A 109,809-nucleotide genomic window follows, 5' to 3' on the forward strand; every position below is an offset into this window, starting at 1 on the left:
GATGAGTTTGTCACATGCAATAAAAGCTGCTGATTTGACACAATTGTGTTACATGTGTTTTCCATAGAACTTCAGGTAAATCTGCTACATTTGTTGCAACTAATGACCCTGTGATAAGTGATAAATACCTTGGAGAGGACATTACAGTATGTTCCCTGCATATAAAAAGTCTAGAAACCTCTTAAAATGCCAGGTTTTTGTTATGTTAAAAAAGTTCCAGAAAGATGAATCATTTCAGATTAATTTCCACTTTCATTGTGACTCGTTTATCTGTACAATTCCATAGCAGAACAAACTAAAATCTTTTAGGCTGGGTTCACACGGGGCGGAATTGCCGCGGATTTGCTGCATTTTGCCGTTGCAGATCTGCAGGACGGAAAAAAACGCTGCATTTGCAGTGCGAGTCAAAGTCAATGTGTTTTGGCAAAAAGTTGTTCTCGCAGAACGGAATTGTTCCGCACTGCCGCAGTGCAGAATTGTTGTTGCGTCGCAGTTTTGAAGGCAGAGCATGTCAATTCTTTGGACGTTTCAAGTGCGTTTTTTTCTCCATAGGCCTCCATGTAAGCAGACAAATCCGCAATACAAAGCGCTGGAAATAGTTTTTTAAAAAGGCTGCAGATTTAAACGCACGTCTTTTCCGTGCAGAAAAACCACACATAATACACGACAATAAACGCAGGATCAAATTAAGCTTGTCAGCAGTTTTGCCGCATATGCAGAATTTATGCGGGATTTCCACACAGAATTTCCGCAGCAAATCCACAATCAATCCGCCCCGTGTGAACCCAGCCTTAGGGTGGAAAAATAAAAAAACTAAAATTAAGTTCTTGCATAAATATGCACACCCTTAGGCCTCCTTCCCACGAACGGATTTACGCCGCGTAAATTCGCGGCAAAAATCCGCTGCGTTGCCCGCTGCTATTAGGTTCTATTGAACCTAATAGCACAATGCTCACGGTGCGGAATTTCGCACCGTGAAATCTCCCGTCCTCACCCGCGGCATGCTCTATTTGCCGCGGGTGTACGCGCTGACGGCTTCCATTGCAGTCAATGGAAGCCGTCCGTTCACGCTATCTCCCGCTGTAACACAGCGGAAGATAGCATGAAAACGCTTTCCCGCCTACCGCCGCCGCGTCATATGACACGGCCGGCCGCGTCACGTGACGCGGTGGGCATGTCACATGACGCGACGGCGGTGGGCGGGGAAGCGTCTTCACGCTATCTTCCGCTGGTAAGTATGGGGTCTCTGGGGGGCGCCGTGACGGGCTTCACTGCGGAATATTCCACGCGGAGCCCGTCACGCTCGTGTGAAGCCGGCCTTAAGCTGATACTTTGTTGATGTGCCCTTTGACTTTATGACAGCATTTAGTCTTTTTGAGTAGGTGTCTATCAGCATGGCACATCCTGACTTGGCAATGTTTGCCCACTCTTGCTTACAAAAGTGCTTCAAACCTGTCAGATTGTGAGGGCATCTCGTGTGTAGCGCCCTCTTCAGTTCACCCACAGATCTTCAATGGGATTCATGCCAGGGCTCTGGCTGGGCCATTCCAAAACTTTGATCTTCATCTGGTGAAGCCATTCTTATGTTGATTTGGAGGTCTGCTTTGGGTCGTTGTCGAGCTGAAAGGTTACATTCCTCTTCATTTTCATCTTTAGCAGAGGCTTAAAGATTTTGTGCCAAAATGGACTGATATTTGGAACTGTTCATAATTCCCTCCACCTTGACTAAAGCCCCAATTTCAGCAGCAGAAAAACACCCCTGAAGCATAATACTGCCTCCACCATCTTCACTGCGGGTATGGTGATCTTTTGATGATGAGCAGTGTTGGCTTTGCATCAAACATACCTTTTGGAATTCTGGCCAAAAAGTTTCCCCTTGGTCTCATCAGACCATAACACATTCTTCCACATACTTTTGGGAGACTTGATGGAGGTTTTGGAAAAACATAGACGGGCTTGGATGTTTTTCTTTGTTAGAAAAGGCCTCTGTCTTGTCACCCTCCCCCCCAGCCCAGACATATGAAGAATATGGGAGATGGTTGTCACATGACTACACAACCAGTACTTGTCAGAAATTCCTGCAGCTCCTTTAATGTTGCTGTAGACCTCTTGTTCATTTCCACTTCTATCTTGCAAAGTGTGGAGTATATGTTCATTCCACTGTAAACCTTGTATATATTTCCTATTCATTCCATGTCTATTAGGCACAGGAAAATTATATAAACTACATACCTATCCTGTTCATTCCAATGCCATCTAGCGCAGGAACATTTTTATACCCTTCCGTAGATTTTCCCTAATTGGTAATTTTCTTCATTCTTTCCCTTCATTCTTTTTAGTGTGTCCCCATTATGGCAGCAAGAAAACGGAACCCACTGGACGAATGAATCCAGCATATGATGAACCGAACAGCGCCCAACAGACCCCATTGACCTTAACGGAGTCTATTCGGTTTCTGTCTATCTCTCCAGTATTTCACAGCACATAATAGCAATAGCATTGCACGCTGCGCTGTTACAGCTTATATTTTAATGGAAATAAGCGACGGAGGCTCCAAACAGAACCTTGCGACGCTGATGTGAACAGGCCATAAGTCTAATAACTCACAATATCTTCTCTGACTGTGGTTGCTCACATTCCCCCAGCGCCTGAACGGTGCTGAAGCCTTTTTCCAGTTCAGAAACATCTTTCCAGGGGGTTCCAACAGTAAAAAAAAATGTGCGGGCAGGTAATGGGTTAAAAAAAAATTGTCATACTTACTGGTCAGATGTCTCCCCAGTCCAAAGCTGCTGCTTGGTCCTAGAGGATGCTGCACGAAGTTCATTGTACGTGTAACCGCTCAGCCAGACAGCAAGGGTGTGACTTTTTGGTCCCTCATCAATTCAGAGGTCCCCTTGGCTTTTTTCATGGACATTGGGACTGGGAGGGTAGGGAGCGCTACTGTGCAAGGGTAAACTTTATTCTGAGGATTAGTCGGGTCCTGGCAGTCAGACTCCGACTGATCAAAAAATTATAGCCCATCCCAGTAATATCCAATTAAATCACTTTAAAGACTAGAACCTATTAGCAATTTTGTCCTCATGCTGATTTGGCAATGACTTTTTTTACTTGTTGGACATTTTTTTTTGACACATAGGGAGTTCTCACACCCTTTTTACAGTAAAAGTTTTTTATTGGGTATACATTGTTCAAGAAGTACAAAATAAACTTGTTCTGCCACACAGGTGGCGCTAGTGAGCATGTGATCTAGAACATGATGGCACGATTCACTACTATACACACAGCGCTCATTCATCGCTGTGCAAACTGGAGAAGAGAAGGTGAGAGCGGCAACATAGCATCGCTTTGGAAATTGTAGAGTCTGGTGCTCACCAAATCTGATCTCACAACTCCAAACCATTATTAAACCCGCCAAACATAGCTTTGCCCTGTCCCTGCATGAATGGCTTTTACCTGTGCCTTCATAATGCTATAAAACCTTACCTACCATCTCAGTGCCAGCCCTGCAAACCCGTCAGGTGGGTCTTCCCCTATGAGTTTACGTCTGGGCTATGGCCTTCCTGTTCTGTCATTGGCCATCACTCTTTACCTACATCTTACCTGTAGCAGGTGCAGAAGCTTTACACTGATGCCATACATTTACACTGTAGATGCTGATGAGCATCCAAAAAGTTAGAAATGTGGTTGGATCAGCAGCAAATCTTCCCTTATACATATCTGTAGGAAAAATCTTGCAATTTAAAGCAGTTATTCCATCAATAGAAGTCATGCGCTATCTACTGGATAGAGGACAACCTGCGGATCGGTAGGATTCTGATCACTGGAGCTCCCACCGATCCCAAGAACCCAGGGATGAAGGAAGCAGCAATCTCCCATGCGTGTTGACGCCGCAATGGAGCAGCATGTGCAACCGCCACTATCATCTTTACTGGATACATACCCCCCACCCCCCCTTGTTCTCTGGATTGTGGGGTCCTAGTAACGTTCTATACCCCACGATCTGCAGGTTATAACTAACTCCTTTCTACTAGATAGGGAATAATGTCTGTTAGTTTGGCAACCCCTTTAACCGCTTAACATCCACCTGCTTGGAAGCCAGTGTTACACAATCTGACTATAGGCCTGATGCATTGTATTTGTGCGTCTAAGCTTTCAACTACACAAGAGAAAGGTAAATGGATGACTCAGCTTAGCTACAGCTGGAGAGTTGAGGATGATCTGAATAAGCTGGTTGGACTGCTTTTATGTGTCCTGGTAACAAAAGCCTTGGACAGAAATGCTACATCAAAGTGTGTAGACATAATACATGTAAAGGCCCATTTAGACACGATTATCGCTCATAAGATGTTTTTGAGGGACTTTTGAGCGATCATCATTGTGTCATTTACAGCGCAAGATGATCGCTCAAGATGAGCGATCACCTTGCGCTGCAAGCGGAGGATGCAGAAAACAACCGGGGTGTCGCCACTTGTCTTCTGCATCCAGCTGTTCTCCGCTCCGAGCGCCAGGCTGTAATACAGCCGAGCGCTCCGAGCGAAGGATGCCGAAGACAAGCGGGGTGTCCCTGCTGGCCTTCTGCATCCAGCTGTTTTCTGCATGGAGCGCCCGGCTGTTATACAGCCTAGCGCTCCACACGGGGTATGGAGAACAGAGCTGAACCGCTCTGTTCTTCATACCCAGCCTGTTTTCAGGGAGCGGGATACAGCTGAAACAATAGTATCAGCTGTATCCCGCTGTGAATCTCTGATAAGGCTCATCGTCGTCTTTCAGGACGCTGAAAGACAACGATGAGCGATGGCATAACGAAAACTGCAGGATGTCAGTGCAGTTACACAACGACTATCGCTCAAAAGACGGCTTTTGAGTGAATTTTGAGCAATAATTAATGTGTCTCAATGGGCGTTTAGGCCTTTGTGCATGGAACTTGTGCATCCGCATATGGGATATGGTACCACTACCTCCATCAGGTGCCGTATTACCTTTCAAAACTATATTCCTAGGACAGGGATGCCAAACTCATTTTCACCAAGGGCCAGTGGGATGGGGGGAGAACAGATAAACCAGAACAAGGCTCTAGTAGAGAAAATTGGGACACAAGTCCCCCAACACAGATGCTTGACTCTAAACTACCAGGTAGTCGGAGAAAAGGAAAAAAATGATAGGAGTTAGAAAAACCTGGCATAATGCTTCACTGGGTTGAGCAGCAATATAACACAACGTCCTCTCTGGTCCGGTCACAGGATATGGACAGGAGGCTGGAACAGATTGTCCTCTGCAGGATGGTAGCGTGGAGCAGTTGGGATGTACAAGCCCGGCACCCCCAGCAAGCACCGCTGTACTGCAGGATAGGCTCAGCAGGAAAAGCAGATGGGATCACACAAAAAAGACTCCAGGGGCTGCAGTAACAGCCACAGTGCTGAGTCTGCATGCACCCAACGTCATAGTATAAGACCAAGATGGTGGCTGTGATGCTAGTACTAAAATAAGTCCACAGTCCACCAGAGGGTCTTCCTGGCACAACTTAGGAAATTCTGATCTAGAAGAGGCTCTTCTGCGTCCAGACCTTGTAGGACACATAAAATGACGGGGTGGGCCGCAATTGGTTCATGGGCCTTCAGTTTGACAAGTGTCCTAGGAGACAATACCTATGGCCTGATTACCCCTAATTACATAAACCTACTCAGAACTGCCACGCATTGCCTTTGTAATGTCTGAGAAAAAATCTCTGTGTACCTCTGTATAAAATCGGAGAAACAGCATATACCGCATGAGCACATAGGGTTAATCCCTATCCATCCTTACATGTAAATATAGCCCTTAAGGCATCCCAAGATATAAACTTATCCTCTATCCACAGGATAGAAGATACGTTTCTGATTAGTGAGTGCCTGACTGCTGGGACCCCCACCAATCATGAGAATGAGGGTCAGTGTCCCCCAGTATGAATGGAGCACACTGCTGCTCCATTCATCTCTATGGGATAGCCAAAGGGAATTTCAGAAAGTACAATGCTCAGAAATCTCTGGAAGTCCCATAGAGATGAATGAAGTGGCAACATGCACGCTCAGCTGCCTCTCCATTTATAAGAAGGAATGCCCAGTCTAGTGAATGGTGGCTCAAGTTGTTGGCCCTCACTGATCAGATACCTATCCCCAAGTTTTCAGATAGGGAATAGAGTCATCCAGCTCTGCTGTTATCGGCAGGCTTGGACCAGTGTGGTCTGGCCATATGTGGACGATATGGTCCTGTTTCTTCGAGACCCTGGTAATTCCCTTAACCAATACAACCAGAGGCATAACTACAAGCCCTTGGGCCCCAATGCAAAATCTGTAACAAGGCCCCTTACCTACCATGTGTTATTTATAATAATGGAGTCTTTTTATGTGATGGAGGGACCTTTGGGCCCCCTAAGGCTCCAGGGCAACTGGACCCCTGCACTCCATATAGCTACGCCCCTGACAACTAATAAATACTTTTTTTTAGATATTCTGGATTATACATTAACTGGCAAATGTCCACTATTATGTATACAACTAATAACCTGATCCCTGACCCTTTATTATCCAATATCAGTTGTAAAACAGAATTTACAGTAAGTACCTTGGCATTAACCTGGTTCAGGATCATGCTGACACCATGGGTGTAACTATAACACCACTCCTTGAATTGATTAAGACTAAGCTCAGGCTTTGGTCCAAAGTAACCCCTATCAGTGGCAGGACTCATTAATCATTCATCTTATTACAATGGTGGTGGAATCTAAATGTCTGTATATTCTAGGTTGGCAATGAAGGTTCCTCTAAGCTATTTTTGATGTTTGAACTCTCATTTACTTGGGCTCAAAACTTTAACTGTCCACACTACAGAGACCCAAAACCCGGGCAGGTATGGCACTATTACTAAATCTCCATGCCTGATTTCTGGACACTCCCATGCTTGTTGTGGATTATTATTTAGCTACAACGCCTGCTGGTAATAGTTTTGATTAACTTTTTGGAACATCCAGCATATACTAAACCATCAGCCCTATTACCGTTACATGGGTTAGCTCTCTCTATATGGCAAAAGGCCAAAACTACCCAGCGATATCCTGATGTTATGCCAAACTTGTCGTTGTGGTAGAATCCAACCTTGCCTTCATTGTGGTTGATACCGAATCCTTAATTTTGGTCTACCGTAAATGTAGATAGGGTGGGAGATGTATACCAGGATGGAGTCCTTCTTTTATTAACCCAACTCTGCGATACATTTCAGGTACCTTGCGTCCAATTGTATGGAAATTTTCGACTTCAACATGCCCTTACTGAACAATTCCCTCCTCATAGTACTATTATATCTATATTCCTACCAAAAGTATTCTCAAGTCAAGGACCTTAACGGTGTCATCTTGACATTGTATACTCACCTTCTATCGGCAAAAATTGCCTAGTTGCTTCCCTTCCGATCCAAGAAAAATGTCTGTCTTCTATCCCTAGACTTTCCCCTGATGTGCTGGACTTCCACTTGACAGCTTTCCCTGCTATTAATAATACGTTAATACAATTATATATGATACATCAGTCCTATTTAACTCCAGTCCGATTATTTAGAGTGGGCAAAATTCTCACGTTGGCTTATCATTGTTGCCATAGCCTGGAAACTGCTTTCTGGCACCTGATGTGAGAATGTCCATATGAGACATGTTTCTGGATTGATGTTTTTAGAGTTTTCTATCCTCCATGCTATCAACCCCCTGACTCAAGACCTTAAAATTGCATTGTTTGGTATTTTCGATGAATTACAATGGATGCATCATACATGTATATTTTTGAAAGAAGTTTTATTTTTAGCTTGTCCACCGAACCACCGACTATGCCTCTTTGAATACAGTTGATTAACGCTTTCCAATCCACTGTCTGACGTCTGAAGACATTCTGATTGAAGGCTGTACAGCTCCGATGTCAAAAGACGTCCAGCAGGGTATTCTTACTGTATATTACTGGCCGCTCTGTTGTCGGGGGCCTTTCAAGCATGTCCCATACTGCAGTGCTGGCTCTAGCCAGCAGATGGCGCCATTGTATAATGGCAGAAAGAGAAAGCCCCCTAGGAAACCCTGAATCCAAAATTGAATTGCAAAGGGTTAATACTATAATACCCTATGACAAAATCACAGGGGATGCCCTGAAAAACGTAACGAAGTTTGGGGCCTATGGCATGCTTAGTATTCGACCCTTCCATTAACGGTTGGTTGATGTTTAATCGGATTGCTTTGTTCTTTTAGCAGAGAACATTCCCACCACATATGTCAGATAGGCATTCCTTATTTCTTATACTCTTTCCTTGTTCTGAGAACTATGGATAATGTCCCCTTGCGTTTTATCTATGTGATAAAAATCTTGTTTGTAACAAATTTAACTACCGTATATACTCGATTATTAGCCAAGCCGAGTCAATACGTTTTACCACAAAAAACTGGAAAAATTTATTGACTCGAGTATAAGCTGAGCTATACTCTAGTATATGCTGGGTAAAAAGAAAAACCTCCATACTCACCTACCAGCTGGCGTCTGTGTGGCAAGCTGCTTGAATTTTCCCGCTGTCATCCCCCATCGTCCTCTCTGCTCAACTCTGTCATCTCTGTCAGCGCTGTGTAAGTAAGCACTGTGATTGGATCAAGCGCTAGCCAAATCACAGCCGGCGCTCGATCCAATCACAGTGCTTACTTACACACCGCCGACGGCGGGGGATTTGAAAGCCGAGCTGGGAGATGACAGCGGGGTAAATTCAAGCAGCTTGCTGCACCGCTGCCAGGAACACAGGAATTCAAGCAGCTTGCCGCACCACCACAGGGGGACACAGACGCCGTCTGGGAGGTGAGTATGGAGGTTTTTGTTTTTAACCCTTCCCTAACTCTCGTATAAGCCCTGGTGTCATCTGATCCACTACAGCATAAATATGCATGCTCAGCAAAGTGTGCGTGTTTTCCAATGACAATAGAAAAATATACTGCTACCAAACCCCTGTGGCAGTGGCTTATCTCCCGCAGGAATAATGGATCAGGCATGTTGAAATCCAGTATGTCCAATCCTTCTTCACCCCAACATCAGGAAGAGTCTGAAAATTCATTAGATAGTCCGTCGATGCCACCAAAGTTCGAGACATTCAGTTGACTTTGCATGAAAAAAAGGGATATCTAGAAAAATCTCTTTCGCTTTGAACCAAAATACTTCAATAAATGTGACCACCTAAATAGTGTTCGAAGAATGGCTGAAGACCAAATCTGCTTCAATACTTAAAGAATTATGGGGAGAAACCTTTCCTCAAAGTTTCCATTTTTCATCTAGTGTTGCAGGAAAGAAGCCTGGCATGATGAATATACCAGTTACCCATTTTGTAATATAAAACCTGTGAATTCATGGTGGCCCTAAGGGGCGTTGAGTGGCAGAGAGAGTTCAAGAAAGTCCTTCTGTTCCTGCCGTCTACTTCTTTTATTTTTTTCCCAGGCTCAGCGGTTGACCCAGCCGATACAGGTCTGATCGGCAGAAAATGAAAAGCACATTTCTTGTTACCTTGAGAAATAAGTCAACTTTTTAGGAACAGAAAAAGGGCAGTAAAGATGGCTGTAAAACGTCTAGCGCATTGTATAATAAGGACCAGGTGAGAGGTCTCCCGTGACTTCCTTTGTAACAACCTTTATGTGTATTTTCCTTGGCTTCTACGCTTCAAGAACTGTAATTAGAACCTAACATTTCAAGCTACGCAGATCTGGACATTAATCTCTTGGTTTCCTTATTGGGGCATCTGTACTCTCTCGGCTCCTTTTTTCCTTAGCTCCAGCCTTAAGGAATTTACGGCGCTGATGTCACTCAGGAGAATGGCGGTCTGCTGATTTACGGCCTTCTAGATGACCTGTTGGAAAAATGAAACCTGGGAGAGATTCATTGCTGGTTTTTGCAGAGTATAAATGAAGTGGTAAACCCGGACCGGGATCAGGTGGCAAAGGAAATTAGAACAGCAAGGAGAAAGAACTTCAAAAAGGAAATCTGAAGTTAGAAGTCTGAAGAAACGTGCGTCAAGAATGATCTTTACCTAAAATGGAGGAGTTCATAGGAAAAGCTAAAGGGGTTTCCAAGCCATAGAAAGTGATGGCGAACTGCTAGGATTGATGGGAGTTCAACTTCTGGGACCCCATTGATTGCTAGAATGAAGGGGCCACAACTTTATTATTCATGCCTAGAGATGAGCGACCGTACTACCATCAAGGCGACGGGTTATTCTCTCCATTATGCTCCTGCTGGAGCTCTTTTTTTCTTTTGCATTAGGGCTTTAGCTTTGATCTGAGGGTACTCTGAACTAACTACTCTGCCTCAAAACCTATTATCGTAGTTTGGGATACAGACATTGCTGTAGTCCTGGGGTTTAGTCTATCTCTTGAAGAATAGCTACTATCTGGGGGCACTCTGAACTAACTATTTTGCCTCAAAACCCACCATTGTGGGTGGGGATACAGACATTGCTGTATTCCCGGGGCTTATTCTATCTTTTGAAAAAAGCACTAGTCTTGGTTGGCACATAATTGAGACTGGGGCCAAAAGACACACATAGTTGTCCTCCCCGACAGTGCTTTGTCGTTGTTAGTGTCAGGCTATTTAACGCCCTTAATCGTACGATTATTGGGTTATAGTCCCTCAGTTTTAGAAATAGCCCGCTTTGCTCCATCATAGAGCAGGAGCTGTTTGCATCTTTTTCTCTATAAACATAGCTGAGAGCTCATTGGTTATTTCAGTCTATAAAATCTCTATGATACTCTGTGATTACATATAATCTTGACATCTAAGTTTGAGTACTATATCTCCTGATGATCCACAAAGACTATGTGGTGAAACGCGTAGAGTTTAAAGTACTGGTTCCACGTATCAAGTATTACAGCAGATATCATCATTTTACCATTATTTATCAGCTGTTTTCAACATATGGAGGAGAAAGTACAACTGTACATATATTTTCCCTTGGCTTTTTATAGTCGTGTATCTAACACCTGGGGACAATACACTTTCACTACAATATATCAAGCTCTAATTAAGGCGATTTGACTATAAATCATAGATTATGGGTGCTCTATGAGTTTTGGTGATTGTACTACAACTCTCTACAAAAAATTGTCCATATAGGACTTAAAAAATTCAAATTGTGTACTCACATTGAACCATATGTGTCCGATGTGGATCATAAAATAGATATCCACCCAATACGCCTCTTTTCAGGGATTAAGTGGGTTATAGAGGTCCTACAAGACTCTATCAGGCTCATATATAATCAAACGAGCCTCTATAATTTTCTTCCCCTCCCTGTATCTGTAGGGTCTTCGATCCTCATCCTGGTGAAGTGTTTGTCTTTATTTTTGACATAAATACTCATTGAGTGTCATAATCCAGGCTACCTCGGGTATTATTGCCTCACGTGGTATATTTTACCTGGTGAATATTTGTTTGTCAGTGTTGTGCCCTGTTTTCGTATTTTAACCTTATATCAATAAAATTATAGTTTGTATAGTTTTGGATTACAGGGCGCGTACAGCGACAGATTTAGTTGGGGTCGGCTGTGGGTCATTTTCCTATTTTCCGTATGTGTTTTTTATTTTATTCTGGAATTTGTTTTTTTCTTATTTTTGTAACTATTTTTTTAACATCTTTTTATATAAGACCTCTGGGGATCATTCACTTTTTAATTTCACACTTTTCTACTGTAGCTGGGGCATCCATAGGAGCCCCTGGAAAACATTGCCCAGTAGTGACAATAGACCCTGGCAGAGCTGATCAAGGTCTGCTAGGACCCTGCAGCTCTGCTGTGACAGTGAACACCCGGCGGTTACGTTATCGCTGGGTTGCACAGTGGAACTAACACTTCTGCTTTCTCTCTTTAATACATAGCGCTCATCGAGCGCTAAGTAGCCTGAAAAGTAGAAGGGAGAAGAGGTTAAAAACTCCTTTTCCCCTCTCCTCGGGGTCCTCAGCCGTTGTCTCAGAGTGCTATACAGGTACTGCAAGTCAGATGCATTCACTTGATTGGGGTTGAGTTGCAGTTCTCTGCACAGCGCCTGTTTTCATGATTGTTGGGTTCCCTACTGTCAGATCCCTACTGATCAACAAGCGATGGTAAAGAGGTACAATCAAAAGGAGTGGCACTGGTTTAGCAAGGAACAGGCCCCGAGAGGGATTGACTCCCATTCCCAGCCAGCAAGTGGGAACCAACATTAACAGAGGGAACTGATGCAGAAACTGGAACAATCTCATCTTTGGTGGCAACTTCCATAGAAGCCTGATTGGCGCTCGCCAGCCCTGTGTCCAGCTGGTGCGTATGGGCCACTTCCATAGAAGCCTGATTGGCACTCGCCAGCCCTGTGTCCAGCTGGTGCGTATGGACCACTTCATTTCGCACAGCTTCATATTTCATATATGGAACCACTTGTTACAAGTGCTGGGGAAATCATTTGTGATGCAGGAAAACATTGCCGCTGACAACACATTGCCTCCTTGTAAACATAACCTTCCTAAAACAATGGGTGTAACATCCATGAAATAACAAGAGGCAGGTTTAATGGCAGCAAGTGGTCTTAAATCTCACCCTCTGAAGTTTCCCCACCTCAACAGTCAGTTATCAGTCCCTCTCTGTTCCCAAGATGGCGGCGGTCTTCCTCTCAGACTTTCTCGCCTCTTCCGGTCACCCATCACTCACATTCTTGTTGCCATTATTTCATTTAGGGTTGCCATAGAGGTGCGTGGGCCGCTGGCATACCTCTCTGTGTGTACAAGTAGTCTTGCCACGCTCCACCGGACACAATGGTATACAGAAGCATTGCTATTAGGAGACAATGCGGGGAATTTATTAAGACTGACGTTTCATATGCTGATCTTAAAGGGCACTGCGGTGATTTTTTTAATGCATTCATTTCATAGCTGTCCCCCCAGTATATATAAGTGGGCTAGTGTTATATCGGTTAGTTCTTTGTTCCCATCTGAAACTCCCAGCTTCTTTCTCCTCAGTTGGCCATGTGATCTCAATTATGATCAGTTCAGATCTACTTGGGGTCATGTGTTGTCAAATTAAGTCAGTTTCTCAGTCTGTGGGATGCTGCTACATTCACCTACCACAGAAACTGCCTACAGTGGGAAACAGACACAGTTACTAATGATAAATAATGGCTCCAGTCACACAGCTATAATAGAGAAGATCACAGCTCATCCTCCTGACTGTATACTTATGGACTGTAGCATCTTTAGAAGAAGATAATGATAAACTTTCCCACCAGCAGGCAGAAATGGTATAGCCTCAGCTAATGCTGTGCTGATTCATCATGGGATTAATGTGAAGCTGAAAGTTAAAATGCCTAAAAGTGGTGCCTGATAAGTATCAGAGAGGAGGCTGCACTACATGGAAGTGGCTATAATACGCAGATGATACCTCCAGAGTGTGATAGGCAATCAGGTAAGAGGGGCAGGGATGGAAAAACGTATCCGCCCCCCCATCCTCCCTGGCAGCGTCCATGCCGCCCATCTCCGGGCTGCAGTGTGGTCTCCCCGCCGCCGGCCTCCTTCTCAGCGAGCCACACTGGATCTCCACTCCCGTGCCCTGGCGGGTTATAGACAGCCGGGGATCACCCGCCGCCGCAACAGCAGCTGCTCTTCCGAATTACCAGGTCGACCAGGGGAGAAGCAGTAGGAGGAGGATGTAGACTGTACAATGCTGCCTCAGCACTGCTGCTCTTCACATTTGCCGCTCGAACAAGAGAAGTAGCATGGAGCAGTACACCGCCGGGAAGGTGTGTCTGTGGGAGCCAAGCGCCAGCTTTACCCGTGACATGGGCGTTCCCTGTAACTGAGGCCGGCCAACGCATGTCTCCACCCATACTTCCGGTATAGTACACTAATACCCGTCCACAGAAGGAGTTGTTCTTCCCCTGACTGATAGATGAGGGTCCTGAATGATGTTCCTTAGAGGGGTTGTCATATCAAAAAGAACCCCTTTCAGAAAGTGACACTCAGGGAGAAGGTTGAGGCCAGCCAGATATTACACAGAAGTACATAACGGCCATTCACAAGGACAGCTCACAGACCAGCTCTCCGTGTCTGCTCACAGACCAGCTCTCCGTGTCTGCTCACAGACCAGCTCTCCGTGTCTGCTCACAGACCAGCTCTCCGTGTCTGCTCACAGACCAGCTCTCCGTGTCTGCTCACAGACCAGCTCTCCGTGTCTGCTCACAGACCAGCTCTCCGTGTCTGCTCACAGACCAGCTCTCCGTGTCTGCTCACAGACCAGCTCTCCGTGTCTGCTCACAGAAGGTGGTCTCAAGCGAGGACTCATGAACAGGAGGTGTACTCTTGGCACAACTCCTTTAATAATCAGATTTCTTACTAAAAAAAATACATATGTATAAAAACCTATGTAAAAGCCTTTTTTTCCCTTTTTTTTAGATAAATAAATAGAAACTGTGCTTGATATAATCACATCCGTAACAACCCCTGCAATAAATAGAACGCAATCAGGGCAAAGAGGAAAGCAAAATAAAGCGAGCCAATATGATTTTTTGGTTGCTGTCCATGTCACGTCAAAGAAATGCAATAAAAGCGATGAAAAAAGTGATATGTAACCCAAAATGGTACAAATAAAAACTACAGCGCCACAGAGCTCCACCCAAAAAACAGTTCTGGATGGAGTTCTGGGACTTTGAATGCAGCGATGCCGAAAACAAAGTATCTGTTCTAAAATAAGTTTTTATTGTGCAAAAGTCAGAAAGCCGTAAAAGGCTCGTAATCATAGCAAACCGCCGAAAAAACGTTATCGCATCATTTATACAGTGAACTTCATAAAGAAAAAATGGTAGAATTGAGGCTCTTTAGCTCAACAAAAAACAGTAAGAAACATTCTTTATATGTACCAAAAAAAACTACTGCTCACCCAGAAACTAGGCCGAGCCCTAAGGGTTAATTATAAGTTTATAAAGTTCAGTGCGGAAGAAAAAGTTTCCAAGCACTGTCAGAGGCTGTCATCACAGGGGAGCGACACCAGGCGGCCGGCACACACGTTACAACAACACTGGAAGTAGGCTCTGATTGGACAGCTCTGAATTTTTCCAGTTTCCAAAATGGCCGCTCGTATCAGAGAAGAGTAGTTTGCCAAATACAAAGATGGCGCTCAGAGTATCCTGCCCCCGCCCATAGCTGATGACGCAGAACGTTACGTGTGACGCGACTGACGTTCGAGACAGAAGGAGAAGCAGCAGTAACGGAGGACTGCGGGGAAGAAGGAGCAGACATGAACCTGAAGCGGAGCCGGGACCGGCTGTACAGCACGCGGTGCTGCGGCTGCTGCCATGTCCGCACCGGGACCATCATCCTGGGCACCAAGTACATGGTAAGGAGGGGGCACAGGGAAGTGAGGGGTTGTGGGGGCTGCGCTGGCAATGGGGCAGCACTGGGGGGGTTGGGTGGCAGGAGGTGTGAGACCTGGTTATGGGATGGTGAAGGGGATCATGAACATAGTATATTTACATGGGGGGGGGGGCGCCAGAGATGATCATGGTATGGTGGGCGGCGAGGGACCGGCCGTGGGGGCGGCGAGGGAAGGGGGCGAGGGACCGGCCGTGGGGGCGGCGAGGGAAGGGGGCGAGGGACCGGCCGTGGGGGCGGCGAGGGAAGGGGGCGAGGGACCGGCCGTGGGGGCGGCGAGGGAAGGGGGCGAGGGACCGGCCGTGGGGGCGGCGAGGGAAGGGGGCGAGGGACCGGCGAGGGAAGGGGGCGAGGGACTGGTCTCTTGTGTTGCCCCCTTGCCACCTCATACAAGTGTGGTGTGAGAGATGGGCATGGTGTGGTGAGGGAAGGCCGGGGATATGCGCATGGGCCAGCAAGAGACTGGTATGATGTAGCAAGTTGGCAACACGAGAGACCGGCATGGGGCGGTGAGGAAAGGGGGGCACGAGAGACCGGCATGATGTAGAAAGGGGTCAACATAAGTGAGAGGTATGGGGTGGCGAGAAAGGGGGCACATGACGGGCATAGTATGGCGAGGGAAGGGCTTGTGAGATACACATGGGGCGGCAGGAGACTGTAGCAATGGGGCAGCATAAGCTAGGCATGGGGCGGTGAGGGAAGGGGGCACGATACACGGTATGATGATACAAGGGGGCAACGCAAGAGACCGGTATGAGGTAGTGAGGCAGGAGCACGAGACGGGCATGGGGTGGAGTTGCAAGAGGCTTATGCACATAGGGAGAGATGGCGCGAGAGATGGATATAGGATGGCATGAGGGGGCAGCATGAGAGATGGGCGTGGGCTGGTAAAAGGGGTACGAGAGATGGATGCTTGATGGGGTGGGTACACACATTATACTTCTGCGTTGAGCGGAGACTATAAAAGACAAGAAGTGGAGCGGCGCAGGACATGTGACCCCGGCTACTACCAGCCGCCATTGGCCCTTCAGGGCGCGTCACTACTCATAAGGTCAGCCTGGTGACCCCCGGTGGAGATGTGTGGGGACTAACGAGGTCCGTCTATAGCAGACCCAATGATGGCGTTGTGTACGGAGCCCCCCCGTTTCCTGCAGCAGGTCTTCTCTCCAGCATGCCACCTCCTATGCCGCAAGAAGTGCGGTGGGCCTTCCTGGCTGCAGCCTCCTCCTTGGTCCTAGGGAGGCATCACTACTTGGTCTGACTAGCTCTCAGGCCCACATTCCCTTCTACGGACCACCCATTACAGCTGATCAGGCTCTTCACGGAGTCGGGGGCCACATGACATAAATACTCGGATGTGCGATATCTACTGCAGCTCGAACTCGTTCATCTGAATAAAACCTTAGAAGGAAACTCCATGACGTGTCAGCAGGGATGAGGATCGGGCAGCTGGATCTCAACATGCCCAATCATTTTGTCCTTGGGTAGATTAGCCCCAGTGCAGACCTGGCACAGCTGCGTCCCGCGGCCATCAGTCACATAGACTTCGAATGGAGCGGCAGCGCATGTGCTGCACCGCTGCTGCTTACACTCTGCACGACCATATGGCGTCTCCACAGAGTACAGATCCTTGGTGCAATGCTAATCTTCTCCTCTAGGGGTTTCCTTACCTCCCTGTGAGGCAGTCAGTATTACAGTACAGTATTAACTCTTACAGTAATTTGTGCTGTATGGACCTTGTTATGGGGCACGGAGTCCTCTGGGTGTACATATGGACCTTGTTATGGGGCACGGAGTCCTCTGGCTGTACATATGGACCTTGTTATGGGGCACAGAGTCCTCTGGGTGTACATATGGTACCTATGGGAGGTGTCAGGTTTTCGAGGGACCGTACAGCATCGTCATTCGCAGTATAGTAGCGGGTTGTGTGCCATATTATGGATTTGCACTGAATTTCCGCTTTATTAATGACCCCTGGCACTTCATGATGTTGGTGAAAGGCGTCAAGAATTGTTCAGAGTAGCACGCAGTGCGCTGTAAGGCCGGGCCCACACATCCGGCCTAAAGCAATTACAACGCTGGTGCCCCAACCATCATGTCTGATCGCACAACGCATTGTTACGTAGTCCGGATGGCATATAACCGCAGACGACTGGTTCTGGCCCCTTTACTGTCTAAGGCTAATTTCATGCAGGCGAGTGCAATATTGGGCCGTGAAACTCTGTCCAATATCATGTCCGCCAACATGCGATGTCCCTGCGGATGCGAGGAATTTGTGTTCAGGGTAGCGATGCTGCGTTGGCACCACTGAAAACAACGGGCGATGTGAGGCGTTCCGAGGCAATGCCCCAAGATACGACATGCCGCTTGTGTATGACCCTGTACAAAAGAATGAGGTTCGTATGCGTGCATCTCACAGCGCACAAATCTCACGCCATTTTCTCGTTCTTGTGAAAGCGGCCTGAGAGGCAGAAAGATGAGACTCCAGCGGGCAAAAATCATATCCCTGAGCAGCGGAAAAACATCTCCTATGCCGATGGAAGGTCAAAATGTCCTGCAAGCAGCATGGATCGCTGACCCCTTCCTGTCAGGTGTGGACAGCTCAGGCTGGCGGAGGTGCAGTAATGGCGGGGGGGATGTTTTCGGAAGTCCTCTGGTACCTGTGGATGGGTGCACAGTGAGTCCTGATGACCAACGGAGGTCCAATGTACTCCTCAATGGGGGTCTCTAATAAAGTGACCATTCAGCTTGTCTATTAAGCGAGTTGCGGTGGTATAACCGACTTGTGAGGTCCGCAGTAACTACAGACCGTCAGCGCTGATGTAACTCGCTGTAACGTCGTCTTCGCTTTGTTACACAAGTTGCTGCTCCGCTGCACAATGTAGCTTCTGACGCGGCTGTAAATCCTCCGGTGACCAGCTCAGCGCTAGTTGTGTTTTTTCCTGTTCACTTCTTCCCATGAGACCGCCTTGTCTCTTAAGTGACCTCTCTGTAGTATTGATGTCTTGATGAGGGGCTGCAAAGACCTCAGGGAAGTGCTGAGTAGCAGCTCTGCGTCCTTGGTGGCAAGGCAAGGAGAACCTGAATAAGAGATGAGCCGGCGCCGTTGCAAGAGGTTTGCGGCTGCTTTGTGATCAGTCGCTCCTGCAGGATCCATCATGCATTAAGGGATATTAATGTAGTTCTGCACTCCTTCCTGCATGCTGTAAGGCCTCATGTCCACAGGGAAATTAAAAATTAAAATCCGGAGCATTTTTCCTGCACGCGGATCCTCGCCCCATAGGGATGCATTAGACACCCGCAGGTAATTAAATACCTGCGGATGTCATTTTTCCCGTCAAGCGCGGATCCGCGTGCAGGAAAAAATACGGACATGCTACATTTTCGTGCGGGTCTCCTGCAGGCTTCTGTTGAAGCCTATGGAAGCCGTCCGGATCCACAGAAGACCCGCGCCTGAATTGAACTCACCTGCTCTGGACCGTGCGGTTCTTCCCTTTTTCGCGGCCGGATCTTCTTTCTTTGGCCCAACGGGTGTGCCGAGCACATCCGCCGGGCTGAAGAAAGAAGATCCGGCCGCGAAGAAGGGAAGATCTGCATCGTCCGGAGCAGGTGAGTTTATTCTGATTTTCAGGCCTCATATCCGTGGGGCAGGAGGGACCCGCTACGGATTCTACATGAAGAATCCGCGGCGGGCCTGATTTTCCCCGTGACATGACGTCTAAAGATGGCAGAACATGTGGTCACAAGATCTTTGCATATGTTTGTAAACCCCCTTCCTGTCGAGCTTCAAGGTAAGCAGAATACATAGAGAGTCCGTTCCAGCGGCAGCCCGGTATTTTGATGTTGAACGTATCTGCTGTACCGCCCATGGGTCATAGACTCCTTGAAGCTAGCGCATAGTTGGGAGAGGATATCTGTTCTTTCCCCCCCCCCCCCCCCTTTTTTTTTTCTCTTGTTGGAAGGGTCCTTGGGAAATTATTTTTTTTTCCTGCAGCACCTCCACAGGAGAAATGAAGCATTACACTGTGTTCATTGAAATTATTGGGTTGTCTGTATGCTGAACGGACCTCCAGACGTGCTCTGTAGGCCAATGCGAGCCAAATTAAGAGTGTCGGTTGAGATTGGTGACGAGCGGACTCAGGCTTGGCGGTGAGCGAACAGTTCAATTATTTATAGGCTTACATGGTGAGATGTCCTGCTAACATGGCCATGGTCTTGCTTGTCCCATCGGGGATGTAATTCATTATGGAAGAGTGGCCACGGTGTACTACATCCATCTGCAAGCTGACAATGTGGACCTCCTATGAAATAATTGCATTAGAGACCGATGGGGTTACGGGGGGCTTCCGAGCGCAGCGCTACTAGTCTGGCAACGCCGTGACTTCTTACCTCCGACCGGTATTTGCTTACTTCTTTGTATTAAGACCTTGACGAGAGAAACGATCAGCGCGGCTTTGTGTTGTAAGGAGTGAAGAAGCTCTTGGAGGGATCATGAATAGCGGCTATTGTGTGCAAAACCTCTCTTTTATAAAACTATCTGCGCCCCTGCTGTGCTGGGAGAAGGGTGGGATCACAGCTGAGACCGCAGGTTTGCTACTGCTTGCAGAAATACTAGATGTATGCGCACTAATGAGGGGGATTTAAAAGTACTGTATACTCCTGCAAGCAAGGGGGCGACACTGGAAACAGCAGAAGTCGTGTGAAAGGACCCTTAAAGGGCTTTCCCACAACTTAAAATAGCTCCAGTGCCACTCTGTACTTCCTGGCTGCTGCTGAGCGGGACATGTGACTGCTGCAGCCAATCACTGGCTTTAGAAGGGCACTACTGTGGTCCGTGATTGGCTGCAGCAGTCACATGTCCCGCTCAGCAGCAGCCAGGAAGTACAGAGTGGCACTGGAGCTATTTTAAGTTGTGGGAAAGCCCTTTAAAGACAGACTGGTAAACTTTACAGAAGTAGTCTCGCTGCGTACCGCCGGGGGAATTTACAGATGTACGCCTGTAAGTCATGCCCTGTTCTTGGAAAGATTTATTATTGTAAATGAGCTTTTCCACAGACAGGTGGGAGACAAGCATTTACTAGCCCCCCATAAAGTAGTCGTTGGTATGTTGCCTATCTACATGATAGAGTACCAGCCAGTGAGCATCTAGGGCTCTTGTACAAGCGGGCGTGTCTACCGTGCGGGGAGCACATAGCCATACACAATGCGCTGCGTGCTGACACCTCCCCATAGCCCCCTGCACACGGGCGGAAATTCCGTGGTGGGATTACCCGCAGAATTTCCGCCCGTGCCCGCTGCCATAGGATTGTATTAGATAATGCAATCCTATGCAGACGGCCGCGATCTGTCCGCGTGAAAACACGCATGGAAAACAAATCGCGGCATGTCCTATTTCTGTGCGGGTCTCGCTGAGGCACATACAGAAACGTCACAAGTGACACGCCGGCTGGGCAGCAACCGGCACGCAGCAGAGCAGAGGAGACGCCGGGAGCGGGTGAGCCGCGGGTCTGTGCAGAGGCACGGGTCCGCATCCCGCTGCGAGAATTCTCCGTCCCGTCTGTCTGCAGGCAGCTATACACTATCTTGCCGTGTATGCGCGCTTGGTACATGCCAAAATAGAGCATGTCGCGTTCTCCTTTCCCGCGCACTTTGCGCTCTGTAAGAAACACCATTGACAGCAATGTAGAGTTTGTTACCGCGTATTACAGGCACAAAACACGCAAGCGTAATTCATGGTAAACGCTCTTAGGCTTATTAAAATAAGGCAAACAGCCAATAAACGAGCATTTGCTGGTCTATTGACTGATTGTTTGCACTTTGCAAGGGGTAGGTAACGCTTCATGTGTAATGGTTCAGATTCTGGCTGGATCGCGGAGTCTGGTCGATGCCCGTTCAGTGTAAATGCTGCCAGCGACTGGATGAGGAGCCATAAGTCATTCGCTCATCATACATTGTTCACACATAAAAACGGAACGACGATTGCCCCATGTGAACAGGCCGTTGCTAGTCTATGAAGACTGCCTGTTTACTGTAAATGGAGGCGGGCGGCCGTGGTGATCTCACTGGGTAATGAAAGCACCGGAGTGGGTATCGCTGCTACGGCTGTTGGCTACTAATGCTCCTGTAAGTCATCCCGTGTAGCAGGGGCCCTTAAGGCTTGGGCACACATGATGGCCGAATGCTCTATTTCCCCGACTTCCCCCATATGCTCGGCTCAACCGAGTGTTCTGGTGTTCAGAATGGGAAGACTGGAGTAACCCATTGCCAGACACCTCTGTCTCCCCTGACCACAAAAGGATAAGGCATGTTGAAATCGCTCTGCCTGCTCGTTTTTCCCTCTGACGTTTGGAGGTCTCCATACACTTTGACCTTTAATCACGTCTGCTTTTAGGTTTCAGTTTAGGGCAGAAAATACGGAATCCGTGCAAAGAACAGATCCATCCAATGAGTGAACCAAACCGTGCCAGGCAAACTCCATTGACTATAATGTGGTCCTGCCCGCTGGCATCTTCCTGGATGACTAGTGCAGCAGAGCCTTAAGGCCCATTTGGACACAACGATTCTCTCTCAACATTCGCTCAGAGCCATCTTTTGAGTGATAACCGTTGTGTCTAAATGCATGGACGTCGTGCAGTTTTTGTGCACGAGTCGTTCCTCGTTCGATTCTAGTTTTCTTGAATTGAGCGATGAACTCTTATCAGCATTGCAGGCTGTTATCACAGTCGGCAGTGCTGATAAGATTCTTTCAGCTTGTGTCTTGCTGTTAGTTCACAGCCGGACGCTGGCTGTAATCGCAGAGAACAATACAGCTGTTTGCTTAGGCAGAACAGCTGTATTGTTTACTGAGCAATAGCGGCGGTGTCCGCTCTGCCTGCATAGCTCTTAAGTAGCTACTTAGCTACTATAGACTATGTAAAGATCATCGCTCAAAACTGTCACTCAAACTGTCGTTTGAGCTACTTTTGAGCGATTATCTGTCAGTGTAAATGGGGTCTTAGATTGTTGTCTGGGCCTACCAAAGTTAACGGCTTTGGCAGACCTTGGTCTAGTGTGTGTGTGTTCAACGCCCGTCAGTCGCCCCAACGATAATCGCTTCTGTACTTTGGCATAGGGGTAACGATCGCTCGGTGAATGGATGGACAGAGCCCGCCGGGGTATCTCTTCCAGCAGCCCACCTCCATTCAAAGTATCCTACTTGGTGATGGTTTCTAATACTTTATGGTCGTATCGGCGTGTCATTGAGATGCCGGTCGGATGGGTCAGCATTTCTAATCATCGAAAGCTCTGAAGATAGTAGTTTGCCAGACTTCTGTCTTTTTATGGTTTTGACAAGGGTTCTATTTCTTCTTTTTGTCCGCAGTTTCGTTTTCCCACCTCACAGGCCGACTTCTCGTAGACTTCTGGTTTTGTTCCCCGCCCTTCAGTTGCAGCAGATGATTGCTTGCAGCAGATTTCACATGAATGTGGTGGAACAAGTTCTGAGCCTCCGCGATATGTCAATAAACGAGCGCAGCGTCGTTGAACCTGTGCAAACAATTGTCCGGCCGTCCTGTATAGGAGAATGCCTACAGTAATGTATGCAGTAATACTGGAGCTGCAGTGTATTATAGTGTCCACTAAAGCTGGACATGAGACTTATCTGCTGACTGTTGGCAGATCCACTGTGTGTGTGACCATCCTCAGCAGGTCTCGCCATATTTAGCTGCATCTGCCAGCGGTCTGCAGGTGACTTTCTATAGCCAGGATTAAAGTTTTTTTTTTTCCAGGACTCTCTAATATTAAGCACCTTTCTCAGGATAGGTCATCCGTATCAGACCGGGGGCCGTCTGCTGTTTGGGAACCCCCATCGATCAGATGATTGAAGTGGCTGCATCGTTCGGGGAGCACCATGGACCCTTTGATGACCTGTTCTTCGGTCGCAGGGCCTGAGAGCAGCTCGGTCCCATTCAAGTGAATAGGATAGACAGTGCTCACCTGGCCCTGTCGCTACGCAATGTACTGCGCTGTGCTTGGTGAACACTGAAACAGCTGTTTGGTGGGGCTCCCGAGCGACAGACCACCGCCGATCTGAAATGGATGACCTATCCTGGGGTTAAGAATCATTAGACTAGTCTCAGCCGCACATACACATTAGATGCATATCTTATTTGCGGCCGGAGCAGCGATCATCCAGTGTGTCCGGGGGCCTCCTAGCTCTCCCTTGACGGCACATTCGGTGAAGATGAGGAGCGGGCGGTTGGATGTCAACATGCCCAATCCGTTGGCCTCGGGGAGATGAGTCACTGCCGGTTGAGAACTTTACGACCAATTTTATGGCTAGAAATGTATAGAGATGCATGTTAGGCTGTAAGTAAACTAAGTGTTTAACCCTTCACACCCCAGGCGTACAGGTTTTTCTGGCCGAGCGGAGTTTGTTTGGAGCGAGATAGGGAGCAGCTCCTGGCCTCCATCCATGGCAGGTTGCTGGCTGTCTTTGACAGCTGACACTCGCGCGTGACCGCCACAATCGGCGGTCGTGCTGGTTGTTGCTGTTAACCCTATAAATGCCACTGGCAATTCTGACTGCAACATTTAAATGTCTTGATTAGCGTTCAGCGTCCCACTAAACCCCTCACCCTCTCCGCGCGACCAGACAAAAGGTGCCATTTGGTTTCTATGGCGGGCTGTGGTCTTCTGAAGACCCTCCAGGGCTGTTATAACGAATTTACTGTGGAGCGTCTTTATAGAAAGTGGTATGATGCACTACTATGGTATTGCGTTATACTGCATAAGTGATCCCAAGAAAAAAAAAAGTCATCACTGATCTTTTTATGGTCATTTTCTTTCAAAGAAGACAATTTGTACATGTGGCACATCTTTGATAGACAGCCTGGCAGAATTTGGCATAATGCAATACTGTGGATCGCACGGTCACGTCCCCTTTTATGGAGACAAAAACAAAACTCTTTTTTTTTTTTTTTCTCTCTAATTAATAAAAACTTTTACTTAAAGGGGTTGTCCCGCGCCGAAACGGTTTTTTTTTTTTTTCAATAGCCCCCCCGTTCGGCGCGAGACAAACCCGATGCATGTGTTGAAAAAAAAAAACGGATAGTACTTACCCGAATCCCCGCGCTCCGGTGACTTCTTACTTACCTTGTGAAGATGGCCGCCAGGATCTTCACCCTCGGTGGACCGCAGGTCTTTTGTGCGGTCCATTGCCGATTCCAGCCTCCTGATTGGCTGGAATCGGCACACGTGACGGGGCGGAGCTACGAGGAGCCGCTCTCTGGCACGAGCGGCCCCATTCAGAAGGGAGAAGACCGGACTGCGCAAGCGCGTCTAATCGGGCGATTAGACGCTGAAGATTAGACGGCACCATGGAGACGAGGACGCTAGCAACGGAGCAGGTAAGTGAATAACTTCTGTATGGCTCATAATTAATGCACAATGTACATTACAAAGTGCATTAATATGGCCATACAGAAGTGTATACCCCAACTTTGTTTCGCGGGACAACCCCTTTAAGTTTTCAAAAGACAAAAAACTTTTCCCGTATTTATAATATCAATACAAAAAGCAAAAGCCTATTTGGTATCGCTGCGCCCATAAAAATCCAACGCCGTGAGTGGAGTCAATGCAAGTACATTGATTTTCAGTGATCCGTTCACATTGGCGTATAATACATTGCGGGAAACGATGACCGTATGTTCTATTTCACAGCCCTTTTGTTCTCTATGGGTTGCGTATTCAGCGCTGTACATATGTAATGCATGTGCGGCATTTAATACGCAGCCCTTCTGTCAGACCGCCGGCTCCTTCTACGTACACGGCCGTGGGAGTGAGCCCTTAATTGTGTGAACTCCAATATCTAGTTCATGAAGTTTGACTCGGAGCCGAGGCCTGAGTCCCGGGGCCGCGCAGCTCCTTCCGAGACGGGCCGGGCTCACACGAGCATAACTCGCAGCAGGTCAGTTCTGTCGCAGATTTGGAAAGCCTCGGCCATTGGAGGGCGCAACCAGGTATTAGTGACCTAAATAGAACGTTAGGTGCCAGCCACAAGTTGAATGGCACTCTGGCCTCGCCCGCACCGTTGGAGGTTACATCGGGCGCTGTGGTATGCGGAGTTTGTTTGTTGCGCTGGCGTGGAACTTGTTTACTGACCTCAACCTAAAATGTGTTTCCCCTTCAGATAGGAGGCCGCTGCCTGGGAACGGCAGGAATGGAGCCGCAGTGAACTCCTATGATACTCCGCTCGCCTGTAGTGGGTGACAAATGGGTAGAGCAAAGCTGTACCCGATCATCACCCAATGTGCATGTTTTTACATGGTGGTATGGATAGTCACAGCTGTGGGAGAACCTTTTTTGTTTGTTTGCCCACCTATAGTCAATTAAGGGGGCGACACGCTCTTAAAGGAACGGAAAACCTAGCCAAAATAAGTGAAGTTTTGTAGAAGGAGCCGCTGCTATCAGTCAGACATGCGTATATGAATGTGTCTGGAGGAGGTGCTGGAGATAACATTCAGTCTGTCCTATCTCTAGGTACACAATGTCCCTCGTCTGGTTTATAAAATGCATTTTTGCTCATGTTACAGAATTTCTTATTTAAAGGGGATGTCCAAATAGAAAAAGTAGCAAGGCTGTTCAGTGGTGACTAAATGAAAGGCATGCTCTACTCCCCCTGTCCCGTATCGCTTCCGTTCGGTATCCATTCCTCGCTGCTGTCGTATTCTGCTGCAGTGGGCTAGCAATGATATCTCCGACACCGGAGACATGTGACGGCTGCAGCCAATCAGCAGCTCACATTGGTTGGTGAGTAGTAGTAGTGGCCACATGGCCCGTTATTGAGGTGCCGTCACTTTGCGGCCAGAAGTGGAGAGCTGCGTGAGAATGGCGCCTTTGGTGTAGGAGGTGAATGTCCTCTATTAGTAGCTGCAAAGGGCTTCTATTGAGGAGCGGGCGGGTGGGTTACATGGGCAGCCTGTTAAGTCTATTGGGCGCCATATACTATTTTATATCCCCTGTGGTAGTGCTGCAGATCTCTAGCTGCTTACTAGGAGTTCAGAATGTGACACCATGGGATCAGCTTGTTTTGGGGGGAACCTTCTAACAAAATGATTTTTTTTAAAGCAGACAGACATGGGGGCTTTCCAGCTCTAAGTAATAGATGACCTGTCCAGAGGGTAGGGTACAAAGAACCAGGACCCCAGCCAAACAGTTGTTTGCCACAGAGACTGAAGCAGATAGCGCCGTACATGTGCAGTGGTCTGGTATGGTATTGCAAGCACAGCTCACATTCAATGGAAAAGTTATGCACTACCAACCCCGGCCACTGCACAATATATGGTGCTGTCTACTACTGGCTATGTGCCGGATCACCTGATCAGCAGGGGTCCTGGGTGGTGGATCCCAACAATTGACTTATCCTTAGGTTGGATCATAAGTTATTTTTGCTGGAAAACATGTTTAAAGGGGTATTCCGGGTGCAGAGTAACATTTTAAAATCTAATGTACATCACAATAGGTCATGTTGTTATAGGCTCACTGTACCCGGTCTTGCTACTTTCTTCATCTTCTATCTATGTCACATGACCCTCCGCCTGAAAAATCTCTCCACTTCCTTTGACATGTTGTCTGCATTTGCTACTTCCTCTCCTGTCCATAGTCGCCAACTTCCTGTAAGCAGTGCATGATGGGAGGACAGGAATGGAAGGAAGCACTGCGCTGCATTACTCATGTGCAGTTGAGACTCCCGGACAGACCTCTGTGAAGTCAGCACCCCATCTTTCAAAAAAGTTAATTTTTTTCATACGTTCTGGATGCACCCCAAAGAGTTCTAGAGTTCCCCATTATTTTTAAAAATAGTTCTAGCGAATTAAGCAAAAAAATCAACAAACGTATCTCTTCGGTGCTAACTTCAAAAACTGCTATTACTAAACCAGCGAGAACTTTGTAAATATGGGTTCTAGAGCTTCGAGCAGTAAGAGTTTTCTTCAGAACTCTTGAGGTGCTACTCAGAACTCTTATAAAATCGCTGGATTTCCCAAAAAATTATTTACACATAACTAATTTTATTATAGGTATTTTGTGTAAATAATTTTTTTGAAAATCCAGCGATTTTATAAGAGTTCTGGGTAGCACCTCAAGAGTTCTGAAGAAAACTTACTGCTCGACGCTCTAGAACCCATATTTACAAAGTTCTCACTGGTTTAGTAATAGCAGTTTTTGAAGTTAGCACCGAAGAGATACATTAGTTGTTTTATTTTTTTTAATTTGCTTAATTCGCTAGAACTATTTTTAAAATTAATTGGGAACTCCAGAACTCTTTGGGGTGCATCCAGAACTTATGAAAATAACTTTTGTGAAAGATGGGGTGCCGACTTCACAGAGGTCCGGACGGCCCGGTCTGTCAGCTTCAGCAGCTTTCTCTGAGTGAGAGGGAGGTTGGTGCTGGTAGTTGTAGGACCTGTGAGCTGGGGGCGGAGCTACAGTGCCAGCAGGGAGACAAGCTCTATGCATGCTGGGAGTTGTAGGTAACAGTCTGTTATTGCGTTTACTGTGGAAGTGATTCATGTAAACACAGCGGCAGATTGGCGGCTGCACAAGACAGAGTCCTCTGGCCGCAGTGGGCACCTGACTTCCCGTCTGTGCTGGCAGCGGGATCTTCATGCGAGCCCCTTGGTGGTTTCCCAGGGGAAGAGGGGAGGTAAGTATGGCTTCTTTTGTTTTATCACATGCCCGACCAAAGAAAAAATTTTATCCTCTGACAACCCCTTAAGGTAAGCCGCTGTGTCACTGTGAAGCCGTAAAATGTACAAATACGTGTTAGTTAGAGATGAGCGCCCGTGCTCGGCCACGCCCCTTTTTCGCCCGAATACCGCGATTTTCGAGTACTTCACTACTCGGGTGAAAAGTACTCGGGTGCGCCCGGGGGTGGGGGGAGGCGTGGCGGCGTGGGGGGTAGCAGCGGGGAACAGGGGGGAGCCCTCTCTCTCTCCCTCTCCCCGCTGCAACCCCCCGCGCCGCCACGGCGACCCCCGAATTTTTTCGCCCGAGTACGGAAGTACTCGAAAATCGCGGTATTCGGGTGAAAAAGGGGCGTGGCCGAGCACGGTCGCTCATCTCTAGTGTTAGTGCTTTCTGAGTGCCCAGTATTAGTCACATATCGTACCTGTCTGCTGTCCCATCGGTTCTCTATGCGCCGCCATCTTTTGGTGTATGCTCCTCCCCGCAGCTAATCCATGAAGCCTGCTTTTTATCATTTCGGGTTGTTATTGCCTCACGGGGTGTAACGTTATATATCTTCTCTCTTTCAGGTGGTGAACCTGCTGATGGGAATCCTCCTGACTGTGAAGGTCACTCACCCGGACACCGTGCCGACAGTAGACATTCAGTATGAAGTTATCGGAAATTATTATGCCTCCGAGAAAGTGGCAGGTGAGGATTTATGCAGAATGGTGCTCTGATGTCACAGGCTGTTCTGCATATGTATGGTACAGTATACAGCGCTCCGATGGCGGAGGCTGTTCTGCATATGTATGGTACAGTATACAGCGCTCCGATGGCGGAGGCTGTTCTGCATATGTATGGTACAGTATGAGGGGCAGTGCTCTGATATTGGAGGCTGTTCTGTACATGTATGGTACAGTATGAGGGGCAGTGCTCTGATATTGGAGGCTGTTCTGTACATGTATGGTACAGTATGCAGGACATCTCTCCCGTGGAGAGCTGTTCTGCGTACTGTAGCATACATATGCAGAACACCCTCGGACATTGAAGTGCTGTCCTGCATACTGTTAAAAACGTGTCAGCCCTCACCTGACGTCGGTGGTATGCAGGGAAATGTAGTGGGGGTACTACATATAAATAGACCCATCGGCGATGTAATTAAATTGTTTGGAGCAGAGTTTTCATCTTGGCATCCCTCATTTGAATGTAATTATAGGCTAGTTGATAGCTGGGATCGTTCTCTGCAGGCAGCGCTGATAACATTGAATTCGCCTGTCAGTCCCGCGGTAGAACAAAGGAGATGTATTTAGAGAACAGACCACCAGCTGTTCCCTAAGTACATGCAAATAAAGTTAACCAGCTACGGTACTAATGGCAATTAGTGCTCATTAGTAGTTTATGCAAAATGATCACTCGGACTGTCTTTTGAATGAATTTTGAGTGTTCGTCTTTGCGTGTAAATGGGGCTTTAGGCTAGTGTTTTTTGCAAAAAAAATTATGTTCAGCTGTTATCTTTTCGATGAATTGGGAATTAAGTTATGCAATGGAAGAAAAACGTGTTTGTTTGCTTTGTTTTCCCCCCTCTATTGGCACATTTTTTATGCCCGCACGATCTGAACAACGAACGATAAGTGAACACATTATTGATCTTTCACATTCTGCAGGCATTTACATTGAATGATGATCATTCAATTTCCCATGATCTGAACGATGATCCTTCATGCCCGGCTGATATACAGTGTCCCTCTCTGCAGCAAGAGGAGGCTGGAAGTGCCGGGAGCAGGAACTGAGCTCCCGCCTCCTCTCCAACCCCCTGGCATTATTGGCAATGGGAGGGGGCGGAGCTAAGTCTTGAAACTTAGCTCCCCTTTCGTCCCACCCCCTCATTGCAAATAATGCCGAGGGGGCAGGAGCTCAGTTCACGGCTCCCGACACTTCCATCCTCCTCTCGCTGCAGAGTGGGACACCGTATATCGGACGGGCGTGAATACCCGGCCTATATACTGTCATCTGAATAAGCCCTAAAAGTGCGTGTAATTACCAGCACAGCGTTCATGCTTGCAGCTGCGACCAATCTAACATCCTACTGACTTGTTTTGCAGAGAACGCCTGCGTCCTGTTTGCCATCTCCCTGCTGATGTTTACAATGAGTGCAATGATGGTCTACGGAGCGATCACTGTGAGTACTACAAACAGCCGAATAATCTGCGTCATAACCATTAATAGCACATTTTTAACCCCTTCCCGCTCCAGGGCGTAAGTTTACGTCCTGGCAGGCTGGTACTTCCTGCAACATGGCGTAAACTTGCGTCCTGGGGATAGCACGAGATCACATATGATCCCGCGCTATCCCGCAGCGGGCAACAGCGGGGGGGGGGGGGGGGGGGGCATCGAAGATATGGCCCCACTGTTAACCCCTTCCCTGCCGTGATCTAAGTAGCTCCCTCTGTGTCTTCGGCCGGCTCTCGCGATGTTATCGCAAGATCCCGGCCTGTCACCATGGCAACAGGACGCCAGACACTGGCGTCCTGTGTTGCCAGTGCCTGAGATCACAGTATAAGCGATAAGGCATGGCAAGGCAGTAGCCCTCCCATGCCTTATCACAGCGATCATCAGGGCTGTGGTGAAAGTCCCCCAGAGGGACACAAATGTTGTAAAAAAAAAACAAAGATTAAAAAAATGTAAAAAAGAGTAAAAAAAACCATTTTTTTAAATGCTTTTTCTCAGATTAGCATTAAAAAAAGGTAAAAAAAAATAAAATAAACCCCCACATATTTGGTATTGTCGCGTCCATAACGATGTCTACAATAAGCTGCACATGCTTTTGACTGTGCACGGAAAAGTGTTTAAAAAAAAAAAACAGGCAAAATGCTAATTTTTAGCATTTTGCCTCACTAAAAACGCAATAAGTGATAAAAAAAAACGTATCTACCCCAAAATGGTACCAATAAAAGCTACAGCTCGTCTCGCAAAAAATAAGCCCTCATAGAGCTCCATCCATGGAAAAATAAAGTTACAGGACTTTGAATGCAGCGATTTAGAAAAAAAAAAGATTTCCAAAAAAGGTTTTTATTGCAGAAAAGTGGAAAAACCTAAAAAAAATATAAGAATTTTGGTATTGTTGTAACCGTACCGACCCGCAGAAAAAATGGAATGTCTCATTTATGCTGCATGATTAACGCTGTAAAAAAAAAAAAAAATCTATGGCAGAATTGATGCGTTTTCTCTCCCTGCTATCATGAAAAAAAAAATTAACGTTTTACGATAGTCTATGTACCCAAAAATGATGCCGATAAAAACTACAGATCGCCACGCAAAAAACAAGCCCTCACACGGCCGCGTCGACAGAAAAATAAAATTATGACTTTTGATAAATGGAGAAGAAAATCTGCCAAAAATTGTTGCGTCCTTAAGCCCAAAATAGGCCATGTCATGAAGGGGTTAATGTAATCTATCCTACGGCATCCAGGAAGACCATTCGCCTACATGCATGTGAGGAGCACACAGCTTTTCAGGTTTATGTTCACACGCTGCAACGTTGTTGCAGAAATGTCAGCGATTACCTGTTCACGGGAATGAAGCTCACACTTCCATGCACACGTTGCAGAAACACTTGGACATGTATGAATTGGGGTGAATTCACATCTGCGTAGGGAATTCTGCTTTCCTCCTCCTTTTGGGGAGCAGGAAAGCGGAATCCCTGCGGCCGAACTGCTCAGTTTCTGGATGAAACTGAACAGTGCCGGATGGACCCCATTGACTATAATAGAATCTGTCCGTTTTCCGCCTGGCTTGTGGATGGAAGAAAAAGTGCTTTTCCTTCCGTCTCTTTTTTTTTTTTTTTTTTTTTCCTTCCCCACCCGGATCTGCGACAGAATCTCTGCAGATGTGAAAGCGGCCTCATTCAGACATCTCTGCAAGGATTCTGACATGTCGGACCATACACCTTTTTATAGTACAGTTATCACTGTGATCCATAAACAACGACTCTTTGTTCATTGACTGACTGCAAGCAGAGATCTTTAAAGCTGTGAAGAATTGATACAAACGACACAACGCAGCTCAGCTGGAGAGGATAGGCAATCCAAACTGATACTTCTGTTATGTCGGACCCTGACCCTGATTGGGGCATGTACTGAGCTGGGGTGTCGGGTTGTGATACAAGTTGTAACCCCTATTATCATTTTCCCCTCAGCACCGCGGTGGCTGGTTGATCCCATTCTTCTGCTACCAGCTGTTTGATTTTGCCCTGACGTGCCTGCTCTCCATCAGCTCCCTTACGTACCTGCCGGGAATCAAGGACTATTTAGAGCAGTTGGTAAGTGCATTCTGCTGGCTGCAGTCGTTGGGGATTATTTGGAATAAGTGTAGATCTGATACATATATTGGCCGCACTCAGATCTTCTAGTGCTTGGCGCTCGGCTCCTTGCTAAAATACATTCTGCACAGAAGACGCCGTCAACAGATCAGAACATTTGTCTTAAGATCCTCTAACTCGCCTGAAACTCCAGAACACCCAACTGTCTTATCCTTCAAAGCCGTTCACAGCAATTTGACTTGAGAACAAGCTTTTAATTATGGAAATGTGTCTCTTTAACCCCTTAAAGGGGTTGTCCCAGAGTCGCAAGTTATACCCTAATCAAAAGATAGGGGATAACTTGCTGATCGGTGGGGGTCACCCCTAAGACCAACAAGTCATAAGCATCTTCCTGTTCTCCAATGTTCAGCCCCCCCCCCCCCCCCCAAAAAGATTGAGTTAAAATAGAAGTACCCAAAAATAGAAACATCTGGTTTTATTTTGCAGAATCGCCAACACAATTATGGCTCCTAGAAGGCGCTGATGTAAAAATGCCTTTAGAAGAAAACTTTTTTTTTTTTTTTTTTAATTGTACAAAAGTGAAAAAAATAGTTTTATTTCCCATATTTGTAATGACCCATAGCATAAAGTTAGAGGGGTTGTCTTTTATTTACACTGTAGCTAGTTGTATGGTGACAAACCAGGTAATTCTCTCCTCTCCCGGCTCCCTGTTGTGACCGCTGCTTTGGGTCTTCCTTCTGATGTACTGCTTACAGGCTGTAGTAGCCTATGCACTGGACGTCGCCGCCTGCTGCAGCCAGTGACGTCCTGTGCACATGCTGCTGCAGCCTATATACATATATGGAGAGGTGTCGCTGGACGCAGCAGGGAGCTGGGAAAGAGGACTATAAGCTGGTTGTAGTATTTTTCACCATGTAGGACCCATTTATTTACGATAAATAACTTGGACAACCACTTTTAAAGTTGTTTGGTAACGGCGAACAAAGGAAAACACAAAAATACGTTGAATTTGCTGCTTTTTTTATTCCCTTTGTATAGAACGTTGACTCGTCGTGGAACATATTCTCCCAGAAATGGCGATGCAAATGGTGTGGCTACATATTAATATAGTTTTTCCTCTGTTTCCCCTCCAGCCGCAGTTTCCATATAAAGATGATTTGCTTGCGATGGACTCCAGCTGCCTCCTGTTTATTGTCCTGGTCGCTGGGGCATTAATAATTATTCTAAAGGTAAGAATAGAAACATTCCTGTTAGGTCGGGTTCACACAAGCGCTTTGGGGTTTTGTCTCCATCCTGCTGGGAGGGGGGGATGACAGAAGTTCCAGATCAGGCACATGCCAGACTCAGAAGTGGTGCCAGACGGACCCCATCTACTAGAATGGAGTTCATCAGGCCTTGAGCATGCTGCACTATTTTTATCTGGCATCTTGTCTTATCTGCACACGGAGTCTCCAGCCATTGTATGAACACAACCTTACTGAGTAGAGATCTCCAGAAAGGCACTACACCATGAGCACTCCTTCACCCTAACGAGCGTTAAATCACCGTGAGAAAATCTTGACAATATACTATTTTTGCTCACGCAATTTCTGAGTGTCAGTGATGCTTTTTCCTGGAAAAACATTGCGCATTGCATTGCTGCTGTCCTCGACTTCCAGCCCCCTCTCTGCCCCTCGCCACTGTTTGCAATGGGTGGGATGGAGGTGGAGCTAAATTCTGTCCCACCCCCTCCCATTGGAAATAGTTGCGAGGGGCCGGGGGCTCAGTGCACTGCGCTCGGCCCACCTCCTCCCCCTGCAGAGAGAGACAGCGTTTATCGGCCGTGCGTGAAAACCCGGCCGCTATACGCACGTCGGAATAAGCCCGTAAAACAATTTTTCTGGTTACAGGTATGTATACCTTTTTGGGTCTGACAATTTATTTTTGATCTCCCTTCTGCATGTTATCAGCTGGTGTATGACTACAACCACGTTTCTCTGTCTTGGTCATAAATTGGCTGCTAAGAGTGCAGGAGAGGAGAGATGAGGGCCGAAATCTAAACTGCCAGTGCAGCCTCCCTGACGGATCTCCTCTTGAGACTTGGACCCTTTAACAGGGAATGATTATCGTTCAAAAGATCGCTGGATTGTGCCAATCTGAGCGATAATCGTTCAGTGTAAACGCACTCATTCATCAAATGTCAAACGATAATTCATTGGCTTATCATTCGTTTTATGCAGACATAATATGTAATTGTTTAGTTGTTTGCAAGACGTTAAAGAGAGAAAAAAAAGGAAATTGAATCGCTCACAATCACCGGCACAGTCCCTGAAAGACCAACAATTGAGTGAAAAGAGCGAATAACCACAAAATGTAAACCATTATCTGCTTGCGTAACCTGACTGCGCTTGTTCAAGCGTTTTCTCACTCGGTGTGAAAGGAACTGCAGATCAACACCCTGTATTACTTCATATGCAATCCATTACTCAGCACAAGTGGTAACTAGAGATGAGCGAGTACCTCGGGTCCTCGTTATTCGAGTCGAGCTTTTCGTAAAATTCGAGAGCTCTGTTTGAGTAACGAACTCTATTGACTTCAATGGGAGACTCGAGCATTTTTGTATGGGACCCGCTAGTTGCCGAGCCTTTTTTGTTGTTGTTTCTCTCTCTCGTCGAACATGGCGTGATGCTCGCTCGAGTAGCAAGCACCATCGAGTATGCTAATACTCAAACGAGCATCAAGCTCGGAAGGTTACGTCGCTCAACGTAACCTATGAGCCCAGCAGAAACCAAAGAGAGGAAGGGCCCTTTTACACGGATCGAGGATCGGAACACTTGTCATTGAGTGTCAAAGCATGCACAGACTGAACGGCGACCGATAATTCATCATTCAGTTTATGCATGCCAAGAGACCGAACGAATAGAATCAACCCATGTATACAGGCAGTCGTTCATCTATTAACTACTGCCTGCTTGCTGTGAGTGGAGATGGGCAGGCCGAAACGACGTCCAGCCACTCTGCCTCCATTCATTGAGCGATGATCGTTCCTGTATAAAAGCACAGGCATGATCATCGCTGGGATAACCTGTTGGGTATCTGCGCCTGACAGGTCGTCCCGTGTATAAGGACTCAAAAAGAGGAGAAAAAGGAAGAAGCGAGAGGGAGGAGAAAAACAAGGGAGGGGGTGAGGATATAAGTGAGCTGGGAGGAAGCACGCATGTTTTAGATTAGCAGCGATTGAAAATCCGAGGACTGGAAAATGATCCCATATGGCTATGAATTTGAGAAGTCCTGCGTCCTCTGCTACAAGTTTCTCTTGGCTGGATCCATTCTTTTCTGCTCGTCTGTCTTCTGTTTCCATAACTTGTGTGTTTTCTGTTTGCAGGCCTACCTGATCAACTGTGTGTGGAATTGCTACAAGTACATAAATAACAGGAACATGCCTGAGATTGCCGTGTATCCCGCCTTCGAGACCCCTCCACAGGTAACCGCAGATTAATATGTCCGGCGTTAGGCAGGTCGTAAATAAGTCACATGCTGCCGCACCTTACAGGGGTTTACCAAAGTGTTAAGTTATCCACAGGATAGGGGATAACTTCATGATTGGTGGGGGGTCTGACTGCTGAGTTCCTCACTGATCCCAAGAACAGGGGTCCTGAAGATCCCCACATGAATGAAGTAGTGGTTGCACATGCACGCCGCCGCTCCATTCATTTCACTCATGCAGGGACTGTCTGGATCGGTGGGGTTCCAGGGGTCAAACTTCCACTGATCAGAACTTTACATTTTGGTTCGACCCCTTTAACACTCTGACCATTAATTATAAGTACACTCATCATGCTAAGGGCATTAGCACTACTACTGTAATAAAATCATCCCTATGGGCCTGCAAGGAAGACACAAATCCTCTTGTACATTGGGCACGTACGGCCTAAGGATACTAATTGAGCATCACTACTTTAGACAGTGTTTCTCAACTCCACTCCCCAGAGACCCCTAACAGATCATGTTTTCAGGATATCCCATAGTAAGAACACCTGTGGCAATGTCTGCGGACTGACGATAATTACATCACCTGTGCAATACTGAGGAAATCCTGAAAACATGACCACTTGGGGTGCCTTGAGGGCTGTAGTTGGGAATCACTGGCGTAGACCCCCATTCTCCCTAGAGGTCCAGTATCTACTGATATTGGAGCAAATTATGTCCCAATGGGCAGATTTACTATTCGGCTGCTGGGGAGCTTGAGTTGCAGCCACTGTGGGAAGAAACCACTTAGTTCTTGAGTCTTAGTCACACCCTAACCACTGACCCTCCTCGCCTCCGTTATCTTCCCAAACCTTTTAGCCCATGAATCTCATTGTGATGATCGTGCTGACCAATACTTTTTTCTTGCAGTACATCCTACCAACATACGAGATGGCCATAAAGATGCCAGAAAAGGAGAAGGACCCTCCTCCGCCTTACATCCCAACACAGAAGGACGTATAACCCTCCCGGGTCTCTTCCCACGCTTTTAGTGTTAACACCGCCCCTACTCCTCCTGCAGAGTAACTCCCCCATCCCGGAGAGACATCATTACTTTTCACGTAACCCGACGCTTACATTGCCTTAACCCCTAACATGAAGATGACTTATGTTTTTAAGACAATCTCTTACTGAATAACGTTTACGAGGGAAGTAGAATTGGGGAAAGATGAGGATTAGTGGTACTTTTTTTATTTCATTGTTTTTTTTTTCTTTTTTGTTTGCTTTTCGTCTGTCTTCATGCCTTAACCCTTTCACTTCTGGAGAACCGTGTGACATATTGTTGACCATGATTTGGTGATCCGCTCAGCAGTGAAAGATTTCAATAAGAAATATTTTTCTTGAGTAAAATAAAAAAAATAAGAAAAATTTCAATTGTGTGTGTTTTTTTTTTTCCCTTATTTTCACCTTTTGAGTTTTAAGTCTTCTGGTTTTCATAGCAAATAGTGAGATGAGATGGATGCATATCAGTTTATAGTCGGTTACCATGGAGAGATACAGTCCTGTATAGGAGCTGTGTGCATAAAACGGCAGCCACATTACTTTAAACATATATTTCAGGTCTATTCACACTTAGTATTTATCGCCATACTTCCATACAACGCCTGATCATTTAGCACAGTATTTGTCTGTGTCCTTATTTTAGCTCCTTCACATCCCAGGGCATAGTTACGTTCTCAGCACTTGGTTTGTATGGAGTGGGATCGGAGGAGGGCGTTATGTTTTGACAGCTGATACCCGCCTGGAACAGCCACAATCGGGGCTCATGCTGATTGCAGCTGTTAACCCTTTAAATGCCACTGGCAATTCTGACAGCAGCATTTAAATGTCCTGATTGGTGTTTGGTGCTCCCAAACGGCCTTCCCAATTTAGAGTTCAAGAGCTCATTGGTTAAGAATGATGCTGAGAAGGCCAAGCTTTTAAATTCCTGTTTTGCATCTGTTTTCTCTCAGAAAGTAGATGGGACATCAGCTGATCTTCCCTGTGCTATTGGGGGAATATAAGAATGCAGGCTATCTGTAAGCAGAGAGATGGTGAGGGAACACTTGGCTAACTTAAATGAATTCAAGGTTTAAGGTGCAGATGAATGACATCCTAGGATACTAAAGGAAGTAGCTGAACCACTCGCCATAATCTTTGAAAATTTCTGTAGAAGAGGAGAAGTCCTAGAAGATTGGAAAAGGGCAAATGTTGTCCCTATCTTCAAAAAAGGGAAGAGGGTGGATCCAGGAAACTATGGGCCTGTGAGCCTGACTTCTACACCAGGAAAGATCTTTGAACAAAATATTAAACAGCATGTATGCAACTAATTGGATGAAAATGGAGAAATTAACCAGAGCCAGCATGGGTTTGTAACAAACAAGTCCTGCCAGACAAATCTAATTTCCTTCTATGACAGAATCACCGACTGGGTTGATCAGGAAAATGCGGTGGATATAGTATATCTTGACCTTAGTAAAGCATTTGACAAAGTATCTCATACCATACTTATTGAAAAAATGACCAAATATAAGATTGACAAGGCAACTGTTAGGTGGATTCACAACTGGCTGAGTGATCGTACTCAGAGTGGTCATAAATGGCTGCACATCCAAGTGGAAGAATGTATCAAGTGGGGTACCACAAGGCTCTGTCCTAGGCCCAGTATTCTCAACATTTGTATAAATGATCTGGAGGAGGGAATTGATGGGAAACTGATTAAATGTGTCGACAACACAAAGCTAGGAGAGATGGCTAACACTAGGGAAGAGAGGGAGAGTATTCAAAAAGATCTAGTTACCAGGATGGTGAGCGGTCTACAAATCATGTCCTATGGGGAACGGTTAAAGGATCTGGGAATGTTTAGCTTGCAAAATAGAAGGCTGAGAGGAGACTTAATAGCTGTCTACCAATATCTGAAGGGCTGTCACAGTGCAGAGGGATCAGCCCTATTCTCATTTGTACAAGGAAAGACTAGAAGCAATAGGATGAAACTGAAAGGGAGGAGACACAAATTAGATATTCGAAAACTTTCCATAGCGTCCATTCTGACAACACACATAAAAGTTGTCCCGCCTGAGCTTGTTGGGAGAGGAAGAGGAGAGTTCTTAAGGCCACCTCCCACCATGCATCTCCAGTGTTTCTTCCTGTCCCAAACAGACACAGAGGGAGATGGACGATGAAAGTTATACTCACCAGAGCATTATACTCACCTCTAGCATCCGGCTCGTCAATTAACCCTTTGCAATCCAATTTTGGATTCAGGGTTTCCTAGGGGGCTTTTTTTTCTTCTGCCATTTATACAATGGCACCATCTGCTGGCTAGAGCCAGTACTGTGGTATGGGACATGCTGGAGAGACCCCCGCCAATAGAGTGGCCAGTAATGTACAGTAAGAATACCCTGCCGGATGTCTTCCGACATCGGAGCTGTACAGCCTTCAATGAGAATGTCTTGAGATGTTAGATAGTGGATTGGAAATGGTAAACCGAGTGGTCAGGAGGCCGCGGGACCCATGGCAGGTGCAGATACATCATGCGCTTAGGTCCTGACGTCTAGCGGCGGACGGCTCCCAGTGATGACAAGTCGCCGCATCGTTCGCAATGACGTCAGACGCACTCTGCCGGCGGCGTCCCCATGAAAAGAATAAAGAGATGTGCTTTATATTTGAAAGGCTGGACAATAATGTTAAAAGACCAATTTGTTCTGATTGTACAACCAAAATGGTGAAGGACAAACAGCAAAATTTATTGCAAGGAAACCGCAGACGGTCAGGAGGCCGCAGGACTTGCAGCAAATACTTCTGCATCTTGCGCTTAGGTCCCGGTGTCTAGCGGCCGGCTCTAAGTGGTGATACAGCACTGCACCGTGCATGATGATGGCAGATGCCCTCTAGTGGCATCAGCGCGCCAAATTCAACGTAGGGCGCTGGATTTGAATTCCTGAGAGCTTTTCCTGCGGGATTCAAGCTCTGCATTTTTTAACACTATGGAACAGCCTGGAGATGGTAGGGGAAATCCTACAAACTGTGAGTAGTCCTCTTGGACAAAAAGCTCATTACCTAATGGCACTCGCATGTTATTACATGGATGAAACTCCATTGCCAAGCTATGGTGAGTAGTTCACATGGTATAGGATTGGTATAATGGCAAACACCTGTTACTGCAGGATGGAAATCCATAGTCAAGGCTTGGGGAAGGCATTGGAGCCGTTATTCAGTCCCTTTAGTGAAACGGTTATTTTTTTTTTTTTTTTTTAGGGTTATTCGTCTTTGGGCTACTAACTTAACCATACTTAATTTAAAGTCCCTTAATCTGTACATTTCAGAATTTTATCTGAAATGAATTCTATTAGGTCTACGATTCCCTGGGTTAAGGAGGGCAGCGTCATTTGCACGTTGAACTCAAAGACGCACACTACATATTCCCATCCACCCGGCATACCAAAAATACATTAGATTACGGTTAAAATGAGTTTGAAATCTTTTTTATTTTTTCCAGCCTGAACCCAGACACCCAAAAAGTTCTCTGAGGATTCCTCGAAGGGTTACTCCTTTCCTCAAATAAAATGAGGGTTTTTGGTCATAGGATCACTTGTCTGCAGGGAGCACAGGTGACAGGTTTCCTGTCCAGCGTATTCCTGCTTTAAATCCTTGAGCTTTACAGAGTTCAGAGCCGTTTGAGAAATGTCGATTCAAACAGAAGCTCTACTTTGTGGGAAACATAAAAGTATTGACAGCCAACAGTGCCTTATTCGGCACCAGACACCATCTTCAAATGTCTATCAAAAGAATATTCTCCTGGGCAGAGAACTAGATAGACCTTATCGGCTATTCATCTAAGAGGCTCTCAAAACATTACTGCAGGTTTTTTTGAGTCTGGGGAGGTCAGATTCAGGGGAATGGTCCCTAAAGCTAAACACATTCGATCTGTTGATCTGGCTAACCCCAGATAGACCTCTTGCATCAAGGATAAATTCGATATGCAGGGATTTTTTCCTTAAATCCAGCAAACAATCCTGTTACCAAATGCATCTTCACAAGAATGGGACATGGATTTGGCATATCCTTTTCCTCCTTCCCTTAAATTCTCGGACTTTGCATAAAATTCAGGCTAGCTGGACCACCAGGGTTGTATGCATTGCACAGCGTTGTCAAAAGGCCCAGCATTGTCTTTCTAGGCGATACGGACACTGATTCCGCTGGCCTCAGGCAGGACCTTTTTTTTTTTTTTCGTCTTGAGGTCCAATGTTTTGCCAGGAGATCCTCTGCACGAAGCTGACTGACTGGCTACTGAGCGGCAGAGATTGAAAGACCAATGACTATCGTCCAAGGTAATGCACTCTCTTAAGGGGTGAAAGAACTCTACCTCCAACATGTATGAGAGTCTAGAGGAAATTCTGCAACTGGTACGGAGCAGATAGACCAGATCCCAGCAGCCTGGACCTTACAAAATCTGGGATCTTAGTTTGGTGTTAAAACAGCCTGTATGAACATCTCTTGGAGACCCATACATTCGGTATCCCTGAAAGACCTATCCATCAAAATAGCCTTGCTGGTAGTTATTACAACCCCTGGGCGGATTGGTGAGATTCAGGAATTATCCTGTAGAGTCCTACCTAAAGGTGCTTGACGACAGGATAGTCATGAAGACTAGACTTGTTTCTCTTTCCTAAAGCGGTGTTGACATTCCACATGGAGCAGGAAATAATTCTGCCTTCCTTCTGTCAGGTTTTTTAAAATGACTAAGAACGGCGCTTGTGCAGTTTAGACGTCAGTCGTGCAGTTCTGTCCTATTACAGGTCTCGTAAACTTAAAAAATAAATCTGATAACTTATTCCTTAAATGTCAGAATAAGGGAAAACCAGCGTCTGATAATACTATCACTGGATGGATAAAAGCACAGGTGGCAAACACAAAGCCCGCGGGCCGAATTTGTCCCGCTGCCTCATTTAATGTGGGCTGCAGCGTGCCGACGGCCGCTCACCACTGAATCAATTACCAGCTGGGGTGCCCCAGCTCCCCGCTGGTAATCATTCTGTTAGCGCTGATCCCGGCGCACACTCTGACGTCAGTGTGCAGCCGGGATCCTCCTCCCCTGAGTCCCCTGCTCCGGAGAGGACTCAGGGAGGATGTGTTCCGGGCGCGCACACTGATGTCAGTGTCCACCCGGGCTCAGCGCGAGCAGAGGGGGAGCGGCGCTGACAGCAAGGAGGAGGTAAGTATATGGGTTGGGGGGTGGAACTATTATTACTGAGGGGGGGGGGGCTTGTTAATATTACTGATGGGGATAATACAGGGGGGGAGGGTAATATTGCTGAGGGGGATAATATGACTGGAGTTATTACTACTGAGGGGGTTAATATTACTGTGGGGGTTGCTATTACTGCTTGGGCCACTGTGGTTCTCGCTATTACTACTGGGGCCACTGTGGGGCTCGCTATGACTAATTGGGCCACTGTGGGGCTCGCTATGACTAATTGGGCCACTGTGGGGCTCGCTATGACTAATTGGGCCACTGTGGGGCTCGCTATGACTAATAGGGCCACTGTGGGGGTCACTGACTATGCGGGTCACTATTTTTTTTTTTTTTTTTTTACTGGAGCCACTATGAGAGTCACTATTACTACTGCGAGCACTATAGGGGTCACTATTACTACTGGGGCCACTATAGGGGTCACGATTACTACTGCGACTACTATAGGGGTCACGATTACTACTGCGACTACTATAGGGGTCACTATTAGGGCTTGTTCACACAGGCGTAATCGTATTTCGGTCGCACAAATACGCTGCATATTTGCGCAATCAAAAATCGCTTGTGACTGCATATTTGGGCATGCAAAAAAGAACGCAGATGGACCCATTGAGATGGTGCGCAAATATGCAGTGAATACACAGGTTTCCTGCGCATTCACCACGTATTTGCGTGGCCCATTCACTTCAATGGCCTATTGGGATGCTTACTATGTAACAAAATAGGTCATACCGTGTGAAAATATACATCATGTGAATGAACTCATTGAAATGCACTGCATATTATGTACCAAAATACGCTTGTGTGAACGAGCCCTTACTATACAGACTTAGAATTACAATTGGCCCTTTGAAGGTAACCATAAGGCTGATGTGGCCCTTGGTGAAAATGAGTTTGACACCCCTGGATTAAAGCATCAATTCGGTGAGCATATAAAGCCAGAGATCTGCCTCCCCCTGGGGGTTGAGAACCCACACTACAAGGGCTCTCTCTTCCTCATGAAAGTTCCTCCAGGCAAAGCCCCCCCCCCAAAAAAAGAAATCTGGTATTGCCTCCAAGTGTGCTGTCCCGATGGACTCATGGAAAAGGAATTTTAACGGTAAGAATAATTCTAGTCTTCCTGACAGGGTGATCAATGAGTGGAACAGGTTACCACAGGAGGTGGTGACTTCTACTGTGATGCGCCAGAGATGCGCCACCCGCTGTTAACCCCATCTTAGATTGCGGCAGGGAAAGGGCTCACAGAGGAAGCGCGCTCCCTCTGTGACTTCAGCCGACTCTCGTTATTTTTTTTGCAGAGAGCTCGGCTGGTTGCCATGGCAACAGGACCCCAGATACCGGCGTCCTGTATTGCCAGTGCCTGGGATCGCTGTAATAAACAATAAGGCATTGCAGGAGAGAAGTCCTGCAATGCCTAATCGTAGCGATCCACGGTGCTACAGTGAAAGTCCTCCAGAGGGACAAAAATAGTGTAAAAAAAAAAATTATGTACAAAAAATAAAAATGTAAAAAAAAACCTTTTTTCATGTTTTTTTCTCATATTAGCATAAAAAATGTAAAAAAAAAACAAAAAACCTCACATATTTGTTATTGTCGTGTCCATAAAGACACGTACAATAGATTAAACACGCTTTTTGGCCTGCATGGCAAAAAGCGTAAAAAAAAACCCTCAAAGACAGAGGCAAAATGCAAATTTTTAGCATTTTGCCTCGCAAAAAACGCAATAAAAGTGATAAAAAAAGTATGTACCCCAAAATGGTACCAATAAAAACTACAACTCGTCTCACAAACAACAAGCCCTCACAGAGCTCTGTCAATGGAAAAATAAAAAAAGTTACAGGACTTTGAATGCAGTGATTTAGAAAAAGAATAATTTTCCACAGAAAAGTGGAAAAACCTAAAAAAAAGTATAAGAATTGTGGTATCGTTGTAACTGTACCGGCCCGCAGAAAAAAATATATTGTGTCATTTATGCTGCATAATTAACGCTTTAAAAAAAAAAAAATAAATAAATCTTTGGCAGAATTGATGCGTTTTCTCTCCCTGCGATCATAAAATAATAAAAGTTTTACAATATAGCCTATGTACCCAAAGATGGCACTGATAAAAAGTACAGTTCGCCGCGCAAAAACCAAGCCCTTATACGGCCGCGTCCACGGAAAAATAAAAAAGTTATGGAGATTAAAATCTACCAAAAATCATTTGGTCCTCAATGCCAAAATAGGCCATGTCCTTAAGGGGTTAAAGGGTTGCTGGAGGAGTGTGCAGCCTAGGCCTCCGACACACTAGTGTATTTGTGGCTGTCTGCTGCCCGTGTTAATTCACAGGCAGCACACTGCCCCGTTACAGCTTATGAGGCAGTTTTTTCCACGCAGACTAGTGGTCAGCATGACAAAAAGCTCAGTAGTGCACACCACAAAATGGGATAAATGCAAAAAACTCAAAGTCCTTCATTGAACATCACTGGACATACCATATTCTGTGCTCTAGAAGACTAACTCACCCCCCCTTCAATGTAGGGAGGAACAAGTCAGTGTGCCTTATAAAGCAAACATATTCAAGAAGGGTGACACTAGTGCAGAATCGCACGCCCATAGCAGTGGAGGAGAGCAGTTACTCTGCACTGTTGCCCATTCGTACTGCTGATTGGTGGTGAGCGCCGGCGCGAACTGCCGCTCTCCCACCTCCACCAATCTGCTTCCTTCCGCTGTACCACAAGCTCCACTGCTCCTGCTGTGGAAGAGAAAAGAAAGTCCCTGGGTGAGTTCAAAATGTTTTTACTGTTTTCCTCCTCTAAAACTGAGATGCGTCTTCTAGAGCGGAAAATACTGTAGTTTGAAAGTAATTAAAAACAAAAATGAGGTATTGGCCAATCTACTCCACAGTGTGTGTATATGACACATCGGGGAATACCCTGATTTTCCCTGTGGAAGCTGTGGCATGGGGTTTCGGGGATTTTTCTGTGGGCAATCATATGGGAAATGATCATTCCTATTTGATTACGGATCTCTCATCTTGAAGCGCTCTTTAGAATGACATTTGATAGATAGAATTTCTTTACCGTATCATTTGTTATGGATGGTTCATTTATGGGCATGCATCTTCCTATTTGCATATTTCCCAGAGGAGCATTGATGGCCTTGTAGGTCTTAAGGAGACATTATACCCTTCCTAACCCATATCACAGGCCTCTCACTAGCCAAGCCAGAAACCTACTGCACACTGATGAGGGACAAATACTCCGAAACAGCTGTCTGTGTATGGTTATTCTGGCTTTGACTCACAATTCTCAGTCATTGTTACAAGACTTGTTTAAAAAGTCTGACATTGAGTTGCAGGAAAGCTGCCTTCCAATAGGTGGTGCTGTAAAGGTATTGTTCCATCTTTGCATTTGCATATTTCTTCGAGGAGCATGGATGACCTTACAAGTCTCCTCACACCTTCTAGGTGCTCTCCCTAAGGAGAAGCGATACCCTTCGTGACCTTCTTTATTTTAGGCACGTTTATAACTTTGTATATACATTTTTTTCGGAGTGTGTAAATAGCACATAAAATACCCATTTACCTTCATTCCTGGGTGATGTCAGCAGTTTGTCATGATATAGGCTTAGAATCTATGTTTAAATGTGTGAACATGGCCTTAGTGTGACTTAAAGGGAACCTGTGACAGCATAAACTAAATTATGGTGCTATTTGGGGAGGGGACGGGGTGCCGGGGGACGTGTTTTTTTTCCTGTGATCTGAAAATCGACCTCTTTTCAGACAGTTGTGTGTGCACTCTCCCATAGAGGTCTACAGCGTGCGGACAGTGGTATGAAAAGTCAGATTTTCGGACCGCATGTATACTTTACTAGGGGGGAGTGGGGTGTGTATTATTTAAAAAACAGAAACCAGCTCCACAACAACTCTCCAAACAGCACCAAAACTTAGTTTATGAGGTATGAGGCCCTTAAGGGTGCATTCAGATGATCGTATATCGGCTGGGTTTTCACGCCCAGCCGATATACGGCGTCCCTCTCTGCAGGGGGAGGAAGCTGGAAGAGCCGGGAGCAGTGCACTGAGCTCCTGCCTCCTCTCCACCCCCTCCCCGCCCCTTGCCACTATTTGCAATGGGCGGAGGCGGAACGGGGGCAGAGCTATGCCCCAGAACTTAGCTCTGCCCCTCCCATTGCAAATAGTGGCAGGGGGTGGAGAGGAGGCGGGAGCTCAGAGCACTGCTCCCGTCTCTTCCAGCTTCCTCCCCCTGCAAAGAGGGACGCCGTATATCAGCTGGGCGTGAAAACCCAGCCGATATACGATCGTCTGAATGCGCCCTTAAGTTGTTAGAGACTATAATATGCCTTTTACTGACACCACTAATGGGCTTTAAACCTGCAGTGCACATACATCTTCTTAAGGCGGTGGCTTGGCTGACTACTGACAGCTGGGCTCCTGCTGTAACAGCCAGGAACGGAGAAACCTCAGAGCCTGGCTGTTAAACCCCTTACATGCCACAATCAATAACAACTGCAGCATGTATACAGATGACAGGGAAGGGGGCTCCTTCTGTCACTCAGCAATGCAATCACAAAGTACCAATGGGTTCCCATAGCAGATAGCCAGAAACCTGACGAAGGCCTCTGTGACTGCCATGTAACTCAGCCTAATAGGCCCTGCCTCCTGCAAAGTCTAGTAGGCTTAGTAGAATGCACTACATAAGTGTACTATTGTAGAGATCGGACAATCGCATCTTCATGTCCCCTTCAGTGACTAAAAAAATTCAAAGTTTAATTAAAATTTTTATAAAATCCAGTTAGAAAAAGTATTGATTTTCTCCACTAAAAAAAAGACCTAAGTATTACCATATTCATAACAACAGACAATAAAAATATTTCGCTATTATCTCGCTTGGTGAGCGTTGTGAAAATAATTTTAAAAAGTAATGTCAAAGTTGTCATTTTTATTTGCCTCCCAAAAACTGTAATAAAAAGCCAATCCAAAAATCATGTACTTCAAAATGGTACCAATAAGAACTACAACTCTTCCGTCAAAAAACAAGCCCTCACAGAGCTCTGTTACTGGGGAAATAAAAAAAGGTTATGGTTGTTAGAGTGTTTTTATTGTGCTAAAGTAGTAAAAAAAAAAATCAAAAATCTCTATAAACTTGGTATCACAGTAATTGTGCTCATCCAGATAAGAAAATTATCATGTAATTTTTACTGAATGGTGAACACTGTAAAAACAATAACCCAAAAGCAATGGTGGAATTTCTGCATATATCCATCTCAAACCCCTGACCCCTCCCCCCCCTTAAGAAAAAAAAATTGCTAAAAGTTCTATAACACATATGTATTACAAAATACAACTCGTCCCAAAAAGATAACAAAAACAAGCCCTCATACGGTTATGTCAACGAGTTATGTCTCTTGGAATGTCATGCTGAAAATCGCTTGGTCCTCAAGGCACAAAACATCTCCACAGGTTCGGGCATGAGTAGCTGATCAGTGGTGGTCTGACTGCTAGGATCTCCATCGATCCTAAGAATGTGGGTCTCAATTATCCTTAAAGCAAACCCTCCGCACCAGGAGAAGCAAAGATGGCCGCACCAGCTTCTCTATCTAATGCATCATTAGTATAAGATGCTACATCGGCTTTGATTGGCCAGTGCTGCCGACATTAACAGTGCTGACCAATCAGAGCAGTATATAGTGTCTTAGACTACCGATGCACGCTATGCATAGTGTGTATTATGTAGTCGGAGAAGCGGTTCGGCCATTGTTGCTTCGCCAGGACCGTAGGATCACTTTAAATATATCCCTTAGCCCTCAGAGGGTTAAAGCAATGGAACAGTAGTCACACGTGCACACTTACACACCATTCATTCAGTGGGAATGCTGGAGATAGCTGAGTACAAGTGCTTAGCTGTCTCCAGTTGTCCCATTGAAATGAATGAAGCAATAGTCCATTCATTCAGGGACATTCGAGACCCCTGTTCTCATTGGTGGGGGTCCCTATAACTGCAACCCCATTGATCAGATACTTCTCCCCTTCAAAGAGGCTTACCGGTTCATATAAAGGAAGCTTAATTAGTAAAAAAAAACAAAAAAACGAAAAGTTCTACAACTTTCTAATATACTTTTGTTTTAATTTCTCACCATTTTTAAGATATTTGGTTGATGTTTATATTTTCATTCAAGGAGCTTATGAAGGAAGAAGAAACTATAGGAGATAACTCAGTAGACTTTGTTGTGTTCTGTTTGTACTTTATGGCGAACGGAAGAAAAATCGTAGTGTGCTCTATTTTAGCGTTGATTCTGTGTGGACGGCCTCCATTCAAGTCAATGGATGCAAATGTTCCATTGCTCATACTCCATTAACATTGCGTATGAGTGTCGGAATCGCTCGCTACTTCATAGGAAAAAAGATGGAAAAGCCAGAATGCCGCCTGGAGAGGAGCGAGAGATCTTTTTTTCTGCAGAGATGATACAATGTGCATTGCGTACATCTGCGCATAAAAACGATTGTATCCGCGACCATTAGCAATTACTTTCCTTAATGTATCGCAGGGCTTCTGCTGCCGAAATTCTCATGCGGAATCGCACCCGTTCGTGTAAGCCCGGCCTAAAGCATGCTGCAAGTGTAAAGGAAAAATTGAAAATACATGCCTTTCAATGCCCGTATTTACCGCAGATCGCCCGCGTGGATACCGATCATGGAATCTGCCATTTAAATCCGGTCGTGTGGGATTGGTGTAGTGACCCAGAGTAGTGCCCATCCATCGTTTATAAGTGTGTCCGTTTTTAAGTACATTTGTTTGTCTTTGTCCCGTCAGTATGTTATGATTGGTAGTTTAGGTAGAAGGGGGAGGAGTTAGTTAGCGAGAAAGTAGAGTAGTGGGGTGTGTGTTGTCGGAGAAGGAGGTGCGCGCAGGAGAGAAGGACTGATGCTCCTGCCGTGGCTATGTCTCTGCTGCTAGAAAGCTTGCCTCCTCCGGGGCTGAAAGCGTAGGAGATGCTGCTTAAGAGTCGGTATGGGAATGCGTTGTACGTGCCCCCGCTGAACTGCATATGGAGGGGAAGCGGAGAAGTCTGTTACAGCTAAAGTGAAAGTGGTATGAGAGACCGTGTAACCCAAACAAGTGCCCTTCAGATAACAGCGACTGACGATGTGTGTGCTTGAGAGAAGAACCGTCTATTGTCAGTGTGTTCAGGAAAATAGAGTTCAGGAAAGCGTTCCAAAACTTGTAACTTCATGTTGATAAGTATCAGTAATACTTACCTGTATTGGAAAATCAAAGTTGGAACATGAGTAAAAGGAGACTGCGTGTCTCTGGTTTTGAAAAGCATTTTGTTTGTCTGTGAACTCATTTATTCATCGCGAGTAGTTTAAGACTCATCTAGGGACACTGGCGTCACGATTATAATCTGGGACTGAATTGCAGTTATCAAGTCTGCTAGAATCTTATCTCCCCTGCTAGTGGCTGGGCTGGGATACGCTTCAGCTTTTAAGGAAAGGAGACGGTAAAGCCACTGTGGACCGCCGCCATCTTGTATTTTGCTGCCTCCTCGGGTGAAGGCCTAGTTCTCGATCGCTGCACTGGCCTTAGATTCAGCGTTTCCATAATTTATCCTCTGAGCAGTCAGAGCTCTTTTTTTCCTAATACAGAGCTTTAAATCCCCTGTAAAGATTGGTGGTGCTTTTAACCCCTTAATAACATGGCCTATTTTGGCGTTGAGGATCAAGCGATTTTTGGTATTTTTCCATCTACATTTTTCAAAAGCCATAACTTTTTTATTTTTCCGTCGACGCGGCCGTATAAGGGCTTGTTTTTTGCGTGGCGATCTGTAGTTTTTACCGGTGCCACTTTTGGGTACATAGACTATATAGTAAAACTTTTATTATTATTTTTATGATAACTGGGAGAGAAAACGCATCAATTCTGCCATAGATTTTTTTTTTACAGTGTTAATCATGCAGCATAAATGACACAATACATTTTTTCTGCGGGCCGGTACGGTTACAACGATACCAAAATTCTTATATTTTTTTTAGGTTTTTACCCTTTTTTTGGAAATTTTTTTTTCTCTATAGCTGCATTTAAAGTCCTGTAACTTTTTTATTTTTCTATGTACGGAGCTCTATAAGGGCTTACTTTTTGCGAGAAGAGCAGTAGTTTTTATTGATACCATTTTGGGGAATGTATGGCTTTTTTGATCACTTTTATTGCATTTTTTTGGGAGGCAAAATGCTAAAAATGTGCATTTTGCCTCTGTTTTTTAGTGGTTTTTTTTACACTTTTTGCTGTACAACATAAGAAGCATGTTCAACTTTTTGTACACGTCGTTACGGATGCGTCAATACCAAATATGTGGGGTTTTAATTTTTTTTAACCTTTTTATGCTATTATTAGAAAAAGCACAAAAAAGGGTTTTTTTAACATTTTTTTTTACATTTTTCTTTTCTTTTTTTACACTATTTGAGTCCCTCTGAGGGACTTACATCACTGCACTTATGATCGCTGTGATAAGGCATGGCAGAGCTACTGCCCTGCCATGCCTTATCGCTTATACAGCGATCATAGGCATTGGCACTACAGGACGCCAGTGTCTGGTGTCCTGTTGCCATGGCGACAGGCCGGGCTCTCGCGATAACATAGCGAGAGCCGGCTGGAGACACAGAGGGAGCGTGCTCCCTCTGTGAACTCTTTCCCTGCCGCGATCTACTTAGATCGCGGCAGAGAAGGGGTTAACAGCGGGGGGGGGGGGGGTAGGCGGCTGTGACTGACAGCCGGCTCCCGCTGCGGGATAGTGCGAGGTCAGTCATGATCTTGCGCTATCCCGATGACTTAAGGGTATGTCATTTTGCGTGAAGTACCAGCCTGCTATGACGTACCCTTACGTCATGGGGCGGGAAGAGGTTAAATGAAACGAAAATCGCTCCGTCTAAAAGTGCGCAAATGATAACTGTTCGCTTTTTGGTTGTTCATTTTATGCGGGCCTAAAAACCATCGTTGGCTCCTTCACTTGTTGTTCAGTTTAAACAGCGCTCATTCAGTTCCTCTCATTCACACGAGTCCTTGTATAAACTGTGGTGGAGTGAGGTGTGGCAAAACGATTAAAATTATTATTAGCTATATAATTAATCTCTGTAATTAGACCTCGAAGTATAAAGTACACACATTTGTATGTCAATATAAAACCTCACACAATAGTGAAGCCGTTTCAGCATTCGGTTTTGAGGAAACCTAAAGGGGTCCAAATAAGAAAAATGGCAGCAGAAAATGTAATAAAAAAAAAAGAAAACATTACTGTGGAGAGGTGATAAAAGTCTATTGTAGTACGACCACTTTTATTTAAAAAAAAGTTAAAAAATATTAAAAGTTTAAAAAAACTTTTAACATTTTCCATATAAAAACAATCATAATTGGTATTGCTGTGTCCCTAAAAGTCTGAACTTTTAAAATAAATCATTATTTATCCCCAGTAGGTAAATGTCATAAGAAAAGGAAATATGTAGCGCCAGAATTATTATTTTTTTTGGTCTCCCTATGTCCTGAACAAGAATGATATAAAATGTGCTTCAAAAAGTCATATGTACCCCAAAATGGTACCAATAAAAACTACAAGTCACCCCACAAAAAACAAGCCTTCTTATAGCCCAATCAATGGGTACAAAAAAAAATTATTTGTCTCAGAAAGCAATTTTTTTTAAAGGTCTTTTAGGGGTCATGTCCACGGGCGTATCAGTAAAATGCAGCGAGTGTACTGGCATGAATGCTCATGTCACGCACAGATCATGCGCAGTGTTTTAGTAGCCCAGAGTTAGGGCCCTCATGTCACTTGTTTGTTTGCCCCGTGCGAATCACTTGTGTGTCTGTCTACAGGTCTCATGACTGTGTTACCAAATTTAACTGTGTCACCCTAAACTTGTTCTGTGTTGCGTCTGGGATGTTTGGTAAAAGTGGGTGTGGCAGAAGGGGCACAGAGTCTTAAATAGAAGAGAGAGTCAGAGGGGTAAGACGTGTGGAGTGGGCTTAGGCTCTGACGAACCAGTCCAGGTTAAAGGGGTTGTCCCGCGCCGAAACGGGTTTTTTTTTTTTTCAACAGCCCCCCCGTTCGGCGCGAGACAAACCCGATGCAGGGACTTAAAAAAAAAAACGCACAGCACTTACCTTAATCCCCGCGCTCCGGTGACTTCTTACTTACCGGTTGAAGATGGCCGCCGGGATCTTCTCCCTCGGTGGACCGCAGGGCTTCTGTGCGGTCCATTGCCGATTCCAGCCTCCTGATTGGCTGGAATCGGCACGTGACGGGGCGGAGCTACACGGAGCTGATCTCCGGCACGAGCGGCCCCATTGAGAAAAGAAGAAGACCGGGACTGCGCAAGCGCGTCTAATCCGGCGATTAGACGCTGAAAATTAGACGGCTCCATGGAGACGAGGACGCTAGCAACGGAACAGGTAAGTGAAAAACTTCTGATAACTTCTGTATGGCTCATAATTAATGCACAATGTATATTACAAAGTGCATTAATATGGCCATACAGAAGTGTATAGACCCACTTGCTTTCGCGGGACAACCCCTTTAAGCTCTCTTCATTCTCGCTTACCTGTGGCAGGTGACCCCCTCAGAGGGCTCAGGATGAGGGAGAGAGATAGCAGCGCAAAGAGTTGCAGCAGCAAAAAGGACGTTACCGGAGGTCGGGAGGTGAAGAGTAGTGTCAGAAGCAGGTCCGGGGGAAAGTCGTGTGCTGACAGCAACAGCAGGAATAGCAACGGAGCCTTTTTTAACCCTGTGTCTGGAAATCGGAGTCAGGGCCGGCCCACAGAAGCTGAACCACACAAGAGAGAGACTTCTCAATCTGGAGTGTAACTGCCCCTTGCATACAAAAGAAGTCAGGGGGATTTCAGGCAGTCCTGCTTCAGACATACCATCCCTCCTTGAATAACCATCCGGAGTAACCCCCAGATAACTGGGACTGGTGGGTGTACGGCACTCAGGAGGAAGAAAGTAGAAACGGGCAGAAGTTGTCATGAATTAACTAGAAATCTGTTGATATATGTGTGCTTTGAAAATTGTGAAAAGTGTGAACTGTTACTAGATGTTTGTTCCAAGAATTGAGTAAACTGTGTACCTTCGGTTTATTTTATACAAGCTGGTCTGGACTGTTTATTTCAATGTCACAAGAACACTCTACTGAAAAAGGTACTGGCGTCACGTGGACATTCGAATCCCTGTTAGAACTTATACCACTTTGCGCAGCCGGGCCAGGCCGGGTCTGTCTTGGGACAGCAGTACCACAGTTGACAACCCACTTATCCTCCGCTGTCTCTACATAGAGGTCTGCGCTCGGCTGCCACACAATTTGACTCTGTCTTCTTTCTTTTAAATTCCCCACTCTGTTTTATAACGAGGCTTGCGTATGTATAACCGCTATACGCAATGCATTGTGTATGGCCAGTGTTCCATACGCTGACCATTCAAAAGTAAGTAGAGCGTGCTGCGATCTATTTCTCTTGCGTATGTACAAGCAGTATCTACGCGCTCAGGTGCATAGATCAATGAAAGTCCATTGACTTTCATTGAATCCATTCACCGAGTATTATGCGGCCGTGCGTCACATGTGTAATACATGGTGAAAAAACGCCCGTGGACTTGAGGCCTTATTGTACAAATTTAGTATTGCCATGTTTGCACTGACCAGCAAAGTAAGGTTAAAGGGGTGTGCAGTTACTGGTGAACATCCCTTCAATAGAGCCTACTGATCAGTACTTACTCCTCTGCCGCTAGGCTCCAGTGCTGCAGCCCCGCCATGGACCCGGTGTCTGTTGTGACAGTTGACATCACCAGAAGTCAAGTGACTGCTGCAGCATCACCTTCTCATACTCCTGGCATCATGGCACCCAGAATGTGAGCGCTGATAACCTCAAAATGAACGGTAACGCTGCAGTGGTCACCAGACCATGGGACCATGGCGGGGCTGCAGCGCTGGATCCCGATGGAGGAGTAAATACTGCGCAGTTTGTTATTTCCCCGCAGTGAGCGCTATTGAAGAGATGCTGTCCGATAAAGGGCCCACGGCTTTAGGCCCAATGTCCACGGCACGCACAGAATCCACCTGTGCTCGGGACCATGGGACATTTTATTACCTCTCCGGATCCAGCGCAGGTCTCCTCCGTCGCGGCCGGATCTTCTTTCTCATGCGCAGTCCTTTTTTTAAACCTCCTGCTTTCCCGTGGAATCCGCGGCACATCTGCAATGTCAGCTGCAGATGTTCTGCGGATCGGACGGCTTCCATTGACTTTGTTCATGCAGAAATCTGCAGAAAATGGCGACCTGCACGCCGGGAAAAAAAATGACATCCGCAGGTATTTAATTACCTGCGGCTGCCCAATGAATGTCTATGGGGCATATTGAACTGCGGATCATCCGCACCTCACATACACATTTTTAATAGTTTTTCAATACATTATTTGGTACAATGAATACTGCTACAAAAAATACAGTTTTTCCCTTAAAAAAAGCCCCTATACAGCTATATTGACTGAAAAATTAGAGCTGTTGAAAAGTGGGGGATGAGAAAAGGAAAAGTAAAATTTGAGATATTAAAGGGTTAATTGGGACATGTTTTGGTTAACCACTATTTGGGGTTCTTTGACCACAGGCATAGACCCGAACGAGACAGTTATGTATGGTCTGTGGTCTTCATAAGCATGGCCGCTCTATTCCTGTACACTGCGATACAGGAGACAGGTTAATCCTACAGTTTGGCCTCTAGTGTCCGAGTCGGAGGCAGAGGAGAAGCCCCGCCCCACAACAGGAAGTGACGTCAGCACTGATGGCCGGGTGGTTTGGTTGCTTAGAAACGGGAGAACTCGGCATCCTAGTGACATTACCACTAATACTGGCTTCTCCATAGTGACCCGGGGGACATGTTTATATATCTCAGTAAGAAGGTGAGTGGCCCCTCTGCCTCTTGTCACCTTGTCTATGTCAGCGGGGCTCTGTATTGGGAGGTTACACACAGACTTGCTGGGAGTTGTAGTCCTACAAGCCTAAAGACTATACCAGGACAGTGATATCACTTCTCCTCCCTTCGTAGCCAGTTGTTTATCTCTATGTCGCTCTGATCCCCGCTATATATGATGATGCGCCCTCCATTGTGGGTCAGCGAGCCCACGTTGTCTGGACGGGCGCCATTAAAGTCGCCAATACGGTCCGTTTGCGACAGTTTTTGTTTGTCAGACGACGTTTCTGTTACAAAAAAAAATAAAGGCAAATATTAAAAAGTCATAAAAATACAATAATATAATATTCCGTGTATAGATGATATGATGGCGAACACCGTGCGCATATTTAGCATCGCAGCCATAACTATCCGTAGAATAAGCGCAGCGACGCACGAGGACTGACGAACGGTGTAAACAAAATGTAAAAACAGGGTGAAATCGTCTTTATTCTGCGTTTCCGAATCCTATAAATTAAAGGGGGTGTCCGTGTTCTTTAACCCCTTCCCGTCGCAGTCATTTTTGTTTTTAGGCATTTTCGTCTACGCAAAAAATCATAACTTTTTATTTTTCCGGCGACGTGGCTGCGAGGCAACTTTTTTGTGGGCCAAGTTGCATTTCTTTCTAGCAGGACCATTGTAGATATCGGAAAACTTAAAAACATTTTCTAAGTACGGCAGAATGGAGCCCCTCCCTCCCCGCCATTATGCCGGTGCAGTAAAATAAAGTTATCTTTATTCTGTGACTCAGTACAGTTATGGCGCGGACATTCATAGAGTGTTTTGGCTCGTTTTTTGAGGGCTAACCTGTAGGTTTTATAGATCCCATTTTCGGGTACAAACGGTAGGACTTTTTAATCGTTTTTTTCCCCTGGGAAATGGAGAGACCAAAAAAGCGCAATTCTGACTTGTGTATAGATTTTTTGTCTGATGGTGTCCGCCCTGTGGAAGTAATAATATAGTTTAAGAATTTGCGGTTTTACAGATGCAGCAATCAAACTTATAAAGTATATATATTTCTTAATGGGATGACTGGAAAAATGTTTGTTTTTTATTTTTAACAATAATTTAAAAAAACTTTCATGTAACTTTTTTTTTCACGTTTTTCTTTATAGGTCGCTATAAAGGTTGTTTGGTCGCTCGTACATAGGCTGTATTCTGATCTTTTTGGCAGCCTGTTAACGACGGTGTTTGAATTGCGGAATCCACGATCATCTCCCGCATGGACAATCCGCGGCATTCTGTATCAATTCAAACCGATAGAGCATTCGCATACGATTTTCCGCTCGCGGTACAAAAGTTGCAGCATGTTCTATTTTTGAATGGATTCCACACGGACGGCTTAGATTAAATGAATGGAAGAGGTCCAACCCGCAGCCCTTCTGCAATTGACCGTGCAGAAAGGTCATAGAAAAGCGTTTAAAAAAAAAAAAAAGCTGTACTGCGCATGTCCGACGGCGGGCCGTGCGGACCGTCCGCAGTACAGAAGACGCAATGACACGTACGTGGGGTCACTGGCCGGGCACAAGGTCGCATTCAGGTGCGGGATCCGAAATCCGACCCGGTCGTGTTGATAAGGCTCCTGGCCACCGTGACACCAGGATGGCTCCCTACAATCTCATTGAGGGGGGAACATTCTGGACCCCCAAATGCCAGCCATGGCAATGTAATGGTTAACAGCTGCTATCGGCCTTCTCTCCTGCTGTGCGTGGGTGTCACCTGTCAAAAATGGCTGACACTCGCCATGTATGTAGCGGGCTCCATACGTGGATACCCAACGTGAGTTTAGTTGCCTCTCCCAGCTCCCTGCTGCCGCTCAATGTCTACCCTGTGCTGTAATGCTTACAGGCTGCTGCAGCGACTCAGCGACTATCAGCTGGTTTCCCATTTTTCGCCATGGAGACCCGTTCAGCTACAATTTCAATAACAATTGCTTTAATTTCGGGCGTGTTCAAATGGTGGAATATAAGGTGTCTTTTTCTGCGTGGACTCTGCTGAGCTGTGGATTTCTGCTGTGGCTTATGTAAAGGCATGGTCTCAGATCAGTATGTGGATTTAGCTCAATGGCCAAATCCTCGTGCAGAGTCCCCAACGCAGATACAGTGCGGAATCCGCGTCAGGAAGTGACATGTCAATACTTGTTGTTTTTTTTCTGTATGCACATTTGAAATCTACTTGCAGAAAAATACACACTGTATAGCCTACAGCGCAGATCACCACTGACCGTAATGAGACGCCAATTTGCATTTCTCTTTCCCCCTAGATCGCCATCCCCAACAACATCCGACTAAAATGCATATCATGGAACAAGGACCAGGGCTTCATCGCCTGCGGAGGAGAGTCGGGGCTGCTCAAAGTCCTGAAGCTGGAGATGCAAACAGGTACATGAATGGATGGTTCACGTATATGTTGGGCACCTTCCTCTCTAGCACAGATCGGGCGCAAAAGTTTGGACAAAATAGCATGCTGCGCTGATTTATGCACTAAAGTGCTGGTCAGAAGCCGAATTGGAGCCCTTAATAGTCAGTGGGGTCTGTTCTGCACCATTTGCACGTGCCAGATATGGTAGTTCAAGTAAAGGGACCTTCTGGTTTCAGGACAAAATTCTGTCCCAGGACAGGAGGGGCTACAGTATGTTACCTGAGTTTGCTATTCTCTGCCACCCCTCTGATCTGCCGGTTTCTTACCCTGTTTTCAGCCTTCCAAGATGGCTTCAGCAATTTTTTTTCTACCTAATGCACAATGTGCACTGCTCTCTGATTGGCCAGCACTGATCACATGAGCAACTCTGGCCAATCAGAGAACATATATAGTGCATAGGTAGTCTACCAATACACTGTGGGGATTAGGTAATTTAAAAGATTGCGTTGGCCATCTTCGATTACTGAAAACGAGTCTTGGAACTGATGGATGGGAGGGATGACACAGAGGAATAACTGCAGGCAATATACACCCCCCTCTGGTCTGGGACGGAATTGTTACCTGAAACCAGAGGGTCACTTTAATTCAATGCCATTCACAGACATCATATTTAAAGAGACTTTCCCACTAAAGACATTTATTACCTATCCACAGAACAGGTGATAAATGTGTGATTGCTGGCGGTCCGACTGATAAAAGCATCCCTAGAACGCCATAGGCGAATGGAGCGGTGGTTCGCATGCATAACCACAGCTCCATTTACCTACATGGGGCCGAGTGAGATAGCTAAACCCATTAATCTTCCTCAGTTCCACAGACGTGAATGGGACAGTGGACACACGCACACCGCCTCTTCATTCACATGGGGTATTCGGGGTGTGACATTCTTGTGACCACCATTGGTACCAGCAGTCGGACTCCCACTGGTCAGATATTAATCACCTTTCCTGTGGGCCGGTGGTGTTTTTAGTGGAAAAAGACCTTTAAAATAAATCCGCCACATCCTCTCTCCCTTTTTAATCAACGTATTGAAAGCATGATACAGGTGGGCATCTGATTTCAGTTCCAGGCCCTTTGGCCCCATTGTTAGGTAATCCTCAGCTCCCAACTATGCTAGTTGGCTCTCCTTGCTGGACTGGATACCCCATTCCCACAAGTTACAGATGTGCTGACAGATGCAGGGTTGAGATCACTTCATGAGATTTTGGGCAATTCAGGCATGGGTCCAATTTTTTCAAATCAAAAGTTATATTAACTCCTTGGGGCCTGTCTTCTGCTCAGCTCACTTCTGTGATCTCATTGGTCTACAACACGCTACTTGCGGAGGGAATACGGGGCGATGGTCTGGGAATGCAGTGGGCTTGGCTCTCAAGTCCGCTTCATACCCAACCACTGTAACGTACATGTATGTCACACAGAGGTAGGGGTTAATGATTATGGATACTTGCGATCGGTTTCTACTGCGTTGTACCATTTGATGAGGCTCCGCAGCGGACTTCACCCCTTCAGTTGATTATGGTGTGATTAATGGTAATATTTGCCATAGGAAGCCTCAGCGTCACATAATGGGCACAGCGGAGATCCCAGTGCCCGTTCTTCATCATTCTTCTAGGGGTAACTCTGGGTCAGTTCATCCCCTGCAGTAATTCACATCAGATCTTCTGTTCTCTCTGTCACATGGTTTCCTTAGTAATACCGTTACTGTTTATTTCCATATTTTTCAGCTGTTTCTAGTTGATCTGTTTTTATCTGATCTGTCTATAGAGAAAAGATGAATAATTTCGTCCCTCTCCTTGTTTTGAGACCTTTTATCTAAAAGTTGTCTGTTTTCTCTTTGCAGATGACGCCAAGCTGAAAGGGCTCGCCGCACCCAGCAACCTCTCCATGAATCAGACCCTCGAGGGGCACAGCGGTGAGGCTCCTGTCAGTTACCGGTCATCGGATAGAATGTCGTTTTGGAATTTAATAGATTACATTTATTTTTCGAAATTTTGTTTTTGTAGCTTCTGAAGGGGCCGTCCAGCTTGTTGAGTCATTATTAGCTGTTATTGCAGGTCACCTATGGATGTCTTAAAGGGGTTGTATCAGAATTGACTTATAGCACCTAGATACCGTGTTTCCCTGAAAATAAGATCGTCTTATATTAATTTTTGCGCCAAAAGAGGCGCACTAGGTCTTATTTTCAGGGGAGGTATTATACTTACCTAGCAGGCTCGGTTAAGGTCCCTTCCGCTCCCCCATCCCCTCATTACAGGTTCCCCTTAAGGCTATGTTCACATGGGCAGAAGAGGCTTATTCCTTCACAATAACCACAGATTTGCACGTGGATTTATCCATTTTTAATGGGCAAGTCTATGTGTGGGTTTGTCAATGCTGGGATCTCGGTTTGAAGCACTAGTCAGCCCTACCCCTGGTTAGGTAACCACATGACAGGGTTGCGTATGATCGAAAGGACAGGGATAGTATACCTTGGAAAAGGGCTGCAAGAGATTAGTGGGCTCATCTTGTGGGAGGCAGCCACATATGGGTCTTATAAGAACATGGCGGTTACTTAATGCAAGAAGCGGATGGGATGCAGGAACACTAGCTTGTATATGGTTATAAAGAGGGTATTAATCCCAGGCTTCTTCTCCAGGATCTGTGCAGGTGGTGACCTGGAACGAACATTTTCAGAAGCTGACCACAAGTGATCAGAATGGACTTATCATCGTCTGGATGCTGTACAAGGGTAATCCGAAAACTCGCCTCTCAATATGTTACGGCTCATTTACTGCGCTGCAGATTATACATACAGGACTGTGCAGAAATGCTGCCATATAAGAATGCTTTTAGAAATAGAAGTGTTAGTAGTTTTCGTCAGTTATCAAAATGCAAAGTGATTGAACAGGAGAGACATGTAAATCGCGTCAGGTTTTGGTGTGACCGCTCCTTGTCTTCAAAATTGCATCCATTTTTGACTTGAACACAATTTATGAAGGCACTTGGCAGGGAGGTTGTTCCAAACATCTTGGAGAACTAACCTAACATCTTCTGTAGATGTCGGCTCGCTCCAATCCTTCATGTAATCCCAGACAGACCCGATGATGCGGAGATCAGGGCTCTGTGGGGCCATTTCAACACTTCCAGGACTCTTTGTTCTTCTTTACCCTGAAGATAGTTCTTAATGTCATTGGCTGGATGTTTGGGGTTGTTGTCCTGCTGCAGAATATATTTGAAGCCAATCAGACGCCTCGCTGATGGTATTACATGATGGATAAGTGTCTGCCTGCATTTCTTAGCATTGAGGACACCGTTAATACTGACTAAATCCCCAACTCCGTGTGCTGATTTGCAGCCCCAAACTATTACTGGTGCAAGTAGTGTAATAAATTTTCCCTCCTTTAGTGTCACACATTTAACCCTTTGTAGGCAGTTTTTTTTTTCAGGTGTGCACAGCCCATGAGACGTGGTATAGTCTGTATCACCAGTTGTTGTGCAGCACAGGTGCCAGCCCTCCCTACGTCTGAATCTTGCAGGAGAGACACGGCGGCTCTTCAGAGTTTAAAGGGGTTGATGACCTATTTGCTGGACGGGTCTCCTGTTCACGTCTTGCTTTGGATGTGACCTCCTTACCAGCAGAGAAGCAGAAAGTGTCGTAGCAGCGCAGCTCCCCCATCGATTTCAATGGGAATGAAGCCAGTGCCAACTTTTTCTTCCCTGTCCGCTAATGATCCGGCTCGCTGCACTGGACGGCAGGCCAGACTATCAGCTAATGGATGGGGATTCCCGAGTAGCAGACCCCCGTCCATCAACTACTGATGACCTAGCCTGAGGATAGGTCATCAGTGAAATAAGGGGGAACCCCTTTAAAATGATTATCAGTACATATGGGAACCTTGACGTTGTGTAATTTGAGTGTGCTGCTTGTCTTCTTAGGCTCGTGGTACGAAGAGATGATCAACAACCGAAATAAATCAGTTGTGCGCAGCATGAGCTGGAATGCAGACGGCCAGAAGATCTGTATTGTGTATGAGGATGGGGCTGTCATCGTTGGGTCAGTGGACGGTAAGGACCATTTGCCATCGAGGTGTTACTTTCTAGCGTACTTTAGTCTTGCTGAAGATCCTTTCTTTTTCAAATGAGAAATTGCTCCACCTATGATTTAACATTCCATGTATTCATCAAATGTGACATCTGACAGCTCTCCTTTATGCTACACACATTGCCCCTTCAGAGATACATGGTTACCGAATAGGCAATCTGTGGTACGGGTCCATAACACAACCATGTGTTGGACTTGGCTCATGAAAGTGAAATTTTGCTAAAATATGCCAAGTTTGAAAGAGTTCCTTGAAGCAAGGTCTTCTACATTCCCCATTGTTCTCCCATACACCACTGATAACGGACTGATCTGAAGGATTACAACATGTGTGCAACACTGTGGAATAAGTTGGTGCTATTTTAAAGGCGTTTTCCACGCAAATACTTAATAGTTGATCAGCTGTGGTCCGCCTCTCAGGACCCTGGCTGATCGGGTGCGCGATGTCAGCTCCACAATGCACAGGGTCAGGGCAGAAGCAGATTACTTCAACCCTTGTGTAGTGGCTCACTAATGGCAGTGGCCTCTTTCAGCGGGATAATGTTCTCAGCCACACTGCAAAAACCATTCAGGAATGGTCTGAGGAGAATGATAAAGGGATCAAGGTGTTATGGGAATAAATATCATATTCTATGTACTTCACTGCCTGCTCCAAATTGGTTATAATGACAAGTAGCATGCATGCAAATGTATCCGAGTTTGACTCCATGTTGGTCCTTCTCCAGTACACTTCTGGTTTATTCACATCATAATGGTACAGTTATAGTTGAACATGACACATCAATACACATGTACGCCCCCAACATCATAACAACTCATGATTAGCTTTGTATGTAATGACTCTATGATTAACATATGTTAACGCCCCAGGTGTATGCCGCTACCAAACACGTCACCTCTAAGTAGATGAGAACAAACCACACTTATACTGTGTTCATTGTGCAAGTAGCTTTTCCTTATCAGTTTATGAAGTCTCAGTGTTCTTTCTAGATAGGTTTCTTGTGAGAAAGCTGTGGGAGAGTGTAATTCAACATTCTTCTTGCACATACCAGGGTATAATATTGAGCTCGTTAACCATTTAACTGCTATCTATTTCCTATGAAGGTAGATATATCTATATTCGTGTTTGTCTAGGCCAGTGGTGGTGAATCTATAGCATGCGTGCCATAGGCGGCACACAGAGCCCTCCCTGATGCATGCGACGCCGTCGGCCGCTCACCACGTTAGAGAATGCTGGCAGGGACGTGGCTCCTCTGACGGTATTCACCCAGCTGCACTGCTAGCGGCGCTAATCCTCCTCCCCCCCTCCCCTGACGTCTCCTACTTGGTTCCGTAAGAGCAGGGGAGGAGGCGTCACCATGTGCACCTGTGATTAGCGCTGCTGGCGGCATGCCGGGTAGAGGAGCAGCAGCGCCTCTACGAGGTGTATGGGTCTCAGGAGCACTGTCACTACAAAGGTCATTGTGGAATGTCACCATTACTATTGGGGGCCGCTGTGGGATGTCACTGTTACTACAGGGGGTCGCTGTGGGATGTCACTTACTACAGGGGGTCGCTGTGGGATGTCACTGTTACTACAGGGGGTCGCTGTGGGATGTCACTGTTACTACAGGGGGTCACTGTGGGATGTCACTGTTACTACAGGGGGTTGCTGTGGGATGTCACCAATTACTACAGGGGGCCGCTGTGGGATGTCACCAATTACTACTGGGGGCCACTGTGCGATGTCACCAATTACTACTGGGGGCCGCTGTGGGATGTCACCAATTACTACTGGGGGCCGCTGTGGGATGTCACCAATTACTACTGGGGGCTGCTCTGTGGGATGTCACTGTTACCGCTGGGGCCGCTCTGGGAGTGACTATTACCACTGGGGCCGCTCGGTGGGCTTTCACTATTACCCTGGGGCTGCTGTGGGGGTCACTATTACTGCTGGAGTATGTTTACATGTGGCTGAACTGCTGCCGAATGTCCTTAGTGGAAATTTCGTGGCAAATTCTGCAGCATTACCACATCCAAAATCTGCACCCTGTATTTTAAAACAGCCCTGTCCCTTTTATAACGACGGAGGTAAAATCATACGTTGTGATAAGCCCCGCCCCTGACATGTTGGCACTTGGCGATCAATAAGTGGGTTTTGGGTTGCAGTTTTGGCACTCGGTCTGTAAAAGGTTCACCATCACTGGCCTAGGCTGAAGTAAGAAACATATGTATTATTACCATAATACTATAAAGGTAATGACTTGGCCTCAAAAGACTCCAGATCTCAATCCACTGGGACGTGCAGGAAACACAAGTGCGATCCATGGAGGCCGCACCTCACAACTAACAGGACTTACAGGATCTGCCGTTAGCATCTTCATACCACAGGACACCCTTTATTTCTGATATTAAGCTCATTCTAACAATCTTACTCATTGTTGGTGTTTTCGTCTTTAATATTTTCTAGGCAATCGTATCTGGGGCAAGGAACTGAAAGGTATACAGCTCTGCCATGTTGCTTGGTCGCCGGATAGCAAAATACTACTTTTTGGGATGGCAAATGGTGAAATCCACCTGTATGACAATCAGGGCAGCTTCATTGTAAGTTTTTCTGACTTGGGGACTAGCTGCTGTGCTCTTCATCACTTAGCCAGGTTAGAGCTCACTGTCATGATTTGTCTTTCTCTAGGTAAAGATGGTGCTGAGCTGTTTGGTCAACGTGACTGGTCCTCTGAGCATTGCTGGCATGCATTGGTATCCAGGCAGCAAGGGTTACGTGGAGCCAGATTGCCCCTGTCTGGCTATATGTTTCGATAATGGGCGGTGCCAGATAATGAGACATGAGAATGATGAAAGTAAGGCTTCTCTTTCCCTTAAAGGGGTTGTCCCGAGGCAGCAAGTGGGTCTATACACTTCTGCATGGCCATAATAATGCACTTTGTAATGTACATTGTGCATTAATTATGAGCCATACAGAAGTTATAAAAAGTTTTATACTTACCTGCTCCGTTGCTGGCGTCCTCGTCTCCATGGTGCCGACTAATTTTCACCCTCCGATGGCCAAATTAGCCGCGCTTGCGCAGTCCGGGTCTTCTCCTCTTCTCTATGTGGCTCCGTGTAGCTCCGCCCCGTCACGTGCCGATTCCAGCCAATCAGGAGGCTGGAATCGGCAATGGACCGCACAGAAGCCCTGCGGTCCATGAAGACAGAGGATCCCGGCGGCCATCTTCAGCAGGTGAGTATGAAGACGCCGGACCGCCGGGATTCAGGTAAGCGCTGTGCGGGTGGGTTTTTTAACCCCTGCATCGGGGTTGTCTCGCGCCGAACGGGGGGGGGGTTTAAAAAAAAAACAAACCCGTTTCGGCGCGGGACATCTCCTTTAAGATTTAGTTCTGAACTATGTGACTATGTCAATTATATATATCTCACATCTAATTCCTGGTTTGGACACAACGATCATTGCTCAAAAGATGTCTTTTGAGCGATAATCGTTTTGTATATTTATAGGGCAAGGTGATCGCTCAAACGGCAGTTTGATTGACAATTTTGAGCGATCACTTTGCTCTCCGAGCGGGGTATACAGAAGACAAGCAGGGCCTCTTGTCTTCTGCATCCAGCTGTTCTCTTCTCGGAGCGCCCAGCTGTTATACAGCTGAGCGCTCCGAGCGGGGTATACAGAAGACAAGCAGGGTCTCTTGTCTTCTGCATCCAGCTGTTCTCTTCTCGGAGTGCCCAGCTGTTATACAGCTGAGCGCTCCGAGCAGGGTATGCAGAAGACAGCTGGAGCGCTGTGTTTTTCATACCCCGGCTGTTTACAGATGGCGCTCCGTGTGGAGTATGCAGAACACAGCTGGACTGCTGAGTTCTTCATATCCCGCCTGTGTCCACAGAGCGGGATACCAGCTGACACAATAGTATCAGCTGTATCCCGCTGTGAACTCCGGATAAGGCTGATCGTTCTCTTTCAGCATTCTAAAAGAAAACGATCAGTGACTCGTTAATGAAAATTGCACGATGTCAGTGCTGTTAGACTCAACGATTCTTGCTTAAAAGACGGCTTTGAGTGATTTTTGAGCGAGAATTGTTGTGTCTAAACCAGCCTTAGGTGACACCAGAAAAATCTGACAGTAGGTCTTCTGAAAGTAACATGTGACTCACTGACTTAACCCTTTGCAATCCAATTTTGGATTCAGGGTTTCCTAGGGTGCTTTCTCTTTCGATAATTATACAATTGTGCCATCTGCTGGCTAGAACCAGTACTGCGGTATGGGACATGCTGGAGAGGCCCTGACAACAGAGCGGCTAGTAATCTACAGTAAGAATACCCTGCCGGACGTCTTTCGACATCAGAGCTGTACAGGCTTCAATCAGAATGTCTTTAGACGTCAGACAGTGGATTGGAAAGGGTTAAAGGGGTTGAAGATCAATAGTAAAACAGGGCTGCTTTCTTCCAAAAACCGTGCCACCGCTGTCCACAGGTTGTGGTATTGTAGTAATTTTTGCAAGAAAACCGCCATGTTTTTACTAATGTAGTACAATTCCATTAATTAGGGCAATGGCAGAAAAATCTTTCAGCTCACTATTATAAGGCCTTGATATACCTTGATGTAGAAATAGACAACCTCATGATGTCTGATGAGAAGACGCAGATGGATATACTTAGCAAATCTTCCCTGCAGCCACTTATATTTGACTTGGAAGTGTAGCCAAAGTTACTAATGGGAGTTTTGTTATACAGCCAAAGGAGAGATTGTTAGTGGGGTTTTCTCACTCTGAAATGGTTTTTACAAGCTCCCATGTCTTTAGAGGTTGTAGCAAAATAAACTTTTATTACCAATCTCCAGGATAGGGGATAAAAGTCTGATTGGTGGGGGTCTTGCCTCTGACAACTCCACCAATTCCAAGGACAGGGATCTTGTGTTCCCTTCCCCTCTTCACTGAGGGCTTACTGCACCCCCCCGACAGTGAGGAGGAGATTGATTGGGGCAGTAGTGCCTCATGGGCTGTGCACCTCAGTTCATTTCAAGAAGGCTGACAGAAATAGCTGAGTACAAGCGCTCAGCTGTCTCCGGCAGTCCCATTGAAGATGAATGTAATGAAACATCATGGCACAGCTTCATTCAGTCTCCCTTTCACTGTGTCGGGTGCAGTGATCCCGCAGTGAGGCGGAGATGGGGACATAGAACTCAAGTTTTTGGCCGTAATGGGGGTTTCAGTGGTCAGCCCCCCATTGATCAGACTTATCTATGCTACGGATAAGTGATGAAAGTCTATTTTGGTCCAAAGACTTCATGTATTTGGCTCCCATATCTATCTCCAGTGCAGATCTTGAGGTGGGCGGTCGACCAGAATGTGTCATGGGATGCTTGATAAACTGCATTACCCCTGATCACCTTGCCGGGGATGCGGCGCTGAGGACTGTGTTGTGCATGCTTGCCCCTGCACTTACAGAGGATGGAGCTAATGCACACGTGCGGCACTGAAAGCCACTAATGCCAGCATGGAGCAGGCAGATTGCAAAACCGTTACGCATGTCCGTCTTGTACTTACAGAGGACGGAAAGGCTCAAAGCAAAATGCTAGTGTGAAGGGAGCCAATTAGCTAATTGATATTAAATACATATATTTAGTATTTTTTTATGTCCTGTGAATTAAGACTTAACGTCATTGTGGGAATCCCCTTTTAACAATTACATGTAAAAGTTAACCGGCACATCATAACACAACCATAAATGACCACATAATCTGTATGTTTGTTTCATAGATCCGGTTCTGATTGATACTGGTATGAGCGTGGTGAGCATTCAGTGGAACCACTGCGGCAGCGTGCTGGCTGTGGCTGGATGCCAGAGAATAACCAATCAAGATAAAGACATCAATATCGTCCAGTTCTACACCCCGTTTGGAGAGGTAAGTGTGGTTATGTGTGTATGGATGGGGGTCAAAACTAGACTGTAGTTATTAAAGGGATTTTCTACTGGCACCACCGACATTAAGCTGTTTTTTTTTAGCTGATGTTCTATCGCCAGAGCCAGAACTAGCACCGTCCTGTATACTGTGCAGCAGCCCGGAATGGTGCTAGAAGCTTTCAAGGAAATTGGAGGCCGCTGCAGTACCATTCCTGGCCACAACACCACATACAGAGCTTTGTTAATTCTGGCGCACAGCAGCACGGATGCACAGTGGGGTTTGCGGATCTTAAAACTTCATTGATCTTATATTGATGACATATCATGAGGATGAGTTATCAATAGTACTACATAGTGCTGTAAAAGCTCCTGTGCACCTGTATTCATTGCACTGCACGTACTTTTAATTTTTTTTCTACTCATTGGCTTCCGTAGCCTGCATGTATATACCGCACACTATAATACAAGTTATGTCCATTCAGTCCTCCTTGCATCAGATAGCTCTTGGACAACTCAATCTACAACCCCTCTGTCACCTCACAGCATTGTAGTCTATATACATGCAGCTGCGGACGCCAAAGGCTAAAAGTCTTTAAGGTGAAACTACATGTAGTGCAAGAAAAAAATGTTCATAGGTGTGCATAGCCATTAAGCATATCTTAGACAGGGTCCGGTCTTCCTGCCCCACTGTTCCTATGGGAGCCTTGTAGTTGCTCACCTCTCTGCCGTAGTGAAACAACAAGCCAGTTCTCATTACAATCCTGTCCTAGAGCTTTCAGAAGAGCAGGAATTGCTTTAGCTCATGGAGAGTGATCCCAAGTGGCGGGCATATGTCTATATGTCTTCCAAGAGACTCCCTCTCACTTTCTGCTTAGATACTCCTCAGGCACGCAGAAGTTCCCCAAGAGTGAGCCTTCTTGGTGGTTATGATTGGCTAAGAGGGCTCATATGCTAACTATCTGCAGGTTGGCACATATAGGGGCATGTTCAGTAGGGCTGTTTGGTAGCTGATGCATTTTATATAAGTCTTTCATTAATTATATTATGTTAATAGATTACTTTTAAAGGGACAGATATACATTTCCTAGTATATGGAGGGGTTCACAAATATGTCCATCTTCTTGTTCTGTTACAATGATATTTGTCTTTTTAGCACCTGCGCACATTGAAGGTTCCTGGGAAGCAGATGTCCGCCGTGTCGTGGGAAGGTGGTGGGCTGAGAATTGGACTGGCTGTGGATTCCTTTATTTATTTTGCAAACATCAGGCCTGATTACAAGGTAAGATGCCTTATAAGCCTGGGTGTGTGTTAAGCTGACCGAATGTTAGGACGAAAGTCAGCTGAAATGGCCAATTTTGACCATTTTGGCCAATTGTTTTAAAACAATCTGAGCTCTGTTGTTTAACACTTTTTAACTATGCGCACAGTCGGATTGTTTATGCAAATGATTTAAATGTATGATTGATTGGCCATGTTGCCACCCATCCTAAATGAGGCTAGTGCTATTGATTATAGACCGGATACATCAGGGTCGGAGCGGAAGCACTGCTCCGACCCGTGTGGCAGCTCAAAGGGAGCTGCATCTGCAATTCCAAGTGTAGCTCCCATTGATTTCAATCAGAGATGCAGTTGCAGTCCTCATTCAATGTAAATAGCATTAGCGCCTGAACAATAATTCGATCGTCATTCAGTCTTTGTAGGCCTGAAAGCGGCGATCAGCCTTTGTCAGAAAAAGCAAATGTAGTCAGCTCACCCTTATCAAATGCAACCCATATAGATCCTTGAAATCATGTGTGGAGATGGGAGGGGGCTAGAGATGAGCAAGTATACTCGGTAAAGGGAATTGCTCGAGGGAGCATTGCCTTTATCGAGTACCTGCCCGCTCGGGATGAAACGTTCGGGTGCCGGCGCGGGGGAGCGGTGAGTAGCGGCTGTCAGCAGGAGGGAGCGGGGGGGAGAGAGGGAGAGATCTCCCCTCCGTTCCGCTCCGCTCTCCCCCGCAGCTCCCTGCCCGCCGCCGGCACCCGAACGTTTCATCTCGAGCGTGCAGGTACTCGATAAAGGCAATGCTCGCTCGAGCAATTGCCTTTACCGAGTATACTCACTCATCTCTAGAGGGGGCACATATTTCTCAGTGGATACCAAGACCGTGTTAATCCAGTAAATATGGCATATCTTCCATCACCCTAACTCTTTAAAATCACTTGATTTATAAAATTGATAAAACATGACTGCTTCACAAAATATTCATGCTCACATTACCTAATGGATGACTGGAGTGGAAGTGCCTTACCTGGCTTCACTTCCGCTGCCGTATGTCAGAGGTGGAAGTGCCAGAAGTGTAATAGCTGTCTTCAGCTCCCATTGATTTTAATGGGAATGAAGCCAGCTAAGGGACTTCTACTCCCATCTCCTGTGGCGAACATTCTGCCCAATGCTCTGACAACTCATCACCGGAGATCCCAAGCGGCGGGCTCCCAGTGATTAAGTATTGATCACCAATCCTGAGAATCGGTTATCAATAGTTTTTGTCTTCTAGAAAACCCCCAAAATCTTGCATTTGAGAGCCTGTAAAGATGTATTACAGTAACAATATCTACAGTGTAAAGGCTTTGTCTTGTGATTATTACAGTGGGGCTACTGCTCAAACACAGTGGTGTACGCCTACACGAGGCCGGATCGCCCTGAATATTGTGTCGTCTTCTGGGACACCAAAAACAATGAGAAGTTTGTAAAGTATGTCAAGAGCCTGATTTCTGTTACAACATGTGGGGATTTCTGTATATTGGCAACCAAAGCTGACGAAAACCATCTGCAGGTTTGTGCAGTAATTTTAGTTTTGTTTTACGTTCTTTTTGTACATGATGAGGAAATAACTTTATTATTGCACCAGGGATACTATATATTTTACTTGTCATAAAGCAGCGGTGGTAAATGACCAACCAGTTCCCGCATCACGGTGTAAACGTACATTACAGTGACTGGGCAGGAAAGGGTGGATTTACTACTGCCAAAGACTTATTTTACCCTCAAATTATTATCTGCTGAGGAATACTTATTAGCGCTCCTGGCATGTCTGTTCTAGTAAAAACTTGCGTTTTCCACTAAATGGCAATTCTAAAACATATTTTTTCTTTCCTGTTCCTCTTATGGCCCATTTACACGTAACAATTATTGCTCAAAATTCGGTCAAACTACCAAAAATGAGCAATATTCGTTACATGTAAACACGGGCATTGTGCACTTTTTGTTTGAAGGATGATTTTAAGGTGAACTTAAAATTAGAGATGAGCGAATCTACTCATTTCGAGTATTTACTTGATCGAGCACCGCGATTTTCGAGTACTTCAGTACTTGGGTGAAAAGATTCGGGGGGGGGGGGGGGCGGCGGGAGGCGTGGCGGCGCTGGGGGTAGCAGCGGGGAACAGAGGGTTTGCCCTCTCTCCCTCTCCCCCCCCCCACTCCCCGCTGCAACCCCCCACTCGCCCACGGCGCCCCCCGAATCTTTTCGCCCGAGTACGGAAGTACTCAAAAATCGCGGTGCTCGGGCGAAAAAGGGGCATGGCCGAGTAGGTTTACTCATCTCTACTTAAAATCCATCCTTCAGGCACTGAAAGATAAAGTGTCTCTCATTAGACCACAAGTTGTTATCTCCTTAGGAATTGGCAGATAACATTGTAACCTGGTAGCCGCAAGGAGAACAATGCAGCTGTGTGCACAACTGGGCTCCTGGGGGATCTTTTACATGCGAATGAAGATGATGAAGTGTTAATGGCCACTAACACTTTATGCAAAAAAGTCACTAAATCTTTCAGTCGTTCCAAAGATTATCTTTGCGTGTAAATAGGCCTTAAGTTTTCCTGGTAACATGTGAATAAATTGTCACTTAGGCATTACCATTGCCAAATGATGATCACCGTGATGGAACCTAGCAGACTCAATTGACTTATAATAGTGCTGCTGTTGTCTGTTGTGTGACAGATCCATCACAGCTTTAATTCAGATTTTCAGTTCCGGTGATTAAAAAGAAAATTGGAATTCACGATGCAGATGTGAACTCTGACTTGGCATAAACTTCATAGTATTAAAAAAATGTGAACTGTGAAAATATCTTCATGGATTAATGAAAATTTAAAAATTAGTTTTTTATCTGATTTCCATGCATTTGTTTTTTAAATTGAGGTTTTAAAATATAACCACATTTTCAGATGACTTTTTAGAATAAGCTGGCACTATTTTTGGGCACTATATGAGTTGTATCCGGTTTTCCCCTCTGCAGGTTATATCTCTCGTTCTCTGTTCTCTAGTGGAAACTTGCTACTATAATGTTTCCCATACACTGCATAAAGAGAAAATGGCAGGTTTTGCTCCCCATCTCTCTGTAGAACACACAGAAATAACATCATCATGGAGGGCAATGTACAGCAGTACTGAGCAGTATAGATGTCATTTAACCAGCTGTAAACCAGTAAATCATTTACTAAAATCTGTGGCAGTGTCTCTCTGCCTCCCTCCTGTAGCATCTTCTACCTCCTTCCTGTCCTCTCCATTAAATTTAAGGGCAGAGTTTTTCCTATCTCTGTCTGTTTCTAGAGATTGACTTCATTTGGCAACAGTCAATAGAGTGCAAATTAGAAGAGACCCCTTGTGGCCAACATTTTAGAGTCTTTTTTTTTTTGGCACAAAAACACTATTTTAGGTAAATGAAGTCCTTTGCAATTTTGTTAATTATCACATTGGCGTTCACATAAATCCAAGTTTGTTCAAAAGGCAGTGACAATTTCATGATGCCACAATAGACCAGGGTGCTATACCTAAGCATGCGAACAGAAGAGTAATCAAAGAACTCTGGGATCAAGGTAGGCAGCATCTACTTAAGCATGACAGACAGTCAGTCCACAGACTTGGTTCAACATGCTAAAAACAGGTCAGGAGTTGGGGGAGACAGGAGACTGATCAACAAAGCAAGCTGAGATCAGGAGTGGAGGATGCAGAGTAGTCAGGAAAAAACTAGAATCAGTTACCAGGAAATCGGTACAAACAAATAAAAGCTTCATCCGGACGAGGATATTAAAAGCTTAGGCACCTTCCTGAAGGGAAAGTGTTTGAAAAAATCCAGAGGTGCTTAGTGATTGGAGGTGGGCAGAATTACAGGATCAGTGCTGGCCCTTCAAGACTGCGGGCATGTGCAGCGCTCATTCTTTCGGCAAGACTTTTTTTCCCCTACTTGTGGCACAGTACTACTAGGTTTAGGGGCATCTTATATAGGTACCAGGAGACGCTGTCGTAATGGGTGTTTTCTTCTTTACAGGATGACAATGAGGCAGACACTAGCAGGGTGAAGGTAATAGTCCTTTCTTCTCTTATGTATCTCATCTGCTTTTGGAGGGATCTATGTTACCATGTTGTGTCTGAATGGGACGGCTCCAGTGATTATATGACTGCGCATTCCCAACTGAGGCCCATTCGCATGGCCGTATTTGAGTTGCGTCTGGTATTCTTGAGTGCAACTTACACCGGACAGCATATGGACGCACGTCCGTGTGCTGTCCAATACCCGCAGGGAGTAGACATTGCAAGTCTGATTCTGGACCGTCATACAGACCATAATAAGGCATGCTGTGATTTTTCTATTTCACACGGATGCTCCGTGTGAAAAAGAATGGGCTGTAATGCGTCTGTGTGCTCTCTGTAAAATGCGACCATGCCAATGGGCCTTCACCCTACAGGTGCCACTGGCCTGTGTTCCTCCCGTTGTGAGGAATTTGGAGTCTGGACACTTTGGGGCTGCAGCGATATAACAACTGTGTATATTGGTAATTGGGGGGTTTTAGGTGGGAGTGAGTCTTTTAGACAGATACAAATTGGAGGAATGGATCAGAAACTTTCACCAACACTTCTGAAAACTTCCCTTGTTGGAAGACTGACCTTGTGGATAAATATAAGGCTGAAAGAGTTTTTCCAGATCATTATTTGATTAGTTATTACTTTAAGAGGTTGTCTGTTGAACCAAAAATATGGGCAATGTTTTTCGGCACATTGTACCAACCACTTACATTTTTCGTTGATGCCTCTGACTCCTGTTGTGCACCAAATAGTGCAACTTTCAAGCATTACGACAAGACATCCCGTCTGGCAACCATGAGATCTCCTATCCAGCTAACCCCATCCCTTGGACGGATCATGATGGTTGCATGCTCCTTTTTACTGCTGAGGCATAAAGTGTGCCTGCGCTGTAGAAAGGAGCTGGAGATGATGTCACATGATCAGCAGACTGCACGGCTACCCCCCAGTGCTTGACCACTGCCCTCCGGAGTAGAGACATCAGTAAAAGTGTCATTGATAAGCGGATTGAGGACAGAGAAATAGGACTGGATGCCGCTGGCTTGTACACAGACCTGGACAGCAGCAGCCATATTCTTGGTTCCTCAGTGCATCTTCACCAACTTGATCAAGGGCATCAGCTGTGTCTGACAGCAGCAGGGCTCCACATCGATGCAGGCTTTTCAGAGCTGGATGGCAGAGAGCCTTAGGCCGGCTGTCCACGGGCGTTGCAAAGTCCCGCGGCAGATCTCCGCTGCGGGAGCCGCCGCCCGTTGCTGGAGCTGCTGCCAAATCTCCGCCGGTCAGCCCTAATACATAGGCTGACCGCGGAGAATCAGGGCAATTCGCAGCATGCTGCGAATTGCCCGCCGCGAGCGAGAATCACAATAATTCTCCGCTTGTGGACACGGGGCCGGCGCTTTCCATAGCAATGCTATGGAAAGCTTCAGCCTGCTCCAGCCTGCGTGATTTGCCGGCTATTTACCGCCGCGAATTCACGGTCGTGGACAGGGAGCCTAAAGCTATGGTAACACGGCGGAATCCGTTGCCGAATCCATGTGGATTGTGCTGTAGAATTTTCCGTGCGGATTCACTTTATAAAACTACTGCAGCACTCCGCAGCTGCGTTTTTTGCGATACACCCACATAAGGATAATAGCTCTGTCAGCGGGCACAATCTGCATGTGGAATTCCGCGCAGATCACCATCAAGAAGTGACGTCACTTCTTCACGCCGAAACGTAATTCTGCACGTGGATTTTGCCCATTCACAGGGCTAAACCCGCTGGCGGATTGGCAGCAAAAACCAAGGAAGAACAACTGTGGATTTCTGCCCCGTTTTTACATTTGGAATCTGTGTGGAAAATTCCATGGCGGATTCCACGGAGTTACCATAGTCTTATTCTTTGCTGTTTGTAGAATGCTTGTTTAGCACTTATCTCTTCTCCACAGTTCTCAGCATTGGTAAGTGGATTGTATTATGCAAGAGTTGCGTTACAGTGAAATAGACTATCATGTAGCATAAAAATGTCCCTTAACATCTCATTATTGGGGGCTTATATAGCATTAGACAGGGCATTCTGATCCAGACTATAGTCAGAAGGTGTTCTTAGCTTGATACGAAAGTCTGTCCTATTCGCAGAGACATGAATGTCATTGCACGACTAAGCAATTAAAGGGGTGGTCCGGTTGCCAGACAATTTAAATAGAGCCTCGAATGTATTAAAATAATCAAAGCAGCAGTACTTCCATGTTCTCTACCCGGCGATCCAGCCCCGTGGTTCTCTCAATCTTTGTTTGGGAAGGATACCACCTGACTACTGTAGCCAGTCAGAGACAGCAATGTTCCCTTGGCATCCTGATGTCAGGATAATGGCCTCTGCCTAAGTCAGTTGGTATATACTCCCAGACAAAGAGCGAGAGGACGGGGGCTGTAGCGTTGGATGGCCGGGAAGAGGACGGGTAATTACAGCTGTTTTTCTTTTTTTAATACATTTGAAACTATACTTAAAAGTTAACTGGCAACCAGACAAGCCCTTTAAACTCTGAAAAATATATTGAGCATTTACACCTTATTGATCACGATGAATTATATGTTAAGATGGTAGACAAAATAAATTTCTTTCACATTGTAAAATGGTATCAATCCGCGTAACATTTATGGAATAGTAACACAGAGCACCACAATGTATGAATACTGGGAGGAAATACTAGAGACTGGTATATCTTTGGCTGCCTGTCCACCAGAAAGCCAAGTCTATTCTAGCTGTAGGCTGATGTAGATTTTCACTATAATTTAGATGATTTTTCAGGTATAAATAGGTTGGGTCTTGAACCCCCCTCCCCCCACGTTAAGCCCCACAGACTTTTAACCACAATTGTGTTGCTCCTTTTTCGTTTGCTAAATCTGTAATAACGGATTCCTTGTTTTTAGGGAGCATCAGCCTCTGGAGCACAGGTAAGTTGGGCGTTTTCAGTGTTATGTTGTCCATCCATGTTTTGTTTAATAAAATATTTATTGGTTTTGTGATGTTCAAAACATCAAACAAGAATTACAACATTAGTTTATCCATGTTTTGTCATCCCAATTAACCCCTTCAGTGGCACGCCCAGAAAATCTCTGGGGCTTGCTGCACTGACCATGCAATTAAACCCCGGAAGATTTCCGTGGACAGCTCAAGTGCTGAAATGTGCAGAGCACTGAGCCGTCATTTTCTGGGGTTTTTACTGCAACAAGCCCCAGAGATTTCCCTGCCATAATACCAACAGTCAAAGTAGTACAGTGGCACAGTGACTTGCGAGATTAAATTGCATTGTTGACTCATTTAAAAAACCTGCCCTGTGAGGCATGACATGGTAATAATAAACCTGCCACTGAAGGGGTTAATGTAAGGTCTTCTTGTGTCCAGCCATGGTGTGGATATACTGTATACCAGGAAGCAGGTAGCCAATGCCACTAGAATATTGCTGCTGGCCCCTAAATATTTGGGCTGTTGCTGTTGTTTAATTAATGTCTGATGAAAGTGGCTACTTAAAGGGAACCTGTCATCACCTATGAACACTATGAACTAAGTTATGGCGATCATAGGGCAGGTTTCGAGGATGCACTCTGCATACTTGCCCGATTCTCTGTTCCTGCGCTGTTACCTATGGAAGTCAACACACAGTGCAGCGGACTCCTCTCTGCCCGCTGTGTGTGCACACACCCATAGAGAACAGTGTGTGTGCGGTCTGTAGAGATGAGTCCGCTGCACTGTTCTTGTTCTGACTTGCATGAGAACAGGGAGCCAGAAAAGTATGCATAGTACATCCCTGGATGTAATACCTGGATCCAGGTCCATTGATATCCGAAAAGATCCTGACAGGTGGTCTCGGTGTCAGTGGGCCTGTTCATGTACAGCATTCTGCATCATGTACGCATTACACCATCTGCAGACATTACGGCTCCGACTCTTTGTATTTCTGTATTTACTAATGTCACAATTGTACGATTTCTTTCTAGTATGTGCTCGTTTTGTGCAATTCCATTGGAACCCCATTGGATTCGAAGTACATCGATATTGGTAAGGAGACTCATTGTGATTTAAGATTTACTTGACTTTTAGTTAAAGGGGCTAGTTAATATTTATACTACAGATCATGAAAAATTAACTCTTTGCATGCATTAAAGGGGTTGTCCAGTTGTAAGCTATTGATGGCCTATCTGCAAGAAGGTTCTGAAGATCCCTGCATGAGAGAAGCAAAGGTCACTCATGTGCACCTCCACCCCATTCATTTCAATCGGAACAATGGGGATTGAATTTGTAATTTCAAGCACCTCCATTGAAATTAATGGAGCAGCATGTGCAACCTCTGCTCCTCTCATGTGGGGACTTCAGAACTTTTGTTGTCCCGATTGGCGAGGGGTCCCAGCGGTTGGAACCTCACTGATCATAAAGTTATCCCCTATCCTGTGGATGTCCCTGGGCCCGTGATCGCCACTATCCAATGGATAACGACGATCACAGAAAAGTTTTTTAAAAAAAAGTTAAATAAAGTTAAAGTTTCACCTCTTCTCCTTGATCGGATCTGTGACGGTAGGTGAAAATACTCACCCCTGTCCTCCGCGATGTCCCGCGGCGATATGGTCCTTCTTCTTAGTTGGGCGCGTGCACAGAAGGGCTCGTGCCCCCGGGAGATTTAAAATCCCTCCGCTCCCGGCCAGCATGTACCTTCTGTATCTACCATTATCTGTAGTATGTAAGCTTGTTGGAGCAGGAGCCTCACCCCTACTGATTCCATCAACCGATTACTACATGTAACTGTGATTTTGTTTCTGCTCCCCCTGTCTTGTAAGCAATGAGGAATATGTTGGCGCTATATAAATAAAGATTATTATTATAGGATAGATATGCATTATTACACAATCTTGCTAGTTTTTAAAAAAACATACCCTCTGAAAGAGAATGGAAGGAAACCTTCTATTTGACTCCTAAAGCACTTATGTAGACCTATTAATGATGATCACACTGAGATGTTATTGCACACCAATTAGTCAGTCTTAAGATCTACCCTGATTGCTTGATTGAATTTTGGCCAGCAAGGGTTCACTACTACATATTGTGTGGAACTGCCTTTTCTCTCCAGCAGTATTGGGGTCTTCTTCAGTTGGCTATACAAATTTTTTTTTTAACTGGCTTTTTTATGTTAAACTTTTTTGGCAGTTCTTAGTGGGGGTCTTGTAGATGCAATTGTTCGAACGCTACTATAGTACACTGCATTACTTATGTAGTGCGTTCTACTATACATATGACATCCGCTTATTAGATTCTGCCGGAGCCAGGGTCTAATCGGTGGAGGACTTTGTCAGGCCTCCGGCTGCCATGGGGATCCATTGGTACCTTGCGATCACATTGTGGGGTCCCGATGAGTGACAGGAGTCCCCTTCCCCCGTCATCTGCTTGCATGCTGCAGTTGCCATTGATTGCAGCATGTACGGGGTTCAAACTTCTAGGATCTGAGGTTAGAGCAGGAGCCTGGCTGTCAGTAATCAGCCAATCCACCGCCTTAAAAAGATGTATGTGCAGGTTTAAAGCCCATTAATGAGGTCCGTTAAAAGGTGTATTGGCCGTCACTAATGAGTTGATGCAAACTTACCTGTTTCTTATGTATTCACAGTGCCCATGTTCGTCACCATGACAAAAACCCATGTCATAGCGGCCTCTAAGGAAGCCTTTTATGTCTGGCAATACCGAGTAGCGAAGAAACTGACTGCCCTGGAGATTAATCAGCTGCTGCGGACGAGAAAGGAGGGAAGAGAACGGTAATGATCAGTATAATGTGCCTATATTCATTCAACAGTGTAGAAGGAGGATGGAGAGTTCATTCTCTTTCCCTGTTTTGTAGGATGTTTCACATTGATGACGTCCCGTCTGGAACTGGGGAGGGGCTGATGGATTTCAGTAGAGCATTGGTGGTGAGCAAAAAAAAATCAATTAAACAAATTGCACTTCTAGCCGAATCGCTTATCCACCGGATAGGTGCCAAATGTTAGATCAGTGGGGGTCCGACCACTGGGACCACCAAAAATCACTAGATTCCCCACGCATAGGAGCCCTATTGCTCTCTATGGGTGCGTATGATACACCATGTCAGTGCAAGTACTAGCATAGCAGTTGTGTTTTTCACACATGTTGCTAGGAAACATGCTAATGACTTAATTAAAAAAAACCAGATCATTCATACTTCCCCCCCCCCCCTCCTGCTTGCAGTACAACGCATGCATGCGCGTTACAAAAATGATCATATGCAGGAAAAATTGAACAATACGTATTTCGAACGCTGCATTGTTTACACAGTGTTTTACGCATCTGGTCGTGTGAATGAGCCCTTAGACAGCAATGGTGTTAGAGCGCATCCCTGCTAAAGAACGAAGAGTTGTACGTTCAGACACAGGCTGGAGCAGCAGCATTATATGTGCTGGACTGTTCAGTGCGTCTTCCTGACATCCTCCTCTGACCCCTTTCTTTATGTCCAGAGGACCACCTTTCGCTGGATGTTTTTCCTCGATCACACCATTCTCTGTATACTCTCCACACCATTACAAAGAAAACCCCACTAGGTTGTCAGTCCATGAAATCCTGCCCTGGCTAGTCCACTACCGATGACCAAGAGGTCGCTCAGATCACTGGATCTTCCCATTCAATGTGGATTCACACTGGAGTTGATCAACGGGAAAATTGCTGATTGGATTTTATGCTACATTCCGGGGTCACGGGGATAATTTCCATAAAGTGGCCATTCAGTGTAGTTGGCAACCTGGGGACACAACTCCGTGGGGAGAAAGCTTCAACCTTGCTAGGCATCGTAGGTATGATGCTTGCTGTCTCAGATCCGGCACTAGCCCCACATCTCCGCCTTTTTAAATGCTCGCTCTTCACCCAAACTTATTTTCTTTTATAAATGTTAGTTTTTGTTTTATTTCAGCCAACAAGAGATCTCATCTGCTCCATTACCGCATCTGATAGAGTCTTCATTGTGGTGAGTACTCATGTTATCGAATGTCTCAGCCTGTACTATAGAGGCGAGCAATGTGGCTTCTTTAGGATATTTTTCCTTACTTAAGGCTTTAAAAAGAGATTTTCCTTGGATCTCCTTATTATCTATTCTTGTATTAGAGCGCTGACTGTTCTCTCCGTATTCTGTAGGCACGCGAGTCTGGGACGGTGCACAGATACAGTTTACCCAACATGGGTCTAGTACAGAAGTACAGCATGAGCTGTCGGGCGTACCAAATGTGTTTGAACTGCAATTCCAGGTAACTCTTAAGGGCCATTTAACGTGATGGTTATCGCACAAAATTAGTGCAAACGAACGAAAATGCAGGGTAATCGTTACATCTAACTGCCTAATACTTTTTGTTTGTCGCTCACTTTCAAGCAGCATTAAAAAAATCACTGATTCGCTCAATTCTCGCTGCGTGTAACGCTCCCCGCCCATCGCTTCATATGGAATGTGAAACGCTGAGTGAGAAGTCAGCGATACTTCAGCAGTAATCTTTCTGTCTAAACGCTCTGCACGACCAGCGGTGACGTCAGCGCTCATGCAGTCGTTTAGCCAGCAGTTGTCTCGTGTAAACGAGGCATTACATTTTACAGGGGGTTTCCTACAAGCCCTCCTTTCTGATAAGCAAGCCGCCCACTGATGAGCTGGGAACGGTAGTGGTAGGCTTTCTAGTGACTACACAAAAGTACCCCTGTGCTCAATCCTCAATTTACCTCTTTGTTACGACTAATGGAAGAGTTGCCACGTGTTACTTTGGTCTCCTGCACATGGTGAGGAACAGATGCTGGGTGACCACCTTTGTTGAAAGCCATTATAATGTCCATAGGAATTGGTGCCCAGCCTATCACAGGCCTTGAATGCCGTATTATGGAGAATTACTATCTCCAGAAAATCTGCAAATGGAGTATAGGGTGGATTTGAAAATCTGCAATATACCTATCCCCTGCAGATATTTTTCTGCTGTAAGGCCCAATGTCCATGGGTGGATTTGATTTGCGGAACCTGCGTGGGAACAACTGCAAATCAAGCCGCCTATAGAGATGCATTAGCATCCGCAAAACAATTAAAAGGATACGGATGTCATTTTCTCCCGGTGTGTGAATCGCACGCGTGGGGAAAAAAATGCAGCATGCTCCATTTTCTGTGGATTCCTGCACAGACAGCTTCCATTGAAGTCAATGGAAGCTGTCCGATCCGCAGCACAACCACAGCTGACACAGTTGATGTGACGCAGGGTCCGCAGGTAAGCAGGAGACTTTGAAAAAAAAAAGAAAGAAGATCCGTCCGGCATGTAGACCTGTGAGTTGAAAAATGACAATTCCAGGTGCTGTCTGTCTGCAGAGATCTGTCTGTGTTTGCTGCAGTGATCTGCAGCGCATATAGTCACCTTAATAGTTTAACTACTTGGTAATTGAGTATAATGTACACATTGTAATATTCTGACTAAAGAGGTTGTCCGGGACTTTTACTATTGATAGCCTTATCCTCAGGATAGGTCATCAGTAGTTGATCGGTGGGGCTCCTCTCTTTGGGACCCCTGCTGATTCCCGGGACCGCTGTCCATGCAGGCAGTGCTGGAGGCAGATAGTGCTGTTCGTGTTGCAGTGGCCTAGTTTGCTACTGGAGGCGCAGATTTCATTGAATTCAATGTAAAACAAACCCAGGCCACTGCAACATGGGAAGCACTACCTGCACTGACAACGGGCCTAGTGATCACCTGATCAGCAGGGATCCAGAGCACCAATCAACTATTCATGAGCTAGAGGATAGATAGATCATCAATAGGAAAAGTCTCGGAGAACCCTTTAAGTCCAGGTTATTATTTATTAGCTATTTATTGGATAGGTGACAGCGTTATGGGTATATACATATAGTATCCATCAATTAACAGTATTTAATGATCTTTTCCAGCCGCCTAGCTATTATAGATATTTCCGGAGTTCTCACGTTTCTGGACATGGAAGCTCGGTACACAGATAACGCCGGGCAGCAGATCATTGGCGAGCACCTGAATTTCGAGCGTAAAGATGTCTGGGACATGAAGTGGGCAAATGACAACCCAGACCTGTTTGCCATGATGGAGAAGACCAGGATGTATGTGTTCAGGAACTTGGATCCAGAAGTAAGTGTTCATAACACATCACACGCCTGCAGTACTGTTACCTACCTACAGCCCATGCGGTGTGCCCAGCGGCATTGTCAGACCAGCTCCACAAATCCTTTACAAGGTGGCATGGAGCTGGTCATGTGATCACTCTTGGACAGGTGGCTAAGAGGGTTGACTATATAAAATATGGTCTCATTAGTGTCTTACTTTCACCATTATTGATTTTAGGAACCCATTCAGACTTCAGGTTATATCTGCAATTTTGAAGACTTGGAGATAAAATCCGTTCTTCTGGATGAACTGCTAAAGGTATGTTATAGGTGTTTGTCTAATTAATAAATTTATATACATACATAATGTATGGAATCCATACATGTACAATTTACAGGAAGTCCTATAAACCGTAACAAGGAATGGCACATAAATCATTGTCTTCCCACGCAGGATCCGGAGCACCCCAACAAGGATTACATCATTAACTTTGAAATCCGTTCACTGCGTGACAGCCGAGCGTTAATTGAAAAGGTTGGAATTGAAGACGCCTCTCAGTTTATAGAGGACAATCCCCACCCTAGACTATGGTAATAACAGATGTTATATAATTCCATCATGTGGTAACAGGAATCACTAGCTGTGCTGTATGTCTGTATTTGCAGGGAATATTAGCAGGAAAATGTTTTTTTGATACTAGAAGCAAAACTGGTGCAATGTACCAATAATATTATATTGTTATTATACAGAACCTGTCACTATGACTTACTGCTGAATGTTAGGACCTTTATGAGATGCTCTATACTAGTCGGTATGATTACACTAAACTGGCCCTAAGTGCCAAATATGGGGGCCAGAAGAGAAGAGTTTCTCGTTCATATCATTGGGGGACACAGTGAAGACTGTGGGTATAGCCACTGCCACTAGGAGATGACACAGAGCAGAAAGTATTAACTCCTCCTGCTAGCTATAGCCCTCCTGCCAGCACCATGCTGATCAGTTTTTAGCGTACTGTCTGCAGGAGGCAGACATCTTAGTTTAGGTTCGTCCGGATCACTTTTTAAGATTGAGGCTCCAGCGAGAGCGTTAGACCTTCTTCTGGCAGTCGACTGCCTGCTTACTTAGGGTGTCATTGTGCACATTCCTCATTCCCAACGTTGTCGGGTTTTATTCAAACCTGTTCGTGGTAGCCAAAAAGGACGGCGCAGTCAGACCAATTCTAGACTTGAATCGTTATGTCGCAGCAAGGCATTTTTACAAGGAGTTTCTGAAATCATTCATCTCATCTATGAAGCCAGGGGAGTTCCTTTCCTCAATTGTCATAAAGGACACGTATCTTCACATTCCTATACATGGGGCACATCAGAGGTTCCTCCGCTTTGAGATACAGGGGAACCATTATCAGTTTGCGGCTCTGCATTTCGGTTTGGCCACGGCACCCGGCTTGTTTACGGAGGTCCTTGCAACAGTGATGGCTCTCCTTCATGCCAGAGGCATTGTCACCACCCCGTACCTGGACGACATACTCCTAAAAGCCCTGTCTCAGGCAGATAACCTGGAGGGCCTCCAGATAGCGCTACAAACTTTGACGAGGTTTGGTTTGATTATCAGCCACCACAAGTCATTCCTGACTCCAGTGCAAAGACTTCAGTTCCTAGGGTTCGTCTTCAACCTAGCTTGAAGCAATTATTTCTGACCCGCTCCAAGATGTCGCTTTTTGAGAAGAGCGTTTGATCACTGATGTCTCGGAAGCCAGTCTCCATGCGTCACTGCATGAGGGTCCTGGGCTTGATAATATACTCTTTCAAGGTGATCCCTGCCTGCTAAAAGAGCTTCAGAGCAGTGCCGGGGAGCCAAGTGGCAAGATGCGCCAGCAGCGGAGAGGTGAGTGTATGTATGTGTATTTATCACTGCAGGGGTTGCCTGCATTCCATTGCTTCCCCCCCCCCCCCCACCCGAGCATGCTTGGACCAGTAAGCAGTTACTCAAGATGAGCGACGCTAGCTCAAGTAACTGCTGTTTCTGAGCGTGCTCGCTCATCTCTAGAAACGATATGTAGGGTATATCCTAGTCACAAGAGACTAACGGAGCGTGGATTGAGCTCATTGCAAGCACAACTGACTCTTCTCTAAAGGGACAAAGTTAAACAGATAATCTGAAAGGATGGAAGATTCCATGGACTCATTGTTTTTTGCTGGATGATTTATATATTGGGTACATAGGAGAGACTCGAGGGGGAGGGGGGTTGCAACGTTTTTGTTTTTGAATTTATGTTTTTGTTTAATATGAAAAGTGATGTATATCTAAATTTTTATTTTTTTTTAATATCAAAAAGAAAAAATAGCAAATAACGTCAGGTCTTTGAGGGGTTAATTAAAACTCTATGATCTTCATATGCTGTAACAATAAAAGAAGGACCTCCCCCAGCGATGCAGCGCAGATATTCTGATGCTCCTAACTGGCTGTAGCAATCATATGCTCGGCAGCTTGGAAACAAAAACTTATCAGTGGCCTCAGCGGTCATGGTGATCAAGATCTCTGCTTGCTGTCAGTAAATGAGACATTTTTTTACATCCGTTTTCAGTAATCCCCCCCCCCCAGCCCCCCAAAAAAAACAAATAAAAAAAAAAACACATAAGTTGCACTTTCCTCTTGTTAAATGCTGTAAGTTTTCCTGTTTTCCCATGCAAATAGTGATTTATGGGCTTGTTTTCAGCTTATGGAGATTTACACTGTGCCGGCCATAGCGGGGATTTGTACTGTTACTTCCAGCAGAGCGGGGTGAAATGTGAGATACATTGAGGTCTAGACTGCCATGTGAAGCCAGACTGATGGAAGCCGTCGTCCCATGGAGAATGTATGAAAATAAACAAGGCCACAAGGTGCTGTTTGTTCCAAGGACACCTTCCATGCAGGTGTGACACCGGCCATAAACCCATAATGTATGGATAGTGCCGCCTGTATTAAGCGCAGGGAAGATAAACATTGGTTTTCCTTTGAACCCCCGTCCAGCGCCTTGTTTCATGGGATGAACAGGGCAGTATAATCTGGTTGGTTACATGTGTGTGAGGCATAGTACCGCAGTGTTAGCAGCCCGCTGCTCAGCGCCTCATTTCCTATTAGGCTTAGTGGGGTTTTCAGACATGCAGCAGCCGGTCGTGGGAGTTTTGTAGCCGCAGGAATGCATCGGACTGCAGAATGTCTACACAATTTGACCGCAATGTAATACTGATCGCTGACGTTTGTGCACAATAGTACCGGTGTGTCACAGCCGCACTGCAGCAGAGATCCGGGGGAGGTTTGTGCAGGCCTGCTAATTGCACAATGTCTACCACTAGGGCGTATGGGAAATGTCCGTGACTACTGAGTTGTAGGTTGCCGTGTTTACCAGGGCAACAGATATTTTACATCTTCGATTTAAAGGGTACCTGTCATTTCAGGTGGATTCTCAAAATCAGCTGCCATGTGTGTACATGAGGAAAGACACTAGATCTGCCCATCGTATGACTTGTTTACGGTATTTTTCACTAGTTTTTTTTTTTCTCTGCCCGCTTTTATCTTGAAAGGTTGAAATCTGTTTCAGATCCGCATCAAATGGTGCAGATTTTGAAGCCTTTTTTGGTGCCCGATCTATTTGTTCATCAGGAGATAAGCGGCGCCAGAGCCGTCCAGCTGCAGCTTACCCTTTCCTGAACACATGAACTTTTGACTGAGTGTTTGTGTGTATTGGGAAGTCTGGGAAACAGCTGGTGGTTGAAGGATCCCGTAGCGACAGTTATGGGCAGAGCTGGTCAGGGTCTGCTAGGACACTGCAACTCTGCTGTAGCTTGGGGCACCCGGCAGTCACATGATCGCTGGTCGCATAGTAGAAGTTATACTTTCACAGTACATAACGCTCATTGAAAGGAGAAGGCAGAAACAGTTAAAAACCACTATCGGACGGGATTAAAGCCCAGGACCAAATGCCGTAAATTTAAGTTAGGGGGTCTCTGGTATCAGAACTGGTATCAGAGAAAAAGTTGTCCACAGCAAGCTGTCTTGTATTCTGGTTATTGTGGGTAAGGAACTCTTTTTTTTCCCATACGGTTTTAATATAGAGTACCTGGGGTCTTGTGTCAGCATACAGATCCACAGCTATATGATTGGTACAACCGAGGCAAACTTCTACAGTAGGAATGGTAAACTACCCAACCTTCTCAAAATTGGAGGCAAACAGTCACCACATGTGGACCAGACCATAGTACGAGGCTAACTAGGCATTCCCCGTGAGTGCAAAAAATATTCAGGGGTTTCGCCATGGTAATAGGACTGTGAAGAACTGATAGAAACCATTTCTGGGACCAGAACCTTCCTGTTGGGCAGCATGTTGGCTTAGTGATTAGCATTATTACCTTGCAGCGCTGGCGCCCTGGGCTTGAAGATGATCGTAGGGCTGCATAACGTTTGTATGTTCTTCCCTGGTTTGGTTTCCTGCCACACACCAAAAATATACTGATAGGAATTTAGATTGTGAGCCCCGATGGGGGACAGTGACAATCTCTGTACAGCTCTATAGAATATGTATGTGCTATATGTAAGAACATTGTGGAAATTTAAGGAACACGATGGGCCTCATTTACCAACACTTGCCTGGCTGCTGATAGAAACCGATCGCAGTGTAATAGTATTTACTGCAGAGCATGGTAAGAAGTAAACTCTTCTCAGTACATAACTCATTATGGACCACTTCTACTCCCCCCCCCCCCACAGGCGACTACTGGCTGAAGCCGCACTCCAGAAACTGGACCTTCCTACGACTGAACAAGCCTTCGTCCGCTGTAAGGACTACCAGGGAATAGAATTTGTGAAACGGCTGGGCAACCTGCAGAGCGAGCCTATGAAGCAAGCTGAGGTCTCCGCTTATTTCGGCCGGTTTGAGGAAGCAGAGAGGATGTATCTGGATATGGACAGGAGGTAAGAGGTTAAGGGGGGTGTCCCAGATTGGTGCCTGCCAATGCAGTTCATCCCCTTTCAAGTGAATGGAGCTGAACTGCAATGCCAGAAATACCTTGTAGATTGATGTGGCGCTGTCTCTGGAAAACCGTGCATCCTTTTGCCTGTCTTGGACAAACCTCTTTACCCCTTAACACCACAGGGCGTAAGTTTATGTAAACTTGCGCCCTGTGGATGGCGCGGGATTAGAAGCTGAGTCCTCGCCATTCTGCAGCGGAAGCCGGCTGTTACCAGTAGCAAGCCTTCCACTGCAACAGCGGGGGTACATAAAGACAGTGACTCCGCTGTTAATCCCCTACATGTAAAGGATTCACGGAGGGAGGGCACTCCCGGCTTGCCATTGCCTATGATCGCTATTACAAGTGATATGGAATTGCAGTACAGAAGTCCTGCAGTGCTTTATCATGGCGATCAAAGCTGCTATGGTTCAAGTTCCCTTTAGGGACAAAGAGTGTAAAAAAAAAAAAGCATGCAACAAAAAACCCTTTTTTACTTATTTCCCCTTATTTGTATAAAAAATTAAAACTTTAAGAAAAAACCCACATTTGGTATCGTGTCCATAATGACGGTACTATAAATTGAACACACTATTTACCATACATAGCAAAAACCATTAAAAAATTGGAGGCAAAATGTTTATTTGGTGGTTGTACCTCAAAAATTGCATTAAAAGTGATCAAAAAAGCTGTATGTATCCCAAAATAGTACAAATAAAAGCTACAGCTCGTCACACACAAAAGCAAGCCCTCACAGAGCTCCGTCCATGGGAAAAAAAATTATAGGACTTTGAATGCAGCGATGTAAAAAAAAGTGTTTTTATTGTGCAAAAGTGGAAAAGCCTAAAAAAATTATAATATTTTTGGTATTGTTATAATTGTACCTACCCGCAGAAAAAATGTATCATGTCATTTATGCTGCATGATTAACGCTGTAAATAATATCAGAACTGATGTGTTCCCTCCCTGCTCTCAAAAAAAACATTTACAATACATTATATGCACACAAAAATGGTACCCATAAGAACTACAGTTCGCCACGCAAAAAACAAGCCCTCATACGGCCGTGTCAACGGAAAAATAAAAAAGTTATGGCTTTTGAAAGGGGGAGATGAAAATCCCCCAAAAATCGTTGTGTCCTTATGGCCAAAATAGACCCTGTCCTTAAAGGGGTTGTCTCACGGCAGCAAGTGGGGTTATACACTTCTGTATAACCATATTAATGCACTTTGTAATATACATCGTGCATTAAATATGAGCCATACAGAAGTTATTCACTTACCTTCCCTGCGCTGGCATCCCCGTCTCCATGGCTCCGTCTAACTTCAGCGTCTAATCGCCTTCGGCTTGGTCTGGCACGAGCGGTGTTCTGGCTCGGCCCCCTTCTACGCATCATTGCGTAGCTCCACCCCGTCACGTGTGCCGATTCCAGCCAATCAGGAGGCTGGAATCGGGACGCGCAAGGGGGCGGAGCTACACGATGACACATAGAAGGGGGCGGAGCCAGAACGCCACTGCTGCCGGACAGACCCGAAGGCAGAAGACCCTTCTGCGCAAGCACGTCTAATCGGGCGATTAGACGCTGAAGTTAGACGAAGCCATGGAGACGGGGACGCCAGCGCAGGGAAGGTAAGTGAATAACTTCTGTATGGCTCATATTTAATGCACGTTGTATATTACAAAGTGCATTAATATGGCCATACAGAAGTGTATAACCCCACTTGCTGCCGCGAGACAACCCCTTTAAGGGGTTAATTGTAAAATGCTTTTGTATGTAATTGTGGAGTGTTTCTAGGGTATCTCTCCCATTGGTGTGGTTGAGGGGTCCTATACTTATAGTACAGATGTGCCCTGGAGGTGAGATTGGTTACTATTATACAGGGTGGGTCACAGAGAAGAGGCCTGCCACCACAGTCTTATGAAATCTGGGTTGCCTATAACCATAAATCACAGCGTAGCTTTCATTTTGCCAGTATAAGAAATGAAAGCTGTGCTGTGATTGGTTGATAGAGTTTCTTTCAGACTGCTTTCATAAGAGTGTGCTGCCAGCTAGTCTTCTGTGGCCCCCCCTGTACTATACTGATAGCTCAAATATTGCATATTGTTACAGCTATGTGTTTTGGATGCATAAGGCTGCTTTCACATCTGTGCTGGGGGTTCCATTTTTGTGCTCCATTCGGGGAGCAGGAAAGGGGAATCCCCTGGCTGAATGGATCTGTCTTATGACGGAACCCAACAGCGCTGAATGGACTCCATTGACTATAATGGGGTCTGTTTGGTTTCCGTTCAGCAGTCCGGAATTTTACCGGATGAACAGACGCTGCATGTAGCACTTTTTCTTCCAGTATTTCATGCCAAATCGCCGATGTTCTGCGAAAGCAGCCTCAGCCATTCTGAAAGGGTCAAGTCAAGCAAACTGTTTTGTTGGGTATGATTGCTTTGCTGCACCTCTATGTGTTTGAGGTCTGTGCCGACCCTGGATGATGTGATTGTTCCCAGCAAGAGAAGCCATGTAATCTTGTAGATATGATAGCTTTTAATGGCTAACAAAAATACATGATGTTACAGCGAGTTTTCCAACCTACTCAGGGTCCTTCCTTAAACCTGGGGAAGAATCTGAGTAGGTTTGAAAGCTTGCTATAACAACATGTATTTTTGTTAGCCAGTAAAAGGTATCATATCTACAAGATTACTTGGCTTCTCTTGCTGGGAACAATCACATTTTGCTCTACTGGGTAACACGGTACCAAACCTTTTTCATGAATTACATTGTGTATGTGAATAGCTGCTACATCTGCAGTTTCTATGAATCCATGTCCGCTGTTCACCTTCACAGAGACCTTGCTATCAGCCTGCGGATAAAACTAGGAGACTGGTTCCGAGTTTTGCAGCTGCTGCGGACCGGTTCTGGAGACTCGGACGACGCTCTCTTGGAGCAGGCATACAATGCCATTGGTGACTACTTTGCAGACAGACAGAAATGGTAAGAAGTGTGTGTAGTTGTTGGTTTGTAGAACGTACTAAAAACTTTAACAAGCAAGCAAGGCTAATGCACGGTGTTATACTTCATGGAAGGACTGGGGAGGCGGAGCATGACTTCCCGATTTCAATCTGTGTCATGCTACGCCCCCTCGTGCCCTGCACGACAATGTATGGACTAGACCAGAGTGTTTTGGTCCGAAATGACAAGACACTTTTTAGCAATTTCACCCATGTGGTCTTTTTATGGCACTTTTTTTTCCCCCTGGCCTGCCAAAATTATTTTTGCTGAGTTTTTTTTTCCATCACATGCAGGGCTAATTTTGAATACCTTTTTTTCACCAAAAATATTTTCGATCTTTTATTTTATTAGGGGTAATGTGTACAAAAACTTAAAGGTTTTAAATTTTATAGTTCGTTTTTTTTTAATAATGATATTTATGTTCATGTGAAGTACAGGGATGGGTTCGCCATTTTGTTTTGGACGTTTGATATATAATTACAGGGTGGAGCTGGTGATGGTGTAGATTGGTGTCAGCGGTGGATTGTTTTCTTGTTTTCATACATATTTTTATTTTAGTCTGTGATTTTTATTTTTACTTATTTTTGTAACTTTCTGACTTGTTGGGGGTTGTTAGCGATCACGTTCTGCTTCCTGCATTTTCTGTATAGTGCTCACTGTGCGCTATGTAGCCTGTAAAAGAGAAGGCTGAAGGGGTTAAAAATGACTTCTGTTTTCTCCTTCTGGAACTTGGCTGTGTGTGACAGCTGAAAACCCGTCCTGCTCCTGCTAGGGTGCAGGAGCTTTAATCCCGCGCCGTATATTTAGTATCAGCCAAGATTACAATCTGGGAACAAGCGCCATATATTTGCTGCAACATTCCCTGTCGTTCCCCCGGTGTGCCACTGCTAAGAAGCCCACCCATTTTAATTTTATAATGGGTGGGCTACTTGTTAGGACCTCTCAGTGCATTGAACGACAGCTTCCAGTGGTCATACAAGGCAAACAATAGGGAAGGTAAGTATAACACTTACATCCCCGGACTCAGTGGGTCACCCACTTTTAGCCCATAAACTTAGTTTGTAGAGTTAAAAGTAGGTGACAGTGTCTGTTTAAAGAGACCACCACCAGCTTTTTGCAGTAATACATCTGCTGTGCATCTGTGCAGAAGTTTTTGAGAAACTTGCCTTTTAGCACCAGCAGCACATGCATAGAAGATTACTTAAAGGGGTTGTCCCGCGCCGAAACTGTTTTTTTTTTTTATTCAATAGGCCCCCCGTTCGGCGCGAGACAAACCCAATGCATGGGTTAAAAAAAACAAAACGTTTAGTACTTACCCGAATCCCCGCGCTGCGGCGACTCCTTCCTTACCTTAGCAAGATGGCCGCCGGGATCTTCACCCACGATGCACCGCGGGTCTTCTCCCATGGTGCACCATGGGCTCTGTGCGGTCCATTGCCGATTCCAGCCTCCTGATTGGCTGGAATCGGCACACGTGACGGGGCGGAGCTACGAGGACCAGCTCTCCGGCACGAGCGGCCCCATTCACCAGGGAGAAGACCGGACTGCGCAAGCGCGTCTAATCGGGCGATTAGACGCTGAAATTAGACGGCACCATGGCGACGGGAACGCTAGCAACGGAGCAGGTAAGTGAATAACTTCTGTATGGCTCATAATTAATGCACGATGTACATTACAAAGTGCATTAATATGGCCATACAGAAGTGCTGAACCCCACTTGTTTTCGCGGGACAACCCCTTTAAAGTAGTCATAGATGGTCATAAGCTGCAGGCTGGCCACACCCACCCCGTCCTCCAGCCAATGATTGACTGCTCTCTGCTTATTACTATGTATAGAGAGAGGCTGGAGGGAGGGGTGGGTGTGGCTAGTCTGCTGCTCATGAATATGCAGGACTAGTTCTGTGTCTGTTTGCTACTAATTAAATGCAAGTTTCACCCAAACTACTGCACGGATCCACACAGCAGACATATCCCTGTAATCTGTGTGACTGGCACTACCTTATGGTGTTCTCACTAAGTTGTGAAAAGATGGGGACAGAGTCTCTTTAAAATTTGCCGTCTGTCTCCAATGTCTATTAATCCAGTTGATTTGTATAATGTGACATGTGATCTCTCCATATTAACCTGTTGTTTACATGCAGGGTGAATGCAGTGCAGTACTATGTGCAGGGCAGGAATCAGGAACGCTTGGCAGAATGCTACTACATGCTGGAGGATTATGATGGACTGGAGATTCTGGCCAATTCCTTGCCGGAAAATAATAAACTGCTTCCTGTAAGTTTCTTCCGGGAAATGCAGAATTATATGCAATGTGTGTTAAAGCGGTTGTACCACAATTACAAGTTCTCTCCTAGTCATAGGATAAGGGATAACATGCTGAGACCCCTACTGATCACGAGAACGGGACTCCCGTATTCCCCGTTCTGAATGGGACTGAATGGGGCGCAGGTTGTGAAAGTGCGCTAGCGCGCCATTCACTTTCAGTGGGACTGTGGGAATAGCCGAGTGACACCTGCTCGGGTGTTTCTCTCAGCCCCATTGAATGGAGTGCCTGCCGTACATGCTCAGGCAGCGCTCCATTCATAGTACATCACTGTGGGGAAGAAGCAACCTCGGCAGTGACGGGCAGAGCAGAACGTAGGAGCCCTGTTCTCCAGATTGGCAGGGGTCTCAGCGGTGAGAGCCTCACCAATCTGTACATTATAACCTAACCTGTGAATAGGAGAGAACTTGTAATTGTGGCACAACCACTTTAACGTATGACCTTGGAATAGACCTACAAGTCCTGCTCTCTGATTGGCCAAAAACTGCTCATGTGATCAACACTTCCTAATCAGAGAGCAGTGTGCATTCAGTAGCTGTTGCAGCCATTTTGGATGGCTGAAAACAGGGCCTGAAACTGGCAGATCGGAGGAGCAGCATAGAATAACAAATGCAGGTAATATACCTCCAACCTCTTGAGTCAGAGGACAGAATTTTGTTCCAAGACCGGATGGCCACTTTTATGTGCTTGGGCTTCTCATGTTGTCAGGGACTGGTTCATGTAATTGCAAAGCATAAAATAAAAATGGGCATCAAATGAGTACAAATATGACTGTGTTCGTTAAGAGAATTTCAACTGTGCCTGCAGTACCATCTTGGACCACTGCAAAGTGTCTGGAGCTGTCTGTCCGGGACACAGCGGCTCCATGGACTACAACAGAGGCTCCAGTGATTAGCTGATCGTCGGGGGTTTTGAACTCCTGTGGATCTGCTAATGATGACGTATCCTGAGAATGGATTAGTAGCTTAAAGCTGCATAACCCAAGAAAAAAAAATATTATAACCCAGTATAAGGAACACATAATGATGATTATTACCCATCGTCTATTAGGCCGGGCTCACACGACCGTACCATAATACGCTTCGTAAAAATCACACATTTTACCGGCGCAGAGAACTGCGTATCCCTGTGTATTGTGGCCTTTTTGCCTGTGTATGAACCGTGTATTTTACGCACTCCGTCATTCACAGGCTTCCAGTATATACGCAATGTAATTTTATATGTACTGTTTTCCGAGCGAACACATAGAAAACAACAGGGCATAATATACGCAATAAATATACACAAGTGTGAATGAATGGAACATTGAAAATCAGTGTACTTTCACTGAAGCCATTCGCCGTGTATTATGTGATTCAACTAAGTTCGTGTGACCCGGCCTAAGCCAATCAGATCCTTAACACTTACTCCGTGTATGGGCAGCTAACATATTTAAGGTCCGCATTGCCACTAATTGATCTGTTTCTGGGCAGGACATCGCCCGGATGTTTGTGACAGTGGGCATGTGTGAGCAGGCCGTGGCAGCGTTTTTGAAGTGCAACATGCCAAAAGCAGCAGTAGATGCCTGCATGCACCTGAACCAGGTAAGCAGTAGTCCCAGGCAAGAAATGGTACAGATTCATTGTCATTGTATTTATCTCTTTAGATGTAAAAAACCGATCCTGTTTTTTAAGCACCTACCAGAAGACACTCATAAAGTCCTTTTTAATGTATTTGCTGAATTTACTTGATGTTATGGGCCCAAAGCCTGATCCGCACTACTGAGATAGTCTGGTGATGACCAGCCCCCTTCTGTAAGGTACAATGGAGTCATGGAGAACGTCTTTAGATCCAAATCACCATCATTATGGTTGTCTACAGCTTACGGCTGGCCAGACACATTATACGTAGCTGGCAGCCGAATGCTTGGTTGACTCACGACTATCTCTCCCAAACCCCATACACAAGTGCGCTCGGCTCTGCCAAGTGTTCATGGTTCCTGAGTGGGGAGGGAACTAAAGGATTGGGCAAGTCGAAATCCAACTTGCATGTTCCTTATTCCCCCCAACATCTTCTGGAATTGGCAGGGATAGGACAAAATACATTGCATTGTGGGGTCACTGGGACCCCCTTTCTCTGTCATCTGCTTACATGTTGCAGTCCCTAAACATGCAGCTGTTAGCCAGGCCTGTGTTCATGTGCATTGAGCTGATTTCTGCAGGATGGAGACTGCTCTGTTCCCACTGCAGTGGCCAGGTTTGGTATCACAGGTGAAGTTCCCATAAAGTGAATAGGTGTAATAAAAATCCTGGCCACTGCAGTGGGAACGGAGCGCCTGAGTTCACTGCCTCAGAGAACCGTTAATTAGTAGCGGTTTCGGATGATTAACTTGTGCCAATCTACTACTGATGGCCTGAGGATAGGTCTATAGATAGTATACAGCTGGACAACCCCTTTAATAGTTCTCGTTCATAGTGTGTTTGTACTTTACTGTGTTAGGAATATTGGCTTTCAGCCCTTCATACAGTTAGTTGATGGTTGCGTTTCCTTTTCCTCCGCAGATTGTTTGTAGTGGTTCTCCTTACGGGATATACTGTATGAATTCTATACCCCTGTAAATCGCACACAACCACCAAATCTAATGGAAGTAACCAAAAGTCCTTGTATTACAGTGGAACAAAGCAGTCGAACTCGCCAAGAACCACAACATGAAAGAGATCGGATCCTTACTTGCCAAGTACGCCTCTCATTTACTAGAAAAGAACAAAACGCTGGACGCCATTGAGCTTTACCGGAAAGCCAACCACTTCCTGGAGGCAGCCAAGCTCCTATTCCAGGTAATGGTGGAATACAGGGCCCACAGTATGAACGGCCCAGAGCAGCGATCCCGACCGGGCTGCGGTATTTACTTCTGACAAGTTCCAGGGATGTTATTTTGTACTTTAAGGTTTTGCTGCAAGAATGATTCTCGCATATAGATCCGGGACCCCCATATGGAAATATCACATGATCTGCTGGTCGACCCCACTAATCATTTAGCCATTGTAGGGTTGTGCCATAATCTCCGCTCCTGGAATTACCCTTTAAATCTGAAGTTACACCTTTATTTAATGATATTTCATGTAATATTCTCCATTTCCATCTATAGCTGATTTCAAGATTTTGCTAGTTGTCCTTGGAAACAGACAGTAGTTTAGCTCCACCCCCTTGTCAGATATGTGACCTAAGGCTTTGGTTTCATCTGTATATCTGAGCACCCACAATGCACCCCTCTCTGGTGTTTACGAAGCTACATGATTCTGAATTTAGGTTTAGATGTGGCTCAACATCAGTACCAAAATTAGTAAAGCAACAGGTTTACTAAACTACTCAGACTGCAGAGTTCAGTTGTAGATTCGTAATGTGAGATGGAGCCCCTTCACGCCCCATGATGTACTTCTTGGAAGGGAAGGGGTTCAAACGAAATGCCATATATGTATGGCATGTGCTCAGGAGCTGAACTCGAACCGAACGAAATGCGCAAAGAGAGTCGGCTGTAACTGACATCTGGAGTCCCATTACAATGGTGCAGATTGGAGACAGCTCTGATCCCTGCTGTTAACCCCTGACATGTCACAATTAATGTTGGTCGCGTCATGTAAGCAGTTAACAGAGAGCCCCCCTCTGTGATGTCAAAGCCCTTCGCCATTTAGTCATGGAGGGCCAGTGGATTACCATGGCACTTGGATGACTGACAACGGCCTCTGGGTCTGCCATGGCTTGAGATTGCTAAGATAAGAGACGTATTGCAGTGTAGAATCTGAGTAATCATAAAATTGCAGGTTTAAGACCCCTACAGAGGCTGTTTGACCATTCAGTGTCATGGATGTCAACAGGGCAGTCCAAAAACCAGAGGGAGAAGACCCAGACATTGAATGCACTGATGCCCAATCATGTTTTCATCCGAAGAGGAAGATGAGGGTGGGTCTGTGCATGTGGTCAGCTCTCCAGAGGCAATGTGTACTCCCACCATCAGCTGTTTTAGTGAGCCAACCTGGGCCAAGAGGGCAAAGAGTCAGCCTCATCCTGCTGCCTCTTCCTCCATCACCCTTCCTGGTCATGCAGCAACCTCTGAGCACAAAGAGGCCGTATTGTGTAGAGGCGGTAGTACGCTGCTTCATGCCTCTCCTCCGCAAGTGATGATCGGGCTGCAGGTTTCAAAGCCAGGAGTCACTCAAAAGTTGGCACTGCCTTCACCAACCTTGACATCCACACTATATTCCAGCATGTCCCAGGTCAGCAGCCAGTCCTCCATCCTGCAGTAATGAGCACAGAGCCTGAATGCAGGCACACCAGGTCAATGTTCTGCAGGTGGATCATAAAGCCAAAAGTGGTGATCCACGTTTCATGGTACCCCCAAGAGTTGGGGGACATTTATCCTTGTATGTCCCCTCCTCCTTTCTTTTTCTCCACCTTTGCATACAACCTTTCAACACCCTACACATCAGCACAGATATCTGTATGTTACCAAACCTAGCTTCCATACAGCCGCACACGTTGTAGATGCCAAAATGTTGTCCTAAAACTTATGTTTTAGGAGAAAAAACTTTCTGACAGTAGGGGTGATCAATGCGTGGAACAGGTTACCACAGGAGGTGGTGAGTTCTCCTTCAATGGAAGTGTTCAAACAAAGGCTGGACAAATATCTGTCTGGGATGATTTAGTGATCCTGCACTGAGCAGGGGGTTGGACCCGATGACCCTGGAGGCCCCTTCCAACTCTACCATTCTGTGATTCTATGCCTAGGGAAGTGCAGCCACACGGCTGAAGAGCTGTCGATGGCTTTGCAGGCCCTGGCTGAAACGTGGCTTACCACGCACAATCTGAAGCCTAACAGGTGTAGTTTTTTTAAGCAGCCTGCAGGAAAAGCACAAGAGTTGGACTCACAGTAACAGGCAGCACTTATCCATGATGGTTAAAGAGTATGTCCGCTCCCACGTGGATGTACTCCGTTATGGCGTTGCGTCCTTTGACTTCTGGGCGTCTAAGCTAGACCAGTGGCCGGAACTTGCACAACATGCTTTATAGGTGCTTGCCTGCCCCACTGCCATTGTGCTATCAGACAGGGTGTTCCGCACAGCTGGGGATGTGATAACTGACAGACGCATCTGCCTGTCCACGGACAATGTGGATTGCCTGACGCTTATAGAAGAACCAGGCATGGATTTCACCTGGTTTCTGCAGCCCCATGGCAGATTCCACTGATTTAATTCCATGATGGCAATTTTACTTGCATATGACTGAGCATAGATTTATAGACCACACTGTGTCCTCAAGGAGCTGGTGGTGGTGGTGGTGGAACTGCTGCTCTCCTTCTCCTGCATCCACCATGGTTCCTTCTCCTCCTGCCAAGGTAAAAATTTTATAAAGCACAGGAAACATCTGTAGCTCTACAGCTGTTCCTTGGAGAAGGCCCGTGCTCGGCTGTTCTGTTCACCTGGTAGAATGTGACCTTTGCAAACTTTATGACATTGCTTTTAAAACAAGTAGCACTCTTGCTTTCTTCCTTGGTGCAATTTGTGACCTAGGAGACACTATGTGGGCCGCCTTTTTAATTCTCACTGACTCCTCTGTGCTACAATTGACCCCCTACACCACTGTACACTACTTTGACCAACTTTTCGGAGGGACACATTGTTCCTCAGATGTGTGGCTATATTCCCAAGCAATTTGGGTGGCTGTGGCTTTATTGAGGACCTTCTGGAGGCAAATTAGTGAACCCGATTTTTACTCCCCTTGACTTTAATAGGTGTCAGAATTGATCATCCCAATTCATGATGATTTTTATGAAGTTGGCTGATACCCACACTAGCTGATTATTCCACTAATCGCTCATCATTAGTCTGTGATTGGCAAACCCCTTTAAAGTCCTACATTAAGTGGTACTTCTTGGGCTACACTACTTAACTAAATCATAACTGCATTACTCAATTTTTTTGTGTGTGTTTGCAGGGTTTTAAAGAGGTTTTTTCAGATTTTGATATTGACGGCCTATCCTAATCCTTTGTAAATCCAGACACTACTAGCAGTCAGCTGACTGAAGGAGTTGCGGAGCTTGTTCCATTCATTAGTAGGCATAGCTCCGTACAGTGGTTGTGCCTGGTACTGCAGCTCTCCACAGCTCAGTCCTTTACCAGTCCCAGCTCCGTATGTTAACAATGAAGGGGACGAGCACTGCAGTGCCGTAAGTCAGTTCAAATAAGAAAGATGGAACAATACCTCTACAGCGCCATCTATTGGATGGCAGCATTCCTTCAGATCAAAGTGACATAACAAGTCTTTACAATGATTGGGAATATGAAACCAAGCCAGAAGACCATACACAGACTGTTTCGGGGTGATTGCCCCTCATCAGTGTGCAGCAGGCTTCTGGCTTAGTCTGTGAGAGGGGGGGCTATGATGTGTCAGAAGTGGGGTCGTGTCTCCTTAAGGAGAGCACCCAAAAAGTGTGTGAAGACACCTAGGGGGTGAGTGGGTCAGGGGAGAGACTATACCATACCATGGGGAGAGACTATACCATCCCCTGACCCACTCACCCCCTAGGTGTCACCACAAACCTTTTGGGTGCTCTCCTTAAGGAGACAAGACACCGCTTCTGACCCACATCGTAGGCCCCTCACAGACTAAGCCGGAATCTTACTGCACACTGATGAGGGGCAAACGCCCCAAAACAGTCTGTCTGTGTATGTAGCTTGGTTTCATATTCCCAATCATTGTAAAGACTTGGTATAAGTCACTTTGATTTAAAGGAATGCTGCTATCCAATAGATGGCGCTGTAGAGGTATTTTTCCATCTTTCTTATTTGCATAAATTTCCCAGAGGGGCTAGCATCGCCTTATAAGTCTCCTTCCTCATCTTGTAGGTGTCCCAACACCCCTCCTGGGTGCTCTCCTTGGGGAGAGACCTTACCATCCCCTGACCCATTCACCCCTACGTGTCTCCACACACTTTTTGGGTGCTCTCCTTAGGCCGCCTGTCCACGGGCGTTGCGGTATCCTGCGGCGGATCTCTGATCTGATAGATAGCCTGACCGCGGAGAATCGGGGCAATTCCCAGCATGCTGTGAATTGCCCGCCGTGAGTGGAGAATCACAATAATTCTCTGCTTGTGGACAGTGTGCTGGCGCTTTCCATAGCAAGGCTATGGAAAGCTTCAGAGGGCACACAACACCGCTTCTGACATAAGTCAGTTCATCTTGGGATTTGCCAAGAATTGGAACCCCGCTGATCTGATATTGATGGCCCCCTGCACCCCTTTCCCCAGTAGAAAAGCCGTTCCATGGGTGATATTAGTATAGTGTCTCTTTAAAAAAAACGCCCTGCTTTAAAGAGCTCTGTGTTGATAATAGATGATATTTAGGGCTTATTTACATGGGCAGAAAGCGTGCATGAGCTCTACGTCTGAGTGAGTTTCTCAGACTGATATCACATTTGCCCGTGTGAACCCGGCCCGACTATCTCCGTGGGCTCCAGCTGTTCTCCCAACAGCAATGCTTGACATGCAGCCAATCTATCCCAGGTGCACATACTTTTACACAGCACTGATAAAGACACTTGTACAATCAGCACACAGAAGTCCAATAAGTGGGCAAGTGCTGCCATCCACTGGTTATTTTGTTATGAAGGTTCTTAAGAAGAACAATACGAAGTTTGTGTTCCATTTATGAATGTTTTTTTTCTAACCAGCCCGGTATAAAAAGTACGAGAATTAAAATGCTTTTTGACCCCTTTATTCACTGAAGTATAAGTGTATAGCACATACAGCAAACACACTGGGCTATACATTTATGGCGCGGCAATTGGAGTGGTGCTTGCACCATTAACCACAGGAAGTGGCTGTAAATGACAGCTGCCCTCCTGTGGAATGCTGAAGTCAAGATATCGCTGCCCTTAGATGCCCAGGTTAAGGCTCTGGACACCTTCCGGGGGCACATTTTTTCTTTTTCACTTAAATGTATAAATTTTGAATGGACGATCATTTTGTAGTAGGGTTTAATTAAGAATGTTGCACCATTTGTCTTCTGCAGCTTCTACATATCACTGTATATAAAAACTGCAGTCTAAGTCTCAATAGGAGATCTGTCAGTGAGGCTGGATTGACACTTGGTTTTCAGCCCTTAAGCCCCCTCTCCTGAACCTTATCAGCTAATTTTTGACCACAACAAGAGAAGAGACGGGAGAGGGAAACTAAAAGGTATTTCTTAAGGCCCATTTAGACACAACGATTATTGCTCAAAATTCGCTCAAAAGCCATCTTTTGAGCAATAATTGTTCTGTCTAAATGCGCTGTCATCATGCACTGTTCGTTCGTCACTCATTTCTAACAAGCTACAAATGAGTGATGAGCCTTATCAGTGCCGCAAGCTGATTTTCTCAGCGGGCGGCACTGATAACATTCTTTCAGCTGGTATACCGCTGGGACTTCCCAGCGGGATAGCAGTTGAAAGCTGCGAGAAGAAAGGAGCTGTATACAGAAGACAGCACTCCAGCTGTCTTCTGCATACCCTGCTCTAAGCGCTCAGCTGTATAGCAGCTGAGCCCTCAGAGAACACAGCAGAAGTATGCTGTGTTTTGCATACCCCGCTTGGAGCACTTGGCTGAATACCAGCTGAGCACTCTGGGAACACAGCAGCTGGATACAGAAAACAGCGCTCCAGCTGTGTTCTGTATACAGCGGGAGCCTTCATTTACACACTAATAAGCTCTTAAGTAGCTAATTAGCTACTTAAGACCTTATGCAAAGTGAACGCTCAAAACTGTCACTCAAACTGACGTTTGAGCGATCATCTTGCCTTGTAAATGCACACACGATTATCACTTAAAATATTGCTTTTGAGCAAATTATGAGCGATAATCATTGTCTAAATTGGCCTTTACACAGGCCAATATTCGCCCGAATAGTCGCTCAAACAAGCAATTATGGGCGACTGTTGGCCAGTGTACCGACAGGCCAAGAGGGCACTGAGTGAAAGTTGTATTTAGTGCACCAAAAAAAGCCCTCAAACAGCTGCATTAATAGAAAATAAAGTTATGGTTGTTTGAATCCAAAAATTAACTGTGTGAAATTCCGTCTGTAACATAGAGTAACCTGCCGTTTCAGATTGCCGATGAGGAAGCTAAGAAGCGCACAAAACCCCTCCGTGTGAAGAAGTTGTATGTCCTCGCTGCTCTACTGGTGGAGCAATATCACACACACGTGAAGAACACGCAGAAGGGGAAACTCCAGGGGAAACAGACGGAGGTGTGCATGCCTTTTTTATTTGTATGTTCTTTTTAGCTTGACTCTTAAGGCCCATTTACACGTAACGATCATCGCTCAAAATTTGTTCCAACGGATGAAATTGAGTGATAATCGCTTCACTAAAAAAAAAATTGCTCTCGTCGTTCTTGATGGCTTTTCAGTCAGCTTAAAAAATCCTTGTTGGCTTGCTGGCTTATCTTTCTGTGTAACCGCTCACCGCTTCACATAGGAGGTGAGGTGCTGAGTGAGAAGCGGACAAGAAGCCTGCGATCCAATGGGCAAGTCTTTCAGTTTAAACGCTGTGCACGAACGCTGATGACCGTAGCGGTGACATCAGCGCGCCTGCAGTCATTTGAAAGACTCGTCCCGTGTAAAAGGGCCTTTAACAAGAGGTGCTATCAAGCGGTTTATATACACTTTGAATGACTTTACAATGGGTTTTGTGGTGTTAAGATAAGAGAATGGATTAAGATAAGATACCTTTCTGCACCGTGCTGTCACAATCAAGGTAAAATGTGTTGCATCCGTAAGGGTCCGTTCACACAGATATCCACATTCACTCGGGCAGACGGTTTATACAGGCTGATACATCGCTGAAATCGTTCAGTCGTTCACATTTTCCGTATATTTCTACTCTGAACAGTCCAATGGGCGGTCCTATCAGTGATTGACCGTTATCGGAGTATGACTGTACATACAGGGGTAGCTGTCAATCACTGATGGCTCCGCCCATTGGACTGTTCAGCTCAGGATGTGCAGCGATATAACTGAATATAATACAAGTTCTACTGAATCTTTCCCCATAAAACTATATCCATCTGCTCAGCTCCTCCTGCTCTATAACATCATGCCGGCAGTTTGGACAGCGTGTTCAACCTGACAGGTTCCCTTTAAAAAACTAATAGCACTTCCCTAGGTATATTTGTTCCTGGGCTGTTATTGTCCCATGTTTAATGCCTTTCTACAAATGGACATCAATAGTGACCACTGCATGGAGTGAGTGTAAAGGAAATGAGCAGAAGCTCCGGTGCGGTGGGAATAGCGCAGCTCACGGTAACCTGCTGTTTGCGTAGCTCCCATTCACTTTTATGGCAGTTCTAAAAACAGCATAGAGCAGTCAGGTTGGCTGTTCATGTGATGCCGGCCACTGGTGGCTACAGAGGTGATCCAGGATGGGGGGCAGAGGACCCTGATTCTGGAAATTGGTGCAGGTCTCAGAGGTGGGAATGAGAGATTGGATGGTGCTAATGGGTTACCATGGCAATTAGGAAATTAAAAAAGGCCCCCCAGTTCTGTTGTAGGTAGAAAGTAGGCCAGAAACACGGCCTAATAGATTGCAGGTCATGGTAGTAAAAAGTTTTTAAAAATTATATATTATAAATATTATTTATATATTTTATTTTAAATGGTTCACCATAAAAACGGTTACATGGTATTGCAGTAATTGTTACAACCTGCAGAATGAAGAGTAACTGCACTCAGAGTGACATCTCAAAAACTTTCATCAGTGGAGTCAGGGTGTGAAACCCCCGCTGATCACTGAAATGCAGGGACAGAAGTGCTCACACAATTGCCGTGCCCCTTGTCAGCTGAAGACTGGCACTTAGACTTCTATAGACATCAATGTGTTTGTCTTCAGAGGTCTACAATCACTGACAAGGAATGATGACAGTCGGAGGGGCACAGTGCTCTTGGGAACTCTGCCGCCCCTACATCTCAGTGTTCAGCAGGGGTCTCGGCACCCAGATTCGCACTGATCAACACTTTTGACTTGTCACTCTGACCTGTCAATCGTTATCTTGCAAGGTGCAGTTACTCTTCGTCATGCTGTGTGTAGCACAGGGCATAAAAAGTCTAAGTTAATTAATAACTCGTTTGTACTCTGTAACTTGTCATAGAAAACACCAAGTCCTCTAGGTGCGTGGAGCGTCTTTCATGCATCAGCGCACCGTGCGCACACAGAGAGGGCCGGGCTTAGTCATTTCACCCCATGGTTTTTGGCCCCACTGTAATTGCACCGCTCCATAGAATAGAGTTACCAAGTTGTTTATATTACCTGTAAACACAAACATGAAGGGTGGATTTGGTGTTTTTTACCCTCACTCAAAAAAAATGAATAAGAAAAAAATCAATAAATTATATGTACCCCAAAATGGCGCAAATAAAAACCGCAACTCATCTTTAGGGCGTATTCACGCCGGCCGATATACGGCGTCCCTCTCTGCAGGGGGAGGAGGCTGGAAGAGCCAGGAGCAGTGCACTGAGCTCCAGCCTCCTATCTGCCAACTCTCCACCCCCTCTCCGTCCCTCTGCACTATTTGCAATGAGAGGAGGCAGGATGGGGCAGAGCTTATTTCCAGAACTTAGCTCCGCCCTATCCTGCCTCCTCTCATTGCAAATACGGTCGTCTGAAGCCGTCCTTAAAAAAACCAAAACAAGCCCTCGCACAGGTACCTGGGCAGGAAAGTGCCTGGTATATAGTCTCAACATGCTTGGACAGGTGAGCTTGGTTTTATGCACAGCAGCCAATCAGCATAATGAGCTGCAGTATAAAGCATGAGGGAGCAGCAACCTGAGCCATGATGAGGCATGGGATGTGCTTCAGATGACCTCACAGACTACAATATAGGTAATCTGCAGTCACTGATCATAGCTGTCTGCTCATACAACCAAATTAAAAGTCAGCAAAGTAGCCAACATGGAGTAAAATAAGTCACAGGTAAGCGTCGCCCTCAGATAGACTATTAGTTGTAGTCCTGGAGTTCCACTTTACATTTGACCACTTTGAATTGCTAAAATTCTACTGACCCCCTCTGGATCCTGCCCTCCCCGTATCCAGAGATGTGATGATACCGCTCCTATAGACTTCTACTTTTTTGCAGGCTACATCTGCCATCGCCGGACTGCTGGAGGAGGACAGCTTGTCCGATAACCGGATAGTTGACAACCCCTGGCGAGGAGCAGAGGCATACCACTTCTTCCTGCTGGCTCAGAGACAGCTCTACGAGGGCTATGTAGATGCTGCCATGAGGACAGGTATATAGAGATCCCATGGGGTCATCTACTTCTGTTATATCCATACTTGCATACACTATCCTACCAAAAGTAATTGGACATCTGAGCAAGAATCTAAAGTAGTATTTATTTCCACATGTTACTACTTAGTGGGGCTCCTCCTCGGATACTGTCTGTGGTGTACTTTCTACTAAGGTCTGATACACTTCAGCTAGCATTTCCCTCCATTCATCCTGCAAACGTCTGACGCATCGGCCCATCTACAGTGGTGCAAGGAGCGTTGTCATTGTTCAGTTGAGCCATGGAAGAACGTGCCATGGAGTGACGAATCATGTTACTCCATCTTCACATCAGGTGGAGGTACCTGAGTAAGAAAGGATTCTGCAGAACGTCTTTTGCCTGAGTGTGTTATGGCCTGGGAATGTGTTACGTGGCATGGTCTCGGTCTGTTGTTTGTAGTGACACGAACCATGAACATGTACCCTGACATTCTAGATAATGATGTGCTGCCAACAATGTGGTAATACTCTGGGAATGGTCAATGGTCGGCCATACTTCCAACAAGACACTGCGCCTCGTCACACATTCAATGCTGTTTTACGTTGGTTTGAAGATCTGGATGTTCCATGATTGGACTGGCTGCACAGAGTCCCAGCCTGAACCCTACTGAACATCTCTGGGGATGAACTGGAAAGTTGGTTGAGAAAATATGAACAGCGTCCAACTTTGTGAGAACTCACCAGACATTTGCAGGGTGAATGAAGGGAAATACCAGCTGAAGTGTATCAGGTGTTAGTAGAAAGTATGCGACGAAGAGTATCCAATGTCATTAGGGCCAAATGAGACCCCACTAAGTACTAACATATGTAATTAAACACTATTTTTGATTCTTGCTCAGCTGTCCAATTGCTTCTGGTAGGATTGTGTGTATGTGTGTGTGTATGTGTGTATGTATGTATGTATGTATGTATGTATGTATATATATATATAGTACTGAATACAAGAATAACTCGTGCCTTACTACATTGTCCACTCAAATATGTCATTATACCTTTTCTCATCTAGTTTATATAGGGGGTATGTACATGTGACAGAGCTGCTTTAAAGGGGTCCGTTAAATATGACTGTGAGCCATAGGTATTGAGCTACACGTAAGGCAACCTTCTAACATGCCTTTTAGGGGTTCTGCCTTCCCATACTATACGGAGTCTCTATTGATGCAGGGTGACAGATTTGGGACCGTGTACAATAGCAGGTAGAACAGTCAGAGGCACGAGATCCGGGTTCTGCCGGCGTTTGACTGCCAGGGAGAACTGACATATGGAATGGGAGGAGCCTCTGGATGACCAATAGAAGTTCAGAGTCACATCGGGAAGGGGCTATAGGAAATACAAATTGTGATGTTCTTGTCATTCCCAGCTCTCCACCTGCGAGACTACGAGGACATCATCCCTGCCGTAGAGATCTACTCCCTCGTGGCACTTTGTGGCTGCGCCAACAGAGACTTCGGCACGTCTTCCAAGGCCTTCATTAAGCTGGAGTCGTTGGAGGCGCTGAGCCCTGAGCAGAGGCAGCAGTATGAAGACCTCGCCCTGGAAATCTTCACCAAGCACAGCCCGAAGGACAGCAGGAAGGCGGACGGCGAGGTCTTCCCTGAGGGGTGAGTTATCCCAATGGAGAGGCATGAAGAACACCAACACTGAAGGGCTTATAGGGGTGAGATGACACCAGAGGCGGTAATGAGCATGGGAAACATAGTCGTTACATAGCAGTGCTTCATAATGCCAGAATTGGGCTTTTTGGGGGTTTTTTTGGTCTGCCAAAAAAAATTGAATAAAAAGTCATCAAAAAGTTGCCCACATCCTAGTCAACAGAAATGTAGAGACGCCATGGGGCTCACAATATGGTGATGAAAAGAGGTTTAAAAAAAGAATTTTTTTAAGGTTTTAGAGAAAAAATATCCTCCATGGGTGCTGACCCATAGAATGAGGTAAACATGTCATTACCACACCATGAACACCACAGGAGCACACCACCCCCTCCTCTCAAAAAGGCGCAATTTGTTTATTTTTTCTCTGCTTCACGTCACTTACAGGTTTTTACAGGTTTTCAGATCTATTACATGGCGCATTACATAATAGCAGTAAAATATACAACTCATTCCGCAAAGCCCTCGTATGTTTGCTGTGTCCATGCAAAAGTAAACTTATGGAAACTTGGATTTGGCTGCTTCCATCAGTCGGGTAGACGTAGGCCAGGCGCCCACTTACCACGTGTGCGAGCTGCACCCAAGAGGTTTGGGCGCCTCTCGCCTCGGACACCTGCCTGTGTGCTGCCTGATATACGGACAGCCCTTACTTCTTGTCCACGGTGCGGTCAGGAATAGCACATGCCATGAGTTTTTTGACGAAAAAACCAGCAGTGAGCATACCCCATAGGCTATAATGGGTCCGTGTGCTGTCTGAACTAACACGGACAGCACACGGATCCAAACACGCTAGTGTGTCAGACGACATAGAATGTAGTGGCGGAGCGCACGCTCAACCTGCTCTCCACCTAAGCTGCTCCTCATTAATTATACATTTATCACTTCTGTTAGTCGGCGACTACTGTTTTAATGGATAACGCCTTTTAGAGCTACTGACAGGCGCAATACGTGGCTGTGAATCCGGCCCCCATATCGCGCTCCTCACCATGTGAGATCCTCAAGGATGTGAGGTGTTTTCACTTGGGGGAAGGAGCTGTCAGCCGCAGAGGATCGCAGAGTTTCTCCCATTGTTGTTAATGGTATGCGTCGCCCCGCATGCACCTAGCACATGGCGTGATGCTGCCGCCGGCCCCAAAGACAACAATGGGCGCTGCGGTGCGAGAACGCGCACAAGATAGAACATGCGTAAATTGTTTCCTACATGGCATTGCATCGCATTGAGGTGCCGCGGGGAAAAACATTGCTTATGTGTATGACCACAATGGGCAAATCTGGGCAGTGAACGCACTATTGCCATGACTATGGTCCGATCAGTAGTCGCCGCGGTGCCGCAACCGTAGAAGTACTTTGTATAAACATTAATTCCGTTTTCTCTTTTCTCCCAGCAGCGGGGAAGGTAAACTCCCAACATGCATTGCTTCAGGAAGACCCATCACAGACTATCAGTTCTGGATGTGCAGCGTCTGCAAGCATGGGGTGCAGGACCGTGAGATCGCCGTGTACAGCTTCTGTCCGCTCTGCCATAGCTCCATATCCTAACGTCTCCCAGCGTGAAGAAGTCGCATCTATTCACTGACAGCTTTCACGCTCATTCACTGCACAGATCCAGTACTCCATAAGGAAACCAAAGCCGGGAAGTCTTTTCCTCTACCTGATTCATGAGGTTCTGCAGCAGCTGTGGTACTGAATTATGAAACATACACCACTGCTGCTGAAAAACCTTTTCATGCCAGGCGGTCAGTGATTGACACCCGGGAGAGAAGTTCCTGTACAAGCGATCTCAGACCCCAGACCCCTTCTGCAGGTAGAGATAAGCGGCGCCGACATGACACCGCTCGTCTCCGCAGAATTGTCAGCTGTTTATACAATGCATAGCTTCCACTGGGGTGTATTACACGGATATAATCTGGCCATGGGTCATCAGATTTATCCTCGGCGACCTCATCGCTGCGCTATTTCCTGCAGTTATCAACACCACATTGGAAGCGGTTCTGGCGGTATGTTGTTTTCTCCGGTGGCTCTCTGTAATAAACATGTCAGGTGTTGCTTGAAATCTTCCCTGGACGCTGTAAATGAAGAGCGGGATGGAATCACAGAAATCACCGACCGGCGGGGGCGTGTTTATCACAATTCAACCATTTTTTTTGTAAAATTTCCTATAAAAATAAACTTTTTTTTGTATTTTGTGATTATGTGAGTGTTTGTCAGACGTGACCCTTCAGGCTGTTCCTGTGATGGAACCAGCGGGCGCTGCAAGTGTATAGAGGAACAGTAACAGCGCGGCCTGTGAGTGCGGCGGACGGGGGGTTATACTGGGTGCGGCGTGGCATCTGCCACAGGGTCAGGCCTTCCCAGCTGCGGCCGCTGCGTTGTTAGGATGGAGGGACCCGTCAGGCGGGCGGCTTTTTAGGCTGATACAGCACATAAAAAGATCGCAGCGTGTCCTGTTTTGGTCAGTATTAGAAAAAAAATTTAAATTTGCATTAGCGTCCATGTTCACCGCGCTGTTTTTTTTTTTATTTGTGTGCATGAAGAACGGATAACGCATGGATGTAGAGAATATACAGACACGCAGGACAAACTGCATTGTTCACAGGCAAATATTGAATACACCCGTACGCCCTTTTTTCCTTTGTCTTCCAACTGTCCTTTTTTTGGTGGGAAAGTCCTGGAATTTGCATAGCGTTTTTGCGCACACAAATACGTCCGTGCGAAGCCGGCTCAAGTAATGTGTTATTATTGCAGTTATTCGCCCTGCGGGGAGTTACTGCTTCTGAGTAGCGTAAGGCCGCCCTCGCACTGGCTGCTTGTACAGTGTTTAGCAGGTGTTTGACCGCTGTTCTGCGCCTCCGTTGGTTTCAGTGGGGTTCGCAGCCGAGCGTTTTAGCGAAGACTTTCTAATAAAACACTGTGTCCTATTTTTGGCGTTGCGGCCGTTTTCATTGCGCCCCGTCACCCACTGCAATGATGGATTGTGTTAAAAGCGCTGCCAACCGTGTTTATAAGCGCCGTTGTAAAACACCGTAAGTCGCAGCGTGAGGCCGGCCTGACTGGCTGTAGTTTTGTGTTAAAAACCTATATCTTCATTAATAAAAGCTTTCTAATGAAGCGCCGGTCTGTGTGGTAGAAGCGCGGCGCCACCCGCTGGCCGTTCGGATCTTCTGTCTGCATTACATCCGTGTGTTTTACGGACATAATTCAGACAACCTAAAGCTCCACAGATTGGCGCTGGCGTTCAGATGAGCGCTGTTTATTTTCACGGACTGATCCACCAGCAGGTCCCGTTCTTCTCCTGCCTGTTAAGGTCGATGAGATCACAGAAAAACGCAGCCAATACGCGGTTGTACGATTATTCAGAGCGGTCTGCAGGAGGCAGCGGGGAAAAGTCACATCAATTCAGCCTTTTTCTTGCACGCTTAAAAACCGCCGTTTGTAGAGATGCAGTAATGGCGCAGGCACGTGGATGCTGAGATAGTCGTGCCCAGTATACTT

At 45.9% G+C, this 109,809-nt stretch overlaps 2 protein-coding genes across 3 annotated transcripts; both read left to right on the top strand.

Moving 5' to 3' along the window:
* Positions 1–15,224: 15,224 nt before the first annotated feature.
* Positions 15,225–37,329, top strand: LAPTM4A (lysosomal protein transmembrane 4 alpha). The gene is made up of 7 exons (XM_066596895.1): positions 15,225–15,390; positions 28,718–28,838; positions 30,233–30,309; positions 32,326–32,448; positions 33,582–33,677; positions 35,813–35,911; positions 36,826–37,329. The coding sequence occupies exons 1-7, from the start codon at positions 15,292–15,294 to the stop codon at positions 36,916–36,918; spliced, it is 708 nt and encodes a 235-aa protein (XP_066452992.1). The 5' UTR covers positions 15,225–15,291; the 3' UTR covers positions 36,919–37,329.
* Positions 37,330–54,992: 17,663 nt separating this feature from the next.
* Positions 54,993–108,498, top strand: WDR35 (WD repeat domain 35). Of its 2 annotated transcripts, none has more exons than XM_066596907.1 (29): positions 54,993–55,121; positions 57,435–57,552; positions 59,433–59,504; positions 60,228–60,320; positions 61,508–61,636; positions 64,120–64,253; positions 64,342–64,507; positions 67,416–67,561; positions 68,714–68,839; positions 70,193–70,378; positions 72,872–72,904; positions 75,817–75,840; positions 76,885–76,945; positions 78,540–78,684; positions 78,768–78,837; positions 79,848–79,901; positions 80,069–80,178; positions 81,837–82,047; positions 82,261–82,341; positions 82,477–82,613; positions 86,773–86,976; positions 89,848–89,994; positions 92,154–92,286; positions 93,808–93,918; positions 94,987–95,151; positions 101,454–101,594; positions 104,477–104,630; positions 106,029–106,269; positions 107,703–108,498. In XM_066596907.1, the coding sequence occupies exons 1-29, from the start codon at positions 55,098–55,100 to the stop codon at positions 107,854–107,856; spliced, it is 3,570 nt and encodes a 1,189-aa protein (XP_066453004.1). In that variant the 5' UTR covers positions 54,993–55,097; the 3' UTR covers positions 107,857–108,498. The 2 variants fall into 2 exon arrangements, with proteins under 2 accessions (XP_066453004.1, XP_066453012.1); XM_066596915.1 differs by having other exon boundaries at positions 107,706–108,498.
* The last annotated feature ends 1,311 nt before the right edge of the window (positions 108,499–109,809 follow it).

This window comes from Eleutherodactylus coqui, chromosome 1 (genome assembly GCF_035609145.1).
Source record: "Eleutherodactylus coqui strain aEleCoq1 chromosome 1, aEleCoq1.hap1, whole genome shotgun sequence".
Lineage (NCBI taxonomy): Eukaryota > Metazoa > Chordata > Amphibia > Anura > Eleutherodactylidae > Eleutherodactylus > Eleutherodactylus coqui.

Excerpts from the sequence above, each read along its gene's own strand:
- WDR35 (XM_066596907.1), top strand. The coding sequence starts at position 55,098 with ATGTTTATATATCTCAGTAAGAAG. Across the intron at positions 60,321-61,507 it reads CGTCTGGATGCTGTACAAGG|GCTCGTGGTACGAAGAGATG; the intron begins GTAATCCGAAAA and ends TTGTCTTCTTAG. Across the intron at positions 68,840-70,192 it reads ACATCAGGCCTGATTACAAG|TGGGGCTACTGCTCAAACAC; the intron begins GTAAGATGCCTT and ends TGATTATTACAG.
- LAPTM4A (XM_066596895.1), top strand. The coding sequence starts at position 15,292 with ATGAACCTGAAGCGGAGCCGGGACCGGCTGTACAGCACGCGGTGCTGC. Across the intron at positions 15,391-28,717 it reads TCCTGGGCACCAAGTACATG|GTGGTGAACCTGCTGATGGG; the intron begins GTAAGGAGGGGG and ends TCTCTCTTTCAG. Across the intron at positions 28,839-30,232 it reads TGCCTCCGAGAAAGTGGCAG|AGAACGCCTGCGTCCTGTTT; the intron begins GTGAGGATTTAT and ends CTTGTTTTGCAG.